The sequence below is a fragment of the Adiantum capillus-veneris genome, chromosome 2 (assembly GCF_014529385.1).
Source record: "Adiantum capillus-veneris isolate H3 chromosome 2, ASM1452938v2, whole genome shotgun sequence".
NCBI classification, from domain to species: domain Eukaryota; kingdom Viridiplantae; phylum Streptophyta; class Polypodiopsida; order Polypodiales; family Pteridaceae; genus Adiantum; species Adiantum capillus-veneris.
Window position 1 is genome coordinate 47,793,272 of NC_140932.1, and position 144,179 is coordinate 47,937,450.

A 144,179-nucleotide genomic window follows, 5' to 3' on the forward strand; every position below is an offset into this window, starting at 1 on the left:
AGAGCCTCCACTGAAGGAACGAGAAAGAAGAGAATCTCCTGCCACCTCGGCGGAGATGGCTCCACGAAGACGGCGGGCTAAACGCTCTCCATCACCACCAAAGCGGAGAAGACCATTATATTCTTCTCCCCACCACAATTCAAAGAGGGATGATAAAAAGCAAGAGAAGAAAAAGGCGAGAAAGAGGACACCCTCTTCTCCATCTTCTTCATCCTCTTCCTCTTATGAAAGCTATGGTGAAGATGACAAAGATCAAGACAAGAAAAAGGCGAGAAAGAGGTCACCCTCTTCTCCACCTTCTTCAAATTCTTCACCCTCTGAAGAAAGTGATGGTGCAACCTTTGAACCATCAAAAAGAAGAGGCCATAGGAAATCCTATGCCGCATGGAAGAGGTCGTCCAAGTTGAAGAAATTCAAAGAGGGAGGGAAGAGCATCTCTTTCCTTACCTATGATGGTACCTTTGGTGCTACGGACAAAGTCTTGGCCTTTATCCAACAATTCGATGCGGCGTTTGGAGATGAGGGCTTCACAGAGTCCTCTAAGCTACGCCATGTAGCTATGCACTTTCAAAAGTCCGCCAGACAATGGTGGTCTAGCCTACGAGCCAACGGTGAAGCTCCACGAACATGGAAAGCTTTAAGAGCTTCCATTATGAAGCAATTTTTGCCACCGATGCCAAAGACAAAGTACTCACCGAATGGCGAAGCTTAAAGCTCTCTCCCAATGAGTCCATCCACAAATATGTAGACAAGTTTTGGGACTTACAACTCAAAGCCACTGTCTTCAAAGGTTGGATTTTGGAGAGCAAAAGCAACAATTTTGTGCGGGCTTAACCGAAGAAATGGCGGAGTATGTCAACTCCCAAAGACCACGTACCATATCGGCGGTAATACACCACACTATGGTCGGCTCTCGAATCAATTTCCAAACGGGGGCAAAAAGAAATAATAAGCCCCCGGAAAACAAGGGTTCCAATGAGCCTAAGGGGAAGGACAATGTCCAAAAGTCTCCTAAGGGCAACTCCAACAAAGCTAAAGAGAAGGGAGTTTACAAAGGTAAGAATAAACTCTCTCCTGAAGAGCTTGAGCGTTATCGTAAGGATAACCGGTGTTTCAATTGCCGCGAACAAGGGCATGCGTACCGCGCTTGTCCCCAAAAGAACAACCGCCAAGATCCTCCTAGGGCTTCCTTGGTTGAAATCCAAGAGGAGGAGACTCACCAAACTCACCACAAAGGATCTCCTCTATGCCATGCTTAGGGAAAGGTAAGAGAACATGATTCTCTTTGACCCTGGTTCTACTCACAATTTTATATCTATAGAGTTGGCCACCAAGGATGGAGTTTGCATGGGCCCACAAACTTCACTATGCACAAGCTGCAACCTGCATGTGGCCCAAACTGAACCATCCTTTGGAAACTTAGAACACTGCATCTTACCCAAAATATAGCCTTCACAAACATGTTTGACAGGTGCTTCAAGAGGCGACAAAGAAGCAACCATATAAGATTTTTGCAAACGCAGCAAACTGGTGAAATTCAGATGACCAAAACGTGCATGCCAAAGTTTTGCATCTGAAATAGCCCTTGAATCTGCAACAGCATTTGCAAAATTTTGTCCACACTTGTCATACAAAGTGAGCTTATACAGCCCACGGCCCAAAAGGCCAGATGCAACAATTTCATCACCAAAATTGAGATCATGAATTCTACATCTCTCATCCACAAATTTGACTACAAGTCCAAGTCTAGCAAGTGCGGATACCGACAAGAGATTCTTCTTGATCCTAGGTACATAAAGTGTATCAACAAGTGTGAAGGAACTGCCATTTGCAGCAGTAAGCACAATCTTTCCAACTCCCTGAACCGGATAAGTGGCATTGTTCGCACAAGTGACTGAATTCCCATGAGGGACTGTTGACCGTTGGGTCAACAACACAACATAACTCAAGTTTCGTACCAAAGTCTTATCTTTTGCGAGTTATGAAATGCTGCGGATTATGGATATAAACGTCATTTGTAATGAGTAGTTATTCTAGTTTCAGAAGCCGGGGTGCAATGGCACTTCCAGATTGTAAATACAAAGCCATTTGACCCTTTCAACCCCATTTTTGGTTAAACCTAAGGTAGCCTTAGTATATAAGGTACCTAGGTCATTTTGTAAGGAAGAATTTTATCATAATCAAAACTTTAGCGCTGCCGTCTACTGTGTGTGAGAGAGAAAGAGACTGAGCGTGAGCTTAATCCTCTCGCTATGCCCGGCTCGCTCAACACATTGGAGATCCGACTCCACCATTGCGGTAGACTCGAGGAGAGCTACGCGACAACGCCAAGCATTCCACGCGAGACGAAGCGCACACGCCGACGCATCTACGAGCTATTTGTGGCCGTAAGTGTATCAAACGATGTTTGTTTTCTGCGTGCTAGCAGTCTATAGAATCATGGCGACATAAGCTACGCATAGGTACTCATAAATTTCAGTTTCGGACACTTTTAAAATTCGGCTCTGTCATCCTACGTGTTTTCCGCAGATGGGTTTAGAGTGAGGGTTTTGAGTGTAGAAGCTTAGGGACAGGTGTATCCTAGTGAGGGGATGGTGTTCCTTAAGTTTCGTATGAATCTGGCATGATTAGGTGAGTTACCTTCCGCATGTGTGTAAGTGGCTAGGTGGTGTAGTTGAGAGCAGTGAGGTTCTTGATTGTGGTTTAGTTGGCCTTCCAGAGTGTTGTATGTGTAGGATGATCTCAGCCTGACAATCTCAAGAGATTTCCTCCGTGTGCCTATCGTGTCATCTGTGTCCTCGATTGACATTATGTTGATCTAGGTAGTGTTTGCATGCACTTCATGGGTGTGTGAGTCGCTCCCGTCCAACATTGGCGTCGCTGTCGGGGACACAAGGACCTAAGTAGGTTTCCTACTAACACTCGTGTGATGGTTGCTTGATTTAGTTTCGGCTAAGAAAGCTTTGTTCTTAAGTGGATCCGGAAGAGGACATTCCGTGATCAAGTGGATAGCCCGGAAGCGTGTGTCTTGCCAAGGGTCTGCGACTAGATAGGCTTAGTTAGGATCTGTGGATTAGAGTAGTTGTTGGTGGTCGAGTGATTTGTGACGTGATAAAAGCGTTTACTAGTCCGTGTGTGGTAGTGAAGCGTTTTTCTACTCATAGATGCAAAACCCCATATGACTTGTAGGAGTAGCTTTAGGTAAGTGATCCAATTCTGATCTAGAGCTATTCAACACTGAATTATTTTCTAAAGTGCTTGATTGAATTTGAAATCACGGAAAAGTGTGCTTTTGAGGGTACAAATGCATTAAACAAGCTTTTATGGACATTTTTGTATGACTGACTGATGCTGTGCATATAAAAGAGCATTTGCAAGGGTTCTGTGAAGAAAACCTGCAATTCTGTAAACATAGACATCCTACGCGTAGGATGTCTCAAGGGGGTTCTGGAGACCAAATTTGAAAATTCTGACTGCACCAGTGGGTCCAGAGGATAGGTTTTACCCTAGTAACATATTGACTCTCGAAACACCCATCATCTCCTTCTTTCACATTGCATGCTTTTGTTGACAAAATTTCTCATATGCATATAGAGTGTCCCATAATTGGCACTTGCATCAGGCACTCTTTCTGTGTTTCACCCAAGCACACACCTTTCATGAACATGTACTTCACGTTCAACTGCTTGACTCCAATAAGAGCGTATACCAAAGGCATTTTTTTCCCACCAGGTTTTTTCCCTTTGGTCATCCAGGTTTTAGACCCTAATCTAAAGACACCTATCACCATCCTCTTGTACATATTCCTTCTACATCAACAATAAGGAAATGCTACTCAAATCAATTGACAAATGAATTGGAGCACCAATTTCAGATCATAGCATACTTCTCCTCAATGGCGAGTCGAAGAATGGCCTACAATGACAAAGCTGCAGACAACACTAACAACATGATTGCAGAGGAACAAAGAAGTTACCAATGAAGAAGAGCGGACACAAAAGTAATCAGAGGATCACAAAAGCTTGTCCTCGATAATGCGCATCGAATGCTTGGCAGGGTTTTGAACCTCAAATTAGAATAATTAAGTCTTGGATTCGGCTTGACAGACAGACTTTGCATTGGAGTGCAACTTGGCCTAAAGAAGTTAAGGGTTTAGCCATACAATTTCTACAAAATCCTTACAAAGTTGTCATTGGCTCACAAGATCAGAAAGCCAATCACTCAATTCTACAGATTGTAGAAGTTGTTTTTGCGAATCACAAATACTCCGAATTGATAGATTTGCTAGAGCAAGTGATGGATGGAGCTTTCTCTATCCATGATGATAATAGTCAAGTTAAACGACATTGGGTTCTTTTTGAATTTAGATCTAGCAGTAGACCTATAATGACATAAACAGATGCTGACTCGGAGCGTAGATGTGAAAGACATAAAGTTTGTTATCAATTATGATTTTCCTGAATCATGTGAAGACTATGTACATCGGATTGGACGAACAAGACAAGCTACTGCAAAGGCTATTATTCTATAACTTTCTTTACACAAAAAAACGACAGCAAGACCACATCGCCATCGACAATCAGTTCATGTCGGGGACGACATGAACCGCGGAAGGGGGGAATGTTTAGACGACGCCATTCTGTCAACAACAACAAACATAAGCTGGAGAATTTTGTACTAAAGTCTCAATCAATCTTTTGCGTAGTTATAAATGAAGTGCTGCAGATTATGGATACTAAACGTCATTGTAATGATAGTTAATTCTAGTTTCAGAAGCCGGGGGTTAAATGGCACTTCCAGATTGTAAAATACAAAAGCCATTTGCCCCTTTCACCCCATTTTTGTTTAACCCTAAGGTAGCCTTAGTGTATAAGGTACCTAGGTCATTTTGTAAGGAAGACTTTATCATAATCAAAAACTTTAGCGTTTGCGTCTACTGTTTGAGAGAGAGTGAAGAAAGAGGTGAACGTGAGCTTCAATCCTCTCGCTACGGCCCTGCGCACGCTCAACACAGATGGAGACCCGACTGCACCATGGCGTCGGTAGTCTCGAGGAGAGAGCTACGCGACAACGCAAGCATTCCACGTGAGACGAAGCGGCACACGCCAGATGCAAATCTACCGAAGCTATTTGTGGCCGTAAGTGTATCAACATGACATGCTGAGGAGTTAATGCTGCATGCTATAGTCTAATAGAATCGTGGCGAACATACAGCTACGCATAGGTACATCATAAATTTCAGTTTCGCGACACTTTCAAAATTCGGGCCTCTGTCTCCTACCGTCGTTCTTTCCGCAGATGGTTATATAAGTTGAGGGTTTTGAGTGTAGAAGCTTAGGGACAGGTGTATCCTAGTGAGGGGATGGTGTTCCTTAAGTTTCGTATGAATCTGGCATGATTAGGTGAGTTACCTTCCGCATGTGTGTATGTGGCTAGGTGGTGTAGTTGAGAGCAGTGAGGTTCTTGATTGTGGTTTAGTTGGCCTTCCAGAGTGTTGTATGTGTAGGATGATCTCAGCCTGACAAGCTCAAGAGATTTCCTCCGTGTGCCTATCGTGTCATCTGTGTCCTCGATTGACATTATGTTGATCTAGGTAGTGTTTGCATGTACTTCATGGGTGTGTGAGTCGCTCCCGTCCAACAGGGACAGACTCAAGAGAGGTGAACAATTCACAATGTGAGGTAATGTGCTTTGTAGCACCACTATCGAAATATCACACATGTGAATCTGTAGCCACTGACAAGCATGCATCATGGACAACAGGATTGTAAGTGCACTCTGCGCTAAAAGCCTATTCTGCATTAACATCAGCAATACACTCTCCTTTCATAGAAGACTCAACAATGGCTGCATTTGTAGTGGAACCAACATTTATGGTGGAACCACCCTCTTGCTTCTTAGCCTCTTTGGCCTTCAACTTAGGACATGACTTGATCAAGTGATCATTAGATTTATAATAATGGCAACGCATTTTCTTTTTGCCCTTATCACCAGAATTTCTAGACGAATTTCTACAAGCAGAAGCATTAGGAGCATAATTTTTTCCACTCGCAGCAGAACCATAAGAAGTGGTTGTATTGCTGTTATCACCCTTTCTCTGAGAAGGAATAAAAGCCTATTCAATTGCAGGTTGCCTAGTCCTGTTTTTTCTAGAAAGTGACTCTTGCAACAGCAATGTGCATAATGCATCAAGCTTGACAACTTCAGGATTTCCTTGGGTCATAAGTCTCCAAGTACTAACAAAAGTTTGGTAAGAATCTGGTAATGCATCAAGAACAGTCTGCACAATAGAAATGTATGAAATGACGTCACCTGCAGAAATAAGTTTCATTGATATCCTTGACACTAGCAAGGAAAGTGTCCATATCATCTTCTTCATGCATAATCTTCGACTCCAGCTCTTTACGCAGCAAAGCAATTTTAGCCTCATTGCGACTTGCATAAAGACCAGCCAAAATATCCCAAGGCTGTTTTGTAGATTTTGGTGTGAGAAACAATGGTGCGCTTCACAAACAACGTAATCAATGCATGAGTCTGCGCATCCTTTATATCCCAACGAGCTTGTTCTGCCATAGGCAAAACACCTCTAATAGCAGCAATCCTTGCAGCAAGACCTACAACATCCTCAACATCGCCTACATCCTCTGAACCAGGACGTACATCAATGCCCTGCACAATATTCCAAACGCTCTTTGATACAAGAACATATTGCATCATGTAAGCCCACATAGGGTAATTGTCCCCATCCAACATGTCCTCAGTAGCAAACATCTTGAAGACATCTGTGTTGTTGTCAGCCATGGTAAATGATGCACTTGATGTGAAAACTGCCCGAAAATAGGAGAAACAGAGCGGGAACAACACGTGCTATATAGCACAAACCGTAGAAGACTGTAAGGCACCTGTTATGGAAAAATTGGCACTCTATAGAAATTCTGCAAAAATGACACAATTGCCTGTGCAGACCTGCCTATAGTGGAAATGGAGGCCGAAATGAGGTTGAATCAAAAATCTGAGCAGATTGAGCTCTACGAGGACACCCAAAATATTTGTCGACCTGCGAATGCTCACCAAACCTCACTGTTATCGAAGAAAGTGAGCAGGCGTGTGCTGGAGCATTCGGCGACTAAGCCCGAGAGGACGTAACCTACTTTGATACCAATTGTTGGAATTAGGGTTGCAGAGAAACGCACACAGCTTCGAGAAGATGAAGGAAGCTCAAGGCACACAATAGAGAGTGTGTTACTTAGTGTGCAATGGAAAGATAGATAGCCCTAGAGTGATGGGCGTATATGCAATGCACAGGGGAAAAAAACTCCTAAAGAGGGAAAAAATGCCTCGGTGGTCCTAGTGTGTTCACACACATCACTATCACATGTATATGGTAACACTTCGGGGTGAGTTTTCTTGCAAACCAGGTGTTCGTTTAGTGTGTTCTTTGCACCTATGGGTTCACGGTGAGTAGGACTACACATTAGGATCATATGCCACAAAAAATGGTAACTTGTATTTTGCTGCCTGTCTTGATACGCAATTGTCGCAAAAGGTAGTTGGAGGTCGGTTATCAAGTCACAGTCCATAGGATATTGATCTCATGGTAAGGAGAGTATATCTTGCGAGTCTCCTGACATTTTGAATGCATTTGGCTTGGATTCGGATAGCATTAGCATCGTAAGTTGGATTAGTTTCACTAGTGCGTTCTTGGATTCGATTTCCTCTATTAGAGATTGCCTTAGAAGGTCGAGAATTGGTTTTACACCCTTCTTCTTGTTTCCATGCGCCTACGGGTTAAGCTTCATCCTTGGACGACATAGAGTTGTTGGTTCTGTTCTTGCTATGCTAGCGTCCGCTCGCGGCGTACCCACCAACATTGGTACCGCTGCCGGGGAACGTAGCCCTAGGTAGGTGACCTTAGACTATCCTATGAGGTGAGAGTTCCTCTAGTGTGCCAGAGTATTCTTTCTACCTTAATTTAGTTAGGACCTATAGAGAGGTGCTAAAAAGCGTGTGTCTTGCCTTGGTCACCCGTGTTGATGGTTTTATTCTAGAGTTGTATTGGTTTGGTACCTTGAGTGGTTGAGGAGGTGATAAAAGCATTGGCTAGTCCGTGTGTGTCAGTTAAGTGCTTATCTACTCACAATTGCAAAAGCCAGTTTTTTTAATGTTTAGGAGTAGCTTTAGGTAGGTGAATTGATCTTGATCTAGAGCTGTCCATCAATGAAAATTTGCTCGAGTTGATTGGTTGCATTGAAATCTTGAAAAGAGAGTGATTCTTAGTTGAAACAGTGCAAAACAAGGTTCAAAAAAATGTTTTGCATGACTGAGGATTGATGAGGGCAAAAGAAGGCATCAGAAAGGTCCTGCATATCAAAATCTAAATTTTGCAAGGTTAGACTTTATACGCGTATAAAGTCTACAGGGCTAAAAAGAGACCAAACTTGTGGAAATTGACTGTACCAGAGTGTTCAAATGAGTATTTATACCCTAGAAACACCTTGAGTGTTTTGGCATAGATTTGGGGACCAAAAGCCAAAAGAGGGAGTGGTTGTAAATATAAAAATCAGAAACTTGTGTTTGTAAGCACTTTTAAGCGTTAAACTTTGCTATGAACACATGTACATGATGCTGATAAGTAGGGAACTTAAGGTAGAAACAGATCTGAATTCTGGGATAGGAGACTTTATACACGTATGAAGTCTCCATGATAGATTTGGGCAATATTCTGCATGTTGTCAGCACTAAGCCATTTGGGAGGGTTATATAAGCTTGACTACAAGATTGCATACCATTTGGTTAGCCAACTTTACATCTGGAGAGAATTTTGCAAATTCTAACAAAAAACAAAGAAAAGTGGTGAATTGGTGAATCATTGGTATCAAAACTTGATTTTGAGCACTTATGCTTTGAGTACACACAAAAGAGAACCTTGGGTTGAGATTTAAGTTCATTCTGTAAAAATAAACTTTATACGCATATAAAGCCTAACAACCCATAATAGACTCAAATGGTACAAGGGTATATGCCCAAAGTTTCCTAAAGCCTTGGGGAAGTCCATAGCTCATATTTTATTGCATTTGGACCAAATATGAGCTTAAAAAGACCAAGAAACAATACAGACACTCTACAGAAAATATATGTGAAGTCGCTGAGTGTTGGGCTTCCTCTGGAGCAAGTTTCATGACAATTGGGTCATAAAGATTTTATACGAGTATAAAGTTTTTTTGATGCTATTGACCATTATTTGAACTTAAGACCATACAGGGAGTATGAGCACAAAATTATAAGCACAAACTTGCAAAAATCTAGTCAAGCTGGTCAAAAAGACTTTATACGCGTATAATGTCGTTTTGACCCTATTGACTTCCAAAGTTGAATTGGGGCATATACTTGCATTCTAAGGGACCTTAGAAGCCAATAGCCAAGATTACACTCAGATTGGAAAGTATTTGAGTCTATTAGTGCCAAAAAAAAAAAAGATACAAAATCAATCTGCATCAAATTGTAACTCACATTAAAGTGGTCCAATTGTCATTTTGAAAGTTTTTGAGAGTTACATGAATGGTAGAGGATATCTGGTGAAGAAATATTTCCATTTTTTATTAATAGTCTTTATACGCATATAAAGTCTGACAGCCAGATTTAGAGCAGACTGAGTAACTTGAGCCTGCCAGGTAATCCACTTAACTCTGACAACACATTTTGCTAGTGCATTCAGTGATAATAAAATATACGGGGAACCAACCCTTCCAAAGGAAATTTTGGACGGGAAATACTTGCATGTTCTTCCTAATCAATATTGAATGTTACTAAAAGAGAACCACCATTGACAAAGATTTGCAGAGTCTAAAGTTTTGTACACATAGCCAACAACAAATTTTAGCAAGTCCAGACCAATTAGAAGTGCAATCAATCAACCAATTGAGAGCTGAAATAGCCAGAGTAAGACACAACAAAGCTAACTCTAAAGGTAAAAGGTTTGGATTTGCAGCGGTGTGTTAAGGGATTGATGTATTTGAGATCGGGAAGAAACCTCCAAATAGACCAAAAATCACAAGGAGATCAGTTCACCATAGTGTCTATGGAAGAGAGTGTGACCCAAGCTAGAATAGATCCACTAGCACCAATTATAGAAGACGGTAATGGAATTGACACCTCCTTTGAACAATCCTTTTATCTCATGGAGGACCGGAACACCGTGGTTAACCAACCAATCTAGGGAGAAGGAGGGAGCACCTTTAGAAACCCTCCTCGGACATTAAGGTTTACAACCCTTTACTTAGAAAGACCAAATACCCATGGGGCTTTGGTCTATGCTGATGAAAAGGGCCGAAAAAGAATATGTATTGAGGAAAAACCAGCAGAAGGAGTGGATGCCCTTCTAGTGTATGATGATGGGGATAGATTCCGTGATGAGGAGGGAACACATTACCTTATTGTTAAGGATCCAAAGAACCACAAAAAGTGCGGGAATAATGTGGTAAAGGGGAAGATGGTTTTTGAAATCACTGAAATACCTCCTCTAATAGACCTTCCTAATGCCACCTTAGTGTTTGACAAGAAGGTGACTAAAGTTGCAACTAGCCAAGGAGCAGTATGAATCTATGAGTACCTAAATGGGAGAATCAAGACATATTTTCAATGTCTAGCACCATTTGCCTTTCAGCTATGCACAGAAAAGACTCTGAATTTATTCTCATATGAATCAGATGAGGGGAGTCTTATACTATATGTTGACAAATATGGATGAGAGTATAGGCCAATAGAAAAAGCAGAGGTAGCAAGATTGATAGCCACTAGGGTAATTCCAACAAAACTCGTTGCCACTCAAGGACTAAACCCTACCCCCAATAAATCTACTAATCCCTTTGAGGAAATGGAGGATGAGACTAGAATCCCAGCCAAGAAAGCTAGAACGGTAGAAATACCAGTTTTTCCTTCATATCAACGCAAATCCAGAAACGTTGCAATCATGGTTGCGACCCACAGTGACAAGGAAACAAGAGTTCTATAGAGGCAAAGTCCCTATTACAACTAGTTCATATGTGACTCCTATAGTCTCCCCCATGCCCACTTACTCTTAGTCTTATCCCAAGGAAAGCAAGGGGCCAACAATAGTGCCAACCACAACAAGATTCCCCTATATGGAGAGGATCAAGACAGAAAGAGTGTTTGCAATGGAACCACCTGTTGAAAGGTCATATAGAGGATATGTGACGAGAGGCATAGTTGACAGAAGATTGAGACCTGGACCAGACCCTGTGAGGGGAGAAGGATGAGGAGATTCCACAGTTCGACTAATGGAACAAAGACGTTGGAGAGGGGGAATGGGGAACACACCCGACACACACGCAATGGCCCCTATATAGGTCAGGGTATTCATAGCACCCATGTCCTCTCGAAAACACCTTCAAAATAAGCAACTCACACTAGCAAGGCCTCGCCTGCACTTCGCCCAACGCACACACGCTTTGCACGATCACCAAACAGCGATCACACCAATCTTGCCTGCTTCCAGCTCTTCCACAACTCAATACCTCTCTCTCTTTCTCTCTCACACACACAGGGGGCCCGTGGGGACGCACACTCTCACACACACCGGCACCACACACCCTGGAGACGAGTAAAGAAGAAAGGGAAGAAGGGGGGAGAGACGATGCCAAAAAATTGACAATGACAGCTTCTTTACACACTAAGTACAAAATTCATATCGCCTGCTGCTCTAGGTCGCACCAGCAATCGTACAGAGGGGCATACACATCCCTCGAAGCTCGACTCTGTCGGCACACAACTTGATAGAAAATCCACCGATGTCTTCACTTGCATAGTAGCTCCTCCTTGTGGAAACCCTCGCTGGCTCCCTCTTCTTCCAAGCCCTCGTGCTCTTGGGCCGCTTCACAAACCACCCATGTCGGCTCCGACCACCCTACGCAAGAAGCTTCCCCTTTTTTCTTTTTATTCTCTTCTTCTTCCCCTCAAGCGAAAGGAGCCCTTTTCTTCTTTTCAAAACTGCTCTCGCCCTTTTCTTCTTCTCTCCCTTTTTTCCCCACTTTCTAAAACCCCTTTGTTTAGCAATAGCGACCGGCGCTATTGCTTTTTTAACCAAAAAAACTTCTTTTTTTCCTCTTCCTTGTAAGCTTACCTCCTTTTTACTTTTCAAGTCTAGCTTTCATTCCCTCTATGTTTGTTTCCCACGTGGTCGACACCTTCACTTTCTCGGGTTTGCCAAACACCTATTCTGTCAAACCACCTCGGAACCCCATGCTACCGGATCCAACCTCTGAGAGTTTTGCCGTGTCTCGACCATCTCATGCCTTGAAAAAAGTATTCCAAAACCGGGAAAAGCCACCTGATGATCCCTTTCCGTCGTTCTTGCTTGTCAGCTTGAACTGGTCCATCTTAATGCCCATGACTCCGAGCAGCGAGCCGCAAAAATCGACTAGCCCCATGCACTGCATATAAAGTTCTAGAACCTTGGTGAGCTTAAAAATATCATTGTCAGCACGCCTGCGCGGACCAACTTTGGTTGCACCATCATTGCCCACCCCCCTGCTGAACATTCATGTTCAACCAAAAGTAGCTTTATTGAACTTGAAACTTGCAACACTCTGCAAACACTCAACTACACTGGAAAACACATCACCATATGTACAATATGTATAATATGTACAAAACTGCATGTCTGTTACTCTTGAGTCCCTTCAAGTGGGTTGCCCAACCCCCCTGGTCACCATTTGATGTACATCGGGCACCACTCCCCTATCAAAGTACAGCTTGAACCGTACACCATTTACCATGTGCCTGAGAAGCTTACCATTGGCTCCCACCATCTGATAGGTCCCATTCAAAAACGCCTTTGCACTTTGTACGAACCCGTCCATTTCTTTTTGAACTTCTTGTGGAAGGTGAAATCCAAGTAGCTCTCATACTTCATTACTAGGTCCCCTTCTTCTATCTTTTTTTCAGGCAGACTCTCATTGACTTTGGCCATTCTCCTTTCCCGCTACTTCACATAGTATTCTGCTCTACTGCCTCTCTATCCATCTGCAATGCCTCAAGGCCGACGATCCTATCTTTTAAGACAGCTTGTGGAGTGGCATTGATGCGCCACATACCTTTCAAAGCACCCAACTGTACATGCACTGGCAGAATTGCCTCCTTACCATAAACCAACTCAAATGGAGTAAAGTTGGTCGCCACTTTGTAGGACGTCCTGTAGGCCCATCGACACTTTTCTAGATTGATCTCCCATTCTATTTCCTACTTATACACATAATTCGTGAGCATTTTGATGATTTGTCCGTTGGCACTCTCCACAAGACCATTGCATTGGGGATGAAAAGGCGAGGAAAACCGATGTTGAATCTTTAGTTTTTCCACCAATGCCTACATAAGCTTGCTTCTGAACCCTTGCCCTCTATCAGAAATGAGTACCCATGGCACTCCAAAACGGCAACAAATGTTATCAAAAACAAAGTGGGCCACAACCTGTGCATTTACCTCCTTCACAGCTTTGGCCTCGACGCACCTACTGAGGTAGTCGATGGCTACCACAACATATTTCTTACCACTTGTAGACTTAGAGAGTGGACCGATGGCATCCAAACCCCACTTCTCAAAATCATTCTGAGCAATAATGGCTCCCTGTGACTCAACAAATGCCTCTCTCTTATAGTCTGACATTCATGGCAAGTCTTGCACCAATAGTGCACTGAAGACCACCAAAAACCCGCTCTCAATACTCGAAACAGTACTTGACCTTTTCCCTGGTGTCCACTCTCCTCATGGCATTGCTCCTGTACCAAGTTAATCTCTTCTTTATAGATCACTCTTCTCAACACCCCGTCTCTGCCATAAGTCATTAGGTCTTCACCTATTAGTGTAAATTTGCGAGCTTTCTGAACTATCCTCGTCCTTTGCAGTTTAGACAAACCTTGAGGACACTGCCCTGTACCCAAGAAATTTTCCACCTCTTTCAATGACTCCCTACCTGTGTATGTGGCCGGGGCCACATATATACCTATGACGTGTACCTGCACCTTACTACTTGCTAGTTGGTCTGCCTCTTGGTTGTGCTCTCTCTTCACATGCTTGAACTGGATTTCTCTAAAGAACTTCAACAACTTTTTGATGGCAAAGAACCAATGCTTTAAGGAATCTCGTTTTACCTGCCATTGGCCTAATAGTTGCTTGATGACCAATAACGCATCACCTTTGACCACCAACCTGGAAATGCCAAACTCGACGCATTGTTTCAAACCTAGATGGAGGGCGAGATATTCTACTTCATTGTTGGTATGAACATCCTCCAAATCATAGGCTTTTGAGAAGATTACCTTGCCGTGTGGATCGTGTATCACCACACCTCCCCCAGATTTCTTTATCACCCTCCTATATGCACCATCAAACCACATGGTAAAAGCTCCCATCAGGTCGGGCTCCTCTTTGGCTTCATCTCACACCACTTTTGGATAAATTGGCAAATCTACGGCCTTGTTGACCAAAATGTCCGCCAAATGGGACCGACTTGTATGGTCAATCTTGAACTCGAACTTGAATTCCTGCAAATCTATCACCCACTTCATGATCCACTTCCCTGGACTTAAGTGTAACACCACTTCAAGCAACAAATTGTTAGCCGTCAACACATAAAACTTACGCACAATGAGGTGGACTTTGAACTTTCTACAAGAAAAAACCAATTCCATGACCCACTGCTCCGCTTCAGTGTAAGTCACCTCTCCAGGATTAATCACCCTGATTTCAAAGTAGATAGGCTTATAGCTCCTTCCTACCTTCTGCAATAACACCGCCCCAATAGCCACGGTACCTACCGTCATTGACACATAGAAATCATCCTCTTGGCTTGGAGGGCACACAACTGGCAGCTGACACAAAATTTCTTTCACTCTGTCAAAAGCGTCTTGAGCATCTTCATCCCATTCAAAGCCATGCACCTGCTGAGCTCTTTTTTGGAGAGGATACACATACTATGACAGCATCCAAAAAAACGCGACAAGTACTTTAGCTTATGTACAAAGGAGGACAAGCCTTGCGCATTAGCGGGAGGCTCCATCAATATTAGCGCCTTGACCTTTTCTGGATCCGCCTCAATTCCATTGTGTGACACCACATGACCTAGCAATTGCGCTCGAGGTTGTGCTAGCTTGCCCTTCTTAGGGTTTAATTGACCTCCTTCTTCGTCCAGCCTTTGAAAACATAGCCAGAGCTTTGACAAACGATCCACCCTTGAGCTATAGCACCCAATGTCATCCATGAAAACCCTAATGAATCTGCCCAAGTAGGGACCAAACACCCTCTTCATCCAGTCTTGGAAGGTGGCGTAGGCATTCACTAAACCAAACGGCATCCTGCGATAGGCAAGGCACCCCCATGGAGAGATAAATGTCGTCTTCAACTGGTCTTCAAGAGAAATCCCTATCTAAAAGTACCCTGAAATTCCATCCATAATAGAGTACCTCTCATGACCTGCCACCTGATTTAAGATTTCATCTTGGAACGGCAGCGAGTAGTGGTTTCTCTTGGTCGTTGCATTCAATGACTTGTAATCAATGCACACCCGCCATTTTCCATTCTTCTTAGGGGTGATAACCACTCGAGAAACCCACTCCGACTTCTTCACGGGGTATATGATACCTGCATCTAACAACTGGTTAATCTCGTGCCAAAGAGCCTCCTTCTGAATCTCCGCTAACCTCCTTAGCTTATGTGCCTTTGGTTTGCACCCTTCTTTAAGAACTATCTTGTGCTCTACACCCTTTGCTCCTCGTAGATCCTCGTACTTTGTCGCAAATAAATTCGGAAAAGAGGCACGGCTCAACATAGACTTCTCTCTCTTTCTTGGTCAAATCTTCGCTTAGCATAGTAGTTACCTCCTCCACACCTATGCCACCAACCTGTGGTTGCACCTCCCCTTTTACATGGGAGCCTTCAATAGTGACCCCAAACAAGTCGGCATCTATCTTTAGCATATCATCCTCGCTTTCCTCTTCCTCAGTATCTGTGTAGCCCTCATCATAGGCCGTCTCTGTCTCGTATTCATAGCTTGTCGTATCATCTTTGTCTTTTTCTGCCACAGGGTGAAAAGGGCTCTCTTTGGTCTTCAAATCAAGCACCACATGTCTCCCTCTCTCTTTGTCAGGCAAGGTGAACACCCTGCTTCCCCAATCCTGCTTAGCCCCAATTGCAAGTAGCCATGGCCTACCCAAGATGATTGGATACGCATTATCACCCGCTTTCATCACAAAGAAATCGATTAGGCCCTCAATGCCCATCACTTTCAATCTTACGCCTTGAGCCACGCCCAAACACCTCGCTTTGGTATGGTTAGCCATCCTCAAGCGTACATTTGATTTAGCTATTGCTTTGACCCCTGTTTCCTTCATAGCAGCTTCCGTCATGACGCAAACCTATGCTCCACCATCTATATAGGCCTGAACCTGCATCCTCTTTTCAATGACCGCATCCACTAGAGGAAGTACATCTTAATGCCATGTTTTGTATTGCATGCACATTCCCCTTAGTCTTTGGCAGCCTCATGCTGACACTTGTAGACCGCTATCTTCGTAGCTTGGGATTTAAAGCCAACAATTGACCAAAGTTAATATTAGCCTTTTGACTTTGAACATCACTTACCAAGTCATATTCGGGGTAGCCGCGCCGTAGCTGAAAGTCTGCTTGCTTGATTTTGCGACGCCTCCTCTTCTTGCTAGTTTTCCGCTGCTCCTTGCCTTTGTACACTTTCTCTTTACCTTTACAGGCCCTCCTCTCCTGCTCGGTTTCTGTCTCCCTTTCCATCCTTGCTCTTTTGTTGGCCAAAACTTCAACATCCTGCTTATCCACTATGATGATATTCACCCTAGGGACTTCACCACCATCCTGAGGAGCTGGCTGCACCTGATTCTCGACTACCTGCTCCCTCGGGCCATTGAGCTGTGCTTGGCCTCTACCTCTGCCAAACAGTGGATAAATACCGCCTCTTTCTCTTAGTGGATGAGGACAATCTGGCGCATAGTGTCCTTCTTCACCGCAATTGTAACATCGGCCAGGCAGTGGCCTTGCCCTGCCCCTTGCTCCTCTTGATTGACCTCTATCCATCACGCTTAGCCGCACTTCCTGCATTTGCTCAGACAAATCCTGCACGGTTCGCACCCAATTTTGTGGCACAACGGCTACACCTCGATTTGCATGGTTCTCATCATGAACAACATCCCTCAGACCCTGAGGTTGGACCACCGCCTCATAACCCGACACACCTTGTTCAATCTTCTTTTTTATTTTTCTGCTTTTTGCCTTTGCGATGGCCACTGCATCATTATAGTTTTCTGGGCTCTCAAAATTCACTTTCTCCCTCACTTTAGGATGCAGGAATGCCATGAATTTATCGAGCTTGAAGTAGTCGCCATTGGCCAATTGCATGGCACTCGCTAACTCTGCCCAGCACACTTCAAAACAATCCAAAAACAAACCGATCTCTTCACTTACATCCTGTTTGAGTGCATTGAGTTTGGCATCCATCTCCACTGGGGATGCCTCTTTGCGGAAATCATGTAGAAAATGCGCCTGCAGAGCCGGCTAAGCATGCCTTGGCTCACCTTCTAAAGCTTTGTACCATACCTTTGCCTTCTCGCGCATCACCAAAGGAAATGTCTGCATCTTGCTGTCCTCGTTCGGCATACTCAATGATAGCATATACATCTCAAAGTCTGCAACCCACTCATCAGGACTCTTTACCTGTAAAAATCGACCCATAGCTTCGAGACGTCATGTCGACCAACACAAAAAACTGCTTCTCGTCACTTAACTGGGAGCAATCAATGTGCTCCTTCATGGGGGCACCAGACGTTGGAGAGGGGGAATGGGGAACACACCCGACACACACACAATGGCCCCTATATAGCTCAGGGTATTCACACCACCCCTGTCCTCTCGAAAACACCTTAAAAATAAGCAACTCACACTAGCAAGGCCTCGCCTGCACTTCACCCAATGCACACACGCTTTGCACGATCACCAAACAGCGATCACACCAATCCTGCCTGCTTCCAGCTCTTCCACAACTCAATACCTCTCTCTCTTTCTCTCTCACACACACAGGGGGCCCGTGGGGATGCACACGCTCACACACACCAGCACCACACACCCTCGAGATGAGCAAGGAAGAAAGGGGGGAAGGGGGGAGAGACGATGCCAAAAATTTGACAATGACAGCTTCTTTACACACCAAGTACAAAATTCATATCGCCTGCTCTAGGTCGCAACAGCAATCCGTATTGAGGGGCATACACATCCCTCGAAGTTCGACTCTGTCAGCACACAACTCGACAGAAAATCCACCGATGTATTCGCTTGCATAGTAGCTCCTCCTTGTGGAAACCCTCGCTGGCTCCCTCTTCTTCCAAGCCCTCGTGCTCTCGGGCCGTTTCACAGACCACCCATGTCGGCTCCGACCACCCTGCGCACGAAGCTTCCCCTTTTTTCTTTTTATTCTCTTCTTCTTCCCCTCCAGCAAAAGGAGGCCTTTTCTTCTTTTTGAAATTGCTCTCTCCCTTTTTTCCCCACTTTCTAAAATCCCTTTGTTTAGCAATAGCGCCCGGGCCCTATTGCTTTCTCAACCAAAAAACTTCTTTTTTTTTCCTCTTCCTTGTAAGCTTACCTCCTTTTTACTTTTCAAGTCTAACCTTCATTCCCTCTATGTTTGTTTCCCACGTGATCGACACCTTCACTTCCTCGGGTTTTCCAAACACCCATTCCATCAAACCACCTCGGAACCCCATTCTACCGGCTCCAAACTCTGAGAGTTTTGCCGTGTCTCAACCATCTCATGCCTTGAAAAAATTATTCCAAAATCGGGAAAAGCCACCTGATGATCCCTTTCCGTCGTTCTTGCTTGTCAGCTTGAACTGGTCCATCTTAATGCCCATGACTCTGAGCACCAGCTGCAAAAATCGACTAGCCCCATGCACCAGTTCTAGAACATTGGCGAGCTTAAAAATATCATTGTCAGCACGTCTATCAACGTGGCCCGGTGAGCACATGCCCGACCCCTTGTAAATACTCCACATGCCATAACTTGTCCGTCTAAGCTCCGAATGGCAAACCGAAAAGACCGGCATGCTCCACAGCTTGAGCTTTACACGTGTATCCAATGATCCAAGTTTTGGCCACATGTCTGTATCTGCCATGTCCGTCGGGACCTGCGAAGCCTTCTAACTTCAGAATGGCATATTTTTCACACCGAAGCCCCGTTTGACGAGCCGTCTGGACGAGCTTCTAGAGCATCTTGAACACCACATTTCGGGACACATTTTGCACATTTTGAACACCTTGACTTGCCATTATCATTATCTCACTTTGGAGGTCCCCCGGCCTAAAAAAAAACTTTAAGCATGCGTTTCCGTTGCCACTGTCCTGTTGAGGTCTCCCATTAGGAGAAAGTTAGACTCACTTTTGGGCCTTTCAGTTCTAGAGAGAGAGTGGCGCTCGACCAATGAGGAAGAGGCTAACGTTACATTGAAAATTGACATTTTGGAGTCAAGCTCTTTTTAAAAAAAGGGAGAAAATTTTATTTTGGTTCATCAAATTGCACAATTTCACGCTTTCAAGGCATAAATGCCGTAAGTCGTACTAACTATGTACCAAGGAATTTCAGAACTTTCATTGAAGACTCTATCTAGTACTTTGTTCCCGCCCAAATATGACTTTGAGTAGCTCTACTTCCCTCTCAAAACTTCTTCCCTTTTTTATATTTGCGCTAACCTTTCTGTGTATTCATTCTACTGAAAACCATGTCTACTTCTCGAAGGCCTAGCACTACCATTGACTCTGTTAGCATTTTTAACAGTTATACTACAGACGATCAAGCATGGATTCCATCTCGTATAACTATCGGAAGTTGGGTTCTACTGCAAACTAAGAGGAGGAAGAGGAGGCAGCGCAATGATTTCGTGGAGGCTTTCAAGGGTCAAGTTAAAGAGTTTAAAGTGTGTGCACAAAGCAAGCGGGTGAAAGAGGTCTTCATACAACATGCTTTCCAGCATGCAGACTTAAAGTTGCAAACATCTCCTCCAAGTTTTCCAAGGCATCGACCCAAGTGTAAGTTATTTCAGCATCTCGCTTAGTGCATGATTATATTCGAATATTAAGTGGTGGATATCATCTTTGGTATGTTTCAGATATTTATCCATCGAATAGGACAGATTGGCAACGAGTTGAGAGTATAGTTGTGATTTTTTATGCTTTCCATGCATTTATTGGTGAGCAAATGTACCGAGGAAGACAACACAAGGAACTTGCAGATAATGGAATTTTCTTTTATGATATGTCATATGTGGAACCGAGAACTTCCATTGGTTGGGGTCGTGTAGCTCCTGTGTCACTTCCATCCTTTGACAGCAAGGATTGGTCCCTGCCTACTTCGCAAACTAGTGAAAGCTTCAGGAATAAGTTGTTTCAGGATATACAAAAGTCCCTCAAGTATTCAATTGCCACAAAAATAGTTCGGCTCGCACTATTTATGCCTCTTGAAGTGTTTGCAGATTTTTTCTTCGATGAGCAAATAAGAACTACCGCAACAATGTTCATTTGCAAGTCTGAGAGCTGTTTGGACTTTTTAGATGATAACTGGGATAGGAAACAATCACAGAACAAAATCTGTATTTTGCAAAAGAAGTCCATAATTTTCAAGTTCATTATAAGCTCTCAAAATTTCTTAGTATCGTTTTACTATATTAGATATCATCTTCTTAGTGGGCAGCTTATTCCACTCGGCCAAGATACAGAGAACAGCCTCGAGAACAAACCTTTATCAATGGAGCTCTACTTTCGAGACAACCTACTTACTGTGATGGAGACAATGTCAAGCACAAATCTGGCACAGCTCAGGATAGATCTTACATGTAAAGAACTTCCACTTTTGCCGGAATTGTATGCATTCAGTCTCAACAATAGAAAGGTGCTTACTAAATCGATAAATTTTGATTGTCTTTAATACACTATGACTGAATCTAACTTTTTCTTATTTTCAGATTCCAAAGCGCAAGGAGAAAACAACATTGTGCAAGGAGTCCATAACAAATACACTTCACTTAATTGCTTCCACCGGAATCTAGGTCACATACCTTGTGCACGCAAAGAGCTTTGATGCCATGCCATGCAAACCATGATGTACTCTTCAAAATGACTAATGCAGAGATATTTTTTGGCGTTCAAACAATGTTTCAAAAATGTATATTTTCAATGTTTCAAAACTTTACATATTGTGTTGTATCTGTCAAGAGTAATTTGCTCCCTTTCCCAACTATTGTCCTCTCCCCCGGTTTGTGCCACTCATCCCTTGCCCTCTGCTCCGGTTGCTGCTACCTCTGCCTTTGGGGACGCTGGTCTCGGGCATCCTTTCACGTCGCTCGAAATCATGGGCCTCTTCCATCGCTTCCCATGCTTCTTGCACCTGTGAAGCTTCCCGTTGTTCTTGCTCTTGCCGTCGACGTGCAGCCCATTCCTCTACTTCTGCGGCGTCCGCATAATATTGGTTTATTGCTTCTTGCATATTTCGAACTTCTTCTTGAGTCTGATTGTGGCGTTGGGTCATTTCGTTAATGCGAGCCTCTTTGAACTCGTCAGCTCTCGCCGCTTCCTCTCTTGTGCGTCTGTTTACCGAGATTATAATATGCTCGATGGCCATTACAGAAAAATGTTGCACATCGTTGTTGGTGTAGTTATGTAATCGAAGTTCCCGTAGAAGCGTGATACAGACATCTGTTGCTTCATACATACGTTTCAGCAAACAATAAAGCAGCAGATTACTTACGTTCGGTATATCCATAATTTGACTGATGAGCAACACGGCATTTAAACAGGCTCGCCAGCCACAGCTATAGGCATCAGTCTACGTGGGCACGGTTACCCGTTCATGCTTGACTACATTTCCTAGATCATGTTCTAACAAAAGATGCTCTACACAACATACAAGTTTTTTCGCGGCACTACATACATAACCATTTGAGTCAGCAACACATTCCAAAGAGACACTACACTGCTTTCCAAATGTACCCAAATGGACCTTACGTTTTTACATGACCGTGATACGCCTTGCTTTGCCCGAAGTTTGCGTAGTAAACAATCTTAGCTTTCATGTCAAATAACATCAGACTCCAATGATCACTACAAAGACACCATCAAAGATGAGGAGAGATTCACAATGCAAGACGTTTTTTACAAGGCAAGAAAATACTCACGATTGATTGTACGCAGTGACTAGAAAGCGCGCTAGATCAAAGTTGACTCTGCTAAACCAGCTCATCAGACTCAAAAAGGAATATGAGTTGTTCTGCAGATAAGGCGATATCAGCGGATCTATTACGTATACTTTCTCTTGAACCTCAAGGGGCAGAAGCGAGACAGCGTGGCTAACATGAACAAAAGTCAAAAATTAGACTTGAACACCAAGTGAGTCAATACCGAGCGAGTGGAGCAGCTATCGAATTCCATACGCCACTGATTCGCTTGGTATTGACCATTGTCTTGGCTGAAATAAAGAACTTGACGACAACCTTAAAGACATGGTTCAATACCGAGCGAGTCAGCGGCGGATTCCAATTCCATAAACAACTGACACGCTTGGTATTGACCCATGTCTTTAAGGTAGTGAACCATTATAAAGAAAAACTTGGCACCGGCCACAGAGACATGGGTCAATACCGAGCGAGTAGTACCAAAATTCAATTTCATTACCCACTGTCTCGCTTGGTATTGACCCATGTCTCGGTAGAGACCCATTTAATGAGCATAAGAATTAAAGAGAATGAGAATTACCACAAAGCAACATTGACGACCTCATTTGTTGCGAGCGAGTCGATGAAATTGCGCATGCACATGAAGTCTACTCTATCGAGGTTGGTAATGGAGGCGTCCTCTGACCTTGCAGGCAACTGTATATGCGCATGCAGAGGCGCAGAGCTCAACAAAATTCTCAACTCCTCTTCATTCTCCTCGTTGATTTACTCTAAAATAATTGACTCATCCGATACGTTGGATGGCCCTTCTGATGCAGAGCCTTGCGCTTCCCTTTCTTGAGTTGGCTCCCTGGCTGCCTCAGGCTTCGGATCCTTTTCCTTCAATATTGGTTGCTCCATAGATCCCTTAGGCTCCACCCTGACCTGCTCTTGTCCCTCATCATCCACAATGGGCTGCGGATCCTCCATGACTTGCTCATTTTGGTGTCTACCTGGATCTTCGATAACTGTCTATGTTTCTTCCATGACTGCCTCGGGGGCCACTCTGGCTTGCTCTTGGCCCTCTGCGGCTATCTCAGCCTGCCCATCTATGTCGTTTCTCTCGACCCGTGATCGGGTCCTTCTGCTGTTTGTTTCAGCCCTAGACGGCTCTGTCTTTTGTGCACGAGGATGGAGAGGGGGGATGTTGAGAATATCCATGGTTCTACTATCCCGGATTGGTACTGGCTGAAGCAGCCCATCGTAGCAGAAACGAAGCCTACGAAGAGTATCAAAATCTCACAGCATGATAGTGACCCGGTGTGCATGGGCAGCCAGGATATATCCATCGCTGAATAATTCCACGAGGTAGTCGTTAGCAATTTCTTGAAGGCAGAGGAGTGCACTGCTGGCCCATCGCTGTTAGGAAATAAGACGTAGCTAAATAGATAATTGAGTAGATTACTTAATGGAGAGAGACATATTTACATACACGAGATTATAGAGTAGAGAGAGAGAGAGAGAGAGAGAGAGAGAGAGAGAGAGAGAGAGAGAGTACACACAATATACGTGGTTCACCCAATGTGGGCTACGTCCACGGGAAAGCAGCCACTCAATGGCTTTAGTACTTCAAAACAAGAAGTAGCTTACAAAGGGATTATACCCTTAATGGAGCTCCCGCCTTGCTTCACTCTCACCACCTCACACTCACCTTGTTACATCAACTTCACACTATGAAATGTGTGTAGAAATGGCCTCCTTTTATAGGCCAAAAGGGTTGCCCTCTCTTATGAGAGACAGCCATGTGTAGCCGCCCTTGTGCGAATAAGTCCAAATCGGACCCTCCAATCCGCCCATGTGTGGCCACCCTTGAGAAGACAAGTCCGCTTTTGAATTCGGCCACCGGCCATTGACTTCCGGCCACCAGCCATCGGCCATTGACTACTGTTTTCCGACCACTTTCCGGCCGCCGTCCGGCCATAATATTCCGGCGAAAAGAAATATTCCGACGGAAAAAAAAGTCTCGGGGGCGGAGGCCCCTGAGGCCTCTAAAGTTGCCCCTGATTCTTGTCCGTGAAAATTTTGGTTTCCGGTGAGTGATTTTCCTTCACGCACGATGGCTTCTCCTCATAATGGGGACCTTACAAATGTGCGCTTTTACCACAGAAAATTACAAGGGTAAATCAGGCTCCATACTTAACAATCTCCCACTTGGAGACTGATCTCCAAACCAAACCTGTGACCGCTTACCATTCTGGCTTCTTATCCTTGAATGCCGATTGAAGATGAGCAAAAGCTCAACTTCTCCTTGTTGACCACCTTTGTAAACATGTCTGCAGGATTTTCACTTGTATGCACCTTTCCTAGCTTTAGCTGTCCCTCTTCCAAAAGAGTGCGTATGAAGTGATATCTCACCTCAATGTGCTTTGTCTTTGAATGAAAGGCCGAGTTCTTCGCAAGATGGATAGCGCTTTGGCTATCACTGTACAAGACAAAATTGTCTTGTTTGAATCCAAGCTCTTCTAAGAATCTGTGAAGCCACAGATTTCTTTGCTTGCCTTCGTCATTGCTACATACTCTGCTTCCGTGGTAGAAAGTGAAACCACTTTCTGCAGCTTTGAAGCCCAGCTTACTGTTGTGCCTCCAACCGTGAACACATAGCCAGTAGTGCTCCTTCAAGTATCTTTGTCACCTGCCATATCTGCATCAGCATACCCTTCTAGAAAAATATCATTTCCTCCAAAATACAAAGCATTTGTTGTTGTCCCTTTTAGATACCTAAGTATCCACTTCACAGCTTGCCAATGCTCTTTACCTGGGTTGTCCATGAACCTACTCACAACTCCCACTGCATGTGCAATGTCTGGCTTTGTCCAGACCATAGCATACATTAGAGAACCTACCGTTGCAGCATATGGAACTTTAGACATATAGGCTATCTCCTCTTGTGTCTTTGGACACATATCCTTCGTTAGTTTAAAATGACCAGCCAAAGGTGTAGAAACTGGTTTTGCATTTTGCATTGCAAACCTTTCTAGTACCTTCTTCATGTAATCTTCTTGAGATAGCTTTATTGTCTTCTTCGTCTTGTCCCTTGATATTTTCATACCAAGTATCCTCTTTGCAGCACCTAAATCTTTCATTGAAAAAGATTTGGATAGCTCCTCTTTTAGGTCTTTGATGCCCTGCATGTTAGCACTTGCAATCAACATGTCATCAACATACAACATTAGGATGATGAATTTACCATCTCCCAAATTCTTCGTGTAGACGCAGTGATCCGAGTTGCATCTTGTGAATCCATGATCCAACATCCATCGATCAAACTTCAAGTACCATTGTCTTGATGCTTGCTTTAAACCATACAAGCCTCTAAAGTTGCCCCTGATTCTTGTCCGTGAAAATTTTGGTTTTCGGTGAGTGATTTTCCTTCACGCACGATGGCTTCTCCTCATAATGGGGGCCTTACAAATGTGCGCTTTTACCACAGAAAATTACAAGGGTAAATCAGGCTCCATACTTAACAATCCCATGCCGACTCTCCACTGCTCGCAAATCTCCCGCACTACTCGCTGGAAAGGGAGACGTGGAATAGCAGGTTGAACGTGTCGTTCTATCCTGCGCAGCTCTTGTAGTACACTTCTGTGCGCCTCATATTGGCGTCTTCTTGCTTGAGCATTCAAAGATTCACCTGCTACCCTCCTAGCGTAGGCCTTAATACGAGGCATCTCTACAAATACAATAACACCAAAAGACAATTCATTTGTCACCACAAGGGACTTCAGATTTAAGGAAAGGTCAGTACCAAGCGAAAAGATAGATAGGAAAGAGTTGCCTTGCCTTATTCGCTCAGTAGTGACCTCAGAAAATAGTAATGGTAGACATGACTTATATGTACTGAGGTCACTACCGAGCGAATAGGTGCATAGGAAAGAGTTTTCCTTGCCTTATTCGCTCGGTAGTGACTTCAAAAATAGTAATAGCAGATATCACTTACATTTTCTGAGATCACTACCAGGCGAACAGGTTTGTAGGCCCTGCAAAAAAATACCTTATTCGCTGAGTGGTGATCTCAGAAAAGTGTACAAGCAAGTGAACAGGTTTGCATCCGCTTATACAAAATAGCAATGTGAAGGAGATCTTAAATCGATGTGGTTCTAACTGTCATGTCGTTCCCTCCGATCACCTCCCCTAATATCGGGGGGATGATACCATTGATTCTCTCTGCCACGTCCACCTCTCATGAAACCTCATGGCAGTACCACCCTCTCATAAAACCTCATGCCCAGGTTCTGCTTTTTAGGCTTGTTTGAAAGTCTATTTAAGAAGCAGTTGTTTCAGAACCTCCCTCAGGGTTTCGCAGAATAACTAAAAGAATCTTAGGATAGTGGCGATGCCTTTCCAAGGTATACTCCCGCAACGCCAGCAACACCGCATCCGGGCCCTCCTCATGAGGTCCCCCCTTGGCCCTCCCTCGATGTTACCTTTAGTGTTCTCGACCGACATAGCTCGGGAGTGGCTGCTGTCAACACGGGAGTCTATTCTCGAGGTAAGTTGCTGGTAATTCTTTGCTTTCTGCTCCCAATTTCCAAGCTCCTAGTTTGCAGATCTTACTTGCTAAATGCTCTGTGCAGGATGCTAGCCTGAAGCTGCAGCAAATGCTGATCGTCAGGCAGAGGGTCTCAATCCTTAAAAACTCTCTGGAAGCAAGAAGGCCTGAAGACATGCAGCGATTGCTCGGCGAGCAATCGCCATTCTCGGCGATTGCTCGCCGAGAATGGCTCTATGGAGGCAATCATTAATTGGCTTCAAGAAATGAAGGATGAAGTGCTTGAGCTAGCCAATAAATATGAGGAGGCCATTAACTTTGCAAACATGCTTTGCGAAGAGATAAGCTGGCTATGAACCCTAAACCCCTAAACCCCTAAACCCTAAACCCCTTGGAAATTAATAGGCCACTCTTTGTAAAGTCTGAAGTGTTTTCTAACTCAAACCCGGTGTTTAGTTGTAATTTTGTTTCTTTCTTATAAAATCAAAAGGCGTATTTTGCAAAAGAAAGCCCTAAATCCGCAACAAGTAAGGGGTTACCTTCCCCTTACTTGCTTAATATTGACCTCTGTACTAGCAGGCATCACCTAACTTTTCTTTTGGTCAGTACCAAGCGAATAGGGCACTTCGGACTAGGTGACCTTACTGTATTCGCTTGGTACTGACCAAAAGAAAAGGTGCAAATTATAGTGCACAGGATCGAAATCAAAAGGCGTATTTGGCAAGGAAAACACTAAATCCGCAACAAGCAAGGGTTACCTTCCCCTTATTTGCTTAGTATTGACCTTTGTACTAGAAGACATCACTTAACTTTTCTTTTGGTCAGTACCAAGCGAATAGGGCTCTTCGGACTAAGTGACCTTACCTTATTCGCTTGGTACTAACCAACTACACAAAATACAAGTGCGCAGAAGGGTAGTAAGTAGCATACCTCTTCACTGTGTGTAGAGTTCCGCGTCGCTAAAGCACTGCAGAACAAGAGTAAGAGAAGGAGGATGCGCGAGAGTAAGAGGTGATGGAGTTTGCTTACCGCGTGGCATCGATGGGGGTAGAGTTAATTAGAATGATGCGCAGTAGAGGACGCGAAAAGAGGCAGAATAGTTGAAACTTGAGATGTTTGGCGGGGGTAATGCCTCAACTTAGAATGCTTACCTCGGGGAGGGTGACAACTTCACTTATGCGCGAGATTGCAGTTGGTAAGTCATACTGCATGGGAATCTGAGACCATTTAATACTGGTTGTCCTTGAGAGCGCAGCCCACGTGCCTTTTTGAGTGACCGTTAAGCGTCAGACAGACACCAATCGCCCTTGTAGTCGCCATCTCCATCTCCATCTTGCACCTTCTGCTTGGCCAACTCTCATGCCTTTGCCTTTTCTGCGCTCTTCCCCTTGGCCAGCTCTCGTGATCCTGCGTTTAGAGTTAGACGCCGATCGCCCTTGCATTCGCCATCGCCTTTGCCTTTTCTGCGCCTTTCCCCTTGGCCAGCTCTCGTGATCCTGCGTTTAGAGTCACACGCCGATCGCCCTTGCATTTGCCATCGCCTTTGCATTTTTTGCGCTCTTCCCCTTGCCCAGCTCTCGTGATCCTGCGTTGAGTGACCTCCACTGGGTCGAGTCCTTTGCTGCCGCGTCGCCATCGCCCCCCTACTGGTTCTTGCTGTCGGTGGCCTGCCACATCACCATCCAACTCGGCGCCATTGGATATTGCAAAGACAGGTTCTTTCTCCCTGCCTCTCCCCTTCCTGTGTGTTGTTAACTGTGTGCGCACTGAAGCCACTGCGTTAGGGTAAAAACGCATGCATGGTTGGAATAATTACTCCTTATGTGGTGACTGTATCGCATTCATGGTTGGAATAATTACTCCTTATGTGAACTATAAATCTATCACTGTCATGCAGCACTCGTGTGTAGCTACCCCTCTTGTAAATTATTACTCGTGTGTAGCTACCCCTCTTGTAAATTATTTTTTTCTCTTCTAATTTATTCACTCGCACTTATGGTTTTAAAAAAAACATAATATGCTATGTTCTTATCCACCTGTTCCGAATACCACAAGACAGAACCAAGCGAATAGGACCCTTCGGAGATTCTTGGGGGCCCTACTCGCTTGGTATTGACTCAACTAACGTCACCACTTATGACATTAACGCACGGGACATAACCCGTCGATATGACATTAGCGCACGGGACATAACCAAGCGAATAGAGTTCTTCGGAAATTCTTGGGAGCCCTACTCGCTTGGTTCTGACTCAACCAACGTCAACTCTTATGACTTTAGCACACAGGACAGAACCAAGCGAAGAGGGTCCTTCAGAAATTCTTGGGGACCCTACTCTCTTGGTTCTGACTCAACTAATGTCACCTCTTATGACATGAGCGCACGGGGTCGAACCAGGCAAAATAGGACATTGAGGGGTACTCGAGGCCCAAAATTCGCTTTGTTATGACACCAAATAGTTTTGGCTTGCTTTTTCTTTCAGTCATGGGGATCATAGTCCTGGAGACAGACGTGAGCGAGGATACATGTGAAGAAAAACTATTCACATTCTTATATAACGCCCGAGCTCATCACCGTGCACCAGAACTATCAGGAATGTTCAATGCAGAGTTTTCTATACAAAGGATTATAGATTGCTCCTTTGAGTACCTACAAAACCATTTGCAACAGTATGAGGCAGTCACTTGTGACAATTCCATGACAGTTGATGGCATGAGATATGTGCACCCTGCCGACCTTGACCCTGACAAGAGTGCTTCAAGGAGACTGAATCGCTGTCTTGAAAAGTGTCCCTCCAATGCACTGCTTGTACAAGACAGGTGTATAAAGCACTTAAAAAAATGTCGCTTATTGGAATTCTACCATGGGTTTGTCTGTTACTTATACTTGCAGACGGATGGCGAGTCAGAGACTTCGCAGTCAACAACTTTCGGTAGTTGTCCATTGGCGCCGGAGGAAGAGGTAGAGGATGTGGAGGTGCAATTCAATCCAGAAGAAGAGCGGGAAGAGGTACTAAAGGAAACCTTTGATGCGGGCTTAACTCTTGTTTCTCTTGCGGATGCAGCAATAGGATGCAGGCAAGAAAGCCCAAGTATGGAAGCGACTTTGCCTCTCAATTGTGCTCCCAGCTTTGCTATGGCGGGCAACACCTACTATATTCTGCTCACAGATATCATGCATGAGCTCAATATATGGGAGGACTACTGCCTAGCGGCAATTGCAAATTTTTGTGAGGCAAACATGGGGTTTGTGGACGATGATGCAGTGGACCAATATCTTATTGCTGACACAGCTGTCCGTGACTCACAGTTCACTTCAGGGTTGCAATTGATTAAAGATACGTTCAATGAGGCGAAGTCCGGAGAGGCCGATTTGCCAACAGATGAGCAGTTTGAATTGACAACAAAACAACTCGGCTTGGAAAACATGGGTAGACACGTGGCACCAGAAGATCATGTAATGAATAGTCAGTCTATTCACTTATGGGGGAGGTCGATGCTGGAAATGGACGAGAATCAGATGGTAACTTTTGTCAAGCATTCATATAGTATTAGAGATGACCGAGTGATAAAATATCATGAACATTTTTTTTTTGCTGCCAGGTGCTAGTGTATGACGATAGTTTCCTTAGAAGAGCAGGAGGCTCAAGCCAAGGGCTTGTCACTGGAGTCCAAGGCAAGGATGCAGCGTTGTCTCACTACATCGGGCGTTTCAACCACAAAAAGGTTTGTAGAAACAATTCAAGTACTTGACAATTGTACTCATCTCACTTACGGCTAATAAATTGATTGCAATAATTATGTAGATCATAATATACCACAAGGAATATTCCGATGACAATGCAAAGTTCCCTCTGTTTGCAATGAAAGCTATTACAAGATTGTGTGGTGGGCACCCCCTCCCACTAAATGCAGAAAGAGTAATTCTGATTGAAAAACAGTTTGCTCTACGTGTATTTGGCATTGGGTATGGGTGCCAGGAACTCAGAGCCCCATATTTCATGTCCTACACAGCTCAGGCTCTGGCTGTAGGGGTTGAAGACCCGGAAGGCTTAGATCCATACAATAAGCGGCTGTTTCTGAGGGAAAGAAGACGCATGATGCCCGTAGGGATGCTGCCATCAACAGAGGAACGAGCTCGTCTACAGAGCTTGCACATCGAAGAGGTACAAAGTGAGGAGGAAGGAGGTGCATCGAAGAGGATAAAAACGACGGGCTCAGGTCCATCTTCTCCCGCTCCTGACTCGTGACCGGCGCCACCTCGCATGGTGCTCAGTCGCATTTGATGCTCCCCAAGCTATCTGTTTCTTCTCTTTGCGGATGTGTTGTAAAGACCGTGTAATTTTTGAACTCTTAAGAAGTTCCTTTTGCCTTGCTCTATGAATTAGTCGTCTATAAGTCCATTGGTGTAACTCTAATAGGCTATTGGCCTTTTCTTTTCCTCCCCCATGCAGAGTGTGCTTAAAATAACCTGTTCTTGCCATGTAGTGGGTTTTTTCCATGCCTTGTGTGGACCATATTGATAGTGAACCGTATGTCTTGGCAAAATATGGACCATGGTTGAACAGTATGTGCTGTATTGAAATAAAACAAAATGGTCAGTTGAGTACAATTTAAAATTTTGTTTTGTATACGTAGAATGCCTACCTACCATGTAATGTGTGATATGTTGCCCACCCCACCCTGTAAGGTAAGCCTTTTTCCAATCCAGCAAGGCTGCTTGAAATGATGTGAGCTTACTTTGGTCCCAAGAATGTTGCTCAAGGTAGTGGAAAATTTATCTAGTGATTTCCACACGTTCGCTTTGTGATTCTGGATTGCCCCACCACCAGCATTGTCTTTAACCACTTTATGTAACTGTTTCCATTTGTTGAACAGGATTCTCCTTTCTTCTCTATCTGAATCTTTGAGGCTAAACCCAAGAAACCTTCTTGCCTTCACTCCGCCTATTGATGCTTTCCTTGGTACCTTGTACCGACTTTGAGACATCTTAGGGTCCTCTTCGATTTTGACATTGCCTCCATGCAAACCAATGTCTGAGAGCACCCCCTCTAATGCTTTGATCGCTCTTTTTGACTCACTCTCTGGCTTTAATGTCCATGCAAAACATATGTACAAATGAACCACCTTTTCAATTATTCGACAAAGTGCATGAAGTGTACAGACGTGAACTCTACTCATAGGAATATCAAGCACTGGTTTAAAAGTTTTATCTTGAAGATGTCTATTGGGAGCTCTAATCCATTGCACACTCTCAAGTGATTGTGCATCAGCCATGCAATATAAGCATGGATTTGCCACAGCTACTCCGTGTGTTATGTTGTACATACACTTAAGAGTCTTTAAGTCACCTGCCATGTGCCATTCCACTGTGTAGTCGCCAAATCCTTCCACTGAAAGAACGGCTCCGTTTCTTTGTTCACTGATGATAGAAGTGGGTTTGACTAAAAACCCAATCAAGGATTTCAAAATTTTCCTTATCAACCTGCAATGAAAAATGAAAACACAAAATCAAAAACCAAATAATCAATATTTTTGTTATCAGAGATTGACCGAAGTATACCTGAAATGATCCTAGAGATAGAATGTTGTTTTCTGATTGCACGCTGAAGTATCGTGGATCCTCTTTCGTTATTGATGGATCCAGAGCTCTGTTCATGAGGGTAATGGTGACTCTCTCCAACTTCTTGTTCTTTAGGACCTCGCACTCGTCGAGCTTCAAAACAAACTTGAGAACCCCACTGCACTCGTCTCGACTGATGTCAAAGAAGTGAACTGCATACCTTTGCAATGCTTCAAGATCAACGAAGAGGTTGTTGTGCTCGTTAAACTGTACCTCTCTGCCGCCCTTGCCTAAGAACGTCGCTTCAATATGGAATGGTGACCTAAGTTTCTCAAACACCTCATCGTTTACGTGCCAGCGAGCAGCCTTTACATGTGATGGCTTTGGCAGCAATGATCCTCTCTGTAGTTTATTTTGAGATTTTTTAGCTAATGCTTTAAAGAGTGCCCTGTATCCCATCTGCGAGATGCCACTCTCATCACGTATTGCTTGCACTTCCATTGGTTCCAGCTGATTCTTGTTCATGAAGGAGGTAAGTAGCCTCCCTTTCAACTTACGAAATTTTTTCTGAGTTATCATCTCTTCAACTACTTCTTTTGGAACTAGACGGCTGTAATGCACTCCGGCATTGAAGCCTGCACCATTCGAGTTTGGATGCAGTAAAGACCTGCCAAAAAAGCACAATGCGTTATGATCATGTATAGGAAAGTAAATGTATCCACTTCTTAATGAAGCACATTGAAGAAACAAACTTCGAGTTACCTTAAAGCTCGTATTCGTTTTTTCAGGCCACCACTACCAACCTTCATGTTCTCAAGGTTGCACAGATCTCATTTTCTTTTCCGACTACCAAGCACCGTGTCTTTCTCTTGCAAACTTGTGATCTTCTTCTCAAGGCCTTGGATTGTCTCTTTGTTTGATGAAATCTTTTGAGAGCATGCTTCATTAAGTTTCTTCAGCTGCATATTCTCCATTGCCAGGAAGTTTCTTTGCCTTTCCACATTCAATCCTCTCATTTCCAAATGTTCGATGTATCCCAATAGCCCATCCTTGCCATCGCCTATGAAATGTAAGAGGTTAGTGATATTGGCAAAGGGAGGTGGCGCATTTGTCATAGGATCCTTTGGATAAATAGACCCATCGGTCCACAAATCCAAATGATGTTCCTTGTTTGTCCTTCTAAGTTCTTTCTCCCGTTGAGATAAGAAAGACTCCCTCCTACGTTTCTGCAACGGTGCGTACTCTTGCAATACATCAACATGAAGATGATTTGTGTTCTTTCTTTGGGTAAGTGTTAAAGATGAAGGGGCCGAGGATTTTAAGTTCAAATTAGTGTTTCTATCAGGAAACGATGTGTTCTCCATTCCTAGAGTTGATAGAGAAGAAGACAAAGAAATATCTCAGGTTTTGGGAGGGAAAGCCATATTCTCAAGTTTAGAGTTGATAGAGTTCGTGTGGCTTATGTTTCTGGAGGGAACGCTTGTAAGTTGGCATTTCAAATCATTATTCATACGGTTAGTTGGATTCCTGACAAGAGAACGAAGGAAAAGAATGATAAAGACGGTGGCTACCTATCAAAGAATGTCATTTTGGCTTTTTGTTGCGCAGAAAAGTATCACATAAAATGCACAAGTTAACATTTTCATTTTCTCTCTCTAAGCCGACGTGGCACTTCTTACAGGGCCCAAAAGTGAGTCCAACTTTCTCCTAATGCACACTGGCTTTAGCCCTCTACCATGCACCTGTTAGCACCCTTTGCATTGCATAGCACGCTTTATATCACGGACCAACTTTGGCTGCACCAACGTGTTAGACCTTCTCAAGTCCAGAAATGGGTACACAAGAGGTATTCAGGAGAAGGGGATCCTAGAGATCATGTGGTAATTTTCTTGAGAGTGATCCGAGCAGAAGAGGTTAGAGACTTCGATACACAATTTACAGGATTTGGACTCACCCTAGAGGAAGATGCCGCCACATGGTTTCACTTTGTTGCAAGACGAGATTTTGGGACCATCCAAGAAGTTTTTGATGAGTTTGTGGAGGAATTTTCTCAAAGGGGGATAGCCCACAATACGGTCTCTCAAATCCATAAGTTTAAACAGAAAGAGGGAGAATCTGTTAGGAAGGCATCCCTATGGCTGAAACGATCGTAAACTTCTGCCCAATGGAAGAACTACCTACTCAATCCAAGCTGATGTTAGTATTTATCCAAGGATTAAGAAATGCAAATCTTCAAAAAGATTTGCATATGAAGAAAAGCCCCACTCTAAATAAGTTAACCAAAGAGGCTTTGTTCCTTGTAGATAACTGTGACATCTACACAGTTGGAGATCTAAGAGACAGAGATGATGATTCATCATCTCACAAAGTGGATTGAAGTTTGGGAAGATAGTACAACGAAATGAACCAGGAGTAAATCAAGAGCAATTGATAGAGGAGGTGCTAAAGAGAATTAGCCCATTTGCCAAGCCACAGGCTAAGCCATTAAAGTGGTGCACCATCAAATAAAAATGGACAAATCATGTTACTGAGGAATGCTACTACAATAAAGGGTATGTGAGAGAACGACAATATGTTTCCCAACCACAAGTAGCACCACCTCAAGCGCCACCTGTACCTAGATATACTGTGGGGAATTTCCCAGGACTAGCTGGGATTGAACGACCACAACCAGTTTTAGGGCAACAACCACCACTCTTAGGGACAAGGCCGATATGTGTCAGATACATGCCCGTTGTGGAAGAACCAGAGGAATAAGCCTTAGTGCATGTCCCTCTTTATTATGAAGATCCAAGTGGAACAATGGCCTGCCCAACATACTACCCACCAGAAGAGCCGAGAACCCCGGAACCATGGAGTATGATCGGCAATGTTGAACCACCAACCGCAGCACACTGGGCTTAAGGAGAAAGTAGATATAGTTTGGATGAAAGAACATTGTTGTTCATAGCCAATGGAGGTTTCAATGGACCAAGACCAGCTTACCAATAGAGGAGTGCCCAAGGAGCTCCACAACAACCGCTGGGACCTTGCTATAAATGTGGGCGACCATCTTATGAAAAACTATCCTCATTCGGAAATTGTCAGAGTCAATGCGTATTGTCCAGATTGCGATATCACTCATTTGATTGCCAATTGTCCAAAAAATCCAAACAAAGTAGTGAAAGCAACCATAAACATTTTGGAGGCTATCCCTTCAAGGAGTGGTTCCGAGAATCAAACAGTAATACCTATGCAGGTCATCACACGAGCTCAAGCTCAAAAAGAAAAAGGGGGACTTGAAAATGAAGAACTAGGATGTAAAACACCTAGCATTGAACGGAAAAGTCAATGAAACACATGGAAAGCTAGAAAAGCACGGGTAGAAGTGAGGAAAGAAGAGAATAAAATGTCATAACAGAAGAATTACAGTGAACAAAAGACAAAGTAGAAAAACTTGAAAGATGAGCACTTCAAAAACCAGAAACACCAACATATATTGAGCTTGAGAAGAAATGAAATCCAAAAGTGCGGGATCAGGCGGATCTGTGCTAGTGAAAAAAGTAAATGAATGTCTAGACACACTCTTGAAAGCATACGACTCAAGGATTAAAATCGACCAGACTCAAGAACAAAAATGGATGACATATCCCTCTGCTGAGTTGGAAAAGAAAAAGACTGAAAATGTGTCAAAAGATGATCCAAACTGCGCAAACCTTATTAGAACCCACTTCAAGGAAACAGGTGGAGGAGGTTGAACTTCCTGTACCGATATCGAGGAACCCTCCAACACATGGATCAGAATGACTAATTGTTCGTCCAAAAATTGAATTAAAATCTGAACATTCAATAGAAAGACCTAGGATAGTGTTGAACACAACAGACTCAACATCAGAAGGGTTTCAACCTATCACATCTGAATTGTATAAAAGTGATGAGGCTTAAATGATCTTTGGAGATAGATAAGGGAAGCCAATGAAGCTAATGAACTAAGCCAAAGGGTTAACAAAACCAGTATGCGAGAAGATGACTTCCTTCTTCCTATTGAAGAATTTGAGGCAGGACCTCAAGTAGATCTAGAGATGCACTCTTATAGGGGAGACAAGGGATCTATGAAATCTTGGGATAGACAACTTGTATCTCTGAAAACATTACCGTCATATATGGGAGAGTATGAAGCAAAGTCTGATGTGAAAGTTGTACCATCACGGCAACTCGCTACAGGAAGGGTATGGACACCTAGGGGTTGATAACACTGTTATCGACTCCAATAACTTGTACCATTACTCTAGCAAAGCTTCTCAAATTAAGACCTAGTATGTGGAATATGGTAGGAAAATGTCTCGAAAAATTTGGAGTAAGGGATCCGAATTCACGAATGCAGGAAGGAATCAAGGAATTAGAAAAACCCCAAGTAAACATGCAACCAGTGCCTCTAAACAAGGTAGGAGAATAATGTGAAGGGGAAGATGGCAATACCACGCTGCTGATTGAATTAGAAGGTGTTATCACCATGGCTATTCCTGACAGTGGAGCGGGTGTGGCCATCGTGACAAAGGATGTAGGGAAGAAATGGGGAAAACCAGCTTTGAAAACCACCAAAATGAAGCTGCAACAATTGACTGACGATTATAGGGAGAGACCCATAGGGCTTTTGGAGAAAATAGTTGTTAAGTCTTGTGCAATTGAGTATGAGCATACATTTGCTATAGTGGATTTTGTCAAGAAAAATAACTATGACATAATACTTGGACGACCCTTCATGCGACAATTAAAGATGGTCCAAGATTGGGGCTACAATCACATATACCTCAGATATTTGGAGACAACTACAAGAATAAACATTAAAGATCATATCTACAAAGATGTTGACATAACCCCGGTAGAAGAATTCGATTCTTTCACGATAGTAGGGTCAAAACTCCCCGACTGGTTAGGTAAACCAAAGGAGTTATGGATGTGTGGGGCATCCAATTGTGGAAGCCTAAAACAAGAATAATGTATTCTAGATAGAGTGATCGAGGATACGGAATACATTCCAGAACCTTTTCCATAAGAGTCCTTAGAACCTTTATAATGGACACATATTCTAACAACCTTAGATGTGTGTGCTATTGCGGTGGGACCAACGACTAAGTTTTGTGATCAGGAGGGGTATGATGTACTTCCATATTACATGGTTTCATTAATAGAAGGAGATGATTACCAAACCTTAGCTCAATCAAGAAAAATCAAACGTGAGCAAGAAATGAATGGGGAGCTGTTCCAAAATTCTACAGATCATCTTGAACGAGATGATGATGCAGATAATGAAGGTTTTGAAAACCCTAGTGAGCTAGAGGAAATGATACCTGATGTAAGGTTTTACGATTTTCCAAATCAAAAACCGAGACATCAAGCACATTACAAAAAATGGAGAGAAGCTCACAAGGCCAGAGATAACCCAATGCCAAACATTAAAAACAGAATGGAATTCTTATCTCTCGTAAAGGCAAAAGATTGCATTAAAAACAAAATATCAGCTCAGTTCTCTCAAGATCCACACCCTAGAACAAAAGACAGTCCTAGGGATGTAAAAAAACAAACTCAAAGGCTGAAGGCAGAAACTAAATCCAAAAGAATGGAAACATAATCAAAATTAGAAGAACCAAAATTGAGTAAGCAAAGATACCAAGAGCTGAAGAAGACTCTGATGGAAGTATGGACAACCAAAACGGACAACATAGAGGATGAGAAAGACAATAGAGAAAACAATAGGAGTGTACCATCCTATTACAGAAAGTTCACCATTCAAGATCGAAAGATAGTGCTGACATAGCTCAGAAGAGAGCAGCAGGAGAAAGAGTCTTATGATGGGCCAGAAGATGCAAAGAAACTAGACCTAGCACAACCTGAAGAGACACTGCAACCTGTATACATAGCAACAGACCTGAGCCGAGACGAGGAAGAGGAACTTCTTAGTCTTCTTTAGGAATATAAGGATGTGTTTGCATGGTCTTACAAGGACTTAAAGGGAGTGGATCCAACAATATGTCAGCATACTATCCCATTAAAACCCGATGCAAAACCAAGCAGACAAAGGCCTTACACATATAATGATACCTTTGCTAAGTGTATCAAGGAAGAGATTGATAAACAGAAAGATGCAGAGTTTAACAATGAGATAGAACACACTGACTGAATATCCGAAATCATTGATGTACCAAAAAAGAATGGCAAACTCTGAGTGTGTGTCAACCTCAAAAAAGTCAATGCAGTCACAATAAGGGATAGTTATCTCTTGCTAATTACGGACCACGTCCTTGAATGAGTGGCAGGAAAGCATGCATATTCCTTCTTGGATGGACTCTCTGGTTACAATCAACTTGCAATTGCACCCGAGGACCAATATAAAACGGCATTTGCCACAGAATAGGGCATATTTGCATATCGGGTCATGCCCTTTGGGTTAACAAATGCTCCTGCCACATTTCAAAGATTGATGGCACATGCCTTCAATGAGTATTTGAGGAATTTCTTGAAAATCTATATGGATGACCTATGTGTACACTCTTTTTGCAAAGAGAGGAACATGTGGAACACCTCAAAAAGGTATTCAAGAAATGTAGGACATATAGGATTTGTCTTAATCCAAAAAAATGTGTTTTCATGGTAAGACAAGGATGAAACTTAGGGCATATTGTCTCGGAACATGGCATCTCCACAAATTTGATAAGATTAAGGTGATCATTGAAATGCCTTAGCTGATCAATGCAAAGCAAGTACAATGCTTCATGGGACATTGTGGTTATTACAGGAGGTTCATACACATGTATGCCATTATTGCACAACCACTGTATAGACTTATCCTGATCTTTAAATGGACAGATTAGTGCGAGGAAACAATATCACTTGTTGACTACTTTTAAAGGAAACAATATCACAAGAATGGAGTCGATACATTGTTGACTACTTGGAAAGACAGATGTTTCCTGAAAATATCACCAAAGCAGACAGAGAATGATAGAAATAGAAGCTCCTAATTTTACTCTTCTTGAAAATCAGCTTTATAAAAGGGGAAAGGATAACCAGCTTAGGCTGTGTGCAACGTCGAACATGTATGTTCCAATCCTGGAACAAGCACATGGAGGGATTAGTGGGGGCCGTTTCTCAAGGGAAAGGAGAACAAAATTTATATTAACATCGGGAATACGGTGGCCAACATTACATATGGATGCAAAAGAGTATACAAAATGATGTGAGTCTTGTCAAAAAACCAGCATACCAATAAAACGGGATGAGATTCCCTTACGGCCAATGATGGGAGCCAGTGCCTTTGCCAAGTGGGGAATAGACTTTGTAGGACGAATATCACCCCCTGCTTACAAAACACATGCCCATTACATCATTGTAGCCATATATTATCTCATGAAATGGGTAGAAGCTAAAGCTACACAACAGGCTGATGCCAGGACTACTGCACAATTTCTATACAAAAATGTCTTTGTTAGATATAGTCTACCTATAGAAATTGTCAGTGATCAAGGCACACATTTCATAAATGAGATAATTGAAATTATTATTGAAGACTTCATGATAGTCCATATGAAGTCAGCTCCCTATCACTAACGGTCAAGCAGAAGCTACAAATACGACTCTATGCACAAACTTAACTAAGATAGTATCAGAGTTTAGAATGGATTGGGATCAAAAAATACATTCAACTTTATGGGCGTATAGGATTGCTTACAAAACCTCAATAGGCACAACACCGTACAACATGGTGTTTGGACTTAATGCTATACTGCCTATAGAATTCTTAATCCCAACCCTAAGAGCAACAAAATCTCTAGAGTGAATAGTTTATGAAATGTCCTCATGTATAGATGACCTTGAAAAGCTAGATGAGCTTTGCTTGAAAGCAGTAGCTTCTATCTACGCTCAAAAACATCGGCAAAAAGAATTTTTTGATAAGCATGTACGCTCCAAAAAATTCAAAACAAGACATTATGTCTTGGTTTACACGCTAAAACAACATGCAAAGAAGCTTAAAAAGCGAGGGACGGGAGTCACGGGACCGTTGTGATTAAAGACTTATCCCCAAATGGGGCTGTCAAGCTTGCTACATTGGATGGGGAGGAAATGCCTAACTGGATAAGTGGTTGCCACCTAAAAAGAGTTCATCTACCACTAACCCCAAGTATGCTCCAACAAATCCATCAAGCAAAGAAACGAACGCAAGCAAAATAGAACATTGTTACAGAAGCTTAAGCAGAGGCTAAAGAAAGGATAGCAAAAAAGAAGCTTCTTCAACGGCAACAACAACATGGACCACCTCTGAATATAAATGCAATTCGGGTCACATAATTTGACAACAAAGACCATACAGGAGACTGAAATTGATGTCAAAATTAGAAACAATCAAGTGAAGGCAACAACGATACTTGATTCAGAAGCTCAAGGCAACTTGATCTCCTACAACCTTTACAAGCAACTTCGACTTGACAACCAATTCCAAGAGACAAAGAACAAGCTCCAAAGTTATTCAGAATATTTGATTAAGGTTCTGGGATGGACAGTGCTCAAAGTACAGGTAAACCAACATGTCTATCCGCATAAATTTTATGTGATAGAAGATACGAGCACACAACATGCCGTATTGCTAGGGAAACCTTGGCAGAGAAAGTATAAGGTCCAACTTGACTGGAGTCAAAACACTGTGAGTATACAATCTAATGCGGAAGAACAGCAAGTTCCTTTTGCTACAAGTGCGGACAAAGGAGAGCAGTCCTAACAAGTCCCCCATTGACCCACAAGGGATTCCAAAGAGCACTTCAAGGCAGCACGATCAAGTCTATAAGGCAAAGACTCCAGTATACAACGGGAGCATGATATATCATAATCCAAAGCACAGAAGTCACCAAAGCGCACCCCAACAGAAATAACATGGTATGTACAACAAAGCTAACAAGTAGATTTGGGTCAGAAAGGATCAATTGACTAAGGAGAAGCAACCAAAAATTGCAGTTCACCCTCCAACGACATGTAATACAAACAGGAAGCAAAAACCAAACTCTTGCCAAAAACAAATATGGGTACCAAAGAAGCTACTCAGAACTCACAACCACCATACCAAAATCTGGATTTGAAAGCAACAACCACAAGAACTGCCAGTACCCAATGTCTACACACAACAAATGGCAAGTTCCAAACAACTAGTATCGAAGGTTCAGTGGTGGAGACCTAAGCAAAGAACAATCACAGATACCAAAATACTGAGCAACCTGGCTTCACAAACTATATTGACCATCAAAGAAAGAGCCAGAACACTCAAGAGCTTATTGTTCAGACGACTTCCCCAAGAGCATACTTCCATGCATTGACACGGTCGTCCAGGAGGACTTCGACTAGTAGGGGGGGAGGAACCGACACGCTACAAGTGTAAAAAAGGACACTATTTTCCTTGATTTTATGGATTTTTATGTTTGATTGTAAATATTTTTATAAACCCAAACAGATATGCCCTTAAATATTGTGTAATAACAAGATGACAGAGGACAAAAACCAAGATGAGCCTTTAGGTGTGTGTATATATCTAAAAATCGTAGTTTTCATGCAAAAAAAGTGAGAAAACAAAGCAAGTTAGCCAAAAATACTATGGATAGATGTATATAGTGGTTTGTTATGATATTACCTAATTATCTCAATTTTTCAATAATTTTTGTGTCAAGTTAGATATTTTCCTTTATTTTTTACTATTTTTCATCCCAAAACAAAGAAAAATAGAAAAAGCAAGTGAAATAACAACTTGGCGACAAAAGAAAAATATAAGAGTCATTAGTAAGCAATTGACAACTTATGGTGAAGATGGGGTGCAAATATGTGAAAAGTTGCGAAAAGCTAAATTGGCCGATCTTTGGCCCAATTGACAAAATATTTCAAAAATTGAGCAACACATTTCACAGCAAGATGGGAACACATGTCAAATTTGGTAAAAAGTGGTCCAGGAACCCTGATATAAGTTCTTTTGGGCCCACTTAATAGCTTATTTTCACTATTCACAAGTGAGAGAGCTTGAGAGACCTAGAGCAATTGGATCTTTTGCCACTCCGTACGACGCACACGACACACCAACCGGTGCTAGATATGAGAGGTAGACTCGTTACCATGAGCTTTTCTTGTTCTACACTCTCTTTGTTGCAAAAAAATTCAAAAATTGTCAATGTGGCTTCGCGGGAAAGAAACCTAAAAGGGCCCCGTAACGCATCAACCACCCAACTGGTTGCTACAAGACTTGATGGGGGGTTAACCCTAAGCTAAAAGAACACCTCTACGACCTCCAATGTGGGTTTAGGTCAATCTAAAAAACCCTAACCTCTTCGGACACGACAAAGACTGATCGAGAAATAATTGCCGAAACGACGCAAAACTTCAAGAGAAGATACATCTCAAGCATGTCTATAAGCCAAGTAAGTCTCCGTCCAAATCGGCCATCAAAAAGTGGGTCAAAACATTGGGCAAGGCTTCGGGACCACAAAGCGTCATTTGGGCCTCATGATCGAGATAGGTGTCCGTTTGCCACCAAACTTTCACAAGCTTCATCAACATATTATCAACAACCATCATGTAAGGTCAAACGCCAAGAAAAACTATCATCGACAGTCTCCTCAACAAAAGATGCTATTTGAGCGACAAATCGCCAAAAGGGGTGAGTCCAAAGGATTCATCATAGCCACAGAAGGATGCCCAAAGACATCCGCGGGGAATTAAAAGATCAAGAAGAATCTCTAAGAAAACACGGCCACAATGAAGAAATCCCTTTCGGAGACTGAAATACCAAGTAGGGAGTTTCAAAACTGATTACTTGACTTTTTAAAGTGAAAAACAACTTGCAGGGCGTAAGGCACAATCACCAAACACCTGAAAGCATCAATATCAATTTTTAACACTAAAGACTTCATACACATATGAAGTCTCACAAACAGATTTGGCACAAAAAACACTTTTATGAATTCACAGCATCATTCTACATATCCTCTAGATGGAACACACAAAATTTCATTAAATGTGGAGCTATTACAGGCACCCAAGAACCAAAGGAGTAGACAGTGGTAGAACAAACACAACCACTGACTGCAGAGGAGGAGACACGCCTCTAGCTTCTGATAGAGAAGAAAACAACAGAAGACCACAAGGCAAGCTTGGAATGGGAATCAAGAATGCTCCATTCTGTAGGAGTCCAAGGGCTGAGTCCAAGGGCTGGCCTCAAATGTACTTAGGGAGGAATGGATGCACCCCACACTCCCATATCCACTCCTAAAGTATGAGGTAACAATAGTCAGGAAAAGAGTCAAAGCAGAAGCCACAAAGCCAATCTATGAAGGAGATGTCAAGAATACAGAGGCTGCAGGTAAAGTGGTGGATTCTCAACCAAGATGGTGAAAAGCCTGGCTCCTAAAGTAAATAGGATTTTTGAAATACTTGGTGGAGGCCCCAAAGATCATCAGAGATGACCTCCTATTTTGCCCAATCCCTTGTGTGCGCACTTGGGCAAATCATTTCAAAATCATGAAGGCTCATCCAAACTGGCTTACCCATCTATGCCTACACCCACGGAAGGAGAGATAATATGTGTCTCTTATATGGTGAAAACCCTGAATGGCACCATTAAGATCTTCACAGGCTCTCTAGAATTGACATGCATCATGATCAAGAAAATCTGCAAAACTTTGTTGGCTTGCTTTGAAGTGTTCTCACTTTCCAAAGCTACGGATTCTACACTCCTATCAACGGGAAACACTGTCACTCCAATGACATATGATCTGTCAAAACAACCATTTCCAGAGGTTTTACATTTACTGCATCAGAGAATCATGTTTCTGCCCATCTATCACATGCAAGATTTTAAAGAAGCTTTCTACACGGGCTTCTTTACATACGATAGCAAGATATTTGGCCCAACAATCACTTTAGGGAATATCAAGTATGAATCGTACCTAAAGCTACTAAAACCACCACACTTCCACTGACAGCAGAACAGATCTCACTAAAGAAAAAGAGAAAGACCAGTCATGTCAGGGATGACATGGATGCGAAAGGGGGGAGTGTTGATGGTGAAATACATAAGAAGTTCCCCAATACATTGTACCATTATTTTTTGAAGCGGAATGATACCTTTGTAATATTTGAGCAGCCATTACACTTTGTGGGAACGAGCCTCTATGGAGGAATGTATATAAGTCAATTTTTGTAACCCTAAACCCAACTTAATCGAATCCGGTTATCACTGTGTGTGGTGTGTGTGTGTGTGTGTGTGTGTGTGTGTGTGTGTGTGTGTGTGTGTGTGTGAGAGAGAGAGAGAGAGAGAGAGAGTGAGAGTGTGATTTCTTCTCTTCCCTACGCATGCTACGGAAGGTCCATTGCTAAAGCAACACCACCATCATGTTAGCAATGGGGAGAGCTTCCACTCAACGCCAAGAGTGTGTGATTCCGACTACGACGCAAAGTGAGCTCCTACGAGCTTTGGGTTGAGTTTTCTTGCAAACCAGGTGTCCGTTTAGTGAGTTCTTTGCACCTATGGGTTCACGGTGAGTAGGACTACACATTAGGATCATATTCCACAAAAAATGATAACTTGTATTTTGCTTCCTATCTTTATACGCGATTGTCACAAGAGGTAGTTGGAGATCAGTTATCAAGTCACAGTCCATAGGATACTGATCTCATGCTAAGGAGAGTATATCTTGTGAGTTTTGTGGTTTTTGAACGCATTTGACCTAGGTTCGGATAGCATTAGCATCGTAGGCTGGATTACTTTCACTAGTGCATTCTTGAATTTGATTTCCTCTATTAAAGATTGTCTTAGAAGGTTAAGAAGTGGTTTTATACCCTTTTTCCATGTGCCTATGGGTTAAGCTTCGTCCTTGACTAACATAGAGTTGTTGGTTCTGTTCTCACCCCGGGGTTCACCCTGAAAAACTTACCGCACCACGTAAGTGCAGGGGAGGGGGGTTTTTTTACAAGTTACATGAGCGTATAAGTTAGGGGCAGGCCCCCAATAATTTATCTCCCAAGCTTAAAAATAAGGGAGGGGGTAATCATTTTTTTTTTTGGGGGGGGGGGATAGAAGTGAGAAAAGGAAAAAATGAGAGGAAGTTTTTGTTGAGATGTCGAGCTCTACACCTTGAGCTGGCATCCACTACGGGTCTTGGCCGCTTACGGCATTTACTCACTGGCGCGTTAGGTGACCGACACGGAGGATCTCTACCAGTGATTCTACAGCTGGACTACACTTATAGTGCCAGCCTAGTACGCTTCTAGTGAGTTCACACTTAGTGACCGCATGTACATATGTGCTACTTTTCAGCTTTAGCACTTAGTCATTTTGTACTCTCTTTTCTGTGAAGAATAAGAAGAAGCTTTCCATCTCTGTGTGCTTTGTGCTTGTCTTGTGTATCTCTCTTGCATCCTCATTCTTTACATGGTATCAGATCCTGGTGCAGGCAAGAGAGGCTAAGAGAGCAAGAGCATCACAATCCCTTCGTTCGCAAACCACGACCAGATATACAAGTTTCTGAACAGGTCTCCAAAGTGCAGTATACAGAGATTTACTGTACAAGTACAGTGGTTGTATGTACGCTTGATTGTGGACACTCGTTGAGTGTAGAAAGCGTTACAGGTACCACGATAGCAGGTTCAGCAGATTTGCAGGTTTTTGCAGATTGCAGCTATTTTGTCTTAGTGCTTCAAGATGTCTGACGGTTTCAGTCAGATTGTTATTGAGAAGCTTGAGAAAAATAACTACCCTGCATGGAATTTCAGAATAACAAATTTCCTAAAAGGAAAAGGTTATTGGGACTATGTAGAAGGAGACAATGAAAAGGAACCAGAGATTCCCGAGGCAAATGCTACAACAGAACAAAGGAAAGCTTTGAGGGACTGGCAACAAGGCCAGAGCAAAGTGATGTATTGGATTTCTATGAGCATCACAGATGGCATGATGGGCTATCTACAGGATGCTGAAACCCCCGCCATTGCATGGAGAAACTTAGGCAGAGTGTTCGAGGTGAACACCAAGGCCAGGAAGCTTCAACTAAAGTCGGAGCTAAATCAGGTTAAGAGGAACAACCTCTCAATCAATGATTATGCCTTGAAGATCAAGAGTATCATTGAGGCTCTTGGATCTATTAAAGTCTCAATGGAAGATGATGACATTGTCTGTGCATGCTTGGATGGTCTAGGAGATGAGTATGTACATTTTAGGTCTTCCATGAATACAAGAGACGACATCCCCGTGTTCCAAGATTTGATTTCTATGCTTATTCTTGAGGAGAAGAACCTTGACACATCTTCTTCTCATGGCAGAAATAATTCTGAACAGGCCTTCTATTCTAACTCCAACAGAGGTAGAGGTAGAGGTCGTGGTCGAGGCCCAAGGGGTTGCAGGGGCCAATTTCTGGAAGGTCAATCAAATCAAAACAATACAGGTGGCAGCGGAAACCAGTCTCAAGGCAGGGGGAGTCAAAGAGGTCATGGTGCAGGATCAAGCAGGCAGCAACATACTCGAGATAGCAGAGAATGTTGGACTTGTGGTGAAAGAGGTCACATGTCACGTGACTGTCCAAAGGGAAAAGCAAGTGGAAAGAGAGAACAGGGCAACTATGCATCTACTAGCAGAGATGCAGATGACAGCAAAAACGAGCGCATGTTTGTTATGCAGTATGTAATGAATACAATGACTGTAGAGAATTCCACCCAAGATTATGTTTGGTATGTGGATTCAGAAGCCTCTAATCACATGACGTCTTGTGGAGAGTGGTTTAGAGATATGCGCAAACCAGATGTGTCACGCTATGTGCAGACAGGAGATGACACAGCTCACCCCATTGCTCATGTAGGGGACATACCTCTAAATACGAAGAGTGGGAAATTAAAGTACTTAGCAGATGTACTTCATGTCCCAAACATTACAAAGAATCTTGTTTCTATTGGACAAATGGTTGAGCAGGGTTTGCAGATTCGCTTCAATCCAAATGGCTGTTATGTAGAAGATTTCCAGAATGGCTGTAAGCTGATCACAGAGGGCAAATGTGTGGGCAGAATGTTTACGCTGAATGTAGACATGCTTGAGGTAAAAGCTGCATTATTTGCACAGGGCACAGGTGTTGTGGCTGATGTTGACATTTGGCACAAACGCATTGGCCATGTCAATGAGCAGAGATTGCGCAGCATGCAATCAAAACAGATTGTAAAAGGTTTGCCCAAATTCAAGGTGGATGGTATGCATAAAGTGTGTGCAGCATGCCAGTTTGGAAAACAGTCAAAGGGCTCATTTCCACATGAGCGCAATGTATGTAAAAAGCCACTTGAGGTGGTGCACACAGATGTTTGGGGTCCAACCGATACTGCAAGTATACATGGTTGCAGGTATTATGTCTCTTTCATTGATGACCATACAAGGAAAGTATGGGTCTACTTCATGCGTAACAAAAGTGAAGTGTTTGGTCACTTTCAAGACTTCAAAGTCATGATTGAGAAGGAGACAGATATGCAAATCAAGACATTGAGGTCAGATGGAGGGGGAGAGTACTTCTCCAATGATTTTTTAGATTTTCTGCGAATGCATGGTATACGCAAGCAGTTTACATGCAGATATACTCCACAACAGAATGGGGTCGCAGAAAGGAAAAACAGGCACATTGCAGAGGTTGCACTTGCATTGATGAATGAGAAGAACATGCCTCATCATTTCTGGGTTGAAGGCGTAAATACAGCTGTGTACATTATGAACAGGACACCTACAGCTGCGGTGCATGATGTAACACCTGAGGAAAATTTTACAGGTACAAAGCCTAATTTGGCACACTTGAAAGTGTTTGGCTGCATAGCTTACGTGCATGTACCAGATGAGTTGCGTAGGAAATTGGATCCTAAAGCAGAGAAATGTATTCTTGTGGGATATTCCCTTGAACAAAAGGGGTACAAGTGCTACAATCCTACTACACGAGAATTACGAGTGAGCAGAGATGTAGTCTTTGATGAGATGAGCAGCTGGTACAGTAATGCACATGGCACTATTGGGGCTGATGTAAAAGATGATGTGGTTGTACAAAATGTGAGGCCACAGTCACAGATTTTGAGTGGACCACAAGAGTCCTCTTCTCGTGGCTCTGTTGAGAAACCATGGAATGGTAGACTACGTACGCAGGTTACTCCACCAACAGGTACAGGGAATGTATCACGAAAAGGAAAGGAAAAGGTTGATCTTATGGCTGATGCATCATCAGGTTTTTCACATGTAGACATGGATTCAGATGGTTCTGAACAAAGTCTTGATGAGGAATTTGGAATTCCGGCTGTCAGGACACCTGGTGTAAGGAAAGTACAAGAAGATGCTAGAGGGCAAAGGAGTGACCCAGGACCGCGCAGATCTAACAGAGTCAAAAATCCAGTTCAGAAATTGACTTATGATGGGTATCTAGCGCATCACCAAGCCTACATGGCTAAGGTGATACAAGATGTGGAGCCCACATGTTTTGAGGATGCAGTTGGAAATGTGCATTGGGATGATGCAATGAATGAAGAGATGGCTGCATTGGAAGCAAACGACACATGGGAGTTGGTGCCATTGCCAAGTGGCAAGAAAGCTATTGGCTGTAAATGGGTGTATAAAACCAAGCATAAGGCTGATGGTAACATTGAGCGTCACAAGGCAAGGCTGGTCGCAAAGGGTTATGCACAGACATATGGCATAGACTATGAGGAGACCTTTGCTCCAGTGGCAAAGATGATGACTGTGAGAGCTGTCATAGCAGTGGCTGCATCTAGAGGATGGATTATGCATCAAATGGATGTAAAGAATGCCTTCTTGAATGGTGAGTTGCAAGAGGAAGTGTATATGGATCAGCCACCTGGTTATGTCGATCTAGGTTACCCAGATTATGTATGCAGACTTCTCAAAGCTTTGTATGGTTTGAAGCAGGGCTCTAGAGCATGGTATGACAGGATTGCCAAGTATCTTGTCAGTATTGGTTTTAGGAGAGCTCATGCTGATCATTCACTCTATGTACGTGAGAGTGATGTGGGGATTGTGGTCTTTACCATATATGTAGATGACCTTATTATTGTTGGTGACAATGCTATGGAGATTGACCATGTGAAGGGTCTTCTCAAACAGGAGTTTGAAATGAAAGATTTAGGCGAGTTGCGCTACTTTCTTGGCATTGAGGTGATCAGGACTCCAAAGGGTGTATGGCTATCACAGAGACAATATGCTTTGGACATGTTGTCAAAGTATGGTATGGCTGATTGTAAGACAATTTCTATTCCCTTGGATGTGAATGCAAAGCTGAGTGCAGAGAAGGGTGATGTTGTTGAGGATGTCAATATGTACAGGAAGATGGTGGGTAGTCTAATCTACTTGACTATCATGAGGCCAGACTTGAGCTACACAGTAGGCTTGGAGAGTCAGTTCATGCAGCTTCTGAGGAAGCCACATTTGGATGGAGTACGATGCACACTTAGGTATGTGCAAGGGACTCTTGACTACGCATTGTTCTATGCAGCAGATGCACCATTAGCATTGTATGGGTATACAGATGCAGATTGGGCAGGTAGCATTGTTGATAGGAGATCTACGAGTGGCTTCATGTTCTCTTTTGGGAGTGCTGTTGTTACTTGGAGCAGCAAAAAGCAGCCTACGGTTGCTTTATCGAGCACAGAGGCCGAGTACAGAGGTGCAGCAGTTGCGGCGTGCGAGGTAGCTTGGCTACGCACATTACTTGAGGACTTGGGAGTGCAGGTGGACCAGCAGATTGTCATTCATTGTGACAACCTCAGCAGCATGCAGTTGGCTAGGAACCCAGTGTTCCATGCTAGGACCAAACACATAGAGGTCCATTACCACTACGTTCGAGAGCGAGTATTGGCGGGCGACATCGACTTGGTCTACGTCAACACAGAGGAGCAGATAGCGGATATCTTTACCAAGGCCCTCGGAGCTGAGAAGCTTTGACGTTTCCGGACTATGCTTGGACTCTGCGACATGCAGAGCTCGAGGGGGAGTGTTGAGATGTCGAGCTCTACACCTTGAGCTGGCATCCACTACGGGTCTTGGCCGCTTACGGCATTTACTCACTGGCGCGTTAGGTGACCGACACGGAGGATCTCTGCCAGTGATTCTACAACTGGACTACACTTATAGTGCCAGCCTAGTACGCTTCTAGCGAGTTCACACTTAGTGACCGCATGTATATATGTGCTGCTTTTCAGCTTTAGTACTTAGTCATTTTGTACTCTCTTTTCTGTGAAGAAGAAGAAGAATCTTTCCATCTCTGTGTGCTTTGTGCTTGTCTTGTGTAGCTCTCTTGCATCCTCATTCTTTACAGTTTTTGTGTTTCAAAATCATGGACTCCCAAAAGAGCTTTCCCTCAAACTTGTGAGTCAATAGCTACAAAGATACATGCAAGAATTAATAGTGCTTTGGATCAACTGCTTGTTTGGTGATTATAGTTCATTTGTTGAAGGATGAAAGCTATAAAGAGTTTGTATAGATGCAAATTTACATGGAGAACCTATCACAACTTTATAACCATGTTTTTTGAGTAACTTAGATGGGTCAAAATTGGACAAGTAGCCAGAGTGTAAGCTGATTGGCCACATAGTTTGAAAGTCAAACTAAGACACATTGAGGGTACATCTAATTATCAACAGAAGTGGTTCCTTAGTACATTTCCACTCACTATGCTACATAATCTTTGACTAGTTTTACTCAGTTAGATCATGTGAGACCTAAATTTTATATGTAAGATAGGGGTATGATAGTTTTCTTCATTGATTGTTGTATAAGCGTAGAAAGGGGGGTCGTATTCCCTAATATGAGTCGTATATAGGGGTTTTATCAAAGTTTTCCGCTCACAGGCGACGTCCCGTTTTGCATATAGAGTGAATCCCTCGGGGTTCTCGCTATGCTAGCATCCGCTCGTGGCGTACCCGCCAAGAGTTACACTGACTAGAAGAAAATTCAACAAGTGAAAGGGTCACGGTGGCTTTCTAAAACAAGAAGAAAGTGATAAAATCATTGAATATAACTAGAATTATAAAAGGTGGAGCATTATTCGTGAATATCTCTCTTATTAAGCAATTGGTTCTTCTCCTCTCAAAGAAACAAACCAAAAATACTAACATAACTTTTGAAATTTGCAAGATTTTTGAACTAAGTTCTCACATATTTCAGTGGTTTTTCTTTCCTTTACCATGGTTTTCTCATTAATATATATATGTGTGTGTTTGTGTGTGTGTGTGTGTGTGTGTGTGTGTGTGTGTGTGTGTGTGTGTGTGTGTGTGTGTGTGTGCACGTATAAAAATAAATATATGTGTGTGCATGTGTGTGTCTATGTGTGTGTGTATTTATAGAATTTACTAGAATTATGCAAGGTGAAGCTTTACTTTAGCATTCTAAAGAAGTCAAGTGATGTGAGGATGCGACACGAAAGTTGAAATAAAAAGATCCATTTAATATATTAAAAAAGAAATAACATTTAAGGTAGGTCTCAATCATCATTGAAAACATTGAAAGTATGCCTAACTCAACTCTCCTCTAAGGCTTCTTTTAGAAAGCCAAAAATGGTCAATTAGTGGAGATAATGAGAAGATGCCTGATGTGAGGATGCAAAATGAAAGGTGAAATAAAAAGATCCATTTAATATATTCAAAAAGAAATAACATTTGAGGTAGGTCTCAATCATCACTCAAAACATGGAAAGTATGCCTGACTCAACTCTCCTCTAAGGCTTCTTTTAGAGGAGAAGGCCTTCTTTTAGAAGGCCAAAAATGGTCCATTAGTGGAGATCACAAGAAGATGCTTGAGGAGATTTAGAGGTAGAGGATTGAGAAGGGGGGGTAGGACACGTGGAGACTATGCCTCCCAATAAGGTACCTCTCTCTCTCTCTCTCTCTCTCTCTCTCTCTCTCTCTCTCTCTCTCTCTCTCTCTCGCGTCCTTTATTGACATAGGCATAGTGAAGATGATGTGGGGGGACGGATTTGTAGGTGAAAGTCCATGAATGGCAAGGGACGCTTAGGTGCAAGCTCACAAGAAAGGCAAATTTGCAGGATTGCAGGGATGTGTCAAGAGGTAGGGAAGGGCAACACACAAACGAGAGAAGCTTTTTGTGACAGGAGCAAGAACTTTACACAATTCCTTTTGGTCAGTGTTCCAAAAGAATTTTGAAAATTTTGGCTAATTTTGGAAAAAAAATTACTCTGCCTTTAAGTAATTTTACATGTTTTCCTCCAAATCTAGGTGGGGTTTTCATTTGCCTCTTGCTCTTGATCGGCATTTTTAAATTTCAAAGCAGCAGGATTGTGAGTTGAGACACTTTTCTTGAACACGAGCTTCAAGTATTAGCTCCACTTGATGCCATCCCATGGACTTGCAAATCACATGAATGAAGTCTAAAACAAGACATTCTTTAAGTTTTTCATGGAATGTTTTTGGGCTAGGTCACGTGAAGATGGTGCTCTTGCTTCCTAGCTTTGCCTCCAACCAAAGGCAAGCAATTAATACAGTCAAAGTGCCGATCAAAAGCACAACAAGGCAGCAAGGAAATGACAGCCGTTCTAAAGACTTGACGGTTGCTATCTTGAAGCAAAAAACTTCAAGCCATTTACTCCTTTTGATGAAAATCTTCAACATTAAACGTTGTTCGACACACAACCATCGATAAAATTTTATTGGGCAGTTTGTTGGATAGCAGTGCCATGCAACCTAGCCCTTAGTGTGAGTGTCACATGTCATTGAACCTAAAGGGTTCTATGTGCTTTTACTCATGTTGCCACAAACATTTATCTACCTTTCTTATTCTCCAAACTTTCACCTTGCTAATATTTGCTTATTTTGTGAAGGTAATGTTAGAAAAATTCACGTATCGACCTTAAGATAAATGTTGGAATTAGGGTTGTAGGCAAACATAAACGGCTTGGAGAAGACAAAGGAAGCTCAAGGCACACAACAGAGAGTGTGTTACTTAATGTGCAATGGAAAGATACATAGCCCACACACATCATTACCACATGTATATGGTAACAAATACCCCCTAGGAGTGATGCAGTGAATGAGAGCTGGCACATAGAGTATAGAGAAGTGCCATGCTCTGAGGACATGATCAGTCCACAAAGGAGAGTAAGCCCAAATATTTTCAAAAAGCTTCAAACTTCTCACGAGACAATGCCTTCGTGAAAATATTTGTAAGGTTTTCCTGTGTTGGCACATAAGCCAAGATGATCTCTCTTGTTCAGTGCCTCTCCTTGACATAGTGGTTATACACCTCAATGTGCTTTGTGCGAGCATGAAAAACTGGGTTCCTCGCAACTGCCAATGTGCTCTCAGTTTCAGTGTAGATAGTGTTGGTAGTGTCCTGTCCAACACTCAAACGATCCATAAGGCATCTGAGCCATACAAACTCAACCGTAGCTGTGAATACTGCCATGTACTTAGTCTCACAATTGGAAGTGGCCACATTAGGTTGCTTCTTACTCAACTATGATAAGCATGAATTGTTGAGCATGAAACAAAAACCACTCGTGGATACTTCTCGCGTGTCAAAACAACCAGCCAAATGTGAGTCCGAAAAAGCATGTAAGTCTGGTGGCAATGATCCCCCCTTGGGATAAAACAAGCCAATATATAAAGTGCCACTCAAGTAGCAAAAATCCTGGTTGCATACATAAATAAGGCAGCCAACATCAGCTTGGTAAAGAAGTGACATCGGTAGGATCACCAACATCATGAAGACTCAATTTCAAACCTATTTCCATGGGAGTGGCAATAGGTTTGCAATCCTCAAGTCCAAACTTACATAGCAATGTCTATATGTAGCTTGTCTGACACAAGGAAATACCACCGTCATACTGCTTAGACTATATGTCCAAGTAATGATGCAATAGCCCCAATCTTTCATCTTGAAAATAGCATTCAAATTAGCCTTAAGTTCAACAATATGTCTCTCATTTGGTCCAGTGATCAGCAAATCATCCACATAGAGAACGACAACAGGAAGTACATCACCCTCACGCTTTACATACGATGTGATTTTTGGTGGACTATTACAAAAGCCTCATTCAACCAAATGAGTGTCAGCCTTCTCATACCAAGCACGAGGATATTGCTTCTACCCATACCAAGCTTTCTTACATTTGCACACTTTATCCTCCTACCCTTTAATGACAAAACCACGAGGTTGTGCTACATAAACTTCCTCGAATATGTCACCATTCAAGAAAGCAGTAACAATGTCTCTGATTGATATACATCCCAGCCAAAATGAGCTGGCAATGCACATAGAAAACGCACAATGGTCATACGACAAGTGGGAGCAAAAATTTCTTCATAATCTATGCCTTTTTGTTGTGCATAACCCTTTGCAGCAAGTCGAGCCTTATAGCGATCAATCTCACCATCAGGCTTGCATTTCAACCTGTAACCTTTGCTTTCAGCACTATAACCAACAAAAATACATTTGACAGCCTTATCATCCAATCTTTTACGCTATGTTTTGGCACCAAAGCATATGCCAAACAGCCAAAAACATACACGTGCTCAATAGAAGGCTTTCTATTATTCCATGCTTCATATGAAGTCATAGATTACAAAGCTTTTGTAGGACCCCTGTTAAGTACATAAGTGGCATACGTAATAGCCTCAAGCCAAAACAAATTTGGCAAAGCTTAACTTTTGACCATACATCTTGCCATTTTTGTAAGAGACATGTTTGTCCTCTCAACAATATCATTTTTCTGAGGTGTATATGGAACTGTACATTGGTGTTTTATCCCATGAATAGCCAAAAATGCATTTAATTCATGAGACATATACTCCCCCCCATCAATCATAATGGAGGGTGCCCATAGTATATTTTGGGACATTTTCAGCTATAGCTAGAAATTGCTTGAAGCACAAAAACACCTCGGAGTTTGCCTTAAGTGGATACCACCATGCATGCCTGGAGTAACCATCAATGGAAGTCACGAAGTAAAGGTAATTTCCCAGGAGTTTGCATGGGCCCACAAACATCACTATACACAAGCTGCAATCTGCATGTGGCCCTAATTGAACCATCCTTTGGAAACTTAGAATGCTGCATCTTACCCAAAATACAACCTTCACAAACATGTTTGACAGGTGCTTCAAGAGGCAGCAAAGAAGAAACCATATCATATTTTTGCAAACATAGCAACCTGGCAATATGCAGATACCCAAAACGTGCATGCCAAAGTTTTTCATATGAAATAGTCTTAGAATCCACAACAACATTTGTGAAATTTTGTCGACATTTGTCATACAAAGTGAGCTTATACAGCCCACGACATAAAATGCTAGATGCAATAATTTCATCACCAAAACTGAGATTATGTACTTTACATCTGTCATCCACAAATTTGACTATAAGACCAAGTCTAGCAAGTGCAAATACAGACAAAAGATTTTTCCTTATCCCAGGTACATACATTGCATCAACAAGTGTGAAAGAACTACCATTTGTAGTAGTAAGCACAATATTTCCAACTCCCTAAACCGGATAAGAGGCATTGTTGGCACAAGTAACTGAATTTCCATGAGGGATAGACTCAAGAGAAATAAAAAAATCACGATGTGAGGTAATGTGCTTATTAGCACCACTATCAAAATACCACACATGTGAATCTACAACTGACATGCATGCATCATGGATATAAGGATCATAAGTGCACTCTGCACTAAAAGCCCAGTCTGCATCAACATCAACATCATTGTCTCCTTTCACAGAAGACTCAACAATAGCTGTATTTGTAGTGGAACCAACATTTGTAGTGGAGATAGCCTCTTTCTTCTTAGCCTCTTTGGCCTTCAGCTTAGGACACTTCTTGATCAAGTGATCATTATCTTTACAATAATGGCAATGCATCTTCTTTTTGCCCTTTTCACTAGAACTCCCAGGCTAATTGCTACCAGCAGAAGCATTAGGAACATGTGATTTACCACTCGTGGAAGAACCATGAAAAGTAGTTGAATTGTTGTTACCACCTTTTCGTTGAGAAACAAAAAAGGCACGTTCAATTGCTTGCTTTCTAATCTTGTTTCTTCTGCAAGGTGACTCTTTCAATTTCGATGTGCATAATGCATCAAACTTGACAACTTATGGATTTCCTTGGGTCACAAGTCTCCAAGTACTAGCAAAAGTCTGGTAAGAATCTGGCAAAGCATCAAGAAAAGTCTACACAAGGGAACTTTCAAAAATGACTTTGCCTACAGACATAAATTGCTCATTGATATCCTTGACACCAACAAGGAAAGTGTCCATATCATCTTCCTTATGCATAATCTTCGACTCCAGCTCTGTACGCTACAATGCAATTTTTGCCTCATTGCAACTTGCAAAAAGACCATCCGAAATATCCCGAGCTTGTTTTGTAGATTTCACTGAACGAATATGAGGAGTAATAGTGCACTTCACAGACAACACAATCAATGCATGAGCCTGTGCATCTTTTACATCCCAACGATCTTGCTTATCCGTAGCAATCCTACCACCAAAACTTGCAACATCCTCAACATTGTCTACATCCTCAAAACCATGACTTACATCAATGCCTTGCACAATATTCTAAACACCCTTTGACACAAGGACATGTTGCATCATATAAGCCCACATAGGGTAATTGTCCCCATCCAATCTATCCTCAACATTAAACATCTTGAATACATCTGTGTTGTTGCTAGCCATGGCAAATGTTGCACCTGATGTGAAAACTGCTCAAAAAGAGGAGAAACAAAGCGAGGAAAATATGTTCTATATAGCACAAACCGTAGAATATTGTAAGGACTTAATATTGCAAAAAACGGCACTCACAAAAAAATTGTGCAAAATGACAAAATAGCATACACAGTACTATTTGTAGTGCAAACAAAGGTAGAAATAATCCCGAATCAAAAATCTAAGTAGTGATGGGGGCTTTTCACAAGCCAAGCTCCCATACCCCTCTTCTCTCGTCCCCACCCCATGAAAACCCCCTCTTAGGGAGGGAGTGATAAAAAGAATTGGAAAAAGTAAGAAAAAAATAAAGTATGATTATGTAAATATATAAGAAAGGTAAAATAGGCCACCTCATGCCTGCAGGGCAGCCCATCCCCACCTTGCCTCCTTTTTCTTCACTGTTGCCCCGTCGTGTGTCCCTTTTCCTCTCCTCCACTCAAAAGGTCAACCCCCTCTCTCTTCCCCTTGTCCTTTCTCTCTCCCCTCAAGCTACCCCACCTCTCACCAATAATGCATTCTAACTCACCAATAATGCACCCTAACTCACATGCAAATTACCCTATCTTCCAAAATAGTATACCCCACCCCCCCTTTCTCTCTCCTATCATATCCCATGACCCAAATACCCCCCCTCTCTCTAAAGGGCGCCATGTCTCTTGTCTTGTAGCTAAATAACCTCCCCCACACTCAGTTTCACTAAAAAAAGGCGCCCACAGACCCATCCCCACCCGGTGGTTACTTGATTTTTCTTGTGTTCACACACATCTGCACACAGATTCACCTCTGAGCACACTCCCCTCTCTCCCCTCTTGTAATTACTTTATTCTCCATGTCACCTCTCACTTTTTTTTCATCAACCCATCTCTCTCTCTTAGTCTCTCTCTCATGAGACTGCTCTTCTGGCACATATACACACAGCCAGACAAGTGGGGCCCACAGTCACATGGCCTATGTAGATAATGATTTCTTCATTTCTAAATTCTAGAATTTCTCCCCCCCCCCCCCCCCTCCTCCCCTATATAAAGAGGGGTCACCATCACACAAAAACACACAACATCACCAAAGAACACACTATGCACTGTGTGTGCCTAGTGCACACACACACACCCACACCATCACCATCACCGTAATCACCATGCTTGTCTTGAGCATGACCTCTACACCCTTGGCTATGGAAGATGAAGGGCAACTAAATGAAGGATGATGGCCATAACCCTCGTGCGAGTCTTCGCCATCAACTCCCACCTATCTGCCATGTGCTCTACCACTCTCTCCCTTCTCATTCCCCTACCCTACGCTCCCCATTTCATCGCCTTATTCTCTAAATAAAGCTTGAGGTTTTGTGAGTATGTTTTCTTGCAATGTTTTGCCCATGTGAGGTGTGCGGAATTGCCACCTAATCTTGTGTTTGGAGTGAGCTTGTGTATGTGTGAAGGGTGTGCGGATTCTCCATCCTTTTGTGGTGCCTAAGTACTAAGCCGCTATACCCCCTCCCTCTCTCTCTCTCTCTCTCTCTCTCTCTCTCTCTCTCTCACTTGATCTCATTCCCTTTCCTTTTCATCATTACTCCCAAGCATCCATCTCTCTTGGATGAAAACTTTGTTATGGTGGTGTGTTGTTTGCGTCCTAGCCGCTGAAGCTAGGTGGTGCCCCCCTGTTTGCTTTACCATGACAGGCTCGAGGCACGCCATTCGGTCCCCGGTGTTTTAGAGGCCGTCGGGGTTCGGGGTTCGCTTTGCTCCCGTCATTTGGTGCCCCCACGGAGGATCTTTTCATGAAACCCTTCAGTTTACAAGACTAAAACCCCTAAACTATTGTGAATGGATGAATGGATAGCAGGATTTGCTAATTGGACGACAGAAGAAGAAGAGCTCCAAGCACAAGTAGACGAACTCCGCATCTCCATCGAAGCTCGAGTGCCAGGCGTAACGGTAATCGATTTGCAGTGGGAGAGTCAACCAACACGCCAAACCCAGTGGATATACATAGGCCAAGTGCCAAGAAGAAGAAGGAGAAGGTCGAAACCATGTCCGCAATCTACAACCAACCCACAACAACAAAATGGAAGGAGCTCTACACAATAGAGAATCAACACTATTCTACTTTGAGAATCGGGTAACTCAAGTCACCGAGGTAATTATCACAGTCAGTTTTCAAGTCGCACCTGATGCTGCAGCACAGATAACGGAATCATTGGCTCACACTCTCACTAGAGAAACTAGGGATCTACTGAGTTTGTTTCAGGAAAGAACACCACCCTCTCCCACAAGCTTGGACAGTGAGTAAGCACCTCTAAGCTTCACATGAATCAGTACAACCTACCTCAAGACAGATCACACATACCAACACGTGTACGCTCAATCAAGGTAATACTGGACTTGAAGGCTCACTACCAGCACGTCATTGACACCATGCTGGGTGGGGAGCAATTTTTTGAGGTTCTGGCATCAGATCAACCATTTGTCTTACCTTTGGTACAAAGCAATGTACCGTTTGAAGTTTTAATCTATGTCCTAGTATAAGAGGGTATACACGCCTCCTTGTAAAGAAGAAAAAACTTTTGCAAGTTAAGCAGTGTGTCTTTCTAGCTCTCTCTCAGTAATCATGGCAAGTGTAGCATTTCCAACATTTAAAGGAAAGAAGGGGGAGGATTTGGTAACAGACTTCCTAGATGACTTTGAAGTAGCATGTGTAGTGAGCAACAAAGATACGGATGAATCCCGGGTTAGAATCTTTAAGCATCTCATGAAGCTAGAAGCTAGATCATGGTACAATGCACTTCCACATGCAACCAAGGATGACTGGGAACCCTTAAAAACTGCTTTTAAGAGGCGCTTTGGGGGAGGTACCACTTCAGAAAAGTTGTGGGACAAGTTGAGAGACTTGAAGCAGGAGGGTCTTTTAGAATATGCCACGTATGAGTCCAAATTTGTGGATTTGTGGGAACGGTGGGTTGAGTCACTGGAAAGGGGAGAAGCTGCACCCGATTTCCTAAAAAAAGATCGGTTCACGCATGGCTTATGGCCGCTTCTCAACGAGAAGGTGAAAGGTAGATTCCCGGCTACGTACGAGTTAGCCGTTGAGATTGCTCGCCTTAAGGACAAGAAGCTGCGAATGAAATCCAAAGAAACCGAGTCAACAAAAGCAGGAACATCGCGTCGACCAGCAACTACGACAATCACCATACCACCACCACCGTCTCTTGGGGTAAGAGATGACCAACAAGATATGTTGGCCCATATTACCGACCAACTGCAAAATTTGTCTGTCCACTTAATACAACAAGGGAGGAGTCAAGAAAGAGATCAAGACCCTAGAAGAGCACGACGACAAAACAGGGAGTATCATTGCTACAACTGCGGAGAAGACGGTCACGGTATGTACTACTGTCCCAAACCACGACAAAACTTTAATAGAGAAGGTAGGAGGAACCAATTGTCACCCCCTAGAGAAAGAACACCCCCACCCCGAGCACCAACCCCACCAACACAAATTCTACGTCCACCCCAGACACCACTACAAGCATCCATTCCACCTCTTCTACCAGCCCCACCACCTGATCGCCCTGTAAACATCATAAGGCTAGAAGAGAAAGGAAAAGCCGTAGTAGTGGATCCACCCAGAGCAAAGGAGAGGGACAAGGGTAAGGAGAATGTAACCTTTTTAGAACCACTTGAGGCCATGACTGTGAAAAGAGCTAGGAGGGAGAAGGCTACACAATCAGATGATGACAGAAGCATGAGAGGAGAAACTAGCAAGAGGCCATCCAGGCCATGACGGAAATTGGGCATCACCGACTTCCAGCTAGGGGAAAGTTCTAAGCCCTATGATCTAACATTGGATGTGGCAAAGCAAGGACCGAAGATTACATGGCCACAGCTGCTACATCTTGCACCAAAAGTAAGGCGACAATGGTCTAAAATGGTAAGTACAAGACGCTCCAAAACAAAGGTAGCCGGAGCAATTTCGGGATGCAACATGGATGACATCCTTCCAATTGTCGACGTAAACATAAAAGGAAAGAGGGTTGGAAACACCTACATTGATGGAGGTGCACAAATCTGTGTAATGAGCGAATCTATGATGCTTCGATTAGGGCTCGAGGTTGACAGGCCTTCTCCATGCAAGGCAAAGATGGCAAACAACGCAAAAGTAAAGTGTGTGGGTGTGGTAAGTGCCCTAAAAATCAAAGATTTCAACACTGAGGTAGAGGTAGATGTTTTTGTAATGCCTACTAAGGGGGAGGGCTATCCACTAATTTTGGGAAGGCCATGGTTGATGGCCATGAAGGCAAAACAGGACTGGGGTACTGGCCTTCTACGCATGAGCGGTAAGAAAGGGGAGACAATCTACTACGACATGAGGATTGGCAAGCAGAAGCAAATGAATCTGGAAACATCAGCAGATGAAACCACTAGCGAATCTTCCAGTTCTGAGGAGGAGACCACATCCACCGACGAAAGTGACAGTTCCATTGATGTGATGGGTATCATTATGAAGGATCCACAAAGGGTAAGCACAACTGGTGATCCATCACCAAAAGGGAAACCCAATGAAGAGGAGAGAAAATCACCTGGCCTAGGAGGAAGTAGGTTGAAGGGTATGTTGTCTACGGAATTAACACTTGAGGAGAAAGATAGTTTTTTGCAAATGTTGATGGGATTTCCTAACCTATTCATTGACAACTATGAAAGAATCACAGGCATTACAGTGGTGGAACATCATATTAAGCTGAAGGAAGGGGTAAAACCAGTTGTGCAAAAGCTACGACGACTGGGGGTCATACAAGAAAAGGCACTCTTGGCCGAGGTAAGGAAACTGCTGGAGGTGGGATTCATCTATCCTGTAGAAAACTCAGAATGGGTGTCACCCGTAGTGGTGATGCCTAAAAAGAATGGTAAGTGGAGGGTCTGTTTTGACTACAAACCACTAAATGCAGCTACAAAGAGAGACCACTTTCCTCTCCCTTTCTTGGATGAAATTCTGAATGAAGTAGCGGGTTTTGAATGCTATACCATCTGTGATGGTTATTTTGGATACTTTCAAATACGCATAGCCTTGGAAGATCAGCTAAAAACCACTTTTATCATGCCATGGGGTTGTTTTGCATACAGGGTTATGCCATTTGGTCTCACAAATGCACCTGCCACATTCCAAAGATATGTCACATATGTTTTTCAACCGTTCTTTGGAACATCCATAAGAGTGTTCATTGATGATTTTTGTATATATAGCTCCCGTATTTCACATTTAGAAAAGGTAACTGAAGGTTTGGCCAGGTTGCAGAGCCTAGGTGGGCAATTAAATGTGGATAAATGCCACATTGGGGAGAGTAAAGTCATTCTACTAGGCCATGAAATTTCAGCAAAAGGTATCAACGCCGACCCAAGTAAGGTGTCCGCACTCATAGCCCTACCTTCACCAACGACCGCACGTCAACTGGTCTCTTTTCTACAGAAGGTGAGGTACTTAAGTAGATTCATACATCTACTATCACAACTTGTCCTACCACTGCAACAACTCACTCAAAGATCAACTTTCACTTGGGACGAGGAAAGTGAACATCACTACAACAAGGTAAAGGAGGTCTTAGCCACTCTGCCAACTATCTCACCACCTAAGTGGGATGAAAAATTCTATGTCACCTCAAGTGTTGGTGATGACTCATTGGGGGCTGTGCTACTCCAAAAGGATACGACGACATCTTTCATGAGGCCAATCTACTTCTCTAGTCGAATGATGACAGCAGGAGAGAAAGGTTTCACCCATGTGGAACACTTAGTCCTTGCTCTTAGATTTGCAACTACAAAGTTTAGGTCATATTTGTTGCCTAAGAAATTTGTGATTCTAACCACGGATGAAATATTTTCCTATGTTGTACAACACATGGATGTGTCTCCTAGAATTACTAAATGGCTAGTTCGTCTACAAGAGTTTGACTACACGGTACAGGTAGAAAGCACGACAAGGGCAAGTTTGGGGGGACTCATGACCTACCAAGTCTTTGAAGGGAAGGAGAAGCAATCTAAGGAAGGAGAAGTCCGATTACCTCCAATACCACCGATGGTAGAAGGAGCATACTCTCTCTACTTTGATGGAGCCTACAAGCGAGCATCCGACAAAGCAGCTGCAGGCATAGTGGTCTTTGATGACAAAGCGACAAAGGTATTTTCGTTGGGCCAATTGTTAGATTCACATTCTAACAATGAAGCTGAGTATGCAGCACTAACCAAGGGTCTACAATGGTGCATCTCGCAAGGTGTACAACGCCTTAATGTATTTGGGGATGCTCTACTTCTAGTAAGGCAAGTAAATGGAGCATGGACATGCAAGAATCCTAGTTTAAGGACTCACTTAAGTGGTGTAAAAACCTTGTTGGGTAAGTTTGAAGAAGTTCAAATACACCATATCCCAAGGGCTCAAAACCAAGAAGCAGATGCCCTAGCAAGTGAAAGACTACAGGAAGTGGTGGTTGGAGCAATAAAACTAAAGCTCCCTCTATTTCAAGGCAGTGATGCCTTGCTTGACATCATGCATTTTTTGGAAACAGGGGAATGCCCATCAGATTTAACAAAGGGACAGAAGCAATGGCTGACGCGGAAGGCCACAAGGTATCGACTCATCAATGATGGTTTGTACTGTAAGGGTAAGGACCAAATACTTAGGAAAGTCCCTCTCTCTCACGAAATCACGGGAGTAATTGCTAGCTGTCACGACGGGGATTGTGGTGGTCACTTTGCCCTACACATAACAAGTAGGAAAATCTTGCAGGCAGGCTTCATATGGCCTAGCCTCAACCGTGATGTACACCACTGGTGCAAAACATGTAAGTTGTGTCAAAAGGCCGGCACTAGGTCACTTATGCCTGAACCACAGACACCTATTCTCTCATATGGCCCATTTGAAAAATGGGGTATCGATGCCATTGGGCCATTACCTAGGGCCAACTCAAGAAAATTCTACATTATCATGGGGATCGACTACATGACTAGATGGGCAGAGGCTACAGCCACCACTAGAATCACAGCGGTAGAGGTAGCTAAATTTATCTACGAGCACATATGTTGTAGGTTTGGCACACCTTTAGAGATCATCTCTGATAGAGGGCCAGGTTTCAGAGCAGACTTGGTAGGAGAATTAATGCAGAAACTGGGCATTACAAGGAGGCACTCTTCACCATATTACCCTCAATGTAATGGCCTAGTTGAAAAGGTAAATGGAATGGTTTCTAAAATTATTACCAAGCAGGTAAACAATCATCCTGGAGACTGGGATAAGTATCTACTACCAGCTTTATGGGCCTACAGAACTTCATTTCATACATCCTTGGGACTCACACCGTATCATCTAGTATTTGGTAAGGAAGCAATCTTGCCCATTGAAGTGCAACTACAAAGTCTCAGAGTAATGGCAAGCCAGCTTCAACAGCCCAACATACATTTGAGAGATCACATCATCAACTTGGAAAGACTGCAGCTGGACAGAGAAGAAGCAATAAATTATTATGCAGCACAAGCAGAGCATAGACGGCTTAGCTTTAACGAGAATCTCTGGAAAAAAGAATTGAAGAAAGGAATGTTGGTGCTCCGCTACGACAATCGCTTCGACACGCGCAAGGATAAGAAACTCGTACTCCGATGGGAAGGTCCTTTCATCGTCAGGAAAAAGTATGCCAATGGAAGCTACCAGCTTATGGAGGCTGATGGAAAACTTCATAAAACCAGGGTAAATGGTTGGCGACTTAAACCTTATTTTCTTCGATTTGACCAGGCTCCACCAATTGACATTCCAGATGAGAACACACCATCAGCCACCACCTCCGACGATAATGATCAAACAGATGAGCTAGAGACATGAATGCCTCTAGCCAAAAGGGGAGGGCTAATGATGGGGGCTTTTCACAAGCCAAGCTCCCATACCCCTCTTCTCTCGTCCCCACCCCATGAAAACCCCCTCTTAGGGAGGGAGTGATAAAAAGAATTGGAAAAAGTAAGAAAAAAATAAAGTATGATTATGTAAATATATAAGAAAGGTAAAATAAGCCACCTCATGCCTGCAGGGCAGCCCATCCCCACCTTGCCTCCTTTTTCTTCACTGTTGCCCCGCCGTGTGTCCCTTTTCCTCTCCTCCACTCAAAAGATCAACCCCCTCTCTCTTCCCCTTGTTCTTTCTCCTTTCTCTCTCCCCTCAAGCTACCCCACCTCTCACCAATAATGCATTCTAACTCACCAATAATGCACCCTAACTCACATGCAACTTACCCTATCTTCCAAAATAGTATACCCCACCCCCCCTTTCTCTCTCCTATCATATCCCATGACCCAAATACCCCCCCCTCTCTCTAAAGGGCGCCATGTCTCTTGTCTTGTAGCTAAATAACCTCCCCCACACTCAGTTTCACTAAAAAAAGGTGCCCACAGACCCATCCCCACCCGGTGGTTACCTGATTTTTCTTGTGTTCACACACATCTGCACACAGATTCACCTCTGAGCACACTCCCCTCTTGTAATTACTTTATTCTCCATGTCACCTCTCACTTTTTTTTCATCAACCCATCTCTCTCTCTTAGTCTCTCTCTCATGAGACTGTTGTTCTGGCACATATACACACAGCCAGACAAGTGGGGCCCACAGTCACATGGCCTATGTAGATAATGATTTCTTCATTTCTAAATTCTAGAATTTCTCCCCCCCCCCTCCTCCCCTATATAAAGAGGGGTCACCATCACACAAAAACACACAACATCACCAAAGAACACACTATGCACTGTGTGTGCCTAGTGCACACACACACACCCACACCATCACCATCACCGCAATCACCATGCTTGTCTTGAGCATGACCTCTACACCCTTGGCTATGGAAGATGAAGGGCAACTAAATGAAGGATGATGGCCATAACCCTCGTGCGAGACTTCGCCATCAACTCCCACCTATCCGCCATGTGCTCTACCACTCTCTCCCTTCTCATTCCCCTACCCTATGCTCCCCATTTCATCGCCTTATTCTCTAAATAAAGCTTGAGGTTTTGTGAGTATGTTTTCTTGCTATGTTTTGCCCATGTGAGGTGTGCGGAATCGCCACCTAATCTTGTGTTTGGAGTGAGCTTGTGTATGTGTGAAGGGTGTGCGGATTCTCCATCCTTTTGTGGTGCCTAAGTACTAAGACGCTATACCCCTCTCTCTCTCTCTCTCTCTCTCTCTCTCTCTCTCTCTCTCTCTCTCTCTCTCTCTCTCTCTCTCTCGATCTCATTCCCTTTCCTTTTCATCATTACTCCCAAGCATCCATCTCTCTTGTATGAAAACTTGGTTATGGTGGTGTGTTGTTTGCGTCCTAGCCGCTGAAGCTAGGTGGTGCCCCCCTGTTTGCTTTACCATGACAGGCTCGAGGCGCGCCATTCGGTCCCCGGTGTTTTAGAGGCCGTCGGGGTTCGGGGTTCGCTTTTCTCCCGTCAGTAGATCGAGCTCTACGAGTCATCCCAAATTATTTTTCGACGTGCGAATGCTTGTCAAAGCTCACAAAAATCAAAGAAAGTGAGCAGGCATGTGTTGGAGCTACTGGCGACTAAGCCCGAGAGGATGCAACCTGATCTGATACCGATTGTTGGAATTAGGGTTGCAAGAAAACACACACATCTTGGAGAAGAGGAAGAAAGCTCAAGGCACACAACAAAGAGTGTGTTACTTAGTGTGCAATGGCAAGATAGATATCCCTAGAGTGATGGGTGTATATACAATGCACGCGAAAAAAAACTCCTTGTGAGGGAAAAAAAGCCACGATGGTCCTAAGTGTGTTCGCACACATTACTACCACATGTATCTGGGAACAATAAATATCCCACATTTTTTTATGTAAGATATTTAGGGTTTGTGTGAGCAAGCGCCCGCTGTTCACTCTAGTGCATGTTGCTTGCAAGAAGTTGCGAGCTAGGGGGAGTCATTTGGATTGCCTATGGCAGGCAGTGCTCCCGGAAGGACGCGTTTCTCAGTTGGTAGGGTGACATGATACTTGTGAGTCAGAGTTCTATTGTGGGAGGGGTCTCTAGTTGCCTCGGCTTTGTTGTGTCATACGCTTGCTTCAACCTCCCTACTTTTTGGATCTAGGTGCGGCCTCCCTACTCTCTCCCATGTAGGAGTTAAAGGTGGCCTTTGTTGTTTGTTTGGCTTCATGCAGTGGTGGTTTGGCTCTGGAGGGTTGGGGACATGGTTAATTCAGTGGGAGCGATGGTCGCATGGTGGGCCGCGGCACCCCCTTTGCTCTGGGTTGATTTCATGTGGTCAGTTTATGCTTGTTGGTCGGGTTGGTTCCGCATGCTGATGTAGTGCCGCTTGGTGATGGTATATGCTAGTGTGGGAACCTGGCTTGTTGGTCTGGTTGGTACTATGGGATCTCCTTTCTGATTTGGTGCTTCATTGGTGGTTGGTTTCTTTGATGTTTGTGGGCTTCCTCTCAGGGCATGGTGTGTATCAGTGCCATAGCAATTTCTCCATGGTGGCAACCTGAGAATTCTTTGAGGTGATGGGGACATCGGGCCCCACCCTTAAGTAATGTTAAAGAGTGTGGCAACGATTACTTTTATAAACACATTTCAAGATATGAAGACTTTTGGATGGTTATTTTAGCACTTCTCATTCCTTTCTAATGAGCCGTTTGCTACCATTTTTTTTCTTGATAGGAGTGATTTGCCTCCTTATAAACGTTCTTTGTAAATTCAATGATATTTTTCAATATAATTATGGATGTATATAGAAATGTGGGTTTTTGCATTAAGCCCCCAATGGATTTTTATCCACAACTAAAGACCCTTATTTGAGAAAGGATGTTCAACTTATTTATGAAGCTACTCTATATGATATCTTGCATATAAAGCTACACTCAAGCTATACTATATATAGCATTTGTGTCCCCTCTATGTAAATATATCATCTAGCATGAGTACTCAATTTACATAGGGGTTGCAGTCTTTGTGTATCATGTCTCTATTCTTCTCTTCCATTGTCTTTTCAAAAAGGATGAGGCTTGCTACTTGAACTAAATATTGATCTGTTTTGAACCATACCGTGTTATGGATATGGGATCTGTACATTTATTACTCAAGTGCTCATTAGGAGCTATGGTCATTTATGCCGGCCGGCCAATGTGTATTCATTTTTGAGCATTTGAAGAATCTATAAATGAAAGACGTGCAAGTGGAAAATACTCACTCTTGCACGAGGGGAGATTGCACCCACCCCGTGCTTGTGTGTTTCTTCTCTCATCTCGTCTCTACTCTCTTGTCGCACCGACATAGCACTCTGCTCTAGGAGGTGCGCTTGCAGGCTTCCTTTCTCTCTCTCTCGCCCTCTGTCTCTCTCTATTCGAGTACGGTGTTGTATACGCGCTATGGGTTGTGCTAGGTATGCCAATTTGTTCTTTTCATGGATTACAACATGTTATTTACATATTTTGCAGGGTCTCCCATGCCTTGGCTGCAACTACGAAGACGTGGAAGGCCCTATAAATACCAACAATAATGTATTGCAAACCATAAAACAGACAAATTGACATACCTGGAAATCCCATGAGAGCATAATCGTGTGGTACACGAAGAGAGAGATAGAGAGATAGAGATAGAGCACGTGCAGGCGCACCCCTAGAGCGAAGTGCTACGCCGGTATGTCAAGAGAGAAGAGAGGAGAGGAGAGAAAAATGAGACAGACACTGGGTGAAATCTCCCCCCATGCAAGAGTGAGCATTTCCCTCTTGCATGTATTTCATTTATAGATTCTTCAATGCTCAAAAATGAATACACATTGGCCAGCCGTCATAAATGACCACAGCTCCACATTGGCCGGTCGGCATAAATGAGCACTTGAGTTATAAATGTATAGATCCCATATCCATAACATACTGAGGGGTTGAAAAAGCAACTTCCCTCAGTTGCAAGGTGGAGTCGAGTGCGAGTTACAAAACATTGAGTACATGCCTGCATAGCACAATGAGTAACTAAAAACCAAAAGATTACGAATGATTAGTAGGAAGCAATTTAAAAGTGGAAAAATTTGTGATATGCGTATGGTGTGATGGGAGTGCATAAAATGAAGTGAAGGTGCATAAGTGTGGAGTGCAACATTTGTCAAAAATGTGGTTCCAAATAGACCACCAGTTGTCACCCTTCCAACTTTTCATAACAGTTCATCATATCCTTTCATATCAATTTATACCAAATGTGGTGGGCCAGTTTCACATATAATGTAACCACGAAGAGTCTTGCCTGACCAGGTGTTGGCACTCTAGTACACATGTATCAACATCCTAAATTTCCTTAACAATATTGCAGAGCGGAGAGGCCTGCCTCACAAGGTGTAGGCACTCTAAGACATGTGTCAATAACCATAAGTTTCCATAACTGTGGAGCGGAGAGTCCTGCCCTCTTCAAGTGTAGGAGCTCTAACATGTGTAGAAACTGTGCCATTCCATTTCAGTTCGATGCAGAAGATCTTTCCATGACAATGTACAATGTCTCAACCAGTGTGTTGGAAATGTGACCAAGGGTTTGTTTAAAAAGTTATACCTGGAGGTTCTTTGTCATGAAACCATTGCACGTAGCTTTATCTATAATAGGAACTCTCAAAGACAAAGCAGTAAAAATGACGTCTTGTCAATTGTAAAACTAATTGAAGGATACACTTATTGTATGAACATTTTAAAAGTTTGAAACAAGAATTGTTTACAATGTAGGGATGGGTGTCATGAGTAGAGATTAGTGTGGTGTGATAACAATACGAAGGTCAAATAGTAGTTCCAATTAAGAAACGAATCATGGGGCTTTTGTTTAAACTATTTGCAAAATTTGAAAAATAGAAATAAAAATTCAGTCCAACGATATGAACTTATATTCAACATGGGTTACCTTAATTAGCTACAAAGGATTATTAGAATTCATACAAAAGCAAATAAAGGAAACTATATCAAGTAATACACGATGATTATAATTTAATCTTGTAAAGACCTCATTAGGTGTAGGTGCCATGTGCCCTTAGATGTTGTGTGGCTAGTATCTCAAACCATAACTGAAATTTGGTTCATATTCATGTTACCGTGCCAACTGATATGACAATTTGTGATGGCACTTTTAATGATAATTGCGACTATTAAGCCTTTAGAGCACCCTTACCCAGAGATAAGCCTTAGATAAGCAATCCCAAATGAGTTAACAGCCTTGGACATTTACAAAAATTCTGGCATACACAAATTTCTATACAAAATGGCACCCATTTGGCTTATACTTCTTCCCCATAAGGTAAACTCACACACTCAATACACCGCAAGCTGGTACCCTTTACTTACACGACACCTGCACCATAACCACTTGCATACATGTCCTAGAGTACATGAGCATGAGATTGAGAGAGAAAAAATAAACTAAAAAATATATATACACTCAAACAATAAGTATATGGAGGTTAGAACTTAGAACTGAGCGGATGAGCTAAAATTAGAGCATGCAATACAAGGATGGATTCCACTAAATAATTACGCTACTTGTTGTGACTTCTGGAAAGTCTGCGATGGATAATAAATAGGAGAGCCCGACTGGCTTCCCCCCCTCCTTTTCCTTTTCTCGCAGCAACCTCCAATAGTCGACACCTCGGCCCTACCAACCAGCTTAAAGTGGAGGCCCCTCAATTTCCTTAATTGCTTTGACACAGTCCTCCGCGTTGGTGGTTGCCAAGGGAGAAAAGGTCGGTACACTTTACTTGTGTACTGTTAGCAAGCAACCTTCAGCTTGTGCAGCAACTACAGAATTTGATAGTGCGGTGTGGCACTATCGACTTGGGCATATGAGTGCCAAAGGAATGTAAATCCTTCAAACAAAGAAGCTTCTACTAGGTTTGAAAGAAGTGGACTTAGAGTTCTGTGAAGATTGTGTTTATGGTAAACAAAAGAGGGTAAAATTTCAAAAATCACGAAATGAAAGAAAAAATAAAAAACTTGAGTTGGTTCATTCTGATGTTTGGGGTCCTGCAAGTACACCATCACTTGGTGGCTCATTGTACTATGTAACATTCATAGACGATGAGACTAGAAAAACATGGGTTTATGTCATGAAGAATAAATCCGATGTAGTTTCCATATTTCAAAGGTGGAAAGCCTTTGTGGAGAATGAAACAGATACCAAGGTTAAATGCCTCAGATCCGACAATGGAGGTGAATATTGCAGCCAAGCTTTTGAAAGCTTTTGTGCTAGCAATGGCATTCGGAGGCAAAGGACAACCCCAAGGACACCTCAACAAAATGGGATTTTGGAAAGGATGAACAGGACAATCATGGAGCGAGTACGAAGCATGCGGCTAAATGCAGGCCTACCACTTGAGCTTTGGGCGGAAGCTGTAAGTATGTATGTGTACTTAATCAACCGGTCACCCTCAACGACATTGGATGGGGGAGTTCCATAAGAGGCATGGACAGGTAAACCGATGAAGTATGCATTTCTCAAAGTGTTTGGGTGTGAGGCTTTCATGCACATAGATAAAAGCCTAAGATCAAAGCTAGATGCAAAGTCCAAAAAGTATTTCTTCATTGGCTATGGATAAGGTGACTTTGGGTATTGCCTATGGAATCCTGAAGATGGTAAAATCTTAAGAAGTAGGGATGTAAATTTTAACGAACAAAATATGTACAAAGATTACTTGGAAAGAAAACAAACAAAAGAAACAAGTGATGAGTACATGGAGCTTGAGGACGGTGAAGACTCAAGGACTGCAAACGGTGACAATGTGCAACAACGTCAACCAAATGAGGAGCCTAAACCTATTCCCCGAAGATCTACAAGAGCAAGTAGACCTCCAGAAAGGTTTGTTCCTTCCTTCAACCATCTCTTGATCTCAGATTCTGGAGAGCCAGAATCATACGAAGAAGCTATGCAACATGAATCCAAAGAAGAATGGACGAAGAGCATGCAAGTGGAGATGGACTCACTACATCGCAACCAAACATGGGAGTTGGTTGAGTTGCCTAAAGGTAAGCGGGCACTTCAAAACAAATGGGTGTACAAGCTGAAGGAAGAAGAAGGTGGGAAGAAAAGATACAAGTCTAGGCTTGTGGTAAAAGGGTTTTCTCAAAAGAAAGGTATTGACTTCAATGAAATATTTTCTCCTGTTGTAAAAATGAACTCAATTAGGCTTGTCTTAAGCCTTGTGGCTGCTCATGATTTAAATCTCGAGCAAATGGATGTAAATATGGCATTCCCTCACGGTGACTTAGAGGAGGAAATCTACATGCTTCAACCAAAGGGGTATGAAGTAAAAGGTAAGGAGAAAATGGTTTGCAGATTAAAGAAGAGCTTGTATGGTTTAAAGCAAGCATCAAGACAATGGTACTTGAAGTTTGATCGATGGATGTTGGATCATGGATTCACAAGATGCAACTCAGATCACTGTGTCTACACGAAGAATTTGGGAGATGGGAAGTTCATCATCCTAATGTTGTATGTTGATGACATGCTAATTGCAAGTGCTAACATGCAGGACATCAAAGACCTAAAAGAGGAGCTGTCTAAATCTTTTTCAATGAAAGATTTAGGTGCTGCAAAGAGGATACTTGGTATGAAAATATCAAGGGACAGGACGAAGAAGACAATATAGCTATCTCAAGAAGATTCCATCAAGAAGGTACTAGAAAGGTTTGCAATGAAAAATGCAAAACCAGTTTCTACACCTTTGGCTGGTCATTTTAAACTAACGAAGGATATGTGTCCAAAGACACAAGAGGAGATAGCCTATATGTCTAAAGTTCCATATACTGCAGCGGTAGGTTCTCTAATGTATGCTATGGTCTGGACAAGGCCAGACATTGCACATGCAGTGGGAGTTGTGAGTAGGTTCATGGACAACCCAGGTAAAGAGCATTGGCAAGCTGTGAAGTGGATACTTAGGTATCTAAAAGGGATAACAACAAATGCTTTGTATTTTGGAGGAACTTATATTTTTCTAGAAGGGTATGTTGATGCAGATATGGCAGGTGACAAAGATACTCGAAGGAGAACTACTGGCTATGTGTTCACGGTTGGAGGCACAGCAGTAAGCTGAGCTTCAAAGCTGCAGAAAGTGGTTTCACTTTCTACCATGGAAGCAGGGTATGTAGCAATGACGGAGGCAAGCAAAGAAATTATGTGGCTTCACAGATTCTTAGAAGAGCTTGGATTTAAACATGACAATTGTGTCTAGTACAGTGATAGCCAAAGCGCTATCCATCTTGCGAAGAACTCGGCCTTTCATTCAAGGACAAAGCACATTGAGGTGAGATATCACTTCATACGCACTCTTTTGGAAGAGAGACAGCTAAAGCTAGGAAAGGTGCATACAAGTGAAAATCCTGCAGACATGTTTACAAAGGTGGTCAACAAGGAGAAGTTGAGCTTTTGCTCATCTTCAATCAGCATTCAAGGATAAGAAGCCAAAATGGAAACCAGTCTCACAGGTTTGGTTCGGAGATCAGTCTCCAAGTGGGAGATTGTTAAGTATGGAGCCTGATTTACCCTTGTAATTTTCTGTGGTAAAAGCGCACATTTGTAAGGCCCCCATTATGAGGAGAAGCCATCGTGCATGAAGGTAAATCACTCACCGGAAACCAAAATTTTCACAGTCAAAAACCAGGGGCAACTTTAGGGAATATTCCTTTTTCCCTCGCCGGAATATTCCTTTTCGTCGGAATATTATGGCCAGACGGTGGCCAGAAAGTGGTCGGAAAACAACCGATCGGTTGGCCGGTGGCCGGTAGTCAATGGCCAGTGGTGGCCGGTGGCCGAATTCAAAAGCGGACTTGTCTTTTCAAGGGAGGCCACACATGGGCGGATTGGAGGGTCCGATTTGGACTTATTCGCACAAGGGCGGCTACACATGGCTGCCTCTCATAAGAGAGGGCAGCCCTTTTGGCCTATAAAAGGAGGCCATTTCTACACACATTTCAGAGTGTGAAGTTAATGCAACAAGGTTAGTGTGATGTGGTGAGAGTGAAGCAAGGGCGGGAGCTTCATTAAGGGTATAATCCCTTTGTAAACTACTTCTTGTTTTGAAGTACTAAAGCCATTGAGTGGCTGCTTTCCCGTGGACGTAGCCCACATTGGGTGAACCACGTATATCGTGTGTACTCTCTCTCTCTCTCTCTCTCTGTACTCTATAATCTCATGTATGTAAATATGTCTCTCTCCATTAAGTAATCTACTCAATTATCTATTTAGCTACGTCTTATTTCCTAACACAAAATTTTATCACAATCGCTTATGTGATTTACCACAAACCTGCAACATCCCCTGAGATCCAAAGCTTCATCTTTTTCACTTTCTTCACATCCTTTGATAGGAAAATCATCAATGAAAGGCATTGTGATTTGAAGAATAAAGTCACGTAAGACCTTATTCATCCCATTCATTATATGTGAGACCGAGTTGGTTGTTCCCTGTGGCAAGGTAGTGACATACTTACCAAACCCAAAGGTGTCCTCATGGTTGTCAAGTCTCTGCTTTTGATTGCAAGTTGAAATTGATCATACCTTGAGTAGAGATCCCCCATCGAGTAGATTGCCCTTCCTGCAAATGCCTCTGCAAACTCATCCACAATGGACCTGTACCTACATTTCTAATTGTCACCTTGTTCACTGGTTGCATATCTTGGATGAAGCGTAGAGCACCATTCTTCTTTGGAACTGTGAACCACCTGTTTGAGTATGGAGCACAAGAAGGCTCCAAAATTCCCATTTTGATTTTCTCATTCAATAGCTCTACTAACTTTGGCAAATGAGCCTTGAATAGGCTGTAGATTCCAAGGCCCATGAGGGATTGTAAAAATCACCATAGGAGCTACAAGAGAAGGATCAACACATCCTATCTTATGTGGCTCAAATGCAAAATCCTTACCATGCTTTGAAAGCATTCCTTTATAGCACTTTGTCTCCTCCTGTGTTAGAAACTCCTCGCAACCAATTTGCAACTCTTGAAAAGACTCCTTTGTGAAGGTATGCCCGATCTTTTTAGGATTCCTTAAACTTGGTTGCAAAGAAGCTTGCTTAAGCTTTTCCCTGTTGTTGGGTGGTAAGGGTGAAGCTATTGGTTTCACCTTCTTTGCTACACTCTTGTATTTAGTTTCAACATGGACTTATGGGCCAACTGTTTGTTTGTCTTTAAAAGCTTCTATTAGTTGATACATTTCCATAGAGAAAACTTCCACAACTCATTTTCAAGATGCAAACTAGACTCCATTATAGCATCAAGCTCACCCATAGTATCTACAAAAGAAACTTGTTCACACAAACCCAAAACATTTTTAGTAGGCTCTAGCAACCCACTCTTTTTCATGCCTATTTGTACATTGTGTACATATTGCCTCTCACATCTCTTCAAATCTTCAAGTTTTGTAAAACATACTGATCCATTCCTTGTTACCAAGGAGCCAGTTGAGAAAGTTTCACCTATTTTTGGATCAGGCGAGACCCTTTTTCTTTCTGTACCACTGCAATCCTGCTTTACAATGGTACTTGGCCAAAACCCATCATTTCCCTATGATCATGAAACTCCTTTTTTCTTTCATGGTTTATGAGAAATTGTACAGCTAGTTTTCCATCTTTGCTGCGTATCCTAGCATATGCTCAACCATCGTCCATTACCTTTGTTTCCATTCAAAATCCCACAATGTAGGGCTATCCAAGGATGAGATGATATAAAGATGTATCTTGTACAAAGAAGTTTTGGTCAATCTTTACATCACCTATTGTCCCCTTCACACCTAGGCATGCTGCATACAAGTCACCGGATGAATTGTTTGCCACTTTTACCATCCATCCATGATCTGTGTCCATCGGCCATTTGCACTTGTTGTAGAGACTCTTTGACATTATGTTTATTTTTGAACCATGGTCAATCAAGGCAACAAATGGCTCTTCAAGTTCACCTACCTTGACCAAAGTTTCTGTAGTAGCCCTTGCCCAATGACTTTGTGAATAGTAGCTCCTAGGAATACCTTCAACTTCTTCATTATCATTCGCGAAATGCACTTGCTTCACTCTCCCACTAGATTGGTAGCATCCTACCACGCCTCATCATCCTCCTTATTTCGCAACTGCATCTTTTGTGTCTTCAAGGTTTTCCCTTCACAAGAAACTTCAGCAAGAGTTTGCCTCTTTCTCTTGATGATGTCAATGATCTCCTCATGGAATTCACGCTTTGCAATGCCAAGAACTTCTCCCAAAGTAAACTCAATCTTGCTATTCAAAATCCTATCTTCCAAGACTTTTTCTTTAAATATGTAGCAACCTCAATATTAGATTGTAGTTTGTAAGTTGGGCCTTTTGTCTTACCTTTTGTTGGCCCTTTCTTCTTTCCTGTTGTAGACTCCTCCATGAGTACTTCAGGTGGAGATGCTCCTTGTGGAGGGGGTGTTTGGGAAGCCATTGAGTCGCTTCTTCCTCCACTTCTAGAAGCTCTTTTTTATGGTTCTTCATTAGCATTCTCAAGTTTGCGCTTCCCTTCTACAATAGCCTTGTTTTGTTGGCATTTTGTAATGTAGGAATGCACTGACAATGAGTCCACTGGATCATTCCATCCTGTTTCTAGACGTTGTTGGGAAACAAGCAAACTGAAACACATCTATAACGATGTCACCCAAGAGCGTTGAAAGAGCACTACAAGAACACCAAAAGATTTGGAAAACCCCTTTGAAACACCACAAATCAAACAAGAGTAGTCCCCTTGGGAATTTACTGGCCGTTGCCCACCCAAGAGAATCAACCACAAAGAAGGAAGAAACTTGTTTAGGCACGGAATTATGGACGTCGCCTACCAATGCTCTTGAAAATAAATCTTTCCCCATTATCAAAAACCACTTTAAAACTCCCCCTTCAAAGCATACATCACCCACAAGACTTATGGTTTTCCACAATTCAACCTACATAGTTTTGCCCCAACGCTGCCATACACTGTAGGCTATAGAGAACAGGCCATAACTCCAAAAGATATGATTTTAAACTTCAAAAATATCTACAAACTCTGAAACAAAAGTGTTAAAATCCTTCAAATCAAACCCATGCACAACTATGTGCAAAATCAACGCAAACAGGATGATGTAGCAGGAAGACTAGGTGTAGAGAGAGCTAGTCGAGGGCAAAAAACTGCATCCAAAAGCATCAAGAGGCCAAAACGAGCTAAGAACTCCAATTTTCTGGAGTTTGGCTGAACTTTTATAAGTTTTTACATGAGTTTAAGTTATATACAAGTCTCCCTTCAAAAACCTCACTCACGGGCACTTACAACAGCCCGACAGCTGTCACTAGACTAACGACTTGTAGTGCATGTACATGTACTTGCTAAACCAAGTTAAAAATCATAAAAATATACCTTATACACCTTTTTGATACTCAGATTCATGTCCATATGTACAAATTTACAAAAAACATGGTTCTCAAAATGCGCCCAACAATGTATGCAATCACCTGCTTCATGTAGAATCTCTTTCGTAAGCTTTTCCTTTTTAGCTAATTGCATGACATTTGGCCAAAGTTGACCATGATGGTCACTCACCTCTTCGGCACTAAGATGCTCAATGTTTACTCCAAAAGTAGCTGCCTAAACTGAAGAGATGGCATGGTTAGTTGACATATCTTCAACTAAGGTTTGCATTCTCCCCTTCCCAAAGTTAGTTCTCAAGGGTAGACATGTCTCTCTTAAGTGGATTTTACCATCGTTAAAAAAGACAATATCTTTTGTCAAAGCATCACTAAAATCATCAGAATCCCTTCTTATATGGTCTATAATATCACACCAAATACATCAATTAACAAAACATTCTTTGGGTTGTTGTCTTTGCCTAGGAAGTGGCCCTGATGGTTGGCCTTTTTCTTCAAGCTTTGCAAGCTTCACCTTCAAGTCATGCATTCCCTTCACAAGCTCATCTAGCATAGACTCATCAAACTTAGGCTCTATAAAAGTAGGCTTTACCATTTTGCCAGAAGTTGAGGTTGAAGGACTTGTAGTGTTTACTACCATCTTGTCCCTTCTTCTTTGTCGTTTGGCAAGCAGTGAAATAGCACCTTCAACTTCATTCCAGTTGGTTTTTAGTCCTTGCTCAGCATCTTTATCTTCAAGAAGAAGCTCCAAATTTTCTTGAAACTCTTTACCTGCAGCTTGTAAGAAAAGATCTGTCTTCTTTGCATCTAGTGTGGCCCTTTTTGTCCTGGTGAGTTGCGCATAGCGCCGCTCAAATTCCCGAAGTAGCTCTTTTATTGATAGGCCTTGCTTGACTACCCATTCTAAGAATGTCCTTTTGGTCACTCTCTCATAGTCTTCCATGAAATATTCCTCTTTTAAAGCTACTTTGAGTTCTTCCCAGTTTCTCCCATGCCCATCTTTAATTCCCCTAACACGTTCCCTAATTTCTGGAGCAACAACTAGCTCAAAGCTTTGAATCATCTCACCTTCTGACACGCGATGCAGCTCCATCTCCTTCACATACTCGTGTAAGTACTTGGTTACATCTTTGCCATTGAACTGATACATTCTACAGACAACCACTTGACTGGACTTGGTTGCTGAAATCTCCCTTCTTTTAGTTGCATGTTGTTGTTGAATGAACATTGCAAATGCTTGAAACATTTACATTGTTGCTGGGTCAAAATGCATACCCTGTTGCTCAACATGATTACCCATGGTTACCCAAAAACTCTCACCCTGGCAGATCCGCGTCGGGTTCGCAAAAAATATGTCTAGAAATTTGCGGTCTTGCCAGGAAAGCACAGGGCTTTTGGCTGTGAGAGTTTGTGAGAGAACTTCAAAAAACTATATGAAGGAGTTAAGCCATAGATGCCATGAAGTCTAGGGTTTGGAAGGAAGTGCAATCAAAGAAGTCCCACTCTTGCTCTCTTTCACTCACACACACAAAGAAATAACACAAAACAGAATATCAAAACAACACAAAGATGAAAACATCAAGGCTACGGTCATATCGTATCATGGGTAATATGAAAGGGTTAATAGATGAGTTAATGGCGTTCCATCTTTGCCGACCAAACAGGCTATGAATTGTTCTTTGGAATTGTAGTTTTGTGCTTACCATAATATAAATCTTTTGTCTAGTGATTGGGATTAAATGTGTGTACAAATCCTCTTGGTTCATAGCAAGATAACTACACTTACGTCAAAAGAAAAGTTATAATCTATAAGAGGTAGTATGATGGGATCCGGTGAAAGAAGTATTTCATTGAACCTTTCTAGACCAAAGAGAAACACTATACGTTGTTGAAATTGTATTTTACGGCATATCCATATGTTAATTCTAATAGATCGCACAGAGTGGAAGCGATAGAAATTCTCATCATGTGGATTATTCATCTAGGGTAACTCTAGTATGTGCAAAATGTAGATATGAGAAAAGAGAAGAGAAGAGAATTTCCCTCCCAAGCCCTATTCTTGCCTGTAGGCAATAAAAATACTGCGGGGAGAGATGTACCTGCAAAGAGAACCTAGAATTTGTAGAGAGAATGAATTTCTAAGAGTGAGAGAGATAAGTTTGGTTAGAGAGGGAGACAAAATTAGATATATATGTTGGATTAGAGGTGAAAAAGAAAACAACAAGAAATCAAGAAAATATCAAACCAGTTAATATCTTACTTGACAAACCCTTCGGGAGTTATTCACCATTTTTTATGGAGAGAGAAGAAGAGAGAAGACTTAAAGCCTTGATTGATGCACCAAGTTCAAGTCCTTCTTTGATTAGAGCTTATCTTCCAAGGATAGCTTACAAGAATGTCTAGTCTTCCTCTAGAGTAAGTATAGGCTTAGGCTTATGTTTATGGCTAAGTACAATTATGCATTACTACTCTCACTCCCTCATGAATTCATCTCATGAATGGCTTGAATTCCTTGAATGTCTTTCAAGGAAGAAGAGGTCCCCTTTTATAGGTGAAGGGAACCCCCAAGGGTTTACACAAGAAGAGAAGAGCCAGTGTGAACAGAAACTAGAAAAGTTTGAAATGAGTTGTCCCTGCATGATGTCGACATCCACCCCCTCTAAACCTGCACATCCTCTGGTATGTGCCACATTCTCTCTTTGTAAGATCGGTCCTCCTGTACATCTTCCTTGCTTTCTTCTTCACTGGATGACTCCAAAGCTTCATCTTCACTTTGATCTTCACCTGTGTTTTCCTCTTCCTCCTCATCAACATCTTCTGGATCATTGTCTCCTCTTCTCTTAAACAATTTAATCCTTTTTCCTGCAATGGGAATCTTTACTTCTGTACCATCTAGTTCAGACAAGCTGTAAGTAGCATTTTCATGCACATGCTTTACAACATACGGTCCAAACCATCTTTTTGAGAACTTACGCATGACTGTGTGTTGGTTATCAAGGCTACTATCATACACTAAAACCCAATCACCTTTGTCAATTGCTTTGCTCCTGAGCCGATGTCGCTTATCAAAGTAGTCCTTGTTTTTCACCCTTGCAATTTTGAGTCGTTCATTTGCAGCCTCAATGTCTCTAGGTCTTCTCTCTAGTTGCCTTATACGTAATGCAAGGAGACCTTCCTTGCTAAGTCCCTCTTGCCAAGCGAGTACATTCCATGTGGGAATTGTATCTTCAATCGGCATCACTGGCTTTTGACCATACATTAGCTCCGCACGTATACAGCCAACTACTGAGCTATGTGTTTTACGATCAGCCCATAAAGCATATGGTAACAATTTTGGCCACTCACCAACTCTTCCTTTGCAAGCTTTGGCCAAAGCTTTGATGATAGAAGGATGCCCTCTTTCACTCTTTCCATTGCCTTTAAAGTTCTAAGCTGTAGTAAGAGAAAGCTTGATTCCTATTTGGAAAAGAACTTCCTTGCTTCTTCGGCATCCAGTTCACCTCTATCTGCAATGATCTTTCCCACACAACCATAACCGCAAATCACCTCATCAAGAAGGAATTTGCACACACCTTCTGTGGTTTTAGCTCTTAATGCTCTTCCTTCAACCTGGTTAATTAGGTCCTCTCGTGCAAGAACCAAGTATCTCATCTGCCAGAGTCCTAAAGGCATTGTGACTAGATCCACAACCCATTTATAGTGCATGTCCAGTGGATATGCAGGGTGCAATCCATCACGATGTCAAACATTTGAATACATATACATTTGACAAGTTACACACGACTCTACAAATTGAGATACACCTTTGTACATACCCTTCCACCACTATTTTTCTTTCAACTAGGAGAAGGTTGCCCACACACCCATGTGTCCAGCCCATAGACTCTCATGAAACTCTTCCATCAGCTTTACTTGAGTCTGTTTTCTACATATAACCCATTGTGGTGTAGCACCCTTTTTGTTTAGGATGCTTGCACAAGTAACCATCCCTCAAAAAGTATCCATATGCTTTCCTACGTATCCTCTTAAATTCTTGTTCAAACCAATCATCTTGTTTTGCTAGAGTACTCAAATAGCTTCCAATAAGAAGCGAATCACCTTCATAAATATCTTTCTAAACAATTCAAGTGGATTAGTCATGCAGACGTTGTTACCTTTGACATGAGAGATGGACTAGAACTTTGTGCCTACATCATCTCCCTCGTCAACCATCGGTGACTCATCTTCATACCTTGCCCCTTATAGCATATCTGCCACTATATTGTCTTTACCTGCAATATGCTTAAACTCAGGATATAAGGACTTAATGTAGGCAATCCACCGCAACATAGAAATGTCTGGCGTTGATCAGCTTGTAATCATCCCAAGAAGTGGTAGACAATTTGTTTCTACAACCACACATACACCAATTAGGTACTCTTTCCCATTTTTCAAGGCTATAACCATACCCCATAACTCTCTCTCTATCTGTGGATAGTTTCTTTGGCGAGCACTTAGTACCTTTGCTCCAAATCTCACCACATACCTGTGTCCTTCCTCGTCATCTTGCCCTATTGCCAGTCCAATCCCTGTAGGACTGGTCTCTACTTTCACAATTACTGGCCTTTGACACTCATAGTCTACCTTTCTCAAAGTTGGTGTTGACTGGAGAAAATATTTTAGCTTTTTCATGGCTTTTGCATATGCTTCTGTCCATTTGAACTTTTGATTCTTTCTAATCAACTGATAAAGAGGATCAGGTACATGTACATAATGTGGAATCCAAATAACATAAAAGACACAGGCTCCCAGAAACCTTCTAACTTTAGTGATGCTAGTGCATGTTTCTTTCATTCTTTGGATGGCATCTACCTTTGTTGAACAAGGTTTCCTACCATATGGCCCAAACATGTGCCCCACAATGAGCACTTCATTAACACCAAACATATACTATTTTCCTAACAAAGTAAGATTTACTTCTTCCAGTCTAGACAAAATTTTATCACAATCACTTGTGTGATTTACCACAATCCTGCAGCATCCCCTGAGATCCAAAGCTTCATCTTCTTCACTTTCTTCACATCCTTTGATAGGAAAATCATCAATGAAAGGCATTGTGATTTGAAGAATAAAGTCACGTAAAACCTTATTCATCCCATTCATCATATGTGCAACCGAGTTTGTTGCTCCCTGTGGAAAGGTACACATCCTTGACAAACCCAAAGGTGTCCTCATGGTTGTCAAGTCTCTGCTTTTGATTGCAAGTTTAAATTGATCATACCTTGAGTAGAGATCCCCCATCGAGTAGATTGCCCTTCCTGCAAATGCCTCTGCAAACTCATCCACAATTGGACCTGTACCTACATTTCTAATTGTCACCTTGTTCACTGGTTGCATATCTTGGATGAAGCGTAGAGCACCATTCTTCTTTGGAACTGTGAACCACCTGTTTGAGTATGGAGCACAAGAAGGCTCCAAAATTCCCATTTTGATTTTCTCATTCAATAGCTCTACTAACTTTGGCAAATGAGCCTTTGAAACCGGAATAGGCTATAGATTCCAAGGCACATGAGGGATTGTAAAAATCACCATAGAAGCTACAAGAGAAGGATCAACACATCCTATCTCATGTGGCTCAAATGCAAAATCCTTACCATGCTTTGAAAGCATTCCTTTATAGCACTTTGTCTCCTCCTGTGTTAGAAACTCCTCGCAACCAATTTGCAACTCTTGAAAAGACTCCTTTGTGAAGGTATGCCCGATCTTTTTAGGATTCCTTAAACTTGGTTGCAAAGAAGCTTGCTTAAGCTTTTCCCTGTTGTTGGGTGGTAAGGGTGAAGCTATTGGTTTCACCTTCTTTGCTACACACTTGTATTTAGTTTCAACATGGACTTATGGGCCAACTGTTTGTTTCTCTTTAAAGGCTTCTATTAGTTGATACATTTCTATAGAGAAAACTTCCACAACTCATTTTCAAGATGCAAACTAGACTCCATTATAGCATCAAGCTCACCCATAGTATCTACAAAAGAAACTTGTTCACACAAACCCAAAACATTTTTAGTAGGCTCTAGCAACCCACTCTTTTTCATGCCTATTTGTACATTGTGTACATATTGCCTCTCACATCTCTTCAAATCTTCAAGTTTTGTAAAACATACTTATCCATTCCTTGTTACCAAGGAGCCAGTTGAGAAAGTTTCACCTATTTTTGGATCAGGCGAAACCCTTTTTCTTTCTGTACCACTGCAATCCTGCTTTACAATGGTACTTGGCCTCAGTAAGTGAATCAGCTTTCTTTTGGGTTTTGCTTGCAAACATAAGTCATTGATAGTTACTTGAAGCTGCTTGTGAAGTTTCATTTCATTCGGTCGTCAATTTCAGCCGTTATGCCAAAATGACGCTTTGTGTGTCCGCAGCCAAATCGGTTGTTCCGACCTACTTTTTGTGATTCAAACTTGGAGATATTCTATGGTTGCATTGTCCTTGATGTGGTTGAACTTCCTGTGAAGTTTCGTGTTGTTTTGACAACTTTTTCCTGTTTGCCTCTTGCAAGCTCTGTTGACCTAGGGTTTTTCCAGTCGTTCTTTCTCGAGCTTTGAGTGTTAGAAACCCATCTTCTATACTAGGGTAACCCACCTATAAGTTCTTGCAAGGTTTGGTTAGGCGGTTGTGCCACTACCTAGCATTCTACCTCATTCCCCGTCTGCTCTTGTTTCTTGGTTTTGGTCAGTTTTCGCGACAAAAGTTAATGATAAGCATCAAAAGCTTATGGCAACGAGTCTACCTCTCATGTTTGGTGTCCTCTGAGCTCTCGTGGAAGTCGTAGAAGGTCGTAGAAGATCTGTGCTCCTATGGCTCTCTACTCTTCTCCAAGAAGGTAATAGTGTGAATGAGCTTGAAAGTGATGTGAAAAATACTTAACTTCGGACTTCCCGGTTCACTTGCCACCAAATTTGTCATGTGCTCCTATCTCGTTGTGAGATGCGCTTTAGGATCTGAAATTTCCCAAATCGGACTCCGTTTGACCTGTTTTCTTAGAATTCCGTTCACTTGCCAAAATTCTGCCGTTTCGGACTTTCCGTAACTTTTTCAGAATTGTACCCAATTTTTACCATGGGTTGCCCTTGTCATTAGGACCATCACCGTCTATTCTTTTCTTTTTTCCGATCTCATTTCACCCGCTTTTTTTTTATTTTTCTTTTACTTTTATTAAGAAAATCATAAAAAATAAAGGAAAATAACAAATTAAAGCCAAAAAATTCCAAACATACACAATAAATAGCTGGTAACCCTGTGTATATGAATATACACTTATTTGTGATTTCTGGACTTGGATTACCACTTTTTTCCACTTTTTAGCTCCAAAAACACTCTTATTTAGTGATATTTACACGTCTAGAGACCCAAATTCATCATTTGATCTCTTCTTGTTGCAAAACAAGGTATATAAGGGCATAAATATTATCAATATCCACAATTAAACATAAAAATTGTAAAATCATGTAAGACACTGCCCTTGTAATATAATTTTTGTTTTTCTTTGTTTTTTTGTCGCTTGTAGCTGCTTTGTAGCTCCTGTATACCTGTATACGCTTGTAGCTGCTTTGTAGCTCCTGTATACCTGTATACCTCCCCCCCTCCTAGTCTGAGTCCTCCCGTACGACTATGAAGTGTCTGTGGGTGAAGCATTGTAGTTGTTTGGGTCATAAGTTCCTAATGCAATTGTAGAGCGATGATACAACAGTCTTTCCAATAAAGCTGCTCTTTGTTTGATTGAAGGATTGGTGGTCGGGTTTTGGGTTGGTTTTGGCACTTCAGTAGTAGAATCAATAGATGGATTCTTCTTTACCTTGTTGTTCTTTTTCACAATCCAAATCTGCTTCCACTTCGCTTGTGCTTGCCACAAACTCTTTGCGACCCAAACCTGCTTTGTTCTTTGTGTTGATTTCCTCGCCTTGAAATACCTAGGAGTTTCCGTGGATTGTACTGAAGGGAGTTCCTGTTTACAAATCCTTGGGATCCAAATTGGCTTGCTATAGCTTTGTGCCGTCATGAACTTCTTTGGAATCCAGATCTATTTCACTGTCCTTGATTGTCTAGAATCACTCTGTTGTCTGGTATTGAAGACTCTGTTTTCCACCTTTGTGTTCTCTGGCACAACCTTTTTTGGTCTCCATACCAACTTTGACTCCGTTTTTTCCCAAGGTTTATCTATTATATTATTGCTTGTCTTCCTTATCCAATGTTGAGAGTTCCTCTTCGAAGAGCAATCCAGTTGTATAGAAACTTTTGGTTGCCATTGCTTCTTCTTTTTCTCTGGTTGTTGTTTACCTTTGTTCTTGGATTCTTCCTTTGGAGTTGGCTCTGCTCCTTTGGTGAACTTAACTGATTGACTTTCACCTTCGTATTTGATAAGCACTGATTTAGAACTCCAGTCAATCATTGCATTATATTGCTTCTGCCATGGTTGTCCTAGCAATAATGGATGTTGTGTAGCTTGGTCTTCAACCACGTAAAACATATGAGGATACACATACTGGTTAATCTGTATATGTAAAATTGTGCATCCGATAGTTTTGATTGAATTCTCAGAGTAACTCTTTAACTCTTGCTTGGCAGTTTGTAATTTAGTGTCATTTGTCAATTGTCTATACAAACTGAGTGAAAGTAGGTTAGTTTGAGCTCCTGAAAGTAGGTTAGTTTGAGCTCGTCTAGCTTTTCCAGGTCATCTATTCTATCAGAAAGCTCGTGCCCTGTCCACTCTAGATCCTTAGCCACCCTTAAGGTCGAAATCAAGAATTCTATTAGTAGGATAGCATTTAGCCCAAAAACCATGTTATATGGGGTCGTTCCTATTGATGTTTTATATGCTACCCTATATGCCCATAATGTTGAATGCAACTTCTGGTCCCAGTCAATTCTCGACTCATATACAATCTTCGTAAGGACCGTGCATATGGTTTTGTTTGTTGCTTCAACTTGTCCGTTTGCTTGTGGATGATACGGGGCTGATTTCCTATGGATTACCATGAATTCATCTAGAAGGATCTCTATCACTTCATTTATAAAATGTGTGCCTCGATCACTCACAATTTCTATTGGCAATCCATATCGTACAAAGACGTATTCATATAGAAATTGTGCCGTGGTCCTGGCATCTTCTTTTTGAGTTGCCTTTGCTTCGACCCACTTTGTTAGATAGTATGTAGCCACAACGATGTATTGTGCATGAGTCTTATATGCAGGAGGTGAAATGGGTCCGACATAATCAATCCCCCATTTTGCAAAAGCTCTTGCCCCTATCATTGGTCTAAGCGGCATATCATATCTTTTAAGTGGTACTTTGGTCCGTTGACAGTCATCACACCGTTTAACGTATTCCTCAGCGTCCATATGTAATGTTGGCCACCATATTCCTGCGGCTAAGACAAGTTTTGTTGTCTTATCACCAGAGAAATGGCCTCCACCTACTCCTCCATGAGCTTGCTCCAGGATTATCACATACTCAGACTCTGATGCGCAAATCCTAAGCTAGTTCTCTTTACCTCTCTTATAGAGTTGATCTCCTATTAAAGCGTAATCTCTAGCTTCTCTCTACAGATTTCTGACGAGCTTTTGACGTTTCTTCTAGGAAAGTTCTATTTGTGAGATATTCAACAATATACTGACTCCATTCCGCAGCGATCATTATCTGATATAATGTCGAATACTCTGCTGGCGGTTTTGATGAACATACAATACATACAGTGACATATTCATGTACGCTTTCTTTCATTCCTGGCCAATAGACTCCCAATTGTAACAAATTCCTATATGTGTTCCTTCTTGAACAATGAAATGCACATTCTTGAACATGTGCTTCCCGCAGATATATATTATATTCCTCAGGATTGATGCATAGTCGTAAAACATGATCATTTTCCAATTGATACAACTTTCCTGCAACCAATTGAAGATTCTTGGATTGCTGAATAGCAATATGTTTCTGGTTGTATTCTCTTCTATCAAACTCTCCTCCATAGGTTAATAGGCTAATGACATTTTGAGACCACTTCGGTATCATTTCTATGTTGAACAAGTACGCGTCTGGCATGTCGTCATCCACTCCTATAGGGTCTTCTCCATTGGTCAATCGCGAAAGGTGATCAGCTCTAAGATGTGTTTTTCCTTTCTTTACTACTACCGTGAAGTCGAATTCCAGTAAGATAATGAACCATCTCACTATTCTCCCGGTATTGCATGGTTTATTCACTAGGTAGAGCAAGGCTTGGTGATCCGTAAAAAACACAAACTTGTTGGCTAGAAGATAATGCCGAAATTTCTTCACAGCATATATCATTCCTAATCCCTCTCGCTCTGTTGTGGTGTAATTCTTCTCTGCATTGATGAGCTGTCGACTGGCGTAACAGATAGGAAAATCCATGTTTCCTTCTTCTGGCTGAGCCAGAATGCATCCTATTGCATATAACGAAGCATCTATATGCACATGGAATATCTTCTCCCAATCTGGTGATTTCAAGACTGGAGCAGTAATGAGTGCCTCTTTCAATTTCTTGAATGATTCCTCACACTCCTCTGTCCATTCAAAGTTCACTATTAGCCTGTAAAGTGGTTGGCCTATTATAGCGTACATGTAAATGAATCGTCTATAATATCCGCAATGTCCCATAAAGCTCTGTACTTCTTTCTCATTGGTTGGTCTAGGCATATCCACTATAACTTTTATCTTCTCTAAATCCGTGGATATTCCGTTTTGTGAGACAATATGTCCCAAAATTCTACCCTGTCTGACCATAAACACACATTTCTCAGGATTGAGACAAATGCGATACGTCCTACATTTCTCAAATACTTTTCTTAGGTGTTCTAGATGCTCATCTCTCATAAGAGAATGTACACATAAGTCATCCATGTATATTTCTAGAAACAACCTTAAGTATTCTTTGAAAGCATGCGTCATCAGCCTCTGGAAGGTTGCGGGAGCATTGGTTAGACCAAAAGGCATAACCCGATAAGCATAAATTTCCCACTCCGTTGCAAAAGCTGTTTTATGTTGATCTTCCGGTGCTATGGCTAGCTGGTTATATCCTGAAAAACCATCAAGAAAGGAGTATGTTGTTTTCCCTGATACACGCTCTAGAACATGATCAGTTATCAGCAGGGGATAATTGCCCCTGCTTGTTGCAGCATTCACTTTTTTTAAGTTGACACACACTCGGAGTTTTCCGTTCTTCTTGGGTACCACTACAATCGGAGATACCCAATCGGTGTGTTCAATCTCGTATATGAATTCAGCTTCCATTAGCTTATCTATCTCTTCTTTGATTCGCTTAGCAAACGTATCATTATATGTGTATGGTCTCTGTCTGCTAGGCTTTGCGTCTTGTTTTAGTGGGATTGTGTGTTGGCATATTGATGGGTCAACTCCCTTTAAGTCCTTATAAGACCATGCAAACACATCCCTGTACTCTCTGAGAAGACTCAAAAGTCTCTCTTCCTCGCCTGGAGAAAAATCTGTGGCTATGTACGCCGGTCTAGGTGTCTCACCTGGAGCTGCTAAATCAACTTTTTTTGCATCCTCCGGTCCGTCATAAGATTCGTTCTCCCTTCTCTCTCGAATAGGTTGGGTTAATACCACCTTCCTATCCTCTATTGTAAATTTCCTGTAGTGAGAGGGAACATCCATGTTTTCCTTGATTTTGGCGTTTTCGTCCTCTCCACTCTCAATTTCTGTTGTCCAAACTTCTTTCAGAGTTTTCTTCAGCTCTCTGTACTTGTTTCTATGTTCTAACTTGGACTCCGTGTGTTCTCTGTTGTGCTTGTTCTTTTCTTATTTTTCTGTTTCAGTTTTCGTTTCATTCCTTTGAACTTGATTTCTTGAGCTTCTTTTGTCTTTTCGTAAGCTCTTTTGCTCATTGCCTCTCATTCTTCCAGAAATCTTGTCCTTAACACAATCTTCCGCCTTTACTAGCATTAGGAATTGATTTTTTCCTCTTATTCTAGGCATCGGATTGGTTCTAACCCCCTTTGTTTTTCTCTTTGCTCTATAGCGTTTCTGGCGTTGTTTAGTTTGGTTCGGAAAATCATAAAATCGGACATCCGTTATAGTTTCTTCGTTTCCGCTTGAATTGTCCGTTGACTCGTTGTCTGCTTCATTTCCCCACTCTGGATGATCGGAAATGTCGTGAAACACCTCTTCTTCATCTTCCTTTTCCAGTGTATCGTTCTTTTTAGTTTCTTTTTCGAGTGTAGTTCTCAGCATGAAGTACGGAACCACGTCGTACCCGTCCTTGTCGCAAAATTTCGTTGTGGGACCATCCGGAATTGCACAAACATCTAGGGTTGCTAGAATGTGTGTCCATTCAAATGGTTCAAGCGTGTCCACTGGAAAGGGTTCTCCTATATAAGTTTCGTCTTCGATAGCCCTTTCTAAAACATATTCTTCTCGCCTTAGACTTCCACATTTCGAGGCTCCACACATCCATAACTCCTTGGGCTTACCTAACCAAGCTGGAAATTCGGATCCCGCCAAAGTAACAACTCCTCTACCGGTGTTCGGTTCACATCTTTGTAGCTATGGTCTCTCAGGTTCACACGTGTAGTGGTTTCCATATTTCTCAGGTATATGTGATCGTAGCCCCAATCTTGGACCATTTTCAATTGTCTCATGAATGGTCTTCCCAGTATGATATCATAGTTATTCTCCTTGCCAAAATCGACAATAGCAAAAGTATGTTCGTATTCAATGCCGCAAGAAGTCACTACGACTTTCTCTAATAACCCCATAGGTTTCTCCATGTGTCCATCTGCTAATTGGAGTTTCAACTTAGTCTTCCTTATTGCTGGTTTCTCCCATTTTTTCCAGATTTCTTTTGTAGCAATGGCTACCCGAGCTCCGCTGTCTAGTATTGCCATGGTGTTCACTCCTTGGAATTCAACTGGTAAGGTTGTATTCCCCTCTTCACCTTCGCAATACTTTCCGACCTTGTTTAAGGGTACAGGCTTAGTGTTCTTTTGTGGTTTGCTCAACTCTTGTATACCCTCTTGCAGTCTTGATGTTGGGTCTTTTATCCCAAATTTCTCCAAGCATTTTCCTACAGTGGTCCACATATGTGGTCTTAGCCTCAAAAGCTCAGCTAGAGTGATAGTGCATGTCACTGGTGTTGATAAGATCTCTATCAATCCTTGCGAGTCCATGACTTTTTCTTATGAGATTCTTCGTGAGGGAAGTGCTCTTATCTCAGATTTTGCTTCATACTCTCCTAAGTAAGAAGGTAAGGTATTCAATGAATGAGGTTTGCTCTCCATTGTTCTAACAGAGCCCCCATCTCCCCAGTAAGATTGCAGATCCAAGTCCACTTGAGATCCTGCCTCAAATTCCACTATGGGAGGATTCCTGATGTCCTTTTCCCAATTTGTCTGATTAGCTTGGCAACTTAGCTCATTTGCAAAGTTTGCCTCTCTCACTTGTTTCCAAAATTCATTGTAATCCTCATCTCTTCCGTAAGACCTCTGTATGACTGGATGAAAACTCTCTATCTCCTGATCGGTTGTGTTCAATACTATGCGGTCATCCTTGTGTGTATTTTCAGGCTTTTGTGCACTGGGAGTCTTTTCAGCTACCCGTGAAACGATAGTCTCTTGCTGAATTGGGTTTTCCGTTCCACAATTCATTGTTTCTCTTGGTGGTTCTAATAAGGCTTGTGCAGTCTCGATCATTCTCTGGCACATTTCAAGTCTCTGCTTTTCCAATTCCGCGTTTGGGTATGTCATCCACCTCTGTTCTTGTGTTTGGTTGTTCTTTAACCTAGCTTCGTAAGCTCTCATCAGTGCGTCCAATGGTTCGTGTGCTTTGTCGACTATCACTGATCCCCCTGAGCTTAAGCTCGTTGTTTCTTTGATACTCTTTTGTTTCCTTCTTTCCGGGCTCATCTCTCGTTTCCCGTTTTGACTCTCAAGTTTTTCTAATCTATCTTTAGTTCGCTTTAGTTCCTCAGCTAGAATAGCGTCTTCACGTTCTTTTCTCAACTTCATGCGTGCTTTTCTAGCTTTCCATGTGTTTCTCTGACTCCGCGGTCCTTGACTAACCACTTCAGTCGCTAACTTTCCATTCTCAGGTTCTCTAGTGGTTTTCTTAGCTTGAGCTCTAGTAACAACTTGCGTTGGTATCAGAGTTTCATTTTCAGACCCACTGCTGGTAGGAATAGTTTCTAGCATATTCAATGTCGTCTTTTGCACTTTGTTTGGATTCTTTGAACAATCCTCAATGAAGTGAGTAACCCCACACTCAGTGCAATAAGCGTTAATTCTAATGATTTCCGTATGTGGACAAACATTCATCAGATGGTCACCTCCACACTTGTAACAGGGTCCTAGTGCTGGTCTTTGTCCCATTTGATTCGTCCTTTGTGGATAGGATGGTCTTTGTCCTGTTAACCCCCCATGAGCTATGAACATCAATGTTCTTGCGTCCAAATTGTATCTCTCTTCATCAGAAGCACTTATAACTGTTGGTATTCCAACATTCCCAATCATGCCCCATGGTTCTGGTTGTTTGGGTTCTTCTGGTGGGTAATACACAGTTGGAGACATGTGTGCACCAGATTCTTCATAATAGGCTTGAACAGACACTAAGGCTTGTTCTTCCTGATTCTCTAAGGTTGGTGCATATCTAATGCCCACTGGTCTTGCTCCTGGTAAAGGTGGTTGTTGTCCCAATACCGGTTGCGGTCTTTCTATCCCCATAGGTCCTGGTACATTTCCCGTTGGGTATCGAGGTACTGGATGTACTTGAGGTGGTGCTAATTGAGCAGGAGGTGCATACTGACGCTCCCTTACATACCCTTTGTTGTAATAGCACTCCTCTGTTGGATGGTTTGTCCATTTTTGTTCAATAGCACACCATTTTAGTGGTTTTGGCAATGGTTTTTGGTATGGTGCAATCCTTTTTAGAGCATCTTCTATCATTTGCTCTACATTTGGCATGGTTGTTGTTTGAACATTCTTTTTAGTGGTAGTCTCGCTCGCTACGAAGGAAGAGCTACTGGATGCAAAATCTATATCCGCTGACACCTCTCCATAAACCGTACAGTTATCCACTAAGTACAATGCTTCTCTAGTTACTTGGTCGAAACTTGTACAAGCTTTCATGTGCAAGTCCTTCTTGAGAGTGTCGTTTCTCAATCCTTCAATAAAGAGAACAGATAGTCTGTCATCTTGTGGTCGTTCACGTACTGGACATCTCTCAATGTATTGTTTGAAGCGAAGTGAAGCTTCCTTCACTTTCTCGTGTTCTCTCTGTTTAAAAGCATATATTTGTGAGACCGTATTGTGCTTAATCCCTCGTTTTGAGAATTCCTTAGCAAACTCTCTTAGCAAATGGTCAATGTCATGGAATCCCCCTCCGTTCAGTGGTTGAAACCATGTCAATGCCGTACCTTCTAGAGTAAGACCAAATCCCTCGTATTGTGTATGGAAATCTGTTATCTGCTCAGCTCTTAAGACTTGCTTAAAGAGTGACATATGTGCATACGGATCTCCTGAACCACCATACTTCTTTGGCATACACTTGGCTACTTGAGATGGTCTCATACGTCTATGGTCTGCTACCAATCTCATTGCTCCTGTGTCCCGGCTAAAGCTTTCTCTAGCATCATGGACTTCATGGGTTACCCTTGTCGGTTCCCTTGCCCTGAGTCTACTACTAGGAGGTAAATGTGATGGTTCCGCTTCGAACCTTGGACCTAGAGTGGTATATGTGGGGATTGGAACTGCACTACCTCGATTCGTATCCATTGACTCTCTCGAATGTAATGATCCCATTGGTCCGGGCTTCGAGTACTGAGGTTGACTGAAAGAGTCAGCAGCCTGAATTCTTTGTCCTCCTGTTGTCATTGGGTTTTGCACTCCATTTGTTGGTGCTGGTCTTTGTGAGCTAGAAGTAACATAATACTGATGTAGTGGTCCCCCAAAGTATGTATATCCTTCTAATTCTTTCTTGCCCATTGTTGAGTATTGCCTCCCATACTTGTCGTAAGCGGCAATTTTCACTTCCGATCCCTCTGTGTAGGTAAAGACATAAAGTCTTTTTTGGTCTGTCAACTCTCCAGTGTAGGGTTCTTCACATCTATAATAGAGATCTTGCTCCCCATTATTATATTTGTATAGCCCCACATAGATGTTATCAATGCTGATCCTCGTAGTTTCATTCTCTCTTCTTAACCTCGCATCAGGGAAGTTCATTATTGGTGCTTTCTCCTCAAGTTCTTCATCTACTTTGGCTTTGGCGCCCATCAATCCCCACTTGTCCACAATGTTAGGGTTTAGGACTACCAAATACATGGTACCCTCGTCATCTAGATATCTATCTCCGCTATAGCTCACAGGCACTAAGTCCTTGAACTCACTAGGTCTATCTTCTATCTTTACACAATAGCGGTCCATTCCATCTTTGTAGATCTTGGCACCTTGCTCATTGCCGTACTGGTATTTTATGAACAATAGCTTCATTGTGGCAGAAGGGTTTGATGGTCCTGTTGCCATATTTTCTCTGTTGTTCAGGTTCAAGTGTTCCAAGTGTTCGGTGAAAATCTCGTCAGATCTCTCCGAAGAAGTATCAGAAACACTTCCTTCAAAGATCCGCTCTAATGGTTGCACCCAACTTTGGTTTACACTTCCCTCGGTTGATATGACACTTGCTTGTTCCCCTTGTTTTGGTTGGTTATTCTGGAGATTCCTGCCCGATCTCAAATTCATCAATTCCCCTAAAGGACTTTAACTTTTTCGTCTTGGCAATTTGTTTTCCCAAGTTTTTGTGGTCAGAATTGATCCAAACTGATTGATACTTGGTCAATTGTTTAATCTTGTCAGTTGGACAACTTCTGTTTCATCAAGTGAGAATTTTGTTGCAGTTATGCTGAAAAAGACCTTATACGCGTATGATGTCTTTTTTTTCACAGATTTGGACTATTTTGGTTATGCTCACTCTCAATAGCCCCCTTATGCTCTGTCCACTCACAAAATTCAGTTTGAACTCTGTTTGAGCAAGTTATGGCTAATTTAGGCTTTTCTTGGCAATTTTCCGCTTTTGACTTGTTTTGGGTCAATTGTGATCCAAATGGGATGAAACTTGAAATATAACCTCTAGACAGCTATTACAATGGATCTGTGTTGGCAAAGTATCAAAATATGTCCAAAATTAGGTCAAAGACATAATACGCGTATGATGTCTTTTTCATCAATTTGGGTCAAGACTTGATATTCTTGCTTTCTACAGTGTTTGTAACAATCTTGTCAGGTCAGATATCAAAAATAAGCAGTGGATGTGCTAAAAGACATAATACGCGTATGATGTTTTTTGTCCCAGATTTTGACTATTCTTGGTTTTAAGCCTTCTCCAATGTTTATAATTGATTTTCAAGTGTTTTTGTCAGGTTTGAATGTAAAAACAAGATCTGAATCCAAAATTTCCTATTCTTTGCGTTTCTTGGACTCCGACTTGTCTTTTTGGGTTTCTTTGAGTGTTAATGCTCTTGTTTTAAGTTGAAATTAGGGTATAACCCCCCTTTTGAACACTCTGGTAAAGTCAAAATTTTTGTTTTGGTCTTTGTTTGGTCATTTAGACATCATACGCGTATGATTTTTAAAGTTGCAGATTTCCAGTTTTTTGGCACAGAATCCTTCCTAAAGCTTTCTCAAGTGCTCAGCAACTCCCAGATACACAGAAAATTTCTCTGACTTTTGTTTATTGCAAGTTTCACTACTAACTCGACAGTTTAGTGATCTAACATGCAATCAACCATATCAAGCAAATACTATAATGATTACTAGCTCTAGCTCAGGATCAAATGAAGTCCTACCTAAGCTATTAATCATAAAATGGGTTTGGTAATTGTGATTTTAAAGAGATCCACTGCCACTCACGGACTAGCAAATTCTTCTTCTATCAACAACTACTCAACACCAACAAAACAACAAACAAATCTAAGCTAAACTAAAAATACTGTCAACACGGAAGACCCAGGAATACCCCACTTCCTAGTATCTCTCGAGATCTTCGGAGTCCACCACTCCTAAATCTTTTCTAACTAAAGTATACAAAGTAGTTTATACGACTCACCTCGTAGGATTAGTCTAAGGTCACCTACTTAGGGCTCTCGTCCCCGGCAGCGGCGCCAACTGTTAAGGCGGTTACGCCGCTAGCGGAAGCTAAATAGCGAGAACTCAACCAACAACAGAATTTGTCAGACGAGGACGGAGCTTGACCCGCAGGCGCATGGAAACAACTAGGTGGGTGTCAAATCACCTACTCGACCTTCTAATGACAATCACTACTAAGGAAATCAAATCTAAGTTCTAAAATACGCAAGTGACTGAAATCCGTACTACGAACGAATGCTATACGAAACAGGATCTAGAATCATTGAATCGATCTCAAACTCAAGGGGAATTCTATACACTAGGTAAGAACAACACCCTAAAGACTTGAACTGCAAACTCATCCTATAACCACTCCGTGCGATAAACGCGTATGAAGACAGGCCGAAATATACAGGTGACCGAAACTTGACCCTGATGGTACTAATGTGTAGCTCTACTTGTTGTGGTTCTATAGATATATTGCACGCTCAATTCCGACACACGAGTTGGAAGAAAACTCACACTGAAGCTCGTAGGACCTTACCACACATAGAAGCCGATAGCGCACACTCTTGGTATCTGTGCGTAGCTCTCGCCGTTGCTAACACAATGGCGGTGTCGCTTCTCCAATGGCGGCTCCGTAGCTCGCGTAGCAAGTAGATAAGACTCTCTCTCTCTCTCTCTCTCTCTCTCTCTCTCTCTCTCTCTCTCTCTCTCTCTCTCTCTCTCTCTCTCTCTCTCTCTCTCTCTCTCTCTCTCTCTCTCTCAGACACAGTCACGGCGCTCAAAAAACTCACTTTGATTAATAATCTGAATGCCTAGGTTACAAAAACTTTGGCTTATATACCTCAGCCTTGGAGGTGAGAACATCTCTAACTAATTACATCAGCAAGTGAAATTACTTCGGGATTACAAGCTGGAAACTCAATTGAGTCCCGTTACTTAATGAATGGCTCAAATCAAAATTAATGTCGGAAAGACATTTATTACAATCAATGGTTACAAAATGATGAGTGTGAGAAAAAATGTGGGTGTGATCCTCTGCTGGCTCAACAAGCACCTCTTCTTGGTCTTCAACTTCGGGAGGATCTTCAATAATTGGTTCAGTTGGTGGCTCTCCTTTGTAGGGCTTAAGTAGGCTTACATGAAAGGCATTGTGTATAAGCCAATGGTTGGGCAACTTGAGTTGATAAGCCGTCTCATTGATGGGCTTCAAGATTTGGAAAGGACCATAGTATCTTTTTGCTAGTTTAGCATAATACTTTTGATGGCCCGTAGGATTTTTGCCCGTCGTTTGCCTTAATCGAGCCTTAGGAAACTTGAGTAAGACCCAATCATTTTCTTTGAACATTAAGGCTCTTCTGTGCTTATCAGCGGCAGCTTTTTGCCTTTGTTGAGATATGGCTATAGCCCCCCTAATCTTTTGAAAAGATTCTTGTAGGTCACGGCTATACTCATCGGCGGCGAAGATCTTCCCATGTACTTTGAGTAGCAAGGCACTTTTAGGTCTTCCCTCTATGATCTCGAAAGGTTCTTTCCCCGTAGAAGTATGTACAGTATTATTGTAGGCATACTCTACTAGAGGTAAATACTTTTTCCATTGTGAGCGTTGATCTACTTCGGTAACATAAGTCTTGAGTAGATCGAGTATCGTAAGATTGGCTATCTCACTTTGGCCATCCGTTTGTGGGTGATAGGCCGAAGAGAAATTCAATCTTGTTCCTAGATTTTCAAAGAGACCTTTCCAAAAATTACTGGTCATTCTAGGATCTCTATCTGACACGATGGATGTGGGTAATCCATGGTGCTTGAAAATATGAGATACGAAGAGAGTTGCCATTTGATGTGCCTTAATAGTCTTTTTGACAGGAATAAAATGTGCTTGCTTGCTAAACCTGTCGACTATTGTCCATATTCCTGTATTCCCATGGATAGACTTGGGTAATCCAAAGATGAAATCCATGGATATACTCTCCCATGGTGAATTTGGAATAGGCATTGGCTGGAGTAATCCAGGTTGCTTCCCTCTATCATACTTGGTCTTTTGGCATACTACACATTTTGAAACATACTCTTGTATGTCCACTTTCATGGTAGGCCAATAGAAATAAGTCTCTACTCCTCGGAGAGTAGGTTGAATACCTCTATGCCCTGCATATGGAGGAGCATGGGATTCATACATAACCTTCTCATGAACGGAATGGGTAACACATGGTCTATTTCCGTGGAGAAGATAACCATCCTGCAAGGTGAATGGTTCCTATTTCTTCCCCAAAGCAAGGGCTGACATTATGTCTCTAAAGTCAGGGTCAGTAGCATACTCATCTATCATAGAGGATAGATCATTGTGAGTAGCTATAGACACCGCATTAACTTTTGGTCGTCGTGAAAGTACATCGGCAACTTGATTGTGCTTACCAGCTATGTGAGCAATATGGAAATTAAATTGCGAAAGAAAATTTGCCCACCTCATTTGTTTGTCGGAAACTTTGGTTTGCGTCATGAAATACTTGAGACTTTGGTGGTCGGTTCGTAGGATAAATGGAGTCCCCAATAGGTAGTGCTTCCATGTATCTAGGGCATGTAGAACAGCTAAAAGCTCTTTCTCATAAATGCCCAAGACTCGTTCATCACTATTGAGCCTTCGGCTCTCATATGCTATGGCATGCCCTTCTTGAAGCAAAACCGCTCCAAGGCAATCACCACAAGCATCACATTGGACCTCAAATGGTTTTGAGAGATCCGGAAGCACGAGGACTGGTTGGGAAGTAAGCTTCTCTTTGAGTTTTTCAAAAGCATTTTGCTCCTTAGCAGTCCATACAAACTTAACGTTCTTCTTTGTTAAGTCGTGTAGTGGTCCTGCTACTTGAGAGAATTTTGCTATGAAGCGTCTATAGTATGCACACATACCAATAAAGCTTCTTAGCTCATGTAGATTCCTTGGGTTAGGCCATGATTTTATTACCTCTAACTTTGATGGATCCACACGAATACCATCGTGAGAGATAATATGACCTAGATATTGAATCTCTTGAAGGAAGAATTCACTTTTCTTTTGGTTGAGAAAAAGTTTGTTTTCCCTCAAGGCTTGAAAAATCACTTGGAGATGTTGCTTATGTTCCTCCAAAGATTTGGAGTAGATGATGATATCATCAAAGAACACTCCAGTGAATTTACGATATGGTCTAAAAATTTTCTCCATGAGACGATTGAAAGTAGCTGGTGCATTAGTCAAGCCAAAAGGCATGACTAGATATTCATAAAGACCAAATGTTGTGCGAAACGCGGTCTTTAGGATATCTTCATCCACTATCCTTATTTGATGATAGCCACTCTTAAGGTCAATCCTACTGAAGTAGGTAGAGCCTTGTAGCTTATCAAACAGATCTTCTACCCGAGGCACGGGAAATCTGTTTTTGATAGTGATATGGTTTAGTGCTCGATAGTCCACACACATACGGTATGTACCATCTTTCTTTTGCACTAAAGGGACTGGAGAACAAAAGGGAGAGGAACTAGGCCTCACCATCCCTTTGTCTACCAATTCATGTACTTGCCTCATAATCTCCTCTTGTTGAGCTTGTGAGACTCGATAAGGAGGTTTGTTAGGCGATGAGCTTCCTGGAAGGAGCTCAATACGATGGTCATCATCCCCTCGTTTTGGAGGTAGGTCCATAGGGATATCATCGATGAACACAACTTGGAATCCTTTTAGAAAAGTAGACAAGTCTAACTCTTCTTGATTCCTATCATTTTCATTTGATGAAACATTATTAGCTTTTAGAGACTCTTTGACATAAATCATGTACGCAGAAACTGAGCTCTTCATTGATTTATCAAAAGAAAGAGGATTTACAAGTGGAATAGTGCGACCACGCTCACTAGCATCTATATACATGTTCTTTCCCCTGTAGGTGAAGTAAATTCTCCTTTCAGGGAACTTCATGTTGGCAGCCATGCGATCAAACCATGGTGCCCCTAGGATAACATCCTGATGTTGGAGAGGAGAGATGAAGAAGTCTTCTTTGTCGACATAGCTTTGGCCGGACATGAAGCCTCAACTTCCCAATCAAGGGAGTAACGAAGGCTTGTTGTCCCTTGAAAGCTGCATCAGTTGTTACTATATCTCCCATCTCAAAAGCTTGAATGCCCAACTTGGTGGCCAACTCTATTGATATGAAGTTGAGAGTAGAGCCAGGGTCAAACAAGATGAAGGCATCATGCTCTCTTACCTTTCCCCAAGCATAGGAGAGTGATGATCCTTTGCAATGAGCATCCTCTTTTGGAGCTTCGATGGTGGAAGCCCTAGAGTCTCATTGCGAGTATTCTTCTTGGGGCAAGAACGATAGCCATGTCCTTGCGCTCCACACTTGAAACACTTATGGTCCTTGCGAAAAGCTTCAAGCTCTTCAGGAGAGAGTTTGTTTTTACCTTTGTAAACTCTCTCCTTGGACCGATTGTTGTTGTTGGAAGTGCCTTGGGAATTATTTTGAGCATTGGATTTCCCCTTTGCATCATTTTTATCTTTGTTTTCCATGGGCTTGACATTATGTTTAGCCCCTTGATGGAAATTGATGCGTGAAGCAACCATGGTGTGATGGATTACTTCGGTAATAGTACCAGGCCATTGAGAGTTGATGTATTCGGCCATCTCTTCAGGTAATCCCGCACAGAATTGCTGTCTTTGCTCGGCAAAGTCTATCTTTTGAAAGACAGTAGCTTTGAGATGTAAATCCCAAAACTTGTCTACATACTTGTTGATAGACTCATGAGAGAGAAGCTTCAAGCCGCGCCATTCGGTAAGAACTTTATCTATAGTATCGCTTGGAAGAAATTGCTTCATGATGGAAACTCATAGAGTTTTCCATGTCTTTGGGGCTTCTCCATTGCCACGAAGGCTAGCCCACCATTGACGAGCTGATTTTTGGAAGTGCATAGCTACATGGCGTAGCTTGGAGGACTCTGTGAAGCCCTCGTCCCCAAAGGCCGCATCAAATTGCTGGATGAAGGCCAACACTTTGTTGGTACCACCAAAGGTGCCATCGTAGGTGAGAAAAGAGATACTCTTTCCTCCCTCCTTGAACTTCTTTAGCTTTTGTGACCTTCTCCATGCAGGAAATGATTTGCGATGTCCTCCCCTCTTGTATTCTCTAGGAGAATAGCCATAACTTTGATCGGAAGAGGAGGAAGGTGAAGAAGAAGGAGAAGAGGGTGACCTCTTCCTAGCCCTTTTCTTCCTTTGTTTCCTCTCTTGCCTTTCAGAGTGATAAGGAGAAGGACTATAGGTTGCTCTTTTCCTCTTGGGAGGAGTAGGCGATCGTCTAGACCGCCGTCTTCGTGGAGCCACCTCTTCAGAAGAACTTAGACTTTCATTGATTTCTTTCTCTTTGGATTCCTCCTCTCGAATGGGAGAGAGTCTTCTTTTGGGGGTCTCTTCAAGAGGCCTCCTAAGCTCTCTCTCCTCTGGGAAGGGAAGGGAAATTCCATAAGCACGAAGTTGTTGAGTAACTTCGGCTTGCAAAGCAGGGTTGCCCATAGCTTGCTGCAACCTAGCGACGAGATAATTCACAAACATGGTAGCATCATCATTAGCACCTTCATGTGAAAAATCAAAGCTATCAATGTTCATTCTACTCTCTTGATTATTGTCAGCCATGTTAACAAAATTTATGTTTATACTTAGTGTATGCTTTGGCAGTTCAAAACCTTAGTTTCCACTCCTCTTAGCCTTTGAAAATCGGCTCTTAAGTATCTACACCCACGGCTCAAAGTGGTTAATTATAGAGAGTAGAGGAGTAGGTCTAACATAGCAGAGTTGCCAAGGGCTAGCTCCTTTCGAACTTCTTATGGCTCAATAATGGTAAAGCCGTAGGCAAGTCTAAAAAGACTCCATTATTAAGTCCAAATCTCACGAGGTGTGCACCATCCCCCACATAGTGGGCTTAACAAAACCGATATTAGATCCCAGTTCCACTTACTCTATTATAACTAACAACATCAACCATTTATAGGCTACTTAAGGACCTCTCTTCTTAAGCAAGAAAAGAGAAACCAATGCTCTGATACCAATGTAATGGAATTTGCCTATTCAATTTGAGAGTAACGGAATTTAATGAGAGTACTTTCAAGAAATGATTTTGTGAGCATAGCGGGTAGACATAATTGAAGATAGCAACATAATTCTAGCAATTAGTTAACTTGGCATAGACAATACTTTTGCAAGACAGAGAATTTAGAGAACATGACAACAGTTGAGGACCGGATTTATGTGGAGCCGGTCCCCCCTCCAATAGGCATTTGTATTATGATTTCTCCCATAAAGGGAGACTTGTTACAATACATTCTTTGTGTTCCTTGTGACCTAGGTGACCCAATGAAGATGGAAAGCTTCATGCATCACCATCATAGCATAACCTAAACTTGAAGGAAGCTTTAACTATACCAAGCCTCAGTCCCAAGACCTCAAACACCTTCGAAGGTGGAGAGAGCTAGCAGGGAATGAGGGTAGGGAAGAGGAAGAAGAAACATTTCATACGAGAAAGAGCTAGTTCCTCACTTATCATAACTCTTGTGCTAGCATACATAATAGCATAGTAATGAAGAAGAAATAGATGGCAAGCTCAAGCATTGAAGCATGGCTCTTGGATGGATTTGCACTCCATATCCAAGAGTGTTGGTGTAGGCTCTCAACCTCTACTTGCTTGGAGAAGGAGAGGGAGTTCTTGCACTTTGCATAGTACACAATGAGAGTCTTTGTGAGTGTGTGTGGGTGAGTATACCCCCTAAGCACCCCCCTAGCTTGCTTGGGTCGACCCCCCCTTGTAGCTCATGCTTGAAGCTCATTGGACCCCTCTAGGCCTAGCCAATCACAAGAAGGAGCCATTACAAGCAACATGGGTAGCCTTGGGACAAGTGTCCCCCTTTCCCCTTTGAGAGAGAGGACTTGATAAATGCAAAATCAATTAATTAAATATCCTAAATTATCATTGGACCCCTTGGGTGGCCAACCAATAGGCTTCAGGAACACCATGAGGGCAACATGGGGAGGAACTTGACAAGTGTCCTTGCTGCCTCTTCAAGCTGGGGCTTCCCTTGTGTGTGTGTGTGTGTGTGTGTGTGTGTGTGTGTGTGTGTGTGTGTGTGTGTGTGTGTGTGTGTGTGTGTGTGTGTGTGTGTGTGTGTGTGTGTGTGTGTGTATTCTCTCTCATCCCCCCCCCCCCTTGTAGGCTCGCCCCCCTCCTTGTAGGGATATTTTTGACTTTGGATGAGCAAGCCCCTTAGTCATCAAGCATGACTAAGCACTTGAAGTAGGGGGTGTTCCCACAAGCCTCTCAGGCAAGCTTCTCAAGGCACCTCAAGCACCTTAATCATGCACCAAGTCAATCACCTCAAGCATGGAGCCAATCAAGCACCTCAAGCATCTTAATCAAGCACCTCAAGCATGACAAGCACCTCAAGCAGGACAAGCACGACAAGCACCTTGAGCTTGGGCCGGGTTCCCACCTCAAGCTCAGCCCTAGCTTACCTAAGGTCAAAGGACTTTTACACACATTATTGGAGGTCTTCAATGAAGCTAAGCCTAAGGTCTTATGCTCCATTGGTTAGCCTTGCTCTTGATAGACCATCTTCCATTTGGGCCCCTTTACTATTGGCCCCGTGTTGAGATAGATCTATAAGCACATATCTATATCTTAACACTTGTTCCCATTTATTCTCCCACATTAAGTGATCAATTTAATATGAGAAAATCATTTGGGTTGGTTAGATATTAGATTTTATGACATCATATAACACTGATACACCTCCCAGGCTCATCACACTAGTAAACTACCTTTATAATACTTAAGCTAAAGGTCAATAGGGTCAAGCCCACTAGAAAGCCCTAGTACATTTCACACAATGTTGCCTAAATCGGATTAAGAACCTAAGTAACCATTGATTATTAGGAAGGCATTCCCCATGGTATTAAGAGAAGATTTCTAACACCTAACTTGGTCAAACTAGCTTAGTCGGACTGCTTGATTTTTAAACCTAGACAAGTGATTATGGCAAAAAATTACATTGAATTAAATGTTTGATACTAAGAAAATGCGTTGAATATTAGGCTACCAATCACAATTAAAGCAGACAATCATAGATGCAAAAAAGATAAGGGGCAATGCTAATGGACAAGAAACACTTGTTTGTGTCGATGGTCGCGCTTGATTTGAAGAGTGAGTCGAGATAAAGATTCCATGAAGGTCCAAATCCTACCAATAGCAACACGCTCCTGTACACAATAGGAAACAAAAGGAATACCTCCAGGAGGCACATTAGTGGAAAAAGGTACCAACATTTATTGAACACAACAAAAAACATAAGGAATTCTAACCTAATTATTTGCACTCCCCCTAGAGAGTCAAGGGAATAGGATATTGTAGAGGTTGGGGGAAAACCCTAAGGCTAAACCCCTATCCTCGTCGTCGAGATAAACAAAGTCATCATCCATAAGACCATATGTGCCATCCGTGTAGTCGTGTAAATTTTCTTCTTCATCATAGGTGCCCATGTTTACTAAGAAGGTCACTAGACGCCTATAGTCATCTTGGTCAAAAGGGTAGGCTTGTGCAATGGGAGAAACGCTCTCTACTAAGTATGGACCAGACGTGGTCAAGAGACGTATCAGCCATTCTAACTCCTCAAAATTCCTCTCACATGCTAGCATACCTATCAAATCCCATTCACATGCAAGCACTGGAAAGACCATGTGAAATATTTGTGAAAAGTAACGAGGGTACCTCTCACCCAAGGCAGGAGTGGATGACTCTAGCATACTAGCCATATCTGTACACGCAAATAGATGATGGTTAGAGTGCAAATATTACAAGGGTCGTGTTCTTGTGCATAATTTGTTTTTATGATTTGTGTTATGGCTCTTGCTCTTTTACTTTTTTATCTTGTTTTTGTGAGTATAAGGCTTTATATATACATTCCCTAAGATCGGAGATTAAGAGGTCAGGGAGAAAGGTTGAGAGGGAAGCAAGTGAATAATGGATGTCCACAAACACTCCCCCCTTCCTTGGGTAGATCATACCATTTGAAATGATGTCGTCACCCTTTGAAACCAATTGTTCCAGTTGGTAATATGTGAGGATTTTTGCCAGTAGTTTTCTATTACCCTAGGTGCCTCGTCAAGTTGCAAGGGTGGTAAGGTACTCTCCCAGGATCGAACTTGAAGTGGTTCATCAGGTGATTCTTGAACACTGGGAGGTGTGGATTCTTTTGTAGCTTCATGGAGGTCCACTACTATAGATGGAGGCTGTGTAGAAGCTTTTACCTCTATGGATGTATTACATGAGGAGCTAGAAGCTTCATGGAACTCCCCCCTTCCTGAGCTAGGTGGAATAAATTGGTTTTGCCTTGGAGCCCAAACTAGCTCTGGACTAGGTGTGTAGCATTCTGTGATCTTTCCCTTCCCACGGTCTGCCATTGGCTTTAGCGTTACACTGTTTGACTCATATTGGTTTTTTGTCGATAGGGAAGGACACATTTTACGTTTGGGTACCCAAATTTTCTCATTTCCATCATAGTAGCCTTGGGCTTCTAATAGTCGTTTTGGAATCCATCGTGATTTGGTCTTGAATCTCCTAGAGCGCGCTCTTGGTTTTCCGGGGAAATTTTTTCTTGGAATGGATGGGAGGTTTGAGGTAGTTTGATATGTACTCTTAGGTCGTGCAGGTTGAGTACTTGCAATATTACTGCTTGCTGCAACTACAAGTGTTGAAGTGCTAGATTCATGGGTAGCCGACAAAGACGAGTTAACCACCTTGGCTTGTGAATGTTGGCTATCCTTCAACTTTGCTAGAGTTTGCAACGTAGGTGACTTTGCTTGAATGATAGGGGTAAGAGTCGGTGGTCGCGTCGTGACACTACCAGTATCCCAATCAATAGTGCATTTGGTTGCCAACATCCACGTGCGTCCCAGGTTTACGTTGCCTTCCATAGCTCCTGCGAGCATGACTAGAAACCTCTGCACTATGCTTCCATTGTCATAGACAACAGGGTCTGAAGGACTCCAAGAATAGCAGTTTTCTTTTTATTAATGCCCTTGACTTGCATCGTACTCGGGGATAGGGTCGGTTTCCCTAATTGACACCAAACTCCATAGGATAACAAATTGTGTTTAGCTCCCGTATCTAATAAGGCATTGTATAGTACTTTCCCATAGGGGCTATTTAGCTCAATTGGGTATCGTAGGGGTGGCTCAGATTCTAATGAGTCGTCATCTGTGTCCTCGAAAAATGCTTGCGTGATTCCCAGATTAGCCTCTCGTTGGCGTCTAAGACGTTGTTGTCGTTCTCGAGCCTCAACTCTTGCTTGGATTTTTTAAGCTCTTGCTTGTTCCTTGGCAGCCTTCTTTTGATGGATGGCTTGCAACTCTTCCTGGCTTAGAGGATCATAATATCTTTTGAATTTACTCCCATTAAGGAATCCAATGGTTTCAACTCCATCTAGAGTCTCCACACGAATGGTACCTTGCGGAGTAATTTCACACACTCGATATGGTCCCTTACCAGCGTATTTCAATTTCTTCTTTTCATTACGTACCCCGTACATAAGAACTTATCACCAACCTTGATGTCTTTATCCTTTAAATGGCTATCAAACCACTTCTTTCTCCTATCCTTCTCCACTAGAGCATTTCGCACAGCTAATTGCCTTTCTTCATCTAGCCTTTCCAGGATATATAATCGCTCCACTAAGGGGTTACCATCCCAACCTTCTTGAGAAGCTACTCGAAGACTAGGAATGACAAACTCCCATGGCATAACTGCTTCTTGGCATACACCATCTTAAACGGTGTGCAATTAATAGCAACTTTATACGCAGTACGATAAGCCCATAAAGCTGATGTAAGCTTTAGGTCCCAATCAGTGCGATGAGCCTCGACTGTCTTTGTCAAAATGGAGATGAGAGTTTTGTTGGTACTCTCAGCTTGGCCATTTGCTTGGGGATAATAGGGTGTAGACTTGTGGTGAGATATCATGAAGTTTGATGTGAGTTCTTTTATTACTTCATTTATAAAATGAGTTCCATTGTCACTCACAAGTTCAAAGGGGCATCCAAAACGTGTGATAATGTTCTCAAAGAGGAACTTAGCTGTTGCTTTTGCATCGCCTTTCGTGTTGCTTTTGCTTCAGCCCATTTGGTTACATAGTCGGTAGCCACAATGATATATCGTGATTGCGTGTTACGTGCAGCCGGACTAATCGGTCCTACAAAGTTTAAGCCCCACTTTTCAAATGGTTGGGTTACTTGATGGGATGTAGAGGCATCCTATCACTTCTTTGTGGCTTCTTGAAGCGTTGGCATTCATCACATCCCTTTGCAAAAAGTGATTGCATCCTTAAACAAGTGGGCCACCAATAGCCTGACTGTAAGATCTTTCGGGCAGTCAAGTTTCCTGAAAAGTGACCACCAGCTACGCCCATGTGTGCCTCTTGTAGAATATATAAATACCATCTCGCGGGCACAGCGTCTAAGAACATCATCTTTTTCCTCTCTTATAGAGAGTTCCAGCCAGTAAGCAATAGGGTTCGCATTCCTTGATTAATTTTCGAGCTATATCTTTTCACATTCTTTGGGTGGAAAACCATTAACTAAGAAGTTAACAATCTTTTCACTCCATTCAGGCATTGTCTCAACAATGAACAAGGGAGTATCAGGCAATTCATCATCAACCCCCGTAGGAGCTTCGCCATTAGGGATACGAGATAAATGATCTGCCATGACATGTTTCCTCCAGGCCTCACAACAACGGTGAAGTCAAACTCAAGAAGAATTAACAACCATCGTGTAATTCGACCTGTGGAACACGGCTTGTTTACCAAATATAGCAATGCTTGATGATCAACAAAAAACACAAACTTGGTAGCAAGAAGGTAATAGCGAAATTTCTTTACTGCGTAAATCATAGCTAGACCTTCGCGCTCTGTAGTAGTGTAGTTCATCTCGGCATCATTTCATTGGCGACTTGCAAAGCTAATAGGGTAGTCCAATTTATGTTCTCCTGGTTGAGTTAGAACACACCCAATAGCAAAATTTGATGCATCAATATGCACATGAAAAGGTACATTCCAATCAGGTGTTCGTAGGATTGGAGCACTTGTGAGGGCCTTCTTTAATAACTCATAAGATTGATGACATTCTTCCGTCCAGTGAAACTCGATAAGAAGCTTGTACAATGGACGCGCTATCTCGGCAAAGTTTACAATAAACCTTCGATAATAACCAACATGGCCCATAAATCTTTGAACTCCTTTATAGTTAGTAGGTGGTGGCAAATCGGCAATGGCTTTAATCTTACTCTCATCTGTGGATATCCCGTTCTTGGACACTATATGCCCTAGAATGACTCCATGCTTAACCCAAAATTGGCATTTGAAAGGGTTCAATGAGATGCGATAAAATCTGCACCTTTCAAATATTTTTCGTAGATATAACAAATGCTTCTCCCAAGAAGAATAAACACAAAGGTCGTTAGGAAAGCTTTCAAAACTCCTTAGAAATTCTTTAAAGCAGTGTTTATTAATCGTTGGAATGTAGCAGGGGCATTCGTTAAGCCAAAAGCCATAACACGAAATGCAAACACTCCAAACTCTGTGATAAAAGCAGTTTTAGCTTGGTCCTCTAAAGCAATTGTGATTTGATTGTAACCAGAGTACCCATCTAAAAAGCTATAAGCTTCCTTGCCCGCAACTCTTTCAAGCACATGTTCTGAATATGGCAAGGGATAATGATCTCTCCTAGTGGCTGCATTAACTTTCTTGAGGTCCACGCACACTCTTAGTTTCCCATTCTTTTTTGGCACAATGACTATTGGAGAAACCCATTCTAACTGCTTGTTAAGGCGGTTACTCCGCTGGCGGAAGCTAAATAGCGAGAACTCAACCAACAACAGAATTTGTCAGACGAGGACAGAGCTTGACCCGCAGGCGCATGGAAACAACTAGGTGGGTGTCAAATCACCTACTCGACCTTCTAATGACAATCACTACTAAGGAAATCAAATCTAAGTTCTAAAATACGCAAGTGACTGAAATCCATACTACGAACGAATGCTATACGAAACAGGATCTAGAATCATTGAATCGATCTCAAACTCAAGGGGAAGTCTATACACTAGGTAAGAACAACACCCTAAAGACTTGAACTGCAAAATCAACCTATAATCACTCCGTGCGGTAAACGCGTATGAAGACAGGCCGAAAAATACAGGTGACCGAAACTTGACCCCGATGGTACTAATGTGTAGCTCTACTCGTTGTGGTTCTATAGATATGTTGCACGCTCCATTCCGACACACAGTTGGAAGAAAACTCACACCGAAGCTCGTAGGAACTTACCACACATAGAAGCCGATAGCGCGCACTCTTGGTATCTGTGCGTAGCTCTCGCCGTTGCTAACACAATGACGGTGTCGCTTCTCCAATGGCGGCTCCGTAGCTCGCGTAGCAAGTAGATAAGACTCCTCTCTCTCTCTCTCTCTCTCTCTCTCTCTCTCTCTCTCTCTCTCTCTCTCTCTCTGACACAGTCACGGCGCTCAAAAACTCCCTTTGATTAATAATCTAAATCCCCCTTAGGTTACAAAAACTTTGGCTTATGTACCTCAGCCTTCGAGGTGAGAACATCTCTAACTAATTACATCAGCAAGTGAAATTACTTCGGAATTACAAGCTGGAAACTCAATTGAGTCCCGTTACTTAATGAATGGCTCAAATCAAAATTAATGTCGGAAAGACATTTATTACAATCAATGGTTACAAAAATGATGAGTGTGAGCAAAAATGTGGGTGTGATCCTCTGTTGGCTCAACACTACCCCCCTCCACGTTCATGTCGTCCCTGACATGACTTTTATGCTTGGTCAATAAAGTCCTGTCGTCTTGAGCATCTGCAAATGTGATTCGTATCGTAGGTTGCCGATGGTCAAGGTTGGGCCGAATATTTTGCTTTCGTGGGTGAAAAAGCCGGTGTAGAAAGCTTCTTCGAATGTTTGCATGTGTAAGCTAGGCAAAAACATAATCCTTTGGTATAGGAGGTGTAACACTTTTGGAGAAGGCTGCAATGAAAGATCGTACATCATATCAGTCACCGTGTCGGTCGTCGATAGTAGACTCGAGGTCGTGGCTTTATCTGGCGCGAACACTTCAATGCAAGCTAAGAGAGTCCTGCAGATTTTCTTGAGCATCTGACACGAAAGGTCAGGAGAGCCAGTAAAGAGCTTGATGGTGCCCGTTAGGGTTTTCACCATGTAGGCTTTACCTATTCTCTCTCCTGCCTTTGGTCCTGGCATCCTGGGATAATTAAGCCAATTTGGCTTCTTTTCTGCAATCTTGCCATGCTCTTTCCAGTTTCTGACTCTTGGCACCGGGCAGAAGGTTGCATCTCCCGAATCTCCTTTGGTGCCTCCACCAAGTAGATGAGGTAGGCTGGGTATTTGTTCAGCCAACCTTTCCTCCATCTAGGTTGTGAATCTACTATCTTCTTTGATTGTTCCTCCTTTGTGATGTCGCCTTCGTAAAGAGCGACATACTGCTCCTCCTCTATTCTCTTTTTCGTCTTTAGCACTTCAAATTTCATCAAAGGGAAAGGCAGGCTGGGTTGCATCCACTCTTCATGGAGCACTTTTGTGTCTAATCCCTGAAGTCTAATGGAGATGAGGAGTCTCCTCTCCCATTCCATTTCCGCCTTGGCACTCTCCTCTGCTGACTTTTCTATTTGGTCATGGAGCCTTTGTTCTTCTTCTTCAGAGATTCCTGAAGTCGAGGCCACCTCTTGAGCTGGGGCTGGATCTTCAATTGTGGTTGCCTCTCCAGTTTCTGGTAGCTCTATGGCTGCTCCACCTGATTCTTCTTGTGGTGTCTCTGTCTCTCTTCTTTGTTGCTCTTGTAGATCTTGGAGCTGTTTGCGGAGGGCCTCATTCTCTGTCCGTAGTGTTTGATTTTCTAATGTGAGCCTCTCCTCTGCGGCCAATGATCCCTCCGCAATGTGCAACCTTTGCACTTGCTCTAATCTCAGCTCTCTTTGTAAGCTTCGGACCTGGTCTTCCAAAGCTGGTATGATAACTCCCTCTTGTTCGGTTCCTGCTCTGCTAGCTCTAGGGGTAGTCCTGAGTCTAGTGATTGTTCTTTCTTGGAGCTCGACTCTTTCCCTTAGCTCAATGAGCTCATCCTTGGCGCCTCCAACTCATCTTCTATCCGCTCCTTTGCTTCCTGTGCACTTGTTACCTCTCTTGAAGCCTCGGCTAGCTGGAGTATCAAGCCGTCTCTCTCGTTTTCCGCGTCTAGAGTGATGCTTTATGACTTTCAGATTCAGTCATAGCATTCTCTAATTTCCTCTGCAACTCTGCTTCCCTTTGTTTGGCTGTCTCAATCTCTACTTCCTTTGCCTGGATCTTTCTTTGATCTTGCTGAGCAGTTCATGCACCATGTGCATGTCTTTTTCATCTTCATCTGTCAACTCTAAAGCTCTTTCTGCCACCACCTCCACTGGCTTCGGCTCTTCTAGTACGTTTTGTTCGTCCAGTTTCTCTTCACTCTCTTTTGTACTCTTTGTTTTTTCCTCCGTCCCTCTCCGATCATCTTGTTTTTGTAGGGTGATCCCATAAACTGCCTCAAGGGCCTCTTCTTCAGTGTATCCTATCGCTACCAGATCCTCATAATCATTTCTCTTTTGCTGAACTGGATCTATCTCCTTTTCTTTGGTCTCGGCCTTCGGCTTTTCCAAATCATCTGTGTCCATCTCTATTGTGGTCTCTTCCACAATATTTTTCGTCTTCTTCGGGCTTGGTACATCAGTCATAGAGGGGTATCTGTCCTCAGCTTCCTTGGCTTTCCCTTGTCGGCTTGCCCGTCTTTCTCTTGAGGTTTAGTAGACTCATCTACTTTCCCTTTTCCCCTTGTCGTCCTTTTTCAGCTCAGCTTTTAAAAGCTGTACCTCCTCTTCAGTGTATGGCTCGACAGGTTGCTGCTCCAGTATAGCCTCTGACTCCTCATAAGCTTTAATATATTGATCGTATTGATCAACATGTGGCCTGGCTGAGCTAGTTCCGACTTTAGTGGGGTCTGGCACCCACTTTTCTTCAAAGTCACCCTTTAGAGCTCTTTCCGCTCTAGACTGCTCCACTAGTCTTTCCATTCTTGCCATTTTCTGACTTTTGGTTTGCTTGGGAGCACCTTCTTCTTTACTTTCTTCATAAGCGGCTCGTCCACATCCTCTTCAGGTTCTGAAACTATTTTAGTTTCCGGCGTGCTCTTGTGGACGCCCTCTTGGATACTTCGGGCTGTTCTTCCTCCTCGTCGGCTTCTCTAAGCCACTCATTCTGGGAGGGAACCTTTGGCCACTGATCTCTAGCTCCAATAGCTTCATAAGCTATTCTTGTCAGAATTTCCGCTCCTCCTATGTACTTTGGCTTCTCGTTGTGCATGGCAATTACTTGCTCGTGGATGTGTTGAGCGTAATTCACCTCTTTTGGCATATTGCTCTTTAATGCCCATGTGATGGTGGTCGCAATGGCATGGGGCGGTGTCGTATACTTTTGCGGTCTTTTACTGCAAACATGGAGAAACTGGTTGTACAGTTGGCAAAGGGTTGCCTCTCTTTGGTCCGCCATATCTCCATAGGTTGCATTCTGTTTCTTGGATCCATAGACCTCTATGGCCTCCCTTCTTTCCCTGACAAAGCTCCCTTTGTTGTGCAGCTTCAATGCGTCTGCAATGAGCTGTGGAGTGATCTGTACTTCTACTTTCTCTCCATCCATGGCTGTCAATGTGGCTTTCCCATCCTTCTGAATGGATGTTGCCAACACATACACTCTTCTTGTATCCACACCTGATGGTCTCGAGGTGAAGAAACTGTGCAAGTCTGCCCTTTCCAGGTACCTGCTGATGTCTTTGGACCTGCTATAATCTACCAATTCCTGTGGGATCATCGGTACATCCACCGCTTGCCCTTGAGGGTCTCTGAAAGTCCCCTGGTAGATCTTTATTCCCTCTTTCTCCAATACTGCTTCCTCCACCCAAGTTTTGGTTGGCTTGAGGGTTTCTGCTGGAATGTCAAAGGGTTCCGCTTCTGCAAGAGCATCTTTGATTGTTGGTCTTTTTCTCTTCGTTGCCGATAACTTGGCGGAATCCATGGATCCTGTAACTCCAATTTCAGAAGTAAGCGTCTTTTTAGTACTGAAAGCCAAAATGAAGCTTTTAACTATCCAAATGACTTGAAAATTGAAACATGAGCTATTCAGGGCCTAAGGATGCAAGGTAGGTGAAAAAATATGCAAAATGGGCTCAAAATCATGCTGGAGACATCATACGCGTATGATGTCTTTTGTGTCAAAATGACTTCATATTGGTTGTGCTTGTAGCTGATAGTGTATACATGAGTATCATATGCTTGGATTTGAGTTTGGATCCCATTTGGTCAAGTTTTGGCCAGTTTAGTCCAGTTCGGCTCTTGGCAAAATTTTGAAAGGGATTTGGATTTTATGATCCAAATTGGATAAAACTTGGTGGTTCACTTTCAAATGGCATGTAGATCACTTCTGTTTGGTGGTTGAAGCCCTGAGGTGCCAAAATCACATAGTGAGACATCATACGCGTATGATGTCTTTTAGTGTATTTTTGGACCAAATTTCTCTATAAGCTTGGATTTGGCTTTAGATAGGCTTATTCAGTGGATTTATGAAGTTTGGATAGATTTTGGGCTAAAAATGGCTCTGGAGACATCATACGCGTATGATGTCTTTTTCATCAATTTTTCATGGGATTGGTTCTGTGGACTCCCCATGTACTAGTGAAGGACTGTATCTACTCAAATCTTGGTTTGGACTTGAGTATGTTGGATTTGGGCCAAAAATAGGCTTTAGGTGAAGGATTTTCCTTCAATTGGGCTAATGGGGTGATCCTCTTGACCAAATGGTTCCAAATTTCATATGTAGCATGTATTAGATATATATAATGGATGTATGATGACAAATGAGCAGTTTTGGCTCTGTAAGTGCAAATAGACATCATACGCGTATGATGTCTTTTGTGTCAAAATGGTGCTTTTTGGTTCCAGATAGCTTGTAGATGTGTTAATCAACAATCCTACAAAGTTTCAATGAGTTTGGAGTTATTTTGACAAAATTAGGACCAAAAATCAATTTTATGGCCTACTTTGCGTCTTTTTGGTTTTCCTTGGGTTTTCTAACTCCAATTCTCATGATACTTGGTTCATAGGATGTGATTAACATGTGGAATGAGGCTATGCACTCAAATGTTGAAATGGATGTGAAATTCATGCTGTGAGACATCATACGCGTATGATGTCTTTTCTTGAAATGTTGGTCTTTTTGTGCAAAGAATGCTTTGTGCTAGTGCCCTAAGCCCTGCTAACTAGTTTTCAACTTAAAAAGTCATTAGTTTAGCTAAAAAGCCCCCTTATAGGCATTTCAGTCTCCGAAGTTTTCTTTTTGCCTTGGAGTTGAATTTCTTCAACTTTTCTTCTCGAGAGTTGCATTTCCAGCGCATTGGATATGTTGTGAAGCCATCTATTTGGTTGAACTTGACTTTGGCTCCCCGTTCTCCATCTTTCTCCATTTGGTTGCCCGAAAGCGTCTTTTTCACCATCGGTAAGTGAATCAACTTTCTTTTGGGTTTTGCTTGCAAACATAAGTCATCCATGTATATTTGAAGCTGCTTGTGAAGTTTCATTTCATTCGGTCATCAATTTCAGCCGTTATGCCAAAATGACGCTTTGTGTGTCCGCACCCGAATCAGTTGTTCCTACCTACTTTTGGTGATCCAAACCCGGAGATACTCCATGGTTGCATTGCCCTCGATGTTGTTAAGCTTCCTGAGAAGTTTTGTGTCGTTTCGACAACTTTTTCCTGTTTGCCTCTTGCAGGCTCTGTTGACCTAGGGTTTTTCCAGTCGTTCTTTCTCCAGCTTTGAGTGTTAGAAACCCATCTTCTATACTAGGGTAACCCACCTCTAAGTTCTTGCAAGGTTTGGTTAGGCGGTTGTGCCCCTACCTAGCGTTCTTTCCCATTCCCCGTCTGCTCTTGTTTCTTGGTTTTGGTCAGTTTTCGCGACAAAAGTTAACGATAAGCATCAAAAGCTTATGGCAACGAGTCTACCTCTCATGTCTGGTGTCCTCTAAGCTCTCGTAGCAGTCGTAGAAGGCTATAGAAGGTCGGATGCTCCTGTGTGCTCTTTGCTCTCTCCAAGAAGGTAATAGTGGAAATGAGCTTGAAAGTGAAGTGAAAAATACTTAACTTCGGACTTCCCGGATCACTTGTTACCAAATTTGACATGTGCTCCTATCTCGTCGTGAAATGCACTTTAGGATTTGAAATTTCTCAATTTGGACTCCGTTTGACTTGTTTCTGAGAAATCTGTCCACTTTGCCAAAATTCTGTCATTTCAGGCTTTCCGCAACTTTTTCAGAATTGTACCCAATTTTTACCATGGGTTGCCCTTGTCATTAGGACCATCACCGTCTATTCTTTTTTTTTTCCGATCTCGTTTCACCTGCTTTTTTATTTTTCTTTTACTTTTATTAAGAAAATCATAAAAAATAAAGGAAAATAGCAAATTGAAGCCAAAAAATTCCAAACATACACGATAAATAGCTGGTAACCCTGTGTATATGAATATACACTTATTTGTGATTTCTGGACTTGGATTACCACTTTTTTCCACTTTTTAGCTCCAAAAACACTCTTATTTAGTGATATTTACACGTCTAAGACCCAAATTCATCATTTGATCTCTTCTTGTTGCAAAACAAGGTATATAAGGGCATAAATATTATCAATATCCGCAATCAAACATAAAAATTGCAAAATCATGTAAGACACTGCCCTTGTAATATAATTTTTGTTTTTCTTTGTTTTTGGCGCTTGTAGCTGCTTTGTAACTCCTGTATACCTGTATACCTCCCCCCCTCCTAGTCTGAGTCCTCCCGGACGACTATGAAGTGTCTGTGGGCGAAGCATTGTAGTTGTTTTGGTCATAAGTTCCCAATGCAATTGTAGAGCGATGATACAACAGTCTTTCCAATAAAGCTGCTCTTTGTTTGATTGAAGGATTGGTGGTCGGGTTTTGGATTGGTTTTGGCACTTCGGTAGTAGAATCAGTAGATGGATTCTTCTTTACTTTGTTGTTCTTTTTCACAACAAATCTGCTTCCGCTTCACTTGTGCTTGCCACAAACTCTTTGCGACCCAAACCTGCTTTGTTCTTTGTGTTGATTTCCTCGCCTTGAAATACCTAGGAGTTTCCGTTGATTGTACTGAAGGGAGTTCCTGTTTACAAATCTTTGGGATCCAAATTTGCTTGCTATAGCTTTGTGCCGTCATGAACTTCTTTGGAATCCAGATCTGTTTCACTGTCCTTGATTGTCTGGAATCACTCTGTTGTCTGGTATTGAAGACTCTGTTTTCCACCTTTGTGTTCTCTGGCACAACCTTTTTTGGTCTCCATACCAACTTTGACTCCGTTTTTTCCCAAGGTTGAGCTGTTATATTATTGCTTGTCTTCCTTATCCACTGTTGAGAATTCCTCGTCGAAGAGTAATCCGGTTGTATAGAAACTTTTGGTTGCCATTGCTTCTTCTTTTTCTCTGGTTGTTGTTTACCTTTGTCTTTGGATTCGTCCTTTGGAGTTGGCTCTTCTCCTTTGGTGAACTTAACTGATTGACTTTCACCTTCGTATTTGATAAGCACTGATTTAGAACTCCAAGTCAATCATTGCATTGTATTGCTTCTGCCATGGTTGTCCTAGCAATAATGGATGTTGTGTAGCTTGGTCTTCAACCACGTAAAACATATGAGGATACACATACTGGTTAATCTGTATATGTAAAACTGTGCATCCGACAGTTTTGATTGAATTCTCAGAGTAACTCTTTAACTCTTGCTTGGCAGTTTGTAATTTAGTGTCATTTGTCAATTGTCTATACAAACTGAGTGAAAGTAGGTTAGTTTGAGCTCCTGAATCCAATAGTGCTCTGGCTTTGATTTGGTTGGTTCCTACTTTGCATTCAATGATGGGTTCTTCTTTGTCATTATCCATTTCTGTTATACTGACTGCGTTTATTCGTATTGCTCCTTCATTGCGCTGTTTCTGATGCAGTAGTCTTCTTTTCTCCATTCTTTCCTTCGCCTCGGCTTGCGCTTCCTCCACAATCTTTTTCTTTTTCTGGACACGCAACTTTTCTTGATGTATTTTGAGAAGCATGTCTTGGGTTAGCGGCAAAAGATACTTTTTCACTCTGCATCCACTAATCCAATTGGGCATTTCTTCTCCGTCTAATGTAGCAAGCTTGACGGCTCCACTTGGTGATAGATCTTTAATCACCAGAGGTCCCATCCCTCGCTTTTTAAGCTTCTTAGCATGTTGTTTCAGAGTGTAAACTAGGACATAGTCCCCAACCTTAAACTCTTTAGTCCGCACATGCTTATCAAAAAATTCCTTTTGTCGCCTTTTTTGAGCGTAGATAGAAGCTACTGCTTTTAGGCGAAGCTCGTCTAGCTTTTCCAGGTCATCTATTCTATCAGAAAGCTCGTGCCCTATCCACTCTAGATCCTTAGCCACCCTTAAGGTTGAAATCAAGAATTCTATTGGTAAGATAGCATTTAGCCCAAAAACCATGTTATATGGGGTCGTTCCTATTGATGTTTTATATGCTACCCTATATGCCCATAATGTTGAATGTAACTTCTGGTCCCAATCAGTTCTCGACTCAGATACAATCTTCGTAAGGACCGTGCATATGGTTTTGTTTGTTGCTTCAGCTTGTCCGTTTGCTTGTGGATGATACGGGGCTGATTTCCTATGGATTACCATGAATTCATCTAGAAGGATCTCTATCACTTCATTTATAAAATGTGTGCCTCGATCACTCACAATTTCTATTGGCAATCCATATCGTACAAAGACGTATTCATATAGAAATTGTGTCGTGGTCCTGGCATCTGCTTTTTGAGTTGCCTTTGCTTCGACCCACTTTGTTAGATAGTCTGTAGCCACAACGATGTATTGTGCATGAGTCTTATATGCAGGAGGTGAAATGGGTCCGACATAATCAATCCCCCATTTTGCAAAAGCTCTTGCCCCATCATTGGTCTAAGCGGCATATCATCTCTTTTAAGTGGTACTTTGGTCCGCTGACAGTCATCGCACCGTTTAACGTATTCCTCAGCGTCCATATGTAATGTTGGCCACCATATTCCTGCGGCTAAGACAAGTTTTGTTGTCTTATCACCTGAGAAATGGCCTCCACCTACTCCTCCATGAGCTTGCTCTAGGATTATCACATACTCAGACTCTGATGCGCAAATCCTAAGCTGGTTGTCTTTACCTCTCTTATAGAGTTGATCTCCTATTAAAGCGTAATCTCTAGCTTCTGTCTCTACAGATTTCTGACGAGCTTTTGACGTTCCTTCTGGGAAAGTTCTATTTGTGAGATATTCAACAATATACTGACTCCATTCCGGAGCGATCATTATCTGATATAATGTCGAATACTCTGCTGGCGGTTTTGATGAACATACAATACATACAGTGACATATTCATGTACGCTTTTTTCATTCCTGGCCAATAGACTCCCAATTGTAACAAATTCCTATATGTGTTCCTTCTTGAACAATGAAATGCACATTCCTGAACATGTGCTTCGCGCAGATATATATTATATTCCTCAGGATTGATGCATAGTCGTAAAATATGATCATTTCCCAATTGATACAACCTTCCTGCAACCAATTGAAGATTCTTGGATTGCTGAATAGCAATATGTTTCTGGTTGTATTCTCTTCTATCGAACTCTCCTCCATAGGTTAATAGGTTAACGACATTTTGAGACCACTTCGGTATCATTTCTATGTTGAACAAGTACGCGTCTGGCATGTCGTCATCTACTCCTATAGGGTCTTCTCCATTCGTCAATCGCGAAAGATGATCAGCTCTAAGATGTGTTTTTCCTTTCTTTACTACTACTGTGAAGTCGAATTCCAGTAAGATAATGAACCATCTCACTATTCTCCCGGTATTGCATGGTTTATTCACTAGGTAGAGCAAGGCTTGGTGATCCGTAAAAAACACAAACTTGTTGGCTAGAAGATAATGCCGAAATTTCTTCACAGCATATATCATTCCTAATCCTTCTCGCTCTGTTGTGGTGTAATTCTTCTCTGCATTGTTGAGCTGTCGACTGGCGTAACAGATAGGAAAATCCATGTTTCCTTCTTCTGGCTGAGCCAGAATGCATCCTATTGCATATGCCGAAGCATCTATATGCACATGGAATATCTTCTCCCAATCTGGTGATTTCAAGACTGGAGCAGTAATGAGTGCCTCTTTCAATTTCTTGAATGATTCCTCACACTCCTCTGTCCATTCAAAGTTCACTATTAGCCTGTAAAGTGGTTGGCCTATTATAGCGTACATGTAAATGAATCGTCTATAATATCCGCAATGTCCCATAAAGCTCTGTACTTGTTTCGCATTGGTTGGTCTAGGCATATCCACTATAACTTTTATCTTCTCTAAATCCGTGGATATTCCGTTTTGTGAGACAATATGTCCCAGAATTCTGCCCTGTCGGACCATAAACACACATTTCTCAGGATTGAGACAAATGCGATATGTCCTACATTTCTCAAATACTTTTCTTAGGTGTTCTAGATGCTCATCTCTCAGAAGAGAATGTACACATAAGTCATCCATGTATATTTCTAGAAACAACCTTAAGTATTCTTTGAAAGCATGCGTCATCAGCCTCTGGAAGGTTGCGGGAGCATTGGTTAGACCAAAAGGCATAACCCGATAAGCATAAATTCCCCACTCCGTTGCAAAAGCTGTTTTATGTTGATCTTCCAGTGCTATGGCTAGCTGGTTATATCCTGAAAAACCATCAAGAAAAGAGTATGCTGTTTTCCCTGATACACGCTCTAGAACATGATCAGTTATCGGCAGGGGATAATTGTCCCTGATTGTTGCAGCATTCACTTTCTTTAAGTTGACACACACTCGGAGTTTTCCGTTCTTCTTGGGTACTACCACAATCGGAGATACCCAATCGGTGTGTTCAATCTCGTATATGAATTCAGCTTCCATTAGCTTATCTATCTCTTCTTTGATTCGCTTAGCAAATGTATCATTATATGTGTATGGTCTCTGTCTGCTAGGCTTTGCGTCTTGTTTCAGTGGGATTGTGTGTTGGCATATCGATGGGTCAACTCCCTTTAAGTCCTTATAAGACCATGCAAACACATCCCTATACTCTCTGAGAAGACTCAAAAGTCTCTCTTCCTCGCCTGGAGACAAATCTGTGGCTATGTACACCGGTCTAGGTGTCTCACCTGGAGCTGCTAAATCAACTTTTTTTGCATCCTCCGGTCCGTCATAAGATTCGTTCTCCTTCTCTCTCGAATAGGTTGGGTTAATACCACCTTCCTATCCTCTATTGTGAATTTCCTATAGTGAGAGGGAACATCCATGTTTTCCTTGATTTTGGCGTTTTCGTCCTCTCCACTCTCAATTTCTGTCGTCCAAACTTCTTTCAGAGTTTTCTTGAGCTCTCTGTACTTGTTTCTACGTTCTAACTTGGACTCCGTGTGTTCTCTGTTGCGCTTGTTCTTTTCTGATTTTTCTGTTTCTGTTTTCGTTCCATTCCTTTGAACTTGATTTCTTGAGCCTTTTTTGTCTTTTCGTAAGCTCTTTTGATCATTGCCTCTCATTCTTCCAGAAATCTTGTCCTTAACACAATCTTCCGCCTTTACTAGCATTAGGAATTGATTTTTTCCTCTTATTCTAGGCATCGGATTGGTTCTAACCCCCTTTGTTTTTCTCTTTGCTCTATAGCGTTTCTGGCGTTGTTTAGTTTGGTTCGGAAAATCATAAAATCGGACATCCGTTATAGTTTCTTCGTTTCCGCTTGAATTGTCCGTTGACTCGTTGTCTGCTTCATTTCCCCACTCTGGATGATCGGGAATGTCGTGAAACACCTCTTCTTCATCTTCCTTTTCCAGTGTATCGTTCTTTTCAGTTTCTTTTTCGAGTACAGTTCTCAACATGAAGTACGGAACCACGTCGTACCCGTCCTTGTCGCAAAATTTTGTTGTGGGACCATCCGGAATTGCACAAACATCTAGGGTTGCTAGAATGTGTGTCCATTCTAATGGTTCAAGCGTGTCCTCTGGAAAGGGTTCTCCTATATAAGTTTCGTCTTCGATAGCCCTTTCTAAAACACATTCTTCTCGCCTCAGACTTCCACATTTCGAGGCTCCACACATCCATAACTCCTTGGGCTTACCTAACCAAGCTGGAAATTCGGATCCCGCCAAAGTAGCTGAATCAAACTCCTCTACCGGTGTTCGGTTCACATCTTTGTAGCTATGGTCTCTCAGGTTCACACGTGTAGTGGTTTCATATTTCTCAGGTATATGTGATCGTAGCCCCAATCTTGGACCATTTTCAACTGTCTCATGAATGGTCTTCCCAATATGATATCATAGTTATTCTCCTTGCCAAAATCGACAATAGCAAAAGTATGTTCGTATTCAATGCCGCAAGAAGTCACTACGACTTTCTCTAATAACCCCATAGGTTTCTCCATGTGTCCATCTGCTAATTGGAGTTTCAACTAGTCTTCCTTATTGCTGGTTTCCCCCATTTTTTCCAGATTTCTTTTGTAGCAATGGCTACCCCAGCTCCGCTGTCTAGTATTGCCATCGTGTTCACTCCTTGGAATTCAACTGGTAAGGTTGTATTCCCCTCTTCACCTTCGCAATACTCTCCGACCTTGTTTAAGGGTACAGGCTTAGCGTTCTTTTGTGGTTTACTCAGCTCTTGTATACCCTCTTGCAGTCTCGATGTTGGGTCTTTTATCCCAAATTTCTCCAAGCATTTTCCTACAGTGGTCCACATATGTGGTCTTAGCCTCAAAAGCTCAGCTAGAGTGATAGTGCATGTCACTGGTGTTGACAAGATCTCTATCAATCCTTGCGAGTCCATGACTTTTTCTGATGAGATTCTTCGTGAGGGAAGTGCTCTAATCTCGGATTTTGCTTCATACTCTCCTAAGTATGAAGGTAAGGTATTCAGTGAGTGAGGTTTGCTCTCCATTGTTCTAACAGAGCCCCCATCTCCCCAGTAAGATTGCAGATCCAAGTCCACTTGAGATCCTGCCTCAAATTCCACTATGGGAGGATTCCTGATGTCCTTTTCCCAATTTGTCTGATTAGCTTGGCAACTTAGCTCGTTTGCAAAGTTTGCCTCTCTCACTTGTTTCCAAAATTCATTGTAATCCTCATCTCTTCCGTAAGACCTCTGTATGACTGGATGAAAACTCTCTATCTCCTGATCGGTTGTGTTCAATACTATGCGGTCATCCTTGTGTGTATTTTCAGGCTTTTGTGCACTGGGAGTCTTTTCAGCTACCCGTGAAATGATAGTCTCTTGCTGAATTGGGTTTTCCGTTCCACAATTCATTGTTTCTCTTGGTGGTTCTAATAAGGCTTGTGCAGTCTCGATCATTCTCTGGCACATTTCAAGTCTCTGCTTTTCCAATTCCGCGTTTGGGTATGTCATCCACCTCTGTTCTTGTGTTTGGTTGTTCTTTAACCTAGCTTCGTAAGCTCTCATCAGTGCGTCCAATGGTTCGTGTACTTTGTCGACTAGCACTGATCCCCCTGAGCTTAAGCTCGTTGTTTCTTTGATACTCTTTTGTTTCGTTCTTTCCGGGCTCATCTCTCGTTTCCCGTTTTGACTCTCAAGTTTTTCTAATCTATCTTTAGTTCGCTTTAGTTCCTCAGCTAGAATAGCGTCTTCACGTTCTTTTCTCAACTTCATGCGTGCTTTTCTAGCTTTCCATGTGTTTCTCTGACTCCGCGGTCCTTGACTAACCACTTCAGTCGCTAACTTTCCATTCTCAGGTTCTCTAGTGGTTTTCTTAGCTTGAGCTCTAGTAACAACTTGCGTTGGTATCAGAGTTTCATTTTCAGACCCACTGCTGGTAGGAATAGTTTCTAGCATATTCAATGTCGTCTTTTGCACTTTGTTTGGATTCTTTGAACAATCCTCAATGAAGTGAGTAACCCCACACTCAGTGCAATAAGCGTTAATTCTAATGATTTCCGTATGTGGACAAACATTCATCAGATGGTCACCTCCACACTTGTAACAGGGTCCTAGTGCTGGTCTTGGTCCCATTTGATTCGTCCTTTGTGGATAGGATGGTCTTTGTCCTGTTAACCCCCATGAGCTATGAACATCAATGTTCTTGCGTCCAAATTGTATCTCTCTTCATCAGAAGCACTTGTAACTGTTGGTATTCCAACATTCCCAATCATGCCCCATGGTTCTGGTTGTTTGGGTTCTTCTGGTGGGTAATACACAGTTGGAGACATGTGTGCACCAGATTCTTCATAATAGGCTTGAACAGGCACTAAGGCTTGTTCTTCCTGATTCTCTAAGGTTGGTGCATATCTAATGCCCACTGGTCTTGCTCCTGGTAAAGGTGGTTGTTGTCCCAATACCGGTTGCGGTCTTTCTATCCCCATAGGTCCTGGTACATTTCCCGTTGGGTATCGAGGTACTGGATGTACTTGAGGTGGTGCTAATTGAGCAGGAGGTGCATACTGACGCTCCCTTACATACCCTTTGTTGTAATAGCACTCCTCTGTTGGATGGTTTGTCCATTTTTGTTCAATAGCACACCATTTCAGTGGTTTTGGCAATGGTTTTTGGTATGGTGCCATCCTTTTTAGAGCATCTTCTATCATTTGCTCTACATTTGGCATGGTTGTTGTTTGAACATTCTTTTTAGTGGTAGTCTCGCTCGCTACGGAGGAGGAGCTACTGGATGCAAAATCTGTATCCGCTGACACCTCTCCATAAACCGTACAGTTATCCACTAAGTACAATGCCTCTCTCGTTACTTGCTCGAAACTTGTACAAGCTTTCAAGTGCAAGTCCTTCTTGAGAGTGTCGTTTCTCAGTCCCTCAATAAAGAGAACAGATAGTCTGTCATCTTGTGGTCGTTCACGTACTGGACATCTCTCAATGTATTGTTTGAAGCGAAGTGAAGCTTCCTTCACTTTTTCGTGTTCTCTCTGTTTAAAAGCATATATTTGTGAGACCGTATTGTGCTTAATCCCTCGTTTTGAGAATTCCTCAGCAAACTCTCTTAGCAAATGGTCAATGTCATGAATCCCCCTATGTTCAGTGGTTGAAACCATGTCAATGCCGTACCTTCTAGAGTAAGACCAAATCCCTCGTATTGTGTATGGAAATCTGTTATCTGCTCAGCTCTTAAGACTTGCTTAAAGAGTGACACATGTGCATACGGATCTCCTGAACCACCATACTTCTTTGGCATACACTTCGCTACTTGAGATGGTCTCATACGTCTATGGTCTGCTACCAATCTCATTGCTCCTGTGTCCCGGCTAAAGCTTTCTCTAGCATCATGGACTTCATGGGTTACCCTTGTCGGTTCCCCTGCCCTGAATCTACTACTAGGAGGTAAATGTGATGGTTCCGCTTCGAACCTTGGACCTGGAGTGGTATATGTGGGGATTGGAACTGCACTACCTCGATTCGTATCCATTGACTCTCTGGAATGTAATGATCCCATTGGTCCGGGCTTCGAGTACTGAGGTTGACTGAAAGAGTCAGCAGCCTGAGTTCTTTGTCCTCCTTTCGTCATTGGGTTTTGCACTCCATTTGTTGGTGCTGGTCTTTGTGAGCTAGAAGTAACATAATACTGATGTAGTGGTCCCCCAAAGTATGTATATCCTTCTAATTCTTTCTTGCCCATTGTTGAGTATTGCCTCCCATACTTGTCGTAAGCGGCAATTTTCACTTCCGATCCCTCTGTGTAGGTAAAGACATAAAGTCTTTTTTGGTCTGTCAACTCTCCGGTGTAGGGTTCTTCACATCTATAATAGAGATCTTGCTCCCCATTATTATATTTGTATAGCCCCACATAGATGTTATCAGTGTTGATCCTTGTAGTTTCATTCTCTCTTCTTAACCTCGCATCAGGGAAGTTCATTATTGGTGCTTTCTCCTCAAGTTCTTCATCTACTTTGGCTTTGGTGCCCATCAATCCCCACTTGTCCACAATGTTAGGGTTTAGGACTACCAAGTACATGGTACCCTCGTCATCTAGATATCTATCTCCGCTATAGCTCACAGGCACTAAGTCCTTGAACTCACTAGGTCTCTCCTCTATCTTTACACAATAGCGGTCCATTCCATCTTTGTAGATCTTGGCACCTTGCTCATTGTCGTACTGGTATTTTATGAACAATAGCTTCATTGTGGCGGAAGGGTTTGATGATCCTGCTGCCATATTTTCTCTGTTGTTCAGGTTCAAGTGTTCCAAGTGTTCGGTGAAAATCTCGTAAGATCTCTCCGAAGAAGTATCAGAAACACTTCCTTCAAAGATCGGCTCTAATGGTTGCACCCAACTTTGGTTTACACTTCCCTCGGTTGATATGACACTTGCGTGTTCCCCTTGTTTTGGTTGGTTATTCTGGAGATTCCTGCCCGATCTCAAATTCATCAATTCCCCTAAAGGACTTTAACTTTTTCGTCTCGGCAATTTGTTTTCCTCAAGTTTTTGTGGTCAGAATTGATCCAAACTGATTGATACTTGGTCAATTGTTTAATCTTGTTAGTTGGACAACTTCTGTTTCATCAAGTGAGAATTTTGTTGCAGTTATGCTGAAAAAGACATTATACGCGTATGATGTCTTTTTTCACAGATTTGGACTATTTTGGTTATGCAAATTCAGTTTGAACTCTGTTTGAGCAAGTTATGGCTAATTTAGGCTTTTCTTGGCAATTTTCCGCTTTTGACTTGTTTTTGGGTCAATTGTGATCCAAATGGGATGAAACTTGAAATATAACCTCTAGACAGCTATTACAATGAATCTGTGTTGGCAAAGTATCAAAATATGTCCAAAATTAGGTCAAAGACATCATACGCGTATGATGTCTTTTTCCATCAATTTGGGTCAAGACTTGATATTCTTGCTTTCTACAGTGTTTGTAACAATCTTGTCAGGTCAGATATCAAAAATAAGCAGTGGATGTGCTAAAAGACATTATACGCGTATGATGTCTTTTTTTCACAGATTTGGACTATTCTTGGTTTTAAGCCTTCTCCAATGTTTATAATTGAGTTTCAAGTGTTTTTGTCAGGTTTGAATGTAAAAACAAGATCTGAATCCAAAATTTCCTATTCTTTGCGTTTCTTGGACTCCGACTTGTCTTTTTGGGTTTCTTTGAGTGTTAATGCTCTTGTTTTAAGTTGAAGTTAGGGTATAACCCCCTTTTTGAACACTCTGGTAAAGTCAAAATTTTTGTTTTGGTCTCTGTTTGGTCATTTAGACATCATACGCGTATGATTTTTAAAGTTGCAGATTTCCAGTTTTTTGGCACAGAATCCTTCCTAAAGCTTTCTCAAGTGCTCAGCAACTCCCAGATACACAGAAAATTTCTCTGACTTTTGTTTATTGCAAGTTTCACTACTAACTCGACGGTTCAGTGATCTAACATGCAATCAACCATATCAAGCAAATACTCCAATGATTACGAGCTCTAGATCAGGATCAAATGAAGTCCTACCTAAGCTATTCCTAATCATAAAATGGGTTTGGTAATTGTGATTTTAAAGAGATCCACTGCCACTCACGGACTAGCAAATTCTTCTTCTATCAACAACTACTCAACACCAACAAAACAACAAACAAATCTAAGCTAAACTAAAAATACCGTCAACACGGAAGACCGAGGAATACCCCACTTCCTAGTATCTCTCGAGATCTTCGGAGTCCACCACTCCTAAATCTTTTCTAACTAAAGTATACAAAGTAGTTTATACGACTCACCTCGTAGGATTAGTCTAAGGTCACCTACTTAGGGCTCTCGTCCCCGGCAGCGGTGCCAACTGTTAAGGCGGTTACGCCGCTAGCGGAAGCTAAATAGCGAGAACTCAACCAACAACAAAATTTGTCAGACGAGGACGGAGCTTGACCCGCAGGCGCATGGAAACAACTAGGTGGGTGTCAAATCACCTACTCAACCTTCTAATGACAATCACTACTAAGGAAATCAAATCTAAGTTCTAAAATACGCAAGTGACTGAAATCCATACTACGAACGAATGCTATACGAAACAGGATCTAGAATCATTGAATCGATCTCAAACTCAAGGGGAATTCTATACACTAGGTAAGAACAACACCCTAAAGACTTGAACTGCAAACTCATCCTATAACCACTCCGTGCGATAAACGCGTATGAAGACGGGCCGAAATATACAGGTGACCAAAACTTGACCCCGATGGTACTAATGTGTAGCTCTACTCGTTGTGGTTCTATAGATATGCTGCACGCTCAATTCCGACACACGAGTTGGAAGAAAACTCACACCGAAGCTCGTAGGAACTTACCACACATAGAAGCCGATAGCGCGCACTCTTGGTATCTGTGCGTAGCTCTCGCCGTTGCTAACACAATGGCGGTGTCGCTTCTCCAATGGCGGCTCCGTAGCTCGCGTAGCAAGTAGATAAGACTCTCTCTCTCTCTCTCTCTCTCTCTCTCTCTCTCTCTCTCTCTCTCTCTCTCTCTCTCTCTCTCTCTCTCTCAGACACAGTCACGGCGCTCCAAAAACTCCCTTTAATTAATAATCTAAATCCCCCTTAGGTTACAAAAACTTTGGCTTATATACCTCAGCCTTGGAGGTGAGAACATCTCTAACTAATTACATCAACAAGTGAAATTACTTCGGAATTACAAGCTGGAAACTCAATTGAGTCCCGTTACTTAATGAATGGCTCAAATCAAAATTAATGTCGGAAAGACATTTATTACAATCAATGGTTACAAAAATGACGAGTGTGAGCAAAAATGTGGGTGTGATCCTCTGCTGGCTCAACACTGCTCAATAGGGTATATGAATCCACATTGGATAAGTTTTTCAATCTCCTCTTGTACAATTTTGGCGTACTTAGGATTCATTGGATAGGGTCGTTGCTGGACAGGTTTAGCAGTGTTGATCATGGGAATTGTATGTTGCACCACAGAAGGTGGAACGCCCTTCATGTCATGATATGTCCAAGCAAAGATATCCTTGTATTCCTTGAGGAGCTCCTTAAGTACAGCCTCTTCAGTTTCGGTAAGTTCTTGAGCAATAAAGACTGGTTTAGACTCCTCACCTGGTTCTGCTAATTCTATCTCTTTAACTACCGCTGGACCATCATAGACTCCACTGCTTCCATTGGTAGGTATTCGTTGGGCTTTGGCATACACAACCTTTCGCTCCCCCGTGGTATAAGATTTAAAATGTTCAGGAGCCGTATGTAAGTCAGCAGGCTCTTGTCCTGATGGAGACCTTTCTTTTAGTTCTGCCTTCTTTTGTTGTTGTGCTAACTCTCGGTTTTGACGTCTTCTTATAGTTCGACTCAATTTCGGCTCTGTAACCTCCAATTGAGCGAGGTCAATGGGTCGCGGGCTGCACCACATGACACTTTGGAGATGTTCACCACAATTGTCTACTAGCTTTCGATGAGCATCACATGCCCCTAGATAGCTAAGCCATTCTGCAGTAGATCTTTCCTTGTTTATCCTAGCTCTCACATTTGCTCGATATCGTCGTCTCTTATATGACCTTTGTTTCTTGTTAAGGTTTTGATTTTGGTAAATGTTTGAACTCGACTCGCTTGATAGGTCTTCGCTTGTATCTTCTTCACTCTCATATAAATTACCATAGATGGTCGTACTAGACCTTGAGTGTTCAGTTTCTATACTTGGCTCACTCGATGTTTCCTCAGGTTCTGAATCCATTTCTCCCTGAGATTCCGTTTCTGATGTGTATTGGCCTGAAGCCTTTGAGGAATCATCGGTTTCACTCTCAGGTAGGTGTGCCTCTTTCTTATCATCGGATGTTACATGCGCTACACCTAACATGTTTACTGGTGCAATGTGTGGTATCTCTTCCCCATCTGGTGTTACCCAGGTTTTTCCTCTAGCTCCCCATGTATCTATAGTTGCCGCTAGGTGTACCCAATCGACATTGTTTGACTCAGCCATTCCGGGTAGGATATCCATATAAGGAGAGTTCTGCCCAATATCCGTGTCTTCGTTACACGTGTAACAATACTGTAATGGAGCTGAGTGAATTGTTGTGTCTGATCGATTATCAATGATGAATTTATTTCCTAGAGGCTGCGTTCGACCACTTAAAAGATCAACTCGAATGACAGAGTCTTGGAACTGTAAGTAGACGTGGTTTTTGGACCAGTCATGCACCATTTTTGCTTCCCTCATGAATGGACGCCCTAAGATCATCTCAAATGACATAGGATGCTTGGAAAAATCCATAACAATGAAAGTATGCCTTACCTTGTGTCCCAAGACCTTGATCCTGAGACCCTTAAGCATTCCAATAGGCGTAACAATAGATCCATTAGCCATTTTTACCACTACGCTTGTGGCTTCAAGGTGAGGTCGCCCCATAGACTCCAAACAACTCTTTGTCACCATGCTGACTCCCGCACCACCGTCAAGGACTCCCTTTACAGTTAATCCTTTAGTAGTGATTGGCAGAGTAGCATTAGATTCATCACCTTCAAAGTATTGCCCCAACTTGTTAACGGGTACTTCAATTACAGATTCATGTCCCGCTAGGTCAGATGGTGGTGCTAAATGTTCCTCATCATTCATTACCGAGTCAGGTTTGTTCATATGTGCAAACTGTGGTAATCCGGCCTGTAATTCTCCATTGAGGAAGGCTCGAAGAGCTGAGACTAGCTCGGGGTCTTTATATAGTTTGGACATGATGGTGGTTCTAACTTCTGAAGACATGAAATCCATCAATTTGGCAACATTTAATGGCATCTTGTGGGACGTAGGACCCTGACAAGAGAATGGTGAAGATGGAATCTCCACTTCCTCAAGGGGGTCGGGCATTCCCTCACCAAACATTCTCTCTAGTAGGAAAGGTGTGTGTCCACTTTCAGATATCCTACCCTCACTCTCTTCCCGAATGATACTGGGTATAGCTAATGGCCTGTAGTTCTTGTGAGGTTGAACTTGTGTGGGAAACACTGTGTCCAACATCTGGATATGTTTGGGTTCAGGTTCTAATGTTTGTTGAGTTTCTTCCACCAAACCCCTCAGTTGTTGGACTCGTTCAATTTCCACTGTTGGGTTTGGATAGGTTCCAATCTTTAACTTGCAATCCTCATTTTTTGTCTCTCGTGGCTTATCTTGGGGGTTCGCAACTGGGTGGTTTAACTTTGAATACTCTTTTGGTGTTCGTCGTAATTCCCTCTTGTGATCCTCCTCACTGGCTTTTTCCTTTGTAGTAATAGTTTTGGTCTCCGTGGTCTCTATCGAATCTGAGTCATCCTCAAGGTCATTCATATACACGGGATCCTCTCCTGTCCCTATGTTAGTCTTTGAACTAGGTTTTGAGCTAGAAGCATTAAGGGATTTCTTTCTTCGTGTTTTCTTCTTTCTCGCTCGGCCAATGGATGCAACATCTCTCTCTTCGAGGATGTAATTTTGCTTTTGGAGCATCGACCGTGTGAGTGCATTCACTGGTGCTATGTTTATAGTTGGTGGTGTCCCATCAACAATCTCTATTATGTTCAATGGTGTGATTTTCGGTGCGTTTGGATTGTTAGGACACTGTGCGATCAAATGATCTATGCCACAACGATTACAAGTGAGTATTGGCATTGTCAATGCACTCCCTTGACTTGTTTGCATTAGTGCAGCATTCTTTTGCATTCTAATGGGGCACTCAGTTACTCGATGTGGTCCACCACATTTGTAGCACTGAAGAGGTGGTCTCCTGGCAAAACTATTAATGTTTTGGCCTCTTGCTGCTAGCGCAGTAGCTTGATATACCGGTTTGATTTGTCCCCAATGGTCTTCCATATAGTACATGGGACACTCCTCAAGCATGTCGACTCCATAGGTGATACTAGAGTCTATGTCCTCTTCGCAATCTACATAAGTACTAGATGACTCGCAACCTATTTGGTTCATAGGTGTAACTCTTGGATGAGGGGGTTGCGGTCCTAGCACTGGAGGTGGCAACGGTGTGGTTTGGACCACATTTTGGGTTCTAGGGACCATGTCTGTAATGGCAACTGTTGCTCCATGGGTGGGGTAGGCATCAATGCAAGAACTCGAGGTGAGTCTGCCCAAGCTATAGGCGGTCTATTTTCCATGATGCGTTTAAGCATTAGGCAATCCTTCGCTTGATGGCCATACCTACCACACGCGTTACAAGCCCCGTTAAACTTTACTCTGAAAGTAGGGCATTCACTCGTAGTATGTGGGCCCAAGCAAATTGAGCACCATTGTTGCTCCCTTCTTGGATACATATGAGTGTTTTGTGGAGCACGATTACCCCTAAGGCTTTCTTGGATGGCCTTGGTGAGATCTGCCAAAGTCATCTCAGATATCGTTTGCTCTTTCACGATTGGCTTTATCTTCATTGGCTCATGCCCTGACGCTTGCGAGCTACTAGACTTCGGCCCGGCGGACACTCTTTCTCCTGCAATCATTAAATTATCCTCCAATTGGATTGCATTCATGGTGACTGCTTCCCAAGTAGTGATACCTCTAATGACTAGGCCATTATAGATACTTTCATGTCGTAGCCCCCTAATGAATCTATCGAGCAATTGGTTGTTGTTGAATCGCTCGTTTGGATTGCATCGAGAATTCAAATTCTTTAGGCGACTAATGAAGTCTCTCACGGATTCACCTTCTTCTCATTGGGCTTTCTGGAGCTGAGAGGCTACACCCCAAAGTACTCCCTCTCGTATGTATTCTTTTAAGAACAGTCTCCTAAGAGTAGAGTAGATCGTTTTCTCTTCTACTCTTAAGGTTCTATGCCAATCTCCAGCCTTTTCGCTTAGGGTCAAACTCAAAGCCTTACACTTATGTAGCTCATTGTGCTCTTCCAAGAAATCGCACACATGTTCAAAGACTTCCATATGCTTTCTAGCATCTCTGCCTCCACTGAATTTCTGTGTGAGCTTAGCTACTTGAACTGCCTTGCTCCTAGGCTCTCTATCAGGTGCACTACGCATGTTTTCCGCAATAGAGCGACCGATAGTTTGAGAAAATGCTGCCAAATCTCCTATTTGAGCAGGTATAATGGGTGTATGTGCTCCTGGAACCACATGTGAGATGGGAGTTGGCCTTGGCCTTGGCATATGCGTGGCTCTTGGGTCCCAAATTTCGTATGGTGGTGTACCAGACGGTGGTCCAAAGTTTACAGGCGTGGCCCTAGGCATAGGGGGTGCCTGATATGGCATGTTATTATTAAATGGCATGGCTCCACTTGTATAAGAGCTTGGATAATTCCATTGTGGATTGTAAGCTCTTGGAATAATCGGAGGTATAGGAGCTACATGAGGCTGAGGTACGACAGGTGCACATGATTGATACATACATGTAGGTATAGTTGGGGGCACTGTGCTACTAGGCATCGGCGCACTGTTAACAAATGAACTCCATGGTGTACTTCTTGTCATGCTCACCATTGGGATATGCATGGTAGCCGTAGTGTCATTAAGAGAAAGATGAGCTAGATCTGGGAAGGTAAAGCTGCCACTTGTGGGCTCAGATTGTACTGAGGCTCCTGGCGAAACAACATATGGAGGATCAATGGGGCTCACTGAGGGAGTCTCCATTTGTGACAGGGTTGGTTGGTTGGCCTTTCCCGTATCCAAGAATCTCATTAGGCATGTTGAAGGCATGTTGATCCCTGTGTTCTGTCTTTCTAACTCGACAATCCTATGGAGGACATCACAGACTTTTTGTTGTTGCTCATCTATGCTAGTAGCACCCGATGTGGATTGTAGAACATCTAACCAACCCACATGATAGGTGTGTCCTGTGTACCGATCAGTTAAAGCTTCTGCTTGTAGGTCATACTCCCAATTTTCGTTTAGGAATATCCCATCTAAGCCTGGCGTGCTGGAGGTTTCCCTTGAAGTGGAAGCATTATTGCTCCCCATAGCTTGCCCCTCCGTGACTGCTACCTTGGGAGCACTCGGTTGCTCGGCTGGCATGATTGTTGTCATAGGAGCCTTTGCTTTCAGGGCTCGACTTTGTTCTAGCCTTCGTAGGTTCTCAATTTCCCTCTCCCTTGTTGCTTGCATATAGCGTTCGATCTCTTGTACTTCGGTGTAACGGCTAGGGACTTGCTACGCGCCGTGTGCGAGCCACAAAGGCTCCTAGCACACAGTCATACAACATACAAGCTCACAAGGAAGAATGGTGTGTCACTCACCTTCCTGCGTAGTTGCGAATGAAGGATTCCCGCGCCGCGAAGAAGAGGGAGACGCCGCTACGCGCGCTCAACCGCCTCGCCGCGTCGTGCGCCGCAACGCTCGATCACACACACACTCTCACACTCTTCTCACACATACACACACACACACACAGGAGATGGTGATGGAGAAGGTGGAGATGGAGCAAGAGCGGCTTCTATTGCACAATGAGAGAATGAGTAAAAATTAGGTTTAGTGGATTTTATATGAGCACCCCATTCACACTTGGGCGCCCATACTTAGCCAACTAACTCTTGAATATTCAGTTAGAGTGCGCTGTCATCGGCGGAGTGGTGAAGGAGAAGGTGGAGATGGAGCAAGAGCGGCTTCTATTGCACAATGAGAGAATGAGTAAAAATTAGGTTTAGTGGATTTTATATGAGCTCACCCCATTCACACTTGGGCGCCATACTTAGCCAACTAACTCCTTGAATATTCCAGTTAGAGTGGCCTGTCATCGGCGATCACCCTTTACCTGTTCCTATTGGTCCGACAATCCGGTACTGACTCTAAATAATACAACGTTATAGATCATAGGGTGCCGTGTGCCGTGAGGGTTAACATGCCTCCCTTCCTGATGTAGATTCCGTCCTCGGAAGCTATCCAGTTGAAGCTCGTTCGTCGAGATGGAAGAGCAGTCGACATGGATGTTCGTAGCTTCTTCAATCATGCAAAATCAAAAAACATTGCCACAGTAATTGCATTTCATATACAATCAAAAATCATATGCAATAGACAGACAAATTGATTGGTAAAATAATTTTAGACAATTTGTCAGCAATAAACATTAAATTGCAATATAATCAAATGCATAAACAGATGTAAAGGTAAAAAATTAAACAAGTCCGGGTCGCTAATATAACGGTCAAAAGGCACTAGAGCTCGACTATTAATACCATGGGTAACTTCTCAATTTTTCTGGTCAATTAAGTTGTTTAATCGCGAGAGCCAAGTATTTGATGTTCGAGGGCTGACTAGAGGCTATACCTAGAAGCCTTGTAGTTAAGCTACGATAAAGGAATTTCTCATGAAATCATCGCCTGACCGATTACCTTTTCTTTGACAACCCAAAGTCTTTTCAATTGATTCAATTTTGATGTGTGTGCTTTATTTGTATGCCTTGGGTTTTTTGCTTTTCAAGGAAAAGCGCCCACACTGGGAACCTCTAGGGCTCTGTACCATAGGCGATACATGTGAGTGAAGTACCAATTTAAGCAGGGATTTCTCTTCCAGCTTAAAATTTTATTGTGGCACTTTGATTTTTTGTTTGTTCATTTTCAGCATTTTAATTTGTAACTTTGGGGGGTCATATAACACTGTTACCCTCCCACGTCATCACATTAGTAAAACTTTATAATACTTAAGCTAAAGGCCAATAGGGTTAAGCTCACTAGAAAGCCCTAGTACATTTCACACAATGCTGCCTAAATCGGATTAAGAACCTAAGTAACCATTGCTTATTAGGAAGGCATTCCCCATGGTATTAAGAGAAGATTTCTTAATACCTAGCTTGGTCAAACTAGCTTAGTCGGACTGCTTGATTTTTAACCTATACAAGTGATTATGACAAAACATTACATTGAATTAAATGTTTGATACTAGCAAATGCGTTGAATATTATGCTACCAATCACAATCAAAGCAGACAAACATGGATGCAAAAGATAAGGGCAATGCTAATGGACATAAACACCTGTTTGTGTTGATAGTCGCGCTTGATTTGAAGTGTGAACGAGAGAAAGGTTCCATGAAGGTCCAAATCCTACCAATAGCAACACGCTCCTATACACACTAGGAAACAAAAGGAATACCTCCAGGAGGCACATTAGTGGGAAGGTACCAACACTTATTGAACACAACAAAAAAACATAAGGAACCCTAACCTAATTATTGCACTCCCCTAAAGAGTCAGGGAATAGGATATTGTAGAGGTTGGGGGGAAACCTAAGGCTAAACCCCTATCCTCGTCGTCGAGATAAACAAAGTCATCATCCATGAGACATATGTTGCCATCCGTGTAGTCATGTAAATTTTCTTCTTCATCATAGGTGCCCATGTTACTAAGAGGTCACTAGACGCCTATAGTCATCTTGGTCAAAAGGGTAGGCTTGTGCAATGGGAGAGAAACGCTCTCTACTAAGTATGGATCAGACGTGGTTAAGAGACGTATCACCAATTCTAACTCTCAAAATTCCTCTCACATGCTAGCGTACCTATCAAATCCCATCACATGCAGCACTGGAAAGACCATGTGAAATTTGTGAAAAGTAACGAGGGTACCTCTCACCCAAGGCAGGAGTGGATGACTCTAGCATACTAGCCATATCTGTACACGCAAATAGATGATGGTTAGAGTGCAAATATTACAAGGGTGTGTTTTTGTGCATAATTTGTTTTATATTTTTGTGTTATGGCTCTTGCTCTTTTACTTTTTTATCTTGTTTTTGTGAGTATAAGGCTTTATATATACATTCCTAAGATTGGAGATTGAGAGGTCAGGAGGAAGGTTGAGAGGGAAGTAAGTGAATGACGGATGTCAGCAAACACTCCCCCCTTCCTTGGGTAGATCATACTTTTTGGAATGATGTCGTCACCTTTTGAAACCAATTGTTCCAAGTTGTTATGGGTAAAAGCTTTAACCAATAGTTTTCGATTACCCTATATGTTTCATCTAGTTGCAGGGGTGGTAAGGTACTCTCCCATGATTTTATTTGCAACATTGTTGGAGGTGGTGAATCTACAACAGGAGGTGCAACTCTTTCTTGCTTGTATGGATATGTACAATGGTAGTTGGAGGTTGTGTCGAAGCTTCTATTTCCGTATAGGAACTACATGAAGAGCAAGAAGCTTCATTTGCTTTTCCTGTTCCTGAGCTAGGTGGAACAAATCGTTCTTTCTTTGGTACCCAAACTAGCTCTGGAGCAGGTGTGTCGCATTCCGTGACTTTTTCCTTTCCACGATTTTCAATTTGTTTTGGAGCCACAGGAAGCTAGGTGACAGGTAAGAGTACAATTTACGTTTGGGCACCCAAATTTGATCATTTCCTTTATAGTATCCTTGGGCTTTTAATAGTCGTTTAGGAATCCAGCGCCACGTTTTCTTACATTTCTTGGAGCGAGTGGGACGTTTCTTACGAGGCTTCCGTTTTTTAGCATCAGCCATGGTTACTAAAGAAGCTTTAGGGACCCACTTGTATGGTTTCTTTGTTATATTAGGATGGTTCTTGTGTGTCCAAGCTTTCTTTCAACTACATTAGTTGAAGATCTAGAGAGTTGGGCTATGGGGACGTATGGTTCAACCTCCTGGACATGCAATGTCTTGGGTTTTATTTCCTTAGGCAATATCTCAGGGACTATGGCTTGAGTGGTAGGGATAAGAGTTGGTTTTTGCGTTGTGACCCCCAGTCAATCAATAGTGCATTTGGTGGCTATCATCCACGTGCGTCCTAGGTTTATATTACCCTCCATAGTTCCAGTAGGCATGACCAAAAAGTCTTGAGCTACAATTCCATTGTCATAACTGACAGAAGTGTGCCAGATTCCAAAAACCGTAGTTTTTTTCTTGTTGACACCCTTGACTTGGATAATACTCTCAAATAGAGGTGGCTTCCCTAACTGACACCACACTCCATAGGATAGCAGATTATATTTAGCACCCGTGTCCAATAAGGCGTTATATGGCACTTTTCCATAGGCACTATTTAACTCAATAGGGTATCGTAGAGGTGTGTCAGAGTCCAACCAATCCTCTTCAATTTCCACGTGGAATGCATTTGTGACTCCAAGGTTAGCCTCTCGTTTTTGTCTTATACATTGTTGTCGCTCCTTAGCCTCAGCTTGAGCTTGTATCTTCTTTAACTCGGTTTGTGCTTTGGCAACCTTCTTTTGATGAATGGCCCGTAGTTCTTCTTGGCTTAAAGGATCATAATATCTTTTGAATTTACTCCCATTGAGGAATCCAATGGTTTCAACTCCATCAAGAGTTTCCAACTGTCTCTCTTCGTCTAGTTTTTCTAAGATATACAAACGCTCGGTTAAGGGGTTACCATTCCATCCTTCTTGCGAAGCTACCCTAAGACTAGGGAATGACAAACTCCCAAGGCATAACCGCTTCTTGGCCGTATACCATTTTGAATGGCGTACAATTAATAGCCACTTTATAAGCAGTACGATAAGCCCATAGAGCAGATGTCAACTTCAAATCCCAATCAGTGCGATGAGCTTCTACCGTCTTGGTTAAAATAGAGATTAGAGTCTTGTTGGTGCTCTCGGCTTGTCCATTAGCTTGCGGGTAATAAGGTGTAGACTTATGGTGGGATATCATAAAGGTCGTGGTAAGCTCTCTTATTACCTCATTTATAAAATGGGTACCATTATCACTAACAATTTCAAAAGGGCAACCAAATCTTGTGATAATGTTCTCAAAAAGAAACTTAGCTGTTGTCCTCGCGTCAGCTTTTTGTGAAGCCTTAGCTTCAGCCCACTTTGTTACATAGTCCGTAGCAACTAGAATATATCGAGATTGAGTGTTGCGAGCTGCGGGACTAATTGGACCTACAAAGTCTAAGCCCCATTTTTCAAATGGTTGGGTTACTTTAATAGGATGTAAGGGCATTCTGTCTTTGCGCTGTGTGGTCTTGTAACGTTGGCACTCATCACACCCTTTTGTAAAAAGTGATGCATCCTTAAATAAAGTTGGCCACCAATAGCCTGATTGCAGCACCTTTCTAGCAGTCAGGTCTCCTGAAAAATGTCCTCCTGCTATGCCCATATGTGCTTCTTGCAAGATATACAAATATTCATCCTCGCGGGCACAACGCCTAAGAATATCGTCCTTGCCTAGTCTATACAGAGTTCCGGCAATCAAACAATAGGGTTCACATTCTTTTACTAGCCTTCGAGCGATATCCTTACGAAGTTCCTTGGGTGGAAAACCATTAACTAAAAGTTAACAATGTTCTCACTCCATTCAGGCATAGTCTCAACTATGAATAGGGAAGTATCGGGTAATTCATCATCAACTCCTGTAGGGGCTTCACCATTGGGTATGCGAGACAAATGATCAGCCATGACGTGCCTTTTACCGGGTCTCACTACAATCGTGAAATCAAACTCCAGAAGAATTAACAACCATCGTGTGATTCTTCCTGTGGAGCATGGCTTGTTTACCAGATACAGCAACGCTTGATGATCCACATAAAATACAAACTTGTTTGCCAGAAGGTAGTAGCGAAATTTCTTTACTGCATAAACCATTGCTAAACCTTCTCGCTCTGTAGTGGTGTAGTTCCTTTCAGCATCGTTCAATTGACGGCTTGCAAAGCTAATGGGATAGTCCAATTTATGTTCTCCTGGTTGAGTGAGAACACACCCAATAGCAAAGTTTGATGCATCAATATGCACATGGAAAATGACATCCCAGTTAGGTGTCCTTAAAATCGGAGCACTTGCTAGTGTTTTCTTCAATTGTTCATAGGCCTGGTCACACTCTTCAGTCCATTTAAATTCAATGAGAAGCTTGTACAAAGGACGTGCTATCTCAGCGAAAAATAAAATAAACCGTCGATAATAACCCACGTGTCCCATGAACCTTTGAACTCCCTTGTAATTGGTTGGTGGTGGTAACTCTAGAATCACTTTAATTTTGCTCTCATCGGTTGAGATACCATTCTTAGATACTATATGCCCTAAAATAACTCCATGCTTGACCCAAAATTGGCATTTGAACGGGTTCAATGAGATACGATATAACCTACACTTTTCAAACACCTTCCGCAAACATGATAGATGTTCTTTCCAAGAAGAGTAAACACAAAGGTCGTCTAAGAAAGCTTCACAAAACTCTCTCAAATATTCTTTAAAAGCAGTGTTTATTAATCGTTGGAATGTAGCAGGGGCATTTGTTAAGCCAAAAGCCATCACACGAAATGCAAACACGCCAAATTCTGTGATGAAGGCAGTTTTAGCTTGGTCCTCTAGCGCTATCGTGATTTGGTTGTAGCCTGAGTACCCATCTAGAAAGCTATAAGCTTCCTTGCCTGCAACTCTTTCGAGTACATGTTCGGAATATGGTAGGGGGTAATGGTCTCTTCTAGTAGCTGCATTAACTTTTTTGAGGTCCACGCACACCCTGAGTTTTCCCATTCTCTTTTTGGCACGATAACTATTGGAGACACCCATTCAGAGTGTTCAATAGGATATATGAACCCACATTTGATAAGCTTTTCTAGTTCTTCTTGAATGATCTTTGCGTACTTAGGATTCATCGGGTAGGGTCTTTGTTGTACGGGCTTCGCAGTGCTAATCATAGGGATTGTATGTTGGACCACAGAAGGTGGAACACCTTTCATATCATGGTATGTCCAAGCGAATATGTCCTTGAATTCCTTGAGAAGCTCTTTGAGGACCGCCTCTTCAACTTCTGTGAGGTCTTGGGCAATAAAAACAGGTTTTGATTCTTCACCGGGGTCGGCTAATTCTATTTCTTTAACTATTGCCGGACCATCATAGATTCCATTATTCCCATCGATAGGTATTCTTTGGGCTTTTGTGTACACAACCTTTGCTTCCCCTGTGGTGTAAGATTTGAAATGTTCTGGTGCAGGATGCAAGTCTGTGGATTCTGGTTGTGCTTTGGTCTGTGCTTCCATTTCTGCTTTCTTGTGTTGTCGAGCTAACTCTTGGTTTTGACGCCTCCTTGCAGTGCGGCTCAACTTTGGCTTGTCTATGATCTCTAATTGGGCTATGTCATGGGGTCGTGGTCTACACCACATAACATTTTGGAGATATTCACCCCAATCGTCTACCAATTTTCGATGAGCATCACATGCTCCTATATAACTGAGCCATTCTGCTGAGGATCTCTTCTTTTTTATCCTAGCACGTACATTGGCTCGATATCGACGCCTCTTAAAGTTTTTCTTTTTCTTATTTGAGACCTGCTTTTGATTTGCATTTAGATCTGGCTCACTAAAGGAGTCCTCGTTGGTGTCCTCTTCACTCTCGGAGGAGCTATCATCGGTTGATGTGCTCGGTCCTTCCGAATGTTTTGACTCTGAACTTGCTCCACTCTCTAATTCATGAGATTCAGAATCCGTTTCACTCTGGGAGTCAGTGTCTGAGTCGTGTTGGTCAAAGTCTTCTATTGAGCTATCGGTGTCACTGTCAGATTGGTCTACAATTGCCTTGCCCTTAGAAGATGCATGTATGGCACTTATCATGTTCAGAGGTGCAATTTGTGGTACCTCTTCCCCCTCTGGTGTGACCCAAGTGGTTCCTCTATTTCCCCAGGTATCTATGGTTGCAGCTAGGTGTACCCAGTCTACGTTGTCTGATTCCGTCATACCCGGTAACACATCCATGTAAGGAGAATCTTGGCCAATGTCTGTATCCTTCTTACAAGTGTAACAATATTGTAGTGGGGCCGAGTGAACTGTGGTGTCAGAGCGATGATCAATAATGGTTTTACTCCCTAAGGGGTGTACCTTACCAGTCACCAAATCCACTCTAAGGACAGAGTCTTGGAATTGCAAATAGACATGATTTTTAGACCAATCATGAACCATTTGTGCTTCCCTCATGAATGGTCGTCCTAAAATCATTTCATATGACATAAGGTGTTTAGAGAAATCCATTACAATGAACGTATGTCGTACCTTGTGTCCTAGAACTTTGATCTTAAGATCCTTGAGCATCCCCATAGGTTTGGCTATGGTACCATTTGCCATCTTTACCACAATGTTAGTAACACTGAGGCGGGTTTTCCCATGGATTCCCAACAATCTTTTGTAACGATGCTAACTCCCGCACCACCATCAAGAATTCCCTTTATAGTTAATCCCTTGGTAGTGATGGGTAGGGTCGCATTAGACTCGTCGCCTTCAAAATACTGCCCTAATTCGTTAATGGGTACCTCGATCACAGACTCGTGTCCATCTAAGTCAAGTGATTGCACATGATTTTCCTCATCAATCATAATCGAGTCAGGCCTATTTGGTTGCGCAAACTGCGGTAATCCCGTTCGTAGCTCTCCGTTAAGGAATGCTCGAAGTGCAAGGAATAACTCAGGATCTCCATACAGCTTTGCTATGATCGTGGTTCGGACCTCAGAAGACATGAAGTCCACTAGTTTGGCAACATTCATTGGCATTTTGCAGGGTGTAGGTCCTTGACTAGGAACTGGTGAGGATGGAATCTCATATTCCTCAATGGGATCAGGTATTCCTTCGTTAAACATCCTTTCCAACAAGAAAGGTGTATGCTCACTTTCTGATGTCCCGTCCTCACTCCCTTCTTGGATGATACTAGATATGGCTAACGGTCTATGGTTCATGTGGGGTGGATGAACTTGCGTGGGAAACACTGTGTCATGAATTTTGACATGCATGGGTTCTGGTTCTAGTTTCCTTTGAGTCTCCTCCACTAAACCTCTTAGATGTTTCACCTGCTCAATCTCGTCTACTGGGTTTGGGTACGTCCCAATCTTCTTTTTACGATTCTTCCCTTTTTGCCCCTGCGGTTTATCTTGGGGGTCTTGGATTGGATTTGGAAACACTTGTGGTGTTTTCAGAGGCTCTTTATGGTTTTCTCTTATTCGGTTTTCATTTGGTTCCATGTTACGGTTTTCTTTGTCGGTCTTTCCCTTTGTGGTATTGGTTCTAGTCTCCATTGTCTCGATTGAATCTGAATCATCCTCGAGGTCATTCATATACACGGGGTCATCTCCTGTTCCTATGTTTGTTTTGGAACTTGGCTTTGAATTTCCCGTATTCTGCGACCTCTTCCTTCGTGTCTTCTTTTTCTTTGCTTGGATAACTGACGCGGTATCTCTCTCTTCGAGGATATGGCCTGGCCCTTGAAGCATGGACCGTGTAATCGCATAAGCGGGTGCGACGGGTGGTATTGGCGATGTCACACTAGCAATTTCGACCAAATTTAGGGGTGTGATTTTAGGCGCATTTGGGTTATAGGGGCATTGGGCAATCAAGTGATCTATGCCACAACGATTACATGTGAGTATTGGCATTGCAGACGTGCTCCCTTGATTCATTTGCATCTGTGCAGCATTCTTTTGCAGCCTAATAGGGCACTCCGCTGCCCGATGTGGTCCACCACACTCGTAGCATTGAAGAGGTGGCCTCCTAGCCTGGGTGTTGATATTTTGACCTCTGGATGCGAGAGCAGCAGCTTGATAAACCGGCTTGACTTGCCCCCAACAATCTTCCATGTAGTATATAGGACACTCTTCCAATGTATCAAGTCCGTAGGCAATACTAGTGTCTATTTCCTCCTCACAGCCATCTGCATAAGCATTAGATGGCTCGCAACCCACTTGGTTCATAGGGGCGACTCTTGGATGCGGGGGCTGCGGTCCTAGCACAGGAGGTGGTAGCGGTGTAGCTTGTACAACATTTTGAGATCTAGGGACCATGTGTTGCGGTAGTTGCTCAACAGGTGGAGCAGGCATCAATACAGGAGCTCGAGGCGCATCCGTCCAGGCTACAGGTGGTCTATTTGCCATCATACGTTTGATCATTAAACAATCCTTAGCTTGGTGACCATACCTACCACATGCGTTGCAAGTTCCATTAAATTTTACTCTAAACGTAGGGCACTCACTAGTGCTATGTGGACCTAAGCAAATGGAACACCATTGTTGCTCCCTTCTTGGATACATGTGACTATTTTGAGGGGGTCGATTATCCTTAAGAGACTCTTGGATTGCCTTGGTGAGGTCTGTCAAGAATGTCTCAAATACCTTTGGCTCATTGGCAATGGGCTTTGCAGTCATGGGTTCATACTCAATGGCTTGTGAGCTAGTGGATCTCGTGTCAGTAGACACCCTCATGCCTGCTATCATCAAGTTGTCCTCTAATTGGATTGCATTGGCAGTGACATCTTCCCAGGTTGTGATACCTCTAATCACTAGTCCATTATAGATTCCTTCATTCCTCAACCCTCGAATGAATCGATCAAGCAGTTGGTTATTGTTGAAGCGCTCATTTACAGGGCAGCGAGAGTTTAAGTGCTTTAGACGACTAATGAAGTCCCTTACTGACTCTCCTTCCTTACGTTCGGCCTTCTGTAGTTGAGATGCTACACCCCAAAGCACACCTTCTCGTATGTACTCCTTTAGAAACAACCTTCGAAGGGTAGGGAAGATTGTTTTCTCGTCCACCCTTAGGGTTCTATACCAATCTCCAGCCTTCCCACTTAATGTCAAGCTTAAGGCATTGCACTTATGTAGTTCGTTGCGTTCCCCTAAGGAATCACATACTTGTTCAAACACTTCAATGTGTTTTCTAGCATCTTCGTCCCCATTGAATTTTTGCGTGAGTTTGGTAATTTGTATTGCCTTACTTCTAGGCTCTCTATCAGATGCATGACGCATATTTTCCGCGATAGATCGACCTATGGTTTGAGCAAACGCTGCCAAGTCACCTATGTGAGGAGGCAGGGCCGGTGGAGGTACTCTTGGAATCATATGTGGGAGAGGGACGGGTACCGGCCTTGGCATATGTGTGGATGATGCAGGATATGGAACGTAATCGGGCATAGGTCCACTCGGATAAGGGCTAGGGAGCGGCACTCGAGGAGCATAAACAAGTGGTACAATTGGAGGTGTGGGGGCCATGTGTGCATAAGGGGCTAGAGGCACATACGGTCGAGGCCCCATATTAGGTACTACGACACTAGGTAGTGGCACTGCACTAACCGTAGATGTCATCGGTACATTCTCTGTCAGGCCTATCCCTGGAGTGAGCACTGTGTTCTCCTTAATAGAGGGTTGAGCCAAGTTAGGGAAGCTAAAGTTGTCGCTCGGAGGCTCAGATTGCATAGAGACCCCAGGTGAAATGACGTAAGATGAGTCCATGGGACTCATTAGAGGAGTCTCCATTTGTGATAGAGTAGGCTGTTGAGCCTTGCTCGTATCCAGAAATCTCATGAGGCCAGTTGAGAGTATATTTACCCCTCGGTTTTGCCTTTCTGATTGAATAATGCCATGGATAACATTACAGATCATTTTCTGTTGATCTTCGATGCTCGTGGCACTAGAGGTGGATTGTACAATCTCTATCCATCCTACATGGTAGGCGTGGCCAGAGTGTAGATCCGTCAACACCTCAGTGTGGAGGTCGTATGTCCAATGATCATTAATGAACTATCCTTCTAGAGTCGACGTGTTAACGGTTTCTTGTGA